The sequence below is a fragment of the Oppia nitens genome, unplaced genomic scaffold, assembly GCF_028296485.1.
Source record: "Oppia nitens isolate AA-2021 unplaced genomic scaffold, nextdenovo-longstitch-racon4-pilon3 scaffold9_pilon_pilon_pilon, whole genome shotgun sequence".
NCBI classification, from domain to species: Eukaryota; Metazoa; Arthropoda; class Arachnida; order Sarcoptiformes; family Oppiidae; genus Oppia; species Oppia nitens.
In genome coordinates, this window is record NW_026533253.1 from 1674013 (window position 1) to 1797500 (window position 123488).

The 123488-nt window shown below is 24.1% G+C and overlaps 18 protein-coding genes across 23 annotated transcripts; 8 read left to right on the top strand and 10 right to left on the bottom strand.

Annotated features, from left to right (window-relative positions):
• The first annotated feature begins 489 nt into the window (after nt 1-489).
• LOC128964466 (early growth response protein 1-B-like) lies at nt 490-20941 on the top strand. Of its 2 annotated transcripts, none has more exons than XM_054311056.1 (2): nt 490-725; nt 19150-20941. In XM_054311056.1, exons 1-2 carry the CDS (start codon nt 530-532, stop codon nt 20859-20861), a joined length of 1908 nt encoding a protein of 635 aa, XP_054167031.1. In that variant the 5' UTR covers nt 490-529; the 3' UTR covers nt 20862-20941. The 2 variants fall into 2 exon arrangements, with proteins under 2 accessions (XP_054167031.1, XP_054167030.1); XM_054311055.1 differs by lacking the exon at nt 490-725 and adding an exon at nt 14249-14847.
• A 6759-nt stretch (nt 20942-27700) lies between these two features.
• On the bottom strand, nt 27701-29552 carry LOC128964467 (dynein regulatory complex subunit 6-like). Its single transcript, XM_054311057.1, has one exon. It carries the CDS (start codon nt 29466-29468, stop codon nt 27720-27722), a length of 1749 nt encoding a protein of 582 aa, XP_054167032.1. The 5' UTR covers nt 29469-29552; the 3' UTR covers nt 27701-27719.
• Nucleotides 29553-29605: 53 nt separating this feature from the next.
• Nucleotides 29606-30786, top strand: LOC128964468 (nuclear receptor-binding factor 2-like). Its single transcript, XM_054311058.1, has 3 exons — nt 29606-29708; nt 29792-29876; nt 30095-30786. Exons 1-3 carry the CDS (start codon nt 29688-29690, stop codon nt 30772-30774), a joined length of 786 nt encoding a protein of 261 aa, XP_054167033.1. The 5' UTR covers nt 29606-29687; the 3' UTR covers nt 30775-30786.
• Nucleotides 30787-33924: 3138 nt separating this feature from the next.
• Nucleotides 33925-39138, bottom strand: LOC128964566 (leucine-rich repeat flightless-interacting protein 2-like). Its single transcript, XM_054311193.1, has 8 exons — nt 38858-39138; nt 37138-37329; nt 36981-37064; nt 36742-36912; nt 34946-35038; nt 34483-34882; nt 34224-34408; nt 33925-34082 (listed from the first exon to the last, which is right to left on the bottom strand). The coding sequence occupies exons 1-8, from the start codon at nt 39053-39055 to the stop codon at nt 33981-33983; spliced, it is 1425 nt and encodes a 474-aa protein (XP_054167168.1). The 5' UTR covers nt 39056-39138; the 3' UTR covers nt 33925-33980.
• Nucleotides 39139-40220: 1082 nt separating this feature from the next.
• On the top strand, nt 40221-41883 carry LOC128964717 (UV-stimulated scaffold protein A-like). Its single transcript, XM_054311352.1, has one exon. The coding sequence runs from the start codon at nt 40294-40296 to the stop codon at nt 41881-41883; it is 1590 nt and encodes a 529-aa protein (XP_054167327.1). The 5' UTR covers nt 40221-40293.
• Nucleotides 41884-42406: 523 nt separating this feature from the next.
• LOC128964457 (putative uncharacterized protein DDB_G0287457) lies at nt 42407-46480 on the bottom strand. Of its 3 annotated transcripts, none has more exons than XM_054311045.1 (4): nt 46417-46480; nt 43038-45114; nt 42771-42972; nt 42407-42714 (listed from the first exon to the last, which is right to left on the bottom strand). In XM_054311045.1, the coding sequence occupies exons 2-4, from the start codon at nt 45017-45019 to the stop codon at nt 42457-42459; spliced, it is 2442 nt and encodes an 813-aa protein (XP_054167020.1). In that variant the 5' UTR covers nt 45020-45114; nt 46417-46480; the 3' UTR covers nt 42407-42456. The 3 variants fall into 3 exon arrangements, with proteins under 3 accessions (XP_054167020.1, XP_054167019.1, XP_054167021.1); XM_054311044.1 differs by lacking the exon at nt 46417-46480 and adding an exon at nt 45387-45678; XM_054311046.1 differs by lacking the exon at nt 46417-46480 and adding an exon at nt 45292-45345.
• Nucleotides 46481-48250: 1770 nt separating this feature from the next.
• LOC128964718 (integrator complex subunit 1-like) lies at nt 48251-55843 on the bottom strand. Its single transcript, XM_054311354.1, has 9 exons — nt 55792-55843; nt 55504-55597; nt 54418-55433; nt 53773-54346; nt 53581-53695; nt 49832-53509; nt 49530-49743; nt 49258-49453; nt 48251-48366 (listed from the first exon to the last, which is right to left on the bottom strand). The coding sequence occupies exons 1-9, from the start codon at nt 55831-55833 to the stop codon at nt 48251-48253; spliced, it is 6045 nt and encodes a 2014-aa protein (XP_054167329.1). The 5' UTR covers nt 55834-55843.
• An 80-nt stretch (nt 55844-55923) lies between these two features.
• On the top strand, nt 55924-56397 carry LOC128964651 (biogenesis of lysosome-related organelles complex 1 subunit 6-like). Its single transcript, XM_054311282.1, has one exon. It carries the CDS (start codon nt 56018-56020, stop codon nt 56360-56362), a length of 345 nt encoding a protein of 114 aa, XP_054167257.1. The 5' UTR covers nt 55924-56017; the 3' UTR covers nt 56363-56397.
• Nucleotides 56398-56969: 572 nt separating this feature from the next.
• Nucleotides 56970-62732, bottom strand: LOC128964519 (ectonucleoside triphosphate diphosphohydrolase 8-like). 3 transcript variants are annotated; one of them, XM_054311133.1, is made up of 3 exons: nt 62692-62732; nt 58659-58857; nt 56970-58529 (listed from the first exon to the last, which is right to left on the bottom strand). In XM_054311133.1, the coding sequence occupies exons 1-3, from the start codon at nt 62715-62717 to the stop codon at nt 57108-57110; spliced, it is 1647 nt and encodes a 548-aa protein (XP_054167108.1). In that variant the 5' UTR covers nt 62718-62732; the 3' UTR covers nt 56970-57107. The 3 variants fall into 3 exon arrangements, with proteins under 3 accessions (XP_054167108.1, XP_054167110.1, XP_054167109.1); XM_054311135.1 differs by lacking the exon at nt 62692-62732 and adding an exon at nt 60556-60575; XM_054311134.1 differs by lacking the exon at nt 62692-62732 and adding an exon at nt 60009-60067.
• Nucleotides 62733-63985: 1253 nt separating this feature from the next.
• Nucleotides 63986-64668, bottom strand: LOC128964639 (GTP cyclohydrolase 1 feedback regulatory protein-like). The gene has a single exon (XM_054311270.1). It carries the CDS (start codon nt 64377-64379, stop codon nt 64104-64106), a length of 276 nt encoding a protein of 91 aa, XP_054167245.1. The 5' UTR covers nt 64380-64668; the 3' UTR covers nt 63986-64103.
• A 200-nt stretch (nt 64669-64868) lies between these two features.
• On the top strand, nt 64869-66353 carry LOC128964719 (mitochondrial ribonuclease P protein 1 homolog). Its single transcript, XM_054311355.1, has 2 exons — nt 64869-65178; nt 65239-66353. Exons 1-2 carry the CDS (start codon nt 65097-65099, stop codon nt 66351-66353), a joined length of 1197 nt encoding a protein of 398 aa, XP_054167330.1. The 5' UTR covers nt 64869-65096.
• Nucleotides 66354-70651: 4298 nt separating this feature from the next.
• Nucleotides 70652-72985, top strand: LOC128964720 (probable N-acetylgalactosaminyltransferase 9). Its single transcript, XM_054311356.1, has 3 exons — nt 70652-70861; nt 70952-72535; nt 72612-72985. Exons 2-3 carry the CDS (start codon nt 71047-71049, stop codon nt 72983-72985), a joined length of 1863 nt encoding a protein of 620 aa, XP_054167331.1. The 5' UTR covers nt 70652-70861; nt 70952-71046.
• Nucleotides 72986-74745: 1760 nt separating this feature from the next.
• On the bottom strand, nt 74746-79729 carry LOC128964891 (protein FAM193A-like). Its single transcript, XM_054311546.1, has 8 exons — nt 79329-79729; nt 79055-79253; nt 78454-78922; nt 77243-77542; nt 77037-77166; nt 75321-76980; nt 75172-75253; nt 74746-75086 (listed from the first exon to the last, which is right to left on the bottom strand). Exons 1-8 carry the CDS (start codon nt 79449-79451, stop codon nt 74999-75001), a joined length of 3051 nt encoding a protein of 1016 aa, XP_054167521.1. The 5' UTR covers nt 79452-79729; the 3' UTR covers nt 74746-74998.
• Nucleotides 79730-86198: 6469 nt separating this feature from the next.
• On the top strand, nt 86199-87613 carry LOC128964798 (galactose mutarotase-like). The gene is made up of 2 exons (XM_054311437.1): nt 86199-86554; nt 86651-87613. The coding sequence occupies exons 1-2, from the start codon at nt 86310-86312 to the stop codon at nt 87528-87530; spliced, it is 1125 nt and encodes a 374-aa protein (XP_054167412.1). The 5' UTR covers nt 86199-86309; the 3' UTR covers nt 87531-87613.
• A 1164-nt stretch (nt 87614-88777) lies between these two features.
• LOC128964797 (facilitated trehalose transporter Tret1-like) lies at nt 88778-90458 on the top strand. The gene is made up of 2 exons (XM_054311436.1): nt 88778-89131; nt 89197-90458. The coding sequence occupies exons 1-2, from the start codon at nt 88900-88902 to the stop codon at nt 90390-90392; spliced, it is 1428 nt and encodes a 475-aa protein (XP_054167411.1). The 5' UTR covers nt 88778-88899; the 3' UTR covers nt 90393-90458.
• A 1384-nt stretch (nt 90459-91842) lies between these two features.
• On the bottom strand, nt 91843-93908 carry LOC128964520 (equilibrative nucleoside transporter 3-like). The gene is made up of 5 exons (XM_054311136.1): nt 93721-93908; nt 93513-93594; nt 93225-93403; nt 92771-93152; nt 91843-92709 (listed from the first exon to the last, which is right to left on the bottom strand). Exons 1-5 carry the CDS (start codon nt 93735-93737, stop codon nt 92044-92046), a joined length of 1326 nt encoding a protein of 441 aa, XP_054167111.1. The 5' UTR covers nt 93738-93908; the 3' UTR covers nt 91843-92043.
• Nucleotides 93909-95208: 1300 nt separating this feature from the next.
• Nucleotides 95209-97103, bottom strand: LOC128964567 (cytochrome P450 302a1, mitochondrial-like). The gene is made up of 2 exons (XM_054311194.1): nt 96790-97103; nt 95209-96732 (listed from the first exon to the last, which is right to left on the bottom strand). Exons 1-2 carry the CDS (start codon nt 96959-96961, stop codon nt 95375-95377), a joined length of 1530 nt encoding a protein of 509 aa, XP_054167169.1. The 5' UTR covers nt 96962-97103; the 3' UTR covers nt 95209-95374.
• A 3558-nt stretch (nt 97104-100661) lies between these two features.
• On the bottom strand, nt 100662-110502 carry LOC128964721 (fibroblast growth factor 8-like). The gene is made up of 4 exons (XM_054311357.1): nt 109683-110502; nt 108040-108176; nt 101300-101480; nt 100662-100681 (listed from the first exon to the last, which is right to left on the bottom strand). Exons 1-4 carry the CDS (start codon nt 110140-110142, stop codon nt 100662-100664), a joined length of 798 nt encoding a protein of 265 aa, XP_054167332.1. The 5' UTR covers nt 110143-110502.
• Nucleotides 110503-123488: the final 12986 nt, after the last annotated feature.

Here is a 123488-nt window from a genome sequence, read left to right on the forward strand (position 1 = left end):
AAACGCCATATAATGTCAATTAAAATGTTTTAATCTATTACTGATAGTTATAAAATTGTTAAAACTATTTGTTGGCTATAAAATCAAAGTCAGCTATTAATTAATTAAAAATAAATTTCAACTAATTTATCCAACAATTCTTTAAATAGTAATTCTATTATTTGATGATTAAAATGCATGCAATACATGCTATACATTGTAATAATCATTATTTGTGATATGTTTTTGAAAATTTAAGTTTGCTTTAAGTTTGAAACTTTTTTTGATACTAAAATCTTTAATAATTGTGTTATCATTTGTCACAACCAATTGATTTGATGCCACAATTGAACAGAAAGTGTGACATATGGGTTGCCGATAGTGCCGGTGTCCCATAACATGCATCATATTTATGCTTAAAATTAATCTGATTTTTGTTGTAATGCAAGACCACAATGGATGCGCCACTACAGTGATGTCCAAACGTGGCTGGGAATGGCCGCCACTGCCATCAGTGACCACAGCCAGTCCACCTCTAACTCCTGAAATAATGCCACCACACAGTCATCACCACCACCATCACCACCATCAGCATCCACATCCACATCCACATCCACATCCAAATCAACATAACCACAATCACCATAACTCGAGTCATATGACACACTCCAACAATCATTCTTCGCCCTATTATAATGTTCCCACGTATTGGTTCTACCCGTTTACCGGTCCATCAGCTAAATCAGGTATGTCATCCATGTCATTATTATCAATTTGGTTTAATATTTTATTTAATATATTTAAAATTTATGTTAAATGCTCTCAAAGTAAAATATTCAAAATATTTGAATTTATATAAGTTATATATATATATATATATTAGTTTATATATATATATATATGATTTTAAGTTAAGTTAATTTTTAAAAAATTATGATTTAATGTTAATTTTTTAAATAAATAAAAAACTCATATACTTATGATACTTTTCCAAATAATCGATTATTTAATTGAAAATATTTGTAGTATTAAGTATTTTCAAACTATTAAAGTGTTTCATTTTCTTTTGATGATAAAATAGTACTTAAAATTTTAATATGTAACGATAATAATTATTCTACAGTATATATAAACTGTTGTTAAATATAATATTATTAGAATTAACAGAAATATTTATTAAGTTATATTAAGGCTTATAAATTGAAACTATATATTAAAAAATTGTTGATAATTTTATAAACTAAACATAAAAAAATTAAAATTATAAACTTCTATGGTATTTAAATTGTATAATATAATGTTGTTATTGAATTTTGTTTATTAGAAATACTTTTAAAAATACATATATTGATGATTATTTAAATAAATAGTTTAATAAATATTACAAAAATTAAATGTTATAATTCGTAACATTTGTATAATTTCTAAATAGTTTTATTTTTATAAAAATGTAAAGTATTACAAATGTGATGCCAAACATGTATTACTCCTACGCTCTCTTTATTCATTAAAAAATATAGTTATTTTAAATAAGAAAATCAGTTTATAAAATGGTTTCACTGGTCTTTAAATCAATTGATTGACTGAATTCAGGGCCACTTTCTAACTTGTTTTCATTATGAATAAGCATATAATTCATTTATTAAAAATATATAGAATTTAAATAAAATAAAAATATTATTAGTTAAAAGTTTAAATTTTACTTTTTATTATTTATTGTAGGTATTTTATAAATTTGATGTTTATTTAAAATTTAATACTTTATTATAATATAAATAAAAACTATATAAAATCTATATATTATAGTTTCATTTTTATATCAAACAAAAATATAATAATTATTATAAAATATTTATAATGCTATAATTATCTAAGAAAATTTTCTAAATATATATATTTATTTTAAACATATTTTAGATTATTTTTTGTTATCTTTGAAAATCTTAATTATCTAAATAGGATAAGTTAACATTTGGTAGCGTAAGTTCAGTACAATAAATGGCACTGTAATGTAAGGCCACCCATATTTTCAAACATAGCATAACTTATATGTTATAACTAAAACAATATAAAGTAAATTACAGTATTAAATATATAAATTATTATTAGTATAATATTATAATTATTATGTTTAATCTATTAAAGATTTTATTTAAAAGTTTTACAATACAACATGTAAATTATATAAACTAAAATTAAGGTTATTTTAATTATTTTAAGTTGATCACCATATCTTTTGAAAATAAATTTAAATATATTATTCATTAGATAATGTCATTATAAAAAACTATAGTCGTTAAGAACTTTATTTAATTTTACAAATAAATAATTTGTTCAAATATTATATTTCTTTTTAATTAAATTTTTACAACTTATACAAAATTTTAATATTGATATAATAGTGTAAACTCATAATAATATGTTTATGTTTAACAATAATAAAGTACTAAAATTCTATTATATTGTATTGTATTTTATTAAAACTTGACGATTATTGTTACAAATAAAAAGATAGATTTCTTTAATATGATAACATATGATAGCAACTCACGAATATTACATAAATATGATAATAATAAACAATAGTAAAAAATATGGCAAACATTATTATATCAGTTAAAAAACAATTTTAAATAATTGATTTTATTTGAATTGATCAAATATTATTGAAATTATAATATAAAAATGATTATATAAAATATTTACCAAGAATTGACAAATTACAGTAAATATAATTATCTAAAATAAATTATTTAATATTATATATATTTATAAATCAAGTTCATAATTGATTTTAAATTTTTATGATAACAAAAGTATTTGAATAAATACAGTAAATACTTATCAACAATAATCAGTATTGAGATGTTTGAAGCATTTTGAGTGTTTGATAGTTTGATAGTCATGTTTAGATATTTATTTATTTTTAAGTAATTTTGATATGTGCTTACAATTTATATAACAAATCAACATTACTTAACCTGAAATTTTTCAAATATAATAAAATAATTAAAATTGAAATATTTGTTTTGATTTAAATTTAAAGTTTAAATTTATTAATATGATTTTTTATTAAAAAAATAATAATACTTTTATAATTTTATCATTATTATTATTAAACAGAATATATTTTTAGTTAGCTATTTAAATAATTAGAGTCAAAACTAATAATTTTAAATTATAAAAAATTGTTAGGATTAAAAATTTTAAAATAATTTAAATAATAATCTGTACTATAATATTATGTAATAAATAGAGTAATTACAAAAATACATATTTTAAATAAATTTTTAGATATGTATAAATACTTTTGTAGTTTAGTAAGAAATGTTTTATAATGTAATTATTTGTTATTGTTTTTATAAATTAATTATACATTAAAATAATAATAATAATTTAAAATATCTAAATGATGACAACTTTATAATTTATTGAAAATTCATATAAGGAGTAAATGAATTAAAACATTCATATAAGGAAATCATATACTTTTAAATTTTAGTTTTTGTCAAAACATATGATTTTTAAAATTTAAACTTATTTAAATTTTATAAATAATGTTATTTTGTATACATTTAATTAATTGTCTAAATAATTAGTAAAAATACCACAATAAATAATACAGTACTATGTTATATACAGTATGTAAAAATGTAAATTTAGTTAATATTATACTATCAAAAGTATTAATAAATGAAATTTATTATAAAAATTATTTAATTATAAGTATTATTTTTGTTTATCAATTATAAACTGAAAAAATTGTTTATCCGTTTGTTGTCTCAATTGATTTGAATCTTATTTTTTATCGTTGTTTGTTATGTTAGTCTGAAAACGGAGACATTTGAAAACAAAAAAATATTTTTGATGTTAAACTTTGACATTTACTACAATCCATATATTATTCAATGAACTTAAGACCTTAAACTTGAAATTATATTACTATATACTGTATATAGTAGACAAACATAACATATAGCGCATACCTGTTCATCAAATCAATTTTATGTGCCATATGTTATCCATCTCTCTCTCTCTCTCTCTCTCTCTCTCTCTCTCTCTCTCTCTCTCTCTCTCTCTCTCTCTCTCTCTCTCTCTCTCTCTCTCTCTCTCTCTCTCTCTCTCTCATTGAAAATAGTCAATAGAGAAACTCTCTTAAAGTCAACGGTAATAATCTCTGGGGTAATAAAAAATTTTGTCATTTATCTGTTGTATATGTTGTCAACAATAACGAGTAAAATATAATATTTTTATCAATCAATTATTTATGTTTTGCTCTTTTTTATTCATTTTTATTATATTCATCTTATGTTTTATAAATCAAATGTTACGTAACATAACATTTGTTTTTTATAATACAAACACACTGTCATATGTAATTGACTATTAGATTATGATATATTATTGTTGTATACTTTTGATATTTTGACTGATTTTTATTAATATTTTTCTTTATAAATAAATTACAAGTTTTTATATAATTATAATACTTTTTTATATAATATTTATATATAATTAAAATAGTTTTCAAAGTAAATGTTTATACAAAATAATAAAAAATAAAATTTATATAAATATTTTTTATTTAATATATAAAAGATTATATTTTTTAACAAAATTAACTATATAAATTTTTAAAATGGACATATTAATAATGTACATTTTTTAATTGATTGACATTAATAAAGGTTAAAATATCCTGAACTATTTCAAAAAATAAAATTTTAAATAAATTATTTATCATAAATTATTTTGTATTAAAATTTTTATTTAATTTCTACTTAGATTTTAGAATATATAAATTAATTGATGTTTTAAATTATAATTTAATATGTTTTTATCATTTATAAATGTTGTGGAATTAAATTTAAATCTAATTAAAAATTCAAAAAATAATAGTTTTTCAAACACTACCTTTATTTTAGTTTAATAAATGAACTTTTTATAAATAATTTTCTATTATTTGATTTTAAATTTAGTGAACATTTTAAAAAAACAAAAAACAATAATTGATAATTTAAAAATTTCAATAAATAACTTTTAATTGTTAAAATTATATCTTATTTTTTAAACATTTTAACATTATAAGAATTGTTATATAGTTTATATTATTAAATTTTATATAATGTAACACAAAAAAATGATAAACTTATAATAGGATTGAACTCAAAACCTGCTGATCGAGAGAACAACTCTTCTATTGAATTAAGAGATATTTGTGTTTTAGAAAATTAAATCGACTTTAATTTTATTATAAATATTTGTCAATTAATGAATTAAAATTTATTTTATTTGATGTATTAGTATAGTATTCCCATTAAATTTCAAACTTAATAATTGTTTATAATAATTATTTTTATTAGAACTAATTTTTTGTAAACTATTTATACTATTTTAATAGCAAATATTTTCACATTTTTTTTTGTTATTTTTAGTTACCATTTTGTTAAATTGTGACATTGTTTAATAAAAATTATTTTGTTATTACAAATGTATAATAATTTAAATTGTTTCGGTTTGGACTTTTAATTAAGTTTATAACGATATATATACTGTTAATATGTATATAAAAATTTTAGTATATCTTTACATTTATAGATCACATCAATATTTTTATGGTTTCTAATTAGTATTTTGTATAATATATTCATTTATTAGTAATATATTTTTCCTTATAATAAATATAAATAATATTTTATATATAAAGTATACTGTATTAATACTTTTACTTTAATACTTTATTATCTTTACGAGCACTCAAAACTAATTTATGAATGAAAATTTGGGTTATCGTAAAATTGTGAATGAATGAGTAAACTTAACCTTATTTTTTAGAAATATAATTAACATAATTATAATTTATCATTTACAAATATTTAATTTTTAACGATTTTCTTTATATTAAAAAAATTTAATTCAAATTATTTATAAATATATTTTATTTTATTTTTGTTTATCTATTATAAATGATTATCTAGAATTTAGATAACTAAATAGTGAAAATAGTGATTTTTAGCAAATATTTTTTAATTAAATTTTTTTCAGTAATACATATAACTATCATTAATTAAAAAAATTAATAACATATAAAATTATGTCCATGAGTTCGTCTGGAAATACTAGACAATAATTTTTAATTGATTAGTATTAATTATAAATAATATTAATAATAAATTTAATAACTAATCATAAATAAAAATACAGTATATTTCAATTTATTTAAACTATAAATATATATTTTAATAAAAACAATGCTGACGTAAATAGGTAAATGTACTGTTTATCTATAATTTGGTTTAATATTATATTATATCATTTGTTTTTATACATTGTAATTACATATTGAATATTTATATATAAGTTTAATTTTAGTATTATTATATAAATATGTATTATATTACCACAACTCTATTAAATTTTTTATTTTTTAAATTTATTTCAAATAATTGTTTCTAAAGACATAAAAATTAATAATTATTTAGAATAATATGTAAAATAATAAGTAATATATAAAACTAAATATTTTAAAGCTTTTTGTGAAAATGTTTTTAGATATTGTAAACATTTTAAAAACGAATTAACTTTATTATGTTATTAATTGGTAATAATTATTAATATTTTTATATTGTTAAAAACCAGAGATTTAAAGAAGATCACTATTAATACATCAATATATATATATATAATTTATTTGATGTAATTTATACGTAAAATACACAGTAAATTAAAGATATGTTCAATTGATATCTTTAGTTGATTTGCTTTATTAGTCTCAAATTACATTATAATGTTTAGTTTTATACTTAATCTTACATAATGTGTAATAACAAATGTTATAATATGCTACAAATAAAAATAAGTCTATAGTTTACCAGTTATTAATAGTAATATTTATTCATTAATTTTTATAAGAATAAATTAAGAAATATTAAACCTACTGTATATTATCATTATATTATTATTAATATACAGTATATGATAGTAAAATTAACAATATGTTTTTCATTGAGTCAATCCTAATATACCATTCAATGTATAATTACTCTTATGTCTAAAAATTAGTATCACTTAATTTAATCTACTGTATCTACTTATACATATAAAAATACAATTTGTAGTTAAAATTTCTAAAAATATTATAATTAATTAATTTTAGTCTAACTTATAGATAAGAGATAATCACAAAATTTAATACTATGATATCATATTTTTAATATTTAATTATTATTTTATGTGACTAATTTAGTTATTACTACTATATTATATATTAATATTAATGAACTATTTAATAAAAATCATTTAATATATTCATAATCAATGGTCACCAGAAATATCAAATCTTTATTCAAATTAATTTATATTTAATAGATAAAGACATTAATCTTGAATTTCATACAATTCAATGAATATTAAATATTAAATATTATATAAATATAATGTAATGATTATAAATCAGTAGAAATGTAAAATAAATTGATTCATATTATAATCATATTATACTCGAGGGGGTGAGTGAGTGAGTGAGTGAGTGAGTGATTGAATGTTATTTATTGAAAGCTGATTAAAGAAAGAGTATATTTTGAAAATCGGTGAATGAAATGTTTATCCAATGGTGTATGAGGTGTGGGTGCGGGGGTGTTGTGGGATGAAACCCATTGCTATTGACAACACTTATATTTTACTGTCAACTCTAGTGTTGTCTCTCTCTCTCTCTCTCTCTCTCTCTCTCTCTTTGCTTCAAAACTAATACTGATTAGTCTGATTACATACATTGTAAGTACTCGAGAAAGGCATCGCTGGGATATACGCCAACACACCAATAGTTCGGGCACTTCATCTAAATGCCGATGCGTTGCGTTATAAGACATGTGTTGTTGTGTAACAAAAACTACAACTTCACTGTATTTGTCATTTCATTCAAATTTCAAGTAATATCAGAGGAAAAGTAAGCATTGGAGGAGTGAGTAGAGGACAGTCAAACACCGTGATTGAGATACTCAGACATATGAAACTTAAAGATATGATATGAGCCGAAAAATGACATGACATTTATGTCGTTTTATTTTACTATTATATCATTTGCTCAAATGCTCTCAGGTATGGATAATAGTTATATGATATAAACAAATAATATAATAACTAATAAATCATTTGACAAATTGATTGCCACGAATCACATCATTCAACTCCTCACTCCTCACACTTTGACTTTTTTAGTCTAAATTTTTAAAAAGTAAAATCTGTTTTTTATATTTACAATTAATGTTTCTGTACAGTATATAAAGCGTCTCTAAATTGTTATTAAATTGTCATTTAAATGATAAATAAGTTTTAGTATCATACGATTGACTATCAGAGAGCCATTAAATGATAGAATCTTCTACCTGTGCCTCAAATATATTAATTTGAGGTATTTTTGAAAACAAATTTAAACAGAATATTCTGTGTCCGACATATCAATGCCAAACAATTTTTTGAAAAGATAAGTCTATTTTATTTATAATATACTCATTTTTAATTTTTTAAAAACAAATTGTTTACATTATAAAATAATATTTTTATTCTAAAAGTTTTTTATGTTAATAATCATATTTTAATAAATTATTAAATCCAATATAGAATAAAATATTGTTTATATATATATATATAGATCTTTAAATATACGATATAATTATATGTTGTACTTTATATCTATCACATTGTTGTGTGTTTCCGTCACTAACTTTTATTACTTTTATTAAATGAAATAGAGTTTTAACAAGAAAAAGATAAATTTATTACAAATTTTTATATAACACACTTTTATAATATATATATAAATATACTGTATGTTTTAATATGTGTTTATTAGAAAAATAATAAAAACATTTAAATTTTAAATAAAGATTATTATTATACAATTTTGTTCAAACACGTGACTTTAATTAATAAAAAAACATTATACTAATATTTATTTTTTAATAATGTGAAAAATAAATATTTATTGTTAATAATAATACATTGTTTGTTTGTAATAACTAACTAGAAAAAATTGTGACATATTTATTAAATGCCTACTAAAATAATAATACTTAATAAATATAATAATAATTATACAACAAATGACCAAAATTATATTGTGATAATAAATTGTTTTTCTAAAAATATATTGACATTGTTTACAATTTATAAATATATAAAACATTTTATTATAATAATTTATTACATCATTAATATTTTTGTTTTTATTAGAATGATATATTATATTTTATAAATATATCAATTTATAAAATTGTTAAAAAATTATAATTTAGTATTTAAATAATTTTTTTCCAAGTGGCTATTTTTAAAAAACAAAATTTAATTAATAATTATAAATAATATTATAAAATACATTTTAAACTCGGAATCGCCTTAACAGTCAATATTCTCTCCTATTCTTTATTCGCTCAAAGAGGTAATTGATTTTTTAAATTTTATTACAATTTATTTAATTTATATTTAATTTTTTAAATTTAATTTTGATATAAATATTGTATATATATATTTGTAACAAAATTAAATAAAATCAAAATATTTTTATATTTGTCAAATAATTTAATTAATAAATAATCATTCAAATAAAATATTTGCATGAAATTAAGATATCTTGTAAATAATTTTTAAGTATTTAGATTTATTTAAACTTAACATAGTGAAAATATATTTAAATAATTACTATATAATAAATAAAAAATTATCAATAAATTGTTAACAAAAGTATTTAATAAGATATTACCGGAAATATTGATAAACTTATTAAAAAGTTAATTACTCATTAGTTTCCGTATGTCTTAACACAATATGATATAAAAATAATAAATAAAATTTTTGATAAAATACTTTCAAAGCATAAGTATATAAGAATAATATATAATCATTTTAATTATGTAACTTATTTATACTGAGATTGGCAAATAGAAATTTTCTAATAAATTTTCCTGAAAATATTTCTAGTAAATTTTTCTAGAAATTTTATTTTGATATTATACTATGGGATCTCCATATATAAGGCTATTGTAATATTGTACAATATGATCCCTATATATAAAATTAATATATTATACTTATCTGATTATAATTATTTTTTACAAAATTTTATTTATAATTAAAAAGACTTAAGATTTTAGTTTAATGTAATAAAATGGATTATTTTTTATTAAAATAATAATAGTAATAATATATATTTATTATTTGTATTTATAATATCTTGTTACCAAATTACAAATATCAAAAGAACAAAATTAACATGGTGATTCCATAGACAGAAATTTCTTTTAGAAACTTTCCTATTATTTTTATTTTTTTGCCAATTCTAGTGATAACACAATAAAAATGATAAATAATTTAATTATGCGTTTAAGTGTATAAAACTCAATATAGATATTTTAATCAACAATACCATACAAATTATTGATATATAAGTTATAAAACAAAGATAATGAGGTATTTTGTGAATTACTTTCTTTGATAGAAATATGAAAATATTTGATATTATTTTTTCCGATTGAAACAACAAATTATGCTAAAAATATAGAAATAAAGAAAGAAAAAGAGAGAGAGAGAAACGTTAAAAAGATAAGAATTTTATAGTTATTAAATAGTTATTGACATAAAAACAGTTATCATTAAATACATTATTGCATTTTTCTCAATTGTTTTATCATTTCATTGATAAATAAATTGAAGTACCACTAAGTACGGTATTGTTTAAAATTAAAATATATAATTAATATTTGTTAATAATTTTTTTTTAATAAATTAAATGTCGAACAAATATTTAAATTATAATTTACGGAAATAATATGATTTAATTATAAAATATAATAAATGTCGTAATACGCGTCGTTAGTGTGAAAATACGTTATAACGAAATAGTGATATACATTGACGCCTCTAAGTGTCACCTTTTTAACTAATTTTATTTATTAGATATTTTTTAATAATTTAAAGATCCTGTTTACATTATTATTATTATTCTCTTGAATATTATTGTTTTTTAATTTTCTAGTATAGTTTAACGTTTAATTTGTTTTTTACTTAAATTATTAAAATTTAGTATATTAAAATACAATATAAAATAGATCATTTGTATATTTTTTTATTTATTATTAATTGTACTGTGTCAAATAAATTAATTGTTACTTAAATATAAATGTTATTGAAATTCCTATTACATTAATATTAATAGAAAATGTAATATAAAGCAATGTTTAATGCATTTTAAAATATTTAAAATTACATTATATACAATCACTTGTTATATCATAATATAATGTATAGACAGTATATTACTTACTATTATTATTATATACTGTACTCAGAATATACTTACAAATACAATATAACCCAAACTGTAGTATAAGGTTGTTGTCAAGTGTTTTCACTGTAAATTCATTGTCAATGCCAAAGATCAGTGGCAAATGCCGTTTACCTCATTCATAGTTATATAATATTTGTGAGGATTATATTGATTATATTTTGCGCGCATATCCCTTATCCATGCGATCCGATTCAATATCATAGCAACATATACTTTACTAAGAAAATATTAGAGAGAAAGAGAGAGAGAGAAGAAAGAAAGAGAGAGTTATACCTTATTGTATATAATCATTGATTTTGATAGAAATTTTCAATAAATAAGAATTTCTGTCTAATATTTATTAATGTAGATTTAGAAATTTTGTTTTATAAAAAAATACATAATGTTTTATAAAAGTTTATAAATGAAATATTAAATAGCAAAAAATATATTAGCCTATAAATTATAATATATATATACAGTAATAATATTATACAGTATTTCATTAGTACATCATATAACTGTACTGTATAATGTTATTGATTATTTTATTAAATAATTCATTGTAATTACAAAATTACAATTGAATATTATAAAATAAAATGAAAATTAATCTTTTTTATATTTATTTTTAATTTAAAATATTTATAATTTAATACAAATCATAACCATTTATATCAATAATATTAATATAATTTTAATTAAACTATATTAAAGAATAATTTGTTTTAAAAATGATATTATTATTTTACAATAAAATTGAATAATATTTATTTTATATAAACACTCAATACATATTGTAAAATACATACAATGTTTAATAATTACATATATTATATATGTAACATTTACTTTAACTTATAAATTATAAGTTATAATCATTTTTATTATTTTCATAAACATTTTCATTAATTTTTTGACATTTAAAAAATAACTTAAAACAAATAATTTTAAAAATCTTATTATGAAAATATTTATTTTGACTGACATGTAGTGAATACAATTGAAAAAAACTAATTTGTTGTACAATATATCGTATATATTGAAAATAATATATATATAAAGTAATCCTTATTTGGACTAAGGATGAGCCCGTTCTACCACTTTATACATACAATCAATTCATACATTACTATTGTGTATATATTGTACTTGAAATATATTAAACCATAAAATTGTATGTTTTATATGCTTTCTGTATAAATTGACTTGTATTTCATCTTATTTATTGTAGAGATACTGTATATTGTTGAATGAATCAATGAATAAGTGAGTGAGTGAGTGAGTGAGTGAGTGAGTGAGTGAGTGAGTGAGTGAGTGAGTGAGTGAGTGAGTGAGTGAGTGAGTGAGTGAGTGAGTGAGTGAGTGAGTGAGTGAGTGAGTGAGTGAGTGAGTGAGTGAGTGAGTGAGTGAGTGAGTGAGTGAGTGAGTGAGTGAGTGAGTGAGTGAGTGAGTGAGTGAGTGAGTGAGTGAGTGAGTGAGTGAGAGAATAATCAAATTATATTTGAAGGTCAATATACGAAAATACAACCAAATGTTAAAAATTTATTTAGATATTAGTAGTTATAAACATGATTTGACAAATATATTGACATTAATATATAAATATATATATTAATAATTAAATGACCAGTTGTTACAATTGTTTTGATCACTTAATTACTAATATTTACTTATAATACAAGTATATTGTATATTGTATTCATTAATAATTATTTTGTTGTATATATAAATTTATCAATGTTATGTTATATATATATATATATATATATGTGTGTGTGTATGTGTGTGTGTGTGTGTGTGTGTGTGTGTGTGTGGTTCTGTATGTCTAAATACTAAAAGGTAATTATATTTGACTAATATAAACAATTTTAATATATAACATAAAAATATAACAATGAAATTAAATTGTATTTTTATCGGAATTTGTATTATTTAGAATTCTTAGTATAATTTATTATAAAAATATTGAATTTTTATTTGTTATGAATTTTTATTAGCAAATTTCCGATGAAATATTATTGAAAAATAGTTTGTAACGTTTGCTATACTCTATAAATGATATTATATAACGGATTGTGTCATAAATCCATTGGGAAATATGTATACAAAATATACAGTAATATTCAGTGCAGTAATAGTCGATATGCAACACCACGAGGACAGATACGCACGCGGCGTACGGGCATATCTGCGCTCATGTACTGTACTTTCAGTATATATATATATATATATATAATGTATAAATGTTTATATGTACTGTATATACATGTGTATTAAGTACAGTATATGTATAACTCATAGTAGTGACGATTTTACGTAATTTTGACGTAAAATACTAGAGTTGTAGTAACTATTTGACAGCCATTGGTTGGTTGAGTTCCGGCGATCCATATATGGTATGAAGTGGTTGTGGTCTTCATTCATAATAATTATTAACGACTGATGTTATGCGCACTTCGACTACCAGTGCTCTCTCTCACCGACTATAAGAATAATAGACGTAGTATTGACGTAACCCAGAGTTGTATAACAAGACCAACTGTGCGGAGGCACCGATAGTTGGTATCATATTGTGTTTCGCACAAGAATTTCATCACTTAGTTTCCATACTTTTCAAGAATATTCTGTTTTTCAATTGTTTGTAACATTTTTTTGCCTATTATTTGGCAAACATTCAATCAGTAATTATTGATATTATATAATATATATATTATTACAAGAATATTCTGTTGTTTTCTGACATATAATTGATGTTATTATATAATATTATATAAATTTATGTAACAGTCATTCACTGTTAGATAAGCATAAAATCCATTTATGAATCTCTAGTATTTTTTTGTGAATGAATGTATGAAAAATCAATATTTTCATTCAAATGTTATCTTTTTTAAATGTTAGTGAATATTAATATTGAAAGACTAAAATTACAAATTTGATGATAAATTTGTCGACAGTGTTGTTGCCAACAATAAACTCAGTATTTTGTAAAGTATTAACTTTGAGTCAATTGAATTATCCTAAGAGAGGCCATAAGAGGCCTGATTTGAGCACTTGTTTGTCCAAATCAAAAGATTGGACCGAAGATTGTAAGACTATTGACTCGACAATACGCACAACAACTTCTTCACTATTTGTCGACCCATTTCTCGTAACGGTTTCTTCAGACAAACCTAACGAAACTCCTGAAAGAGTTGGCAATACATTACAAGAGAGCACAATGATTATGGAAAGTCTGGACACAATCGCTCAGTTGAGTGAACCACAACATTATACACTCAGCTTTGATTCATTTAAACTTCACGAAGAATCTGATGACAATCCATCTCCTTCTCGATCCGAGTCTATCTATACTATAAGTAGATCGGGTGATGAACCGGCCACTGCTGGTGAACGCACACCTGGTAGTCCCGGCAGTGCTACCGGTGATAATACTAATATATCACTTATTGATGACACTCTTAATACTCCGGTGTCTACCAGTGCCGATGTGTCGGCATTTTTCTCTATTGTTACTGCAATTCCTGACGCGCTTCCCATCACAGGTAGGCTTTTGTAATATTATTGTATTTTTCTTTATAATGACTATTCAAATATTGTTTTCTCAACTAAAAATTATATAACTTTAAAACATGTGTTGTTTTTACTTACTTGTTAGTTATAAAATGTTAACATTGCTTTAAATTACATTCACTTTAATATCTTATATATTTTTTATAAAATATAAAAAATATATTTTATAAAAAAATTAAATTTATTTATTATGTGATTATAACTAACTATTGTACAGTATATACCCATATATTATAACAATTAGATATAATATTTATTTGCTATATAGCATTTCTGTGAAAATTATAATTATAAAAAGACTATTATTTTGATCTCTCTCTCTCTCTCTCTCTTCTCTCTCTCTCTCTCTCTCTCTCTCTCTCTCTAATATTTTGTTACTGTTTGTAAAAATCTTTCTCTCAAATGGATCGATATGTTGTCGTCACTATACGTTATATAATCAATGAATAAAATCGTTGCAAATATACTATACATTCAACAACAAAAACAATTTATCTTTTTGTTTGTTTGTATTATATGAACTTTGATTTTTCAAGACTATCTTACTTTATATAAGATAACAACAAATAACAACAAATAATAAATTTAATACAATAAACCATTTGAAATTATAAAATACTGTACTTTTTTATTTACTATATATTATATTATTTAAAAATTAAATCATATTTAATTAAATAATTTTTTAAAAATTAATATAGTCATATTTACAATAATACAATACATTACATATTGTACAGTATTTTATAAATTTGTATTATATATATATTTTAAAACTTTTGTTTTTATTAATTTTTATTTTAATTATTTAAGCATTAAATTTATTACATGCTTCAAAAATTTTTTATTTATTTAAATTTTGTTTATTAACACACCTTTAAATAATTGATTTTTAACAAACTATAACAGTAAATATCATTTATGTTAAATACGACATACATATATAGCAATTATAAATTGCTGTTTTGTTATTTCACAGTTAGATATTATATACTTTTTATTATATATGTATTTCAAGAGCAAAGGTATTGCCTTATATAGAAAAACCTTAAGTTTTAGTCAAATGTTTTTTCAATATACAAACATTTTTTATTATTCATATTTTTATACTTAAAATATTATTTTATATGGTTTTTATTTTTAAAAAATTTTAATATTTTAAGTTAAGAAAATTTATTACATCAAAATTTTTTAACAATTAGAGATTATCATTGATGATAATTATAATGTATATAACATATGGTTCGGTATAATAAAAAAAAATGTTTTAAATATACTAAATAGGAGAACACTGTTCAGGTATTATGCAATACCTGTCCGATTAGTTGCTTTAGTACTTATAAAAGCTACTAAATGTACTGTCAATGTGAGCCCCACTATAACAACAACAACAAGATATCGCCTAATTTAATAAACATGTGCAGCATTTTTGTCTAATTTGACTATTAATTCAAACTAATTAACACTTTATTTTAGTTGAAAACAATATATTAATGCTAAACAATTATTGTTTTGTAAACTAATTTAGTGAAATATATCTAATTTGACAAATAAATGATAATTGATTTGCCACCTGTGCGCCAATGAGTTTGTATGATTAGAGGATTGCAATACACTTAAATGTTAAGAGTGAGAGAAGGGCTGGTATTTAGTGTATATAATAATATTATGTACTCTACTGTACCATATAATATAAAAAGGCAAATCAAATGAAGTTAAGGCATTACACATTGAAAAAGTGAGAGATGAGATGACCCTGTGCTCACATACAGGTTTTCATTAATAACTTTATATACTATGTTATACAGTATATCAATAGATATTACTTGGAAAAGACATTAGAAAGAGAAAGAAAGAGAGTATACATTATATATCATAAGTTAGATATTTAGATGAAGTGGTTGTTCAATACTATTACTTTTTTAATGAATTTTTGTTAAACCATTACAGTAATACATTTATTTAAAAAAAATGACTAAACATTTGCTTTTAAATTTTAAATAGTAAAATATTTATCTTTTTATATTGATATACACAACACAGCACTTATAGAAAACAAAATTATAGTTAAATACTTTATATATATATTATATATTTAAAGTTTGACTTAAGAAAACAGGTCTGTGGCCTAATATGGGACGACATCAGTATATATATATATCAACATTAAGTTTGTTACAAAACTTTCAAAAAAATTGTGAAACATATAGAGCCAACTGTAAGGCTTATTATATCACATGTTATAAGCAAAATGAAGAATATATATATTTGTTTGACTGTTTTTTCTCTCATTTAAATAAATTTAACAAAAAATTTTCAGAGCAAAAGTTACTATTTATATTGCCTACCAAACGATAAATTTAGATCTATTAGTATTTGTATGCTATATGTCAGTAAAATCATCAGTGAATTACACAGATGTGAAACACCACTGACGACAAAACCACTAAAAAAAACGAATACAAAGTTTTTTGAGAGCACTAAACATTTGTTTGGGGATTGAGATAGCAATAGAGGAATGGGATGTTGTGTTAGATTATGATTGAAAGGCATACAAACAGAGTCAGTCATATAAGTTATGTTCGACACATTGGATTTTCAGAAATTTTTATGTACTTTACAAAAATATTATATATATATTATTGTCTAATGAGTGTCAATGACTATAAATTTGTTTTTTATTTTGTTTTTTTATTTATAAAAATGCTTTTCAAATAATATATTATTAATATGATATATATATATATATATATATAAATCATATATTGATAATTTATATATCAACAATATTTTGTTCACTCATTTTAAATGTGTGATTGACAACACACACGAGAGAAAGAGAGAGAGAATTACTTTTTAACTTAAGATTTATACACAAGTGATGTTTATTTACAACATTTTAAGGCTACTAGTGTTCAACTTATTTAAAATATATTGTTAGTCAACTAGTTATGACCTCAATATAATCTATTTTCAACATTAATATGTGATGTCTTAACTGAAAGTTTATATATATTTTTACTTAAGTAATAACTTTTTATTTGTTTCACACATAAGAATATTAAACTTTTCAAAATAGGAATGTTTGCCAGTTTTTGCTTTTTATAAATAAGTAAAAATCTTTTAAAAAATATACTTATTTATAATAAATTATTTCATGTCAAGTGTTTACGTAATATTTAAAGTATATTATCTTAATAGATACATACAAACACATCATTAAATATATAGTACAAACAATAGTGTATAAACTTGTTATCAATAATATTGATTCAATATTATGGTATTATAAATGAAATTTTGTAAAATGATTAAAATTTTATGAACTTTTTAAATACTTGTAAAAAATGTTTTAAATTTTCAAGATTCTTAAGTTTTATTTTACATATAGTTGAATATATAATCACTAAATAATTTACTAAATATATTAATATAACTTTTAGTACTGTAAATATAGATTTGACAACTAAACTGTATATATAAACTAAATATTGTTATATTAAATTAAATAATATAATTTAAAATAATAACTAATTAATGATTAAATAAATTCAGAACCAACTCTACAATTCTAAAATTTTATAGATTTGTTTTGTTATTTTTAATGGTGTTTTGTTTTTTGGTGTCAACAGTTTTTTCTGTTAAATTGTAATAAATGATTTAAATATAATTAAATATACTATTAATGTATATTTAATATTTTTATTTAATAATTAAATTAGTAACACACACACACACACACACATACACACACTCACTGACTTATATTGCATATATGATATAATTTATCCAAAAAAAACTAAAAAGATTTTGTTGAAAAGATAACATTAGATATTTGGCAGTCATTCAGATAAATAATAATACACTTATTGTCAGTTATATAAAACAATAATTTTTATTTTATCATATTATTTATAAATAAAACAATTTGACTATTAAAAAACAAAGTTAACAAAAAATTGTTAGAAATTATTATAAAAAATTAATTTAGTATTTATTTATAAAATTTGTCATTTTGATATATTCGAATAATTAATTATATTTTATTTATTTATTATTAATTTAATTTATAATGATTATATATATATATATATACGGTATATATATATTATAATAATATAATTATATATAAAATTGTTAACATGTATTATGATAACTTGATTATTATTAATAATAATGATAATTAAAAAAAATTAAAATCTTAAAGTTTAGAAATTAATTAAACAAAACAAATAATGATTAAACTAATTGAATTGTATTTATTTACACTAAAGCCGAAGCTGCCGGTCCCGTCCAACAAGACAAGAGTGAGGGCAGTGGTACTAACGTTATGTACCCGACCTCATCACCGGTAGAACAAAATACAGTCAACACAAATCAACGCGGACTCAGCTATCGCGGCCAAACAATGACCGGCTCTACCATTTGCACCACTGGTTACTCGCAAATAAGCGCACCCAATGTCTGTACGACATCGTCGGCCTCTATGTCACAGTCAGCACAGCCAACACCAGTTCAATCGTGGCTTTGTACAGAAAAGTCATCCATTTATACACCATTGATCAATATCTTAGGGACACAACAACAGCAACAGTTGGTGTCATCGACGAGTACTCAACTATCTTCGCACCAGATTTCTGGTCAAACAGATAGTGGTTTACAACAACAGATGAGTATCGTTGAACCACATTCTCCACAATTGATTACTGGTTTAGCCACAGATTTTGATCAAAATGCAGAGATAGGCTATTCAACAGCCGAAGCATTGTTTGGCAGTCAATTCAGTGACGGCTTCTCTCTACGCCAACAACCTATTTATACCAGCGGTCAAAACACAGGTATTTGCACACAAGATACTGTTGTGGGCGCCGCAGTGGCAGCACTGGTGGCCACTCCATTGGTTTCTTCTTCAACAGCATTGAGTGATGATTTATTTGGACGATTAGGGACTCAATGTGTAACCACATCAACACAACAACCGAAATACCAGTGGTCAACGTTTACAACCTCAGCTCCAGCTCTCCAAACATCAACAGTAGATTACGGCACTCTTAGTGGACAATTAGCTACTATTGTACCGAAACAGGAACCCATGCCAGTGTCAGATACTGCATATGTAATCACGGCCAGTATATCACCCGCCAGTGCTATACAATCCAATAGTTCAATCAATAGCCCTGGCCAGTCATCGTCAGGTGCAATACCTGCTACACTCGCAGAATACAATCAATCGACAAGTAAAGGACACGAGATCTTGAGTCAGGCCTACCAGAATAGTCCGATTCCCATCAAATTGATTCCCGTCAAATCACGCAAATATCCCAATAGACCGTCTAAAACACCTGTCCACGAGAGGCCTTACGCCTGTCCAATAGAATCCTGTGACCGACGCTTTTCCCGAAGCGATGAACTGACACGACATATACGCATACATACGGGACAAAAGCCATTTCAGTGCCGCATATGTATGCGATCCTTCTCTCGAAGTGACCACTTGACCACTCATGTGCGCACACATACCGGTGAGAAACCATTTTCATGCGATCTCTGCGGTCGAAAGTTTGCCAGAAGTGATGAAAAGAAACGACACGCGAAAGTTCATCTCAAACAAAAAATAAAGCGCGAGTCACGTACTGGTGGTTCGGGTAATAGTAGTGGTGCCACAAATAGGTCCAGTGGTACTACTGGAGGACAATCGACCACTAGTAATGGTAATCAGTCACAACAACAACACACACAGTCGTCGTCACAAACATCTACCACATCAACGATCACAAGCATTCATCATACCCTACAAACACACGCATCACAAACTCACCATCAAAGAGGAGCACAATTAGGACCACAACAACAACTACATCATCAACAACAACAACAACAACATCAATCATCCACTAGTCTGTGTCCGGTAACGTGTACTCTAACAGGTTTGCCTACCGATCCAAATGAATACACGATGACTATCGTCACAACTACTGCCTTATAATAAATAAGAGATGAATTGCTTTTTCATTGTTTTCACATTCTTTTACATGTCTTTTTGGTCTCAATCTCTCTCTCTCTCTCTCTCTCTCTCTCTATTAATACGAGACAAACATTACAATTATGTTATATTTTGTTAAAATCAAATATATTATATATAAATAATTATTTCATACATTTTTTCTTACAATATATATTTTACATAATCATTAGATAATATTGTTTAACAAAAAATAAAAAATAAAAATCATTTGTTAAGACAATAAAAGTGATGATTTTAAGAATATTCTAAATATTGAAAAACAATACATTAATAACTAAAAATGCAATTATATTTTAAACCAATTATGACCACAATTCTCATATTATTATTTTTATTATTGTATCTTAATATGTTTTAAATTGTTTTATTTTATTATTTTTATTTATAACAATAACAACAACAAAATAATTTATTTTATTTTTTTGGTAATTTTATGAAAGTTTTAATATAAAATTAATAATTATTTTATTTTATGTATTACAATTAATTCTTAACAAATAAATTTAGTTAAAAAAATATTTTGTGAATTAAAGATATATATATATATATATATATGGTATATATCTATACAAGTGGTCATCACTGCCAAATAACATACCAGTGCCATTGGCATCAACACAATGCTATGTTTTCAATAAACAAATTATTTGCTAGCATTTTAACACATATAGTGCTTATTGTTATTAATGTTATTGAAAAGAAAAATTGTTATACAGTATTAAATAATAATACACAAAAAAGACAAAATCTCAGCCTTCCTAATAATATAATAATTATTAAACTTAATTATATAATTATGTAACTATTAATATACAATTTAACATTTAAAATATGATACAATTGATATTAATGTTTTCAAAATTATTTAGGCAAAAAATTATTATTTATTATATGTTATTTAATATTAGGTGTAAAACTTCAATTAATTAAAATTTACTATTTTTCAAATTTAATATTATTATTATTTACATATATTTTAAGCACAAAATATTGTGTCAAAATTTTTTTTGACAAATTGTTGATTATTAAATGTGTCAAACTTTCACATAACACAAAAGTTTTAAATCAAAATTAATCACACAATCTTGTATACAATTCTATTAACAAATTAAACTTAATGTAATATTAGTAAAAAAAATTATTCAAGAAATATTTTTAATTTTCAAAATAGATATTTGTTTTAAAACACACGAATTACTACACTAAAAAACAGTTTATATATCTATATTATAATATATTTTCTCACTTTTTAATAGACAAAATACTATTTTTAACTTTGAAAATATATTTTAGTATATAGTGTTTGACTCGGATTGTGAAATAAATGTTAAGAAAACTGTGGTATTTATATAAAAAGATTTTATGAATATATATGTATTTTTGAAATTAAACCAAAATAATTACTAAATTCTTGTATTTTGTGCTAAAACTTAAATAATTTGGCTTAAATGTTGCCAATTAATCACACTTTACATAACTTTCTATACTGTAAATTCATTATATAAATTACATACCATTAATACAAACAAAATAAACATATGTTTTGTTGATGTTTTTAATACAATATATATTTATAAATATATGTATCAATTGTTTACTACATTAAATATATTTATATTATTATTCTCAATTTAAATTATAAAATATTCTTATATACTAATTATCTATTATTCTAATAAATTAATTATTTTAAAAATATATACTGTATTACTGATTTATTAAATTAAGTAATAAGTAATTATTATCAAGTTTTATTAATATTATTTTTTAATTAATAAAAAATTATTGTTTTAAAAATGTTAATTTTTTATTCATAGATTTAAATTTGAAAAACTAAATTTATAATTTTCTTATAAACTAAAATAATATTTTATTTTAATATTAATAACAAAGTTAAAAAGTGAAATTTAAGTTATTTATATTGAGTGATATATAATATATAAATAATTAATTAATTTTTTATGTACAAATAATAATAATTTATTATTTCTATTATTTAAATTTAAATACTTATAAAATATGTCAATGAATATATTTTATTTATCAAATATATAAGTTATATTTAAAGGAATTTTGAATGTTATAAGTTTTAACCATTGATTGTTTTTATAAAAATTTATTTTATTTATATAAAAGTATATAAATATATATATAATTTGTTTAACACACAAAAAGTGTAAACAAATTAATTACTTGAGTCTCGACCACTGGTAATGGAAATGTTGTGGTTATTAATAGTAATTTCAAAATTAGCTTCAGTTGTGATAAAACTATTAAAAGCTATACAAACAACTCAATTTGATGTCAAATATATTACTAGCAATAGTAATGTAAGTAATTATTGATGTCTTTACTATGCAATACAGTATATATATAACGTTATATTATTTAGTAAACAATATAGAAATGAAATGGTTTTTTTGTTTGAAATTTAGTTGTCATGACGTAAAAGACATCACTATTATAGACATCCCTTTGGATACGACAATAGAGAGTGAAGAAGAAGAAGAAGAAGATAAAGATGTTTGAGAGTCGGTGTGTTTGCGCAGACAGTTAATCACAGTCCGTATCCAACCGTTCACTCTATTGATTGCCTGTATATACAGTGTATATATATATATATATAACTATTATTATGACGTAACTAAACATAACATATACTTTACCTTTCATTCATAAAAGTGATTCTCTCTTTCTTTCGTTATTCAGATATCGATTGATTACGAAAAACACTAAAATGCATGTAATATAACCTTAACCGTGAAAAACCAAATTTCAAGTTCATAGCAATGCCTGCAAATGACATAACATTTTTTGCCACTTAAGCCATAATTATTTGCTAATAATTTCTTTAAATATATATATTATATTATTTTGTTTACTATTCTGTATATTTTCTATTTAATTATAATAAATATTTTAACTTAAATGGTATATTATTTTTAAAGTGGATAATAAATTAGCTTAATTATCAATAGTTTTATAAATTAAATCTATATTAAGTTTAGTCAGATTAAGTAAATATGAATAATAATTGTACTGATTTTGAGATATTAAGTAATGACATTTTAGTATATAATTAAAAATTATATTTGAATTTTCAATTATTTATATTTATCATTAAACATTGAATTAGTATTAATGAATTTTAAAATTATCAAAAAATTATATAGATGCTAAAAATAATCATTTGTTATAAAAAATTAAATTAATCAAAATAACTTCTGATTATTTTCTATTTATAAATCAATTAATATTTTTATAATTTTATTTTTAAAATATTACAATTTTTTAACTTAAATTAACTAAAACTTATATTAAGTTTTATTTAAATTTATTAAACCTCAATCAATTTTACATATATTTTAATTTTGTCTATCTTTGTAAAAATAATGTTCAAAAAATATTAAATTTAATAATCTTTGAACATTAGAATAGACAATACTTTGAATAACCAATAATATATTTTTATAGCATATAATACATACTAATAATATATAATACAGTAGAATATATACAAACTAATAAATTATTAGATCCAATGGGAATACATTTTTTTTACTAACTTTAGTATTAATTTAAAATTTAAATAGTGCTAAAATTATAATTGAAAATGAAGTAAATCTTTCAATTAAAACTTGTGGTATTTGTACAAATAAAAGAAAATTTTATTTTAGTTTGACATTTGTGTTAAATTTATAATTCAATTTAAACTTAAAATAGATTTTATTATTTAATATAATTAGAATTTCTTTTTTAGAAATATTCTTTTATATTAATATTGCTAATAATAATGTTAGTATTACTACTGTATTATTATTATTATGTTAATAAATTTTTATTTGATTTACCATATATTAAACATGTAAAAATTAAACAAAAAATATAAATATAGCACATATAACAATATATTTATTAATAAATTATAATATAGTTTATTGTAACAGATTATTAATAGAATTATCATAAAAATTTGCTAATATCATACTTGATATAAATACATTTACAATAAAAATTTATACAATAATGAAAAAAAGTAAAAGTAATATAAAAGCAAATATTTAAAGTGAATCAAATAATTTATAACTCAATAAAGATTTCTACACTATTTTAGATATAGTTTTATTAGCAAATATTTATTTTTCCAATTATGTAATAAATTAGTTCATTTTTTTTTAAATTAAATAGATTATACAAATTCATTGTTTTTATATATAATTATAGTTTTTAAATATAAATAGTAAATTACTAATTAAAAATACATTTTTTTTGAGAAACTTTAATACTGTACCCACTTATTACTTAAGTTTTTCCACACTTTCTCAATCATTAAAAAAATCAATAAATTAGTAAAACTAATTATAATATAAATACCTTATTTAGTTATATTATCACTAAAATGCAAGAATATGTATAAATAATTCATTATTAATTTACATTTTTTTTAATTATGTATTTTTTGAATTAATAGATAAATAAAATAAATTTATTGGTCATAATTAAATTGATGAATCTAATAATATGAACATGATCGTTTACCATCAATTACTTGATCATAAAAAACAGTTAATACTGTTTAGTAGATTAAATCTGTCTCAAAGTAATACTTAAAACCATTTGGGATTTATTTGACTGTTGACTGCAGTTATTTTGTAAGACAAACCACACACACAAAAGTTTGTCTGTTTTTGACAAATTCACAAACAATATGTTAATACTAAACATAAACACTACTACTATTTAGCAAAGTTATGACTATAGTCTTAACATTTCGGGTGTTAAAAAAATATGGACAAAATTAACTTATAGATTGACATTTAAAATTTTCAAAAACTACCCAAAAAGATTAAATATTTAATTTAGTTTATTTTAGTTTATTTATTTAATACTGGTGACAATAAATTAATTGCATAAATTAATAAGACAATAACAAACTATATTATATTTTCGGACAAAATTTTTAATATGACTTATAAATATATAAATAAACACTTATTACAAATTGTATATTACATAATATACTTTGTCATTAATTTTTGTATTAATTTTAAATTATAGATTATCTATTATACTATATAATAATAAAAAAGTGTTCAACTTTACCGCAATCATTAACCTCTAACGCCTACTCTTTTTTATAATCATTTATTAAGAAAGTTAGTTAATCTGAGTTGATTTAGTTTTCAACATATTATAGTAATATAATTATTACAAAATAAATACATTAAAATCTTGCTTTGTGTTATATAGTTGAGTATAATGGACTTAATATGATATTTTGTGAAAAACTTATAATATTTTATATAAAAATGATATTATTAATCTATTAATCTATTAATTAATTTTCTGTGAATAAATTATTTAATATAAATTTTTCTTTAGATATATCTTCATATATAATATGTATTTTATATATTATTTTTTAACTATTATTTACAGAATTAAATAACACACGAATTTATTATTTATCAATACAGTAGACGTGTCAAAGTTTTTTAAATGAATTACATTATAATATAATGTAAAGTTTATTAATTTAAAATATTTTAACATATAAAATATGTTTTTGTATGGTATCTATTAGTATATTATCAATAGACATAAATAGTATAATAAATTTCTTATAATAAAAATAACATTTTATTATGTAAAGCCTTTTAAGTACTTCACCTAAAAACACTTTTATTGGTATTCATTGCACTTTTATTTATGTTTAAAAATAACTAAATTTGTATTTAAATATGAAAGATTTATTTAATATATTATCATTTATTTAAATTATACATAACTACTTTAGCTTTTATCAATGATTATTAAGAATTAAATTTATACTTATATTATAAGTACAGTATACTGCTATACAAGTGTCACAAACTTATATGTATCCGTTTATATAAATTATTATTATTGTTATAAAATATATACAGTATTTTATAATAAATATGATAAACATGTGTTTGTACTATACATCGATTGCGGACACATTTTAATAATAATATATTATACTTAAGATTTTAAAAAATATTATAAAAAATTAAGTAAATATAATATATTAAGTATAAGTATTTTGTGTAGTAATGTTAAATAATTTTTATTATATTATTGTTTAATTTTTTTTAATTATGATAAATCTTTTAATTTAATATTGATTTATTGATTATCTGTATAATATGTATTGAAGATTAATATATTTTTTTATCATTAAAATTCTCTAATAATAATTAGTATCAATTAATAATTAATTCAATATATAGACACTAATAACTTTAATAAAATCACAATACACCTAAAATAGTTTATATTTATTTATAAAAATTTTTAAATAAGTCATCTAGACTATTTATATCTAATAATTTATTCATCTAATATATATTTTGTCATTAATAGATTTATCATAACTTTTTTTAGATATCCCTATCCTTGTGTATACTGTATCTGTTGAATAAATAAAACTTTGTATAATACAGTATCACTGAATTTATATATTAAAAATTTATTTCTACAAACATTAGCTATAAAAACTGTTAATATTTTTGTTACCGATTTTATATAATAAATTTTGTAATATATATTGATATATATCAATATATAAATAAATAAATAATTTACCATTAAATTTGGGTATAAAATTTTTAAATTTTATTACAAAATAATCTTTATAATAATTTAGCATAAAGTTGTAAAAATGTTAAAGTAATATATATATATAATATTTTTTAAAAATATATAATATATTAAACAAATGTATATATGAGTAGATTTAATGTTAGTATACTGTAAATGTCAAAAAATGTTCACTTATTGCACAAAACAATGACTTTAAATAGTAACTGAATGTCTATCGTTGGGTAATCTGATTTCAGTATAGCGTCGACCCTCAGGTGTTGGCCGATACCAACTGACCCGTAATCTCATATTTGACGGTATTTTCACATTGAATGGCACTGTTATACAAGTCTCGAAAAAATTGACTTCAATTAGACTTTTCGGTCGATTTTTGCACATTGAAATGCATGCGCTTAATGTAATATTTGTTATTGAATCACAATTGCCATCAAAGCTGATCCACAATTTGGTCAGTCGTGTGCATTGTTCGGTAATTATTGTGATGCCATCATCAGTAATATTATATAAATTAATTAATTCTAATTCTCTTAAATGTTTTAATTTTGAAAAACTATTTAACGTTCGGTCAGTTAAGGCCTCGAAGTAATAGATTTTTAAGCATTCAATTTCTGGACAATAGTTGGCAATCATTGATAACGACTGGTCAGTGACCAGAAGTGGTTCACCACTTCCGATATGAAGCTCTAAATATTTTAATCGATTACAACAACTCAGTATATTATATAGACATTTATCATCCAGTGATCCAAAATATGCGTCAATTTCTTGTAATGAAAGCCATTCAAGTCGCGAAAGATTACCGATAATACTCAAGTGGTCAGTTTTACTGTCCAATTCACGGGTACAGCCGTAGACACATTGAAATGAACGAAGATTTAGCAACGATTCGCAGATTAGTTTAATCATATAATCACTAATCATTCCGCTGATGACTAATTCTACCAATGATTGTCTGCAATCACTGGACACTAGAGCTTTGAGACCATATTCTTGTATTGAATCGCATTGTGATAATCGAAGAACTAATAAATTACTATTAAGATATTCAAAACAATCGCCAGTTATGTCCACATTTCCCGATATATCCAACGATTGCAAGTTTGGACACACATTGATTACAGTATAAAGACAGTCCTCACTGATATCACAGTCGGTCAAAGTTAAGCCAATGAGTTGGGCTCCAAAATAGTTGACAATCAGTTCAATATTGTCTTCAGTCAGACCTAATGGATGAGCAAATGATAGTTGTTTGACATCATAAAAATTTTTTGTCAAAACCTCAACAATCGGTTCATCAATTGTTATGTAAATCATTTCAAGTGAATCTAAATTAGGACACAATTGTGTCATTAAAGTCAATATTTGATCCGTTTTCGAGTCGTTGGTCGAAACAACCAAATCGGTGGCCAATGCTTTGGTTGTCTCGATATTGATGTTCTGTTTGGCGAAACTGTTGATGAATTTGAGTTTACGTTTGCATTTCAAATAGTTTTCAACCAATGACTTCATATATTTGTTAGCAGATCTCAATGTCATCAGATCTTTGAAACACATAAAAGACATTAAATGAATAAAACAATATTCATTTAATACATTGATATCAAAGCCATTCTTCGAGTCATCCATTGTTTGTGAGTTACTGTCATCGATGGTCACATCACTAAAGCCGGAACACGTGTCGGTGATATCCGACATTTGCCAGACTTGATCCGTTACCTCTGTATTGATGGACTCGCAATCGGTGTCCAAATTAAGATCATTAAACAATGAGTTCAACTTTGAAGTTGTGTTGTCAGTGTTGTCCATAATTTTATTCAAACTCAAGATGTAAACCGAGTCATCAAATGTGGTGTCAATGGTGTCTTCATCTGACAAATCACTTAACCATTGATTGCTGTCAACAGTAATCAAACGATTCATTGAATTAATAGTAATATTCATTAAAATTAAATCCAATGTAAAAATTGGTTTAAAAAAAGATAAATATTGTGAATGTATTGAAACTATTGATAATGTGTTGACATATCATATGTTTATTATTACTGTATATTAAAGTATGTGTTGAATGTGTTGAGTGTGTCATCACTTGTGGACCAAACATAACGTAAAGAAATCAATGAATGAATGACTCATTGTTTTTGAAGCAATGATTCAGTTATTATGGATTCGTCGCTCAATTTGGTAAGTGTTGTGATAATCAATGATAGGACACAATCACTGACCTAATTATCACTTGATTTGGTCCACCAATTACTATATTAAAGGCCCATCGATGCCATCGAAAGGCTGAATACTTTCTGAATAACCATCGATTCAGAGAAGCCATTGAAAGCCATTTAAGAGCTGCCCGTAAGTGAAGATATCTTGTTATCTCTTATATCGATCGGACTACTGACCAGTGGTCACCACTAATCCGTGGTTTCCGTCTATTATATCATAATTATTGTTGTTTTAATTAATTCAATTGAAATTACATATCATTTCATATATTAAGTCTAGATATTATTGATTATCATTTAATTGATTGACATTTCAAAGACTTAATTGTTATCTATTTTGTTGTTTAGATCACATACAAGAAGCTCTTCTTCAAACTACTTGTCATCTGATGAAAGCATCGCTCGAAACACAAAAAGATTTTCATTTATCACAAGAGAGAGTCTTAAAGCAAAGAGAAATTTGCGAACAACAGAAACATTTGATTTATAAACAAGAGTTGATTAATAGACAACAATTGATGGATAAGTTTGGTCTCAATTCGCCACAAACTACGCCCGAAGTGGGCACCGCTTTCTCGGAGGGCACCAGTAAAATGGCCAATAAGTCTAATGTAATGACCGAATTGATTCACGTAATGTCAGAACACGACTCTCTTCTTCAATTTCTTATCGAAAGACGAACGGATTCTTCATTTCAAAAAACTGGTTCTCAGACAACAGTGACAACAAGTGAACTAAATTCGCCAACAGATTCCACAGGCAGTCATTCGGATTCATTATATAAAAACGGGTCAAAAATGCCGAAAGACGATAAAACAATTATCGAAGAATTGCAAACAATTAATGAAAAACTTAGACAATTAGTCTTCCAGTTGTTCGGCGAACTCGAGTTGTCTCAGAAGGAGAACAAAGAGTTAAGAGATGAGAACCAGAGGCTTAAGAATGAGAACATACAACACGAGCTCAACACAGCTGTTCCCGATTTACCACCGCTGGAACCGCCGCCTGAAATACAACTTCTTTATTAATTTCTATACAATACTGTAATTTAATAATTATGTTAATAATTATAACTTATATATAATTAATTTTTTTAATTTTATTTGTTATTTCGAATTGAAATTATATTAAATATAAATAAATTTCATTTTTCATTAAAAATATATATAATGTATATATAATTATATATGATTTTATAGAAATAGTTGCATTAGAAGAAAAAATAGATAATAAAAATGTTCATTAAATTCAAAGTCGAAATTTTTAAATATATTATTATTATCTTTAATTTTATTTTGAATTGCAGTAAATAAATAAAAAATCCTAGAAATGGGTATTTTAAATGTTAGACTAAATATATTCCCAAAGAATCATATCTTTAATCATTTCTTTTAAATTATTACCACAATTCATATGACACAAAACATCTTCATTTGACAGATATTTTATCAGAATTGGTGGCAAAGAAAGGAAGACATCTTTAATGATATTATCATTAAAATAATTTGAATAGCATTTAGTGAGTAACACAATAAAAGATGTCAAACGCGACACAAATTTGACATCAATTTTGTCCATTAGTTTAAACAATTGAATCAAATTATTGCCATTAATGAGACCAATACCTGTTCTGTGAGTAATCTCTTCTTTCAATGATATAAGTGTCTCTTCATTGACAGAATTCAAATTAATTTCAATCATTTTATTCATAATATTCACTGATTGTTCACAATTAATGGATGGATTACAGGTAAAGACATCCAATAAATCATCGAAATCTTGTTGTTGTTCATAATTTTTGAGTAAATTATGAAAATTTTTCAATAGTTCTTCAATGCCATCGATGTATTGAAAGCATTTGACAAGATTTTGATAGACTTTATTATTGGCATCAATTAGTGATACATTGAAATCATGTCTTTCAGTGGACACAATAAGTTTAGCAAAATAAGTCCTTATTTTTAGTTGACTGTGAAATAGTTGTGAAATATTTTTGATGGCACTGTCGTCACAGAAACAGATCAAATTCAAGAGGTTCTTCATTTTGGCTTCAGATTCAATATTATTGCCAATTAAATTAATGGTAAACACAAGCTCTATATATGATCTAAAAATTTCAAAATAAAATTATAAGTAATTATAAGTAATTACAATATAAAGTTTAGCTAACTTTTCCTCTTCAATATCAGTGATACCATATCGTAGTAAACAAGCTGTCGGTAACTTATAGATGAAGTTATCTCTTGTTTTATTATATTTAGTTTGAATCGTTTGAAAGACATTTGACACACAAATCAAGGCTTCTTTGCGAACTTCCAGTTCTTTATCACCAATTCTGGCCACAAAATGTCTCATCAGATTGTGGTCTAATATAGTGTCTAAATCGTGACAATTACTGACTACAAACTGTGCGCCGATACGTATCGTTTCATTGACATCACGTAATCTTTTATTTAGATTTGAAACCATTGTATTAACAATCAATTCATCCATTTGTGTCATTAAAATTACTTCAATTGTTTGCACGCAAATCACCCTAATTTTGGGTTCGCTATCAGTAAACAAATTTAAAAACTGGTGCCAAATATCAATCATCTTTTCAGTCAATAATTCTTTGCATAAATTAAATGTTGGCAAAGATTTCTTCAATGAGAACAATGACCGGAAAATCAATGCAATTCTGTATCTGTTATATGAGTTGTTGTGACACAACTCCAACTCAACAATCCATGAAAATTCATTACAAAGATTCTTAAAGAATAGCGAAACATCGTTTCCATTCTTGAATATGAGATCCTCTTCAGGTAACGGATCCGATAAAAAACATCCGATCACTGCTCTCATTGTGTAATCAATTGTCTCTGATTTGTATTTACTGATTAATAGTCGTGAATATTGAGAATAAGCCAATGGTTTTTCCTTAAAATTATTCATTTTTTAATTTAATGTTTTTTAGTCTAATTTAATTATTAGATTAATAAAATATATTTACTTTTCTCGTATAAACCATTTTTCTCAGTAATGACTTTAATGAATAAAATTGTTTAATACTTTTATTCATAATTGTTATTAATTTGTGTTTAATAAATAATAAACAAATATTATTAAATTATTTAAAATCATTTAGTTTGTCTAATAATAAACTTTATATCAAATTTATCACAGATAAACAAATTGACCATGATTCATTAGATGTAATATTTTATTGCAAGTTCATATTATGACACTAGTGTTGGCAAAAAAGAGAAATTTATAAAATAATAGAGAAATTTCTAGAAAGTTTCTAAAAGAAATTTCTATCTATGGGATCCCCATGGTTAATTTTGTTATCTCGATATTTGCTATCATATAACAATACATTAAATATTATTATTAGTATTTTAATTATTAATTAAAAGTAAAAAAATAATTAATTAAACTATATTAAACTATGATATATATATTATAAAATGAATAAAATTTTTAAAAACTGATTATTATTAAATAATTATAATATTATGTATATATATTTTATATAGGTATCCCATTTGTATAGTACTGTATGATATTATATGTATAGTATTCTATCTTATTAAAATACTGGTATTACAATAACCATAGATATGGGGATCCCATAGAATAACATTAAAGTTAAATTTCTATAGAAATTTATTCATGAGAAATTTTCTAGAAACTTTCTATTTGCCCATCTCTATATGACACAGACATACAAATAATTAGTACATTTTAAGTTTTCTACAATTTTTAACAATAAACTATAGATTTATAATTTTGTTAATAAGTTTTATAATTAATTTTAATTTAATTAGAAATTTAATTTTTAATAATCACAATTTTTTCAATGTAGAAATATTTAATATTTATTGGTTTAAATAAATATATATATATATTACATCTGATTATAATAGAATAGTAAATAAAAAGTAATTATAAGCAATTAAAGTAAATTAAGTTATTATTTAAAATTGTTTAAACAATTTGTAACATTTACTGCAAATTATACAGTTTCATATAAACCGTAATCCGTTAATGAAATCCAAGTTATGATTTTGCAAAAAAAACTTTAACCAAATTTAAGTTTTAGATTCTATAGATTTAAATAAAATGTTCTTAAATTTTATATAACGAAATCAACGAAATTTTATATAATAAATAAATTTTTAATGAATTGTTTGCTATGATGTGTACTGTTTAAAACAATTTGTGGAAATCATTGATATCGACATATAATGACTTAACCATTAATATTACGGTTAGATTTCAATTTATCGATGCGCTTCTGCAAGTGTGCACTCTCTGTCTCCAACTCGTCAATCCGAGCCAATGCCTCTTTTAACTATTAATTATAATTATATAGTTATATAAAATTTTTAAAAAAAATTAAATAATTTCCAAATACTATAATATTAAATATATAGTTTGATATTTTTTAGCTAATATAAAATTACAATAAAATTATAATGAAAGTGTTGGTCACCTCTCTGTTAGTTTTCCTTTTCTCTGCTTTCAATTCTTCCTCCACTCTGTCCGCCTCTTCGACTGCATTCCTATATCGGGTCAGTTGTGTCTCGAGTCGCATAACAGTGCCGTTAAGTGTACTGATCTCGTGTTCAAATCTTTCGAGTTTTAATTTATAATCAGAAACTAATTTGTTTGCCTCTCCTATAGTTTTTTAAGTTTAGATTAAGTTTTTTAAATTATTAATATAATATATACTGTAATAATAATATTAATACTTTGAATATTAGGATTTGTGTCGTAATTAGCTGATTGACTGTTGGCTTGAATTAGAGTCAACTCTTCATATTTGATAGCTTTTTGTCTTTCATCTTTCAAATCAGTTTTTAATTGATCCAAATCGTCGACTAATAGCTGTCTTTCAGACAATAATGTCCTTATTTTAGACTCCAGTGACAGACCATCGACAGCAGCTAAAAGTTGTGCCGCTTCTCTTGAAACTAAAGAAACATTTGTCGGTGTTTTAGTGACACTTCCACTAATACCAGACTCGGAACCGCTTTCATCGCCCAATGATTCACTTTTAGTGTCACTTAAATCACTACTTAATAAATGATTGACTCGTGATTGACACAAATGGTTGTTTTCTTCTGAATCCATAAACACTAATCCCGCCTCCTGTCAGTTGATTCATATTTTTTTAAAAAATTAGAAATCAATTATTTATAAATCCATTCAAACCTCTATTAAATAATTTCTTTGACGAAGACATTGTCTGTAAAAATCACAATCTTTTTGCACAGTTTTATAGTTGCGGCCCAATTGATCCAATGACTGGTAAATTAATTATAATAATAAGTAAACATTATAATTATAGATCTATAATTATAAAATAAAAGTTTGTTTTATTTGGACTGTATACTACATATTATAATATAGTATATACTATAATAAAATATCTTAATTAATAACTTTAAATAATTTAAATTTATGTTTTTTTTGAAAATGTATAACTGCATAACTTTAGTCTATATTATTAAGAAAAAAAATTCAAAACAAACATTTGTTTCAAATTAATTTTTTTGAGTAATTTATTATTATAAAGCTGTACAATGAATAAGTCATCTATCAATTTCAATTATTGTTGTTTCGTCTTTTATAAATAGCTAACAACACGGAAAACATAAAATAAAACTGTTTTAAAGTTTTTTTTGTTAAATTGCAATCAATTTATTTTCTCTTCTCAATGAGTTTTTCCGTTTATGTCAACTATAATAGTGTTGTCATATATGAAGAACAGGGATGTGCTCTGGAAAAGGCTGATAACCTCTGGTCTAAAGATAGGCTATAAAAAAGAGCTGATTTGCAAAAAAAATGCATTTCAAATGAATAGCGTAAAGAATTATATATTTCAATAAATTTGAACTTATCTTTAAAAATATAACTAATTTTATTAAATAAAAAGTTTTGTTTTTTGTGTATAGGATTTGTTGTAATGATATTTTGGTTGATTATTTTGTTGCTTATAAACATAAGAAGTATATAATTAGTAATGCATTTAAATATACTGTACATAATTATCATTGATATATCTACTGTTATTTATATCGTATTAAAAAAAATATTGAAACATACTGTCTGTCTATGGCTCCATAGCTTAAAGTGAAAACTTTTTCTTTTATTTTACAAAATGAAATATCAAAACTAAAATAATGTAAAAAAATAATTCAACTGACTTTGAGATCGTCCCAAACATATATCAAGTCTTGCATATAATGATTATTTGAAAAATCATGAAATCTTTATTTTTATGAAATAGAAATTTTAAATAATATTTATGGCTTGAAGACGATTCAAATGAGATAATTTCTATTTTTATAGGAAATGCTATTTATAAATATATAAAATATATAAATATATGAATTATTTTTAAAAATTGTTGCAATTTTAACATAGAAAGTAAATAGAAAGTTTTATTTTTTATGTTATTTAATATTGCTATAAAAAACTTTTTGATAAAATTAATTTATAACTAAATACTGTTAATAAAATTGTTTTATTTAGTTTATAAATAATTTTAAAATTTCTAAAAACAAATAAAACTTTAAGACACAAACATTTTAGATTCATTTGCTAAATATATCATTTTAAGAAATTATTTTTAAATTAAGTATATAATTAATTACATATTGATATATTGTTGCTTAATTTATAAATTTTAAAAATTTATCATCGTTAACATGTAAAATAATACTTCAATGAATATAATTATTTATTTTATAATATCTGAATTTAAAATTATATTATTCAACAACAAAAAATCAATTGAAATGGGAATTAATACTATTGTGAAATTTGATACTACTCTATACAGATAATAGTATAAAATAATAGATTATGAATGATATATTAAAATGATATATTATAAATTCTCAGACAATCTTATGTATCGAATAATTGTTTATAAATATATATATATATATATATAAATTATATATAGATTTAAAAATCATATTAAATATTAATATCAATCATACCTTAACTTTATCCTTATATTGTTTGTTTAGACGGATATAATTTTCTTCAATTTCTTCGTATTCATCCTTAAAGATGTTTATCTGATAGGAAAGCGATTGTTTCTCATTTTCTAACTGTGCGTTATTTACCATTACTTCCTTATATTTATCGTCTAAGTCATATAATTGTGTCTATTAAATCATATAAAATACAAAGTTATAAAAAATTAAAACATTTTTGTTAATAAATTTAAACAAACAATAATATGTTTTTCTTCTGAATTTTGCAAATCAATTGAACTTTCGCTACTTCTTCTGGAACTCGTATATGAAGAGCAAGAACTCTAGAAAACGATAGTATAATTGAAAATTGTTTTTAAAATTAATTCACATTTTTTTCAATGACACCATTGATACCTTTCTTCTCATAAGTGATGATTTATTAGGTATATCACTGTTGGAACCACTGATGAGTTTACTTCTGGCTAACGATTTGGACAGTCTTTCATTACTTAGATTTTGTTCCCTCTGTTGTCTCTCCAATTCAATAGCTCTTATGGCTCGGGCCTCAGCTCTGGCCTGTCTTCGGGCATTCAATCGCGCTTCGGCCTAAAATTATTGTTTATTAAATCACATTAATTTCTTTTATTGTTAAACATTATTAAATATATTGTTATAATAACAATTATTATACTAATAAATTAAAGGGCATTTAAATATATATAAATATATTATATTATATATAACCCACAAGTGTTATAACACTGGGGAACGAAAACGTTATATAATCTATGGACATATATTATACTTAATTGATTCAAAAATATAGTTGAATAATTCAGATACTTTAACATTAAAACAATACTAATAAATTAAAGGCTACAATTTAAAAAAAAATAATATATAATGTTAAACTATTGGCAATAATTAGTCAAATTAACTATATTTTTGAATGATTTTAGTCCAAGTTTAATATATGCCCTTAGATTATATAGTGTTTTTATTCTCAGTGTTAAAATAATTAATATTTTATATTAATTCTATTAATAAATATAACATTATTAGAAACTTAATAAATTAGTACAATTATATACAAGTAATTAAATTTTGCATTATTCGGCTAATGTACTGTATAATATTGATAATTACTGTAAAATAATATAATACTGTATAATAAATTAAATCTAACTATTAAAATAGTAGAAATACAATTTAATAAAATAAAATAATCTCTGTAATTTTTAATACAACATTTACATATTAGTACAAGTTTTTTGTTATTAATTTTTACTATGAATTTTAATTTATTTCTAACTAATATATTATATTTTTATATTCACAAAAATTAATATTATTAATTATTAAAAGTAATTTCTAGTCATTATACATATTTTTGTAATAATTATTAAGAATATTTTTAAATCATTTAATTTCAGTAATTAATCAGCAGATAAAGCATTTTGTAATTAAAGTTATTCATTAATACATACCATTTGTGATTTTTTAATAAATTTATTAATCAAATGTTTTACATTAATTTCAGATATTTTAATTTTAAAAATAACAAAATTATCTAATTTTTATAAATATCACATATTCACAATAGTATTGGAATTTATAAATTAAATAAATATGCATTGTAAAATACTAAAATTGTAATTAAAATAAATAAATATCTAAAATAAATTATATTAATTTATAACTTGTTTGTTATAAATAAAAAATCAATTTTAAATTATTTGTTTTATATGTATTTATTGAGATAAAAATCTAATTAAAAAATTTATAAATATAATACAGTATTTATAATACGCTATCAAACTTTTAAATAGTAAACCCATATACAAACAATTTGATTGATATATTTATCTGAATAAAATACATATTTTTAAGATTAGTTTTTATTAATAGCTAAAACAAACAGATTATCATAAATTAATTGATTTAAAAAACATGTAAATAATAGTATGTATTATATTGAGATAGAAATGTATTTATTTAAAAAAATTATTTTTTTAAAAATCTGTTTTTAACTACACTTTATGAATACATTGTATTACTTGTAAGCAATTATTATATAATGATTAGGTAATCGAAAATTAAAAAAATATGATATAATGATAGAGTTGTCTATTACCTCATAATAAGCAGTGATTTGTTGGGAAACTCTTAACATTTTCAGATTACAATTATTGGCCGAAAATTTATTGCATTCAATGGATGGTTGCGATGGTTTGTGTCGATTATATTCATTATAATTACGAATATATAAGAGTATTGGCAACAGTTTGTGCATCATTTGCACCGAACTATTGGACGACTCTTTTGAAGCCATTTTCTTCTTCCTCTTCTTCTTCTTCTTTACCAAAATATTATTATTATTGACTGTTGTATTGATGCCACAAATTTGTCATTTAAATCACAATAAATCACATATTTATTACATTATTATTAGTTTTTTACTATACTCTAAAAATTTACTACAAAAATTCAATTTTTTAAATATATATATACAACAAACATATTTCCTCAAAATAAAAGTTTATAATTTTTAAAAAATTAATCTTTTAATGTTTAGCAATATTTGTTGAATATTCAACTCATTTTTGGTTTATTGTAATTTCAATTTCAATTTCAATTTGAATTTAAATTGAAATTATAAATTTGAAAAGTTATTAATAGTTGTGTACATGAGTTGACTCTTTTCGCATCTGATTATATATACTACTACTGAGACATAAGTATCTCTAAAATAAACTTTTATTTTAATGTCTATTTAGTAATGAAGTAAATGAAGACTCGATTTTCACTTCAATCTTCTTGTTTTAAATAATTTTTGTTGTTTTTGCTTATATTATACCACATATGCTCTATCTCTCTGTTCCCTCTCTTTTCATACTATTTTTAGATTCTCTCTCTCTCTCTCTCTCTCTCTCTCTCTCTCTCTCTCTCTCTCTCTCTCTCTCTTATAATTTATAATTAATAAGTTATAAACAAACACACAAAACAAGAATCAAATTTATTTTATTATTAGTTAAAGAATGAAAATTATACAAAGTTTTAGACCATATTTTATAATTCAGTTTTTTATAAAATTTAGTATAATTTAAATTTCAAACATTAAATAATAATAAATAAATAATTTGATTAAAATAAAATATAAAATCCAATGTAATTACTTAATGTAACTTATAATCTAAAAAACAAAAATATTTGTATTGTATTTAACTATAAATTAATTGTAATTATAAATAGTATATAAAATATGTAATTTTTCCAAATCTGTTTGTCTTTAGTTACGATTAAAACTTTTTTGTTCAAAGATTTTGATTTTTTGTTTCAATAAAAAAACTATTGTTAGATGTCGTCAATGCAGATGTTTTTATTTATTAAAGACTTAACTAATCAATTGTAAGGCCAATAACTTACGCCCTTTTTCTGTCTATTATAATGAAAATAACATAATTTATTTCATTTATTTTATTACATTGAAAATACGTAAACAAATGTAAATTTATTATTTGTTTCATTGGTTTTGTTTGGGTTTAAGTGACTGTCAAAGTGTGTCCACAAATGATGGACCAATTGAGTGATAGTGAGATCGAAAAGTTGATCCAAACGATGACTAAAAGCGGTACACAAGAGCTGAACGTCAGTCAACTGAAACAATTGAAGACCTATTGTCGGGTCAGCGATGACCACATCGACCGAGTTGTGAGACATCTGTTTAACGCGTTGTCCGCAAATCACTCGCAAATCCGAGTGACAACTGTCCTAATTATCGGTGAACTGTTTGGACGATCGCATCGTTTCCGACAATTGGTTACCGAAAATCTTTACGATATGTTTGAATTGTGTCTCGAATTAGATCCCAAACGTAAACTTCCGAAACCAAAGAGTTTTGCCGATAAACTAAAAGAATTGACAATCGATTTGATGGAGAAGTGGACTAAAGAGTTTGGCGAAGGGTATCAACAATTAAGATCTGCTATGAAGTACTTGAAAGACAATCGTTTGGTTGACTTCAGAGAACGTGTCGTTCAAAATACTAGTCAAAGACTTCGAGCCGAAGAAGAAGGAAAACGACGCGAAAATGTTTTAAAATTAAAAATAACAAAATCTGTGGAAGAGTTGAGTGATTTATCCAAAGAAGTCGAAACATTATTGACACAAATTAACTCATGTTTTGAACTTTTGTTACCGAAAATAACTGAAACCTCCGATAATAGTTGCGATGATTACAGTACTCGTATCCGACATCTCAACGACTTTAGTATCAATATATTATTTGAACCAATTGTTGAAATTGTTGCCAACGAAGACACGAAACCAATCATTTGTAATCTTAAAGAATTTCATTCAGAATTATCCAAAATATTAGACAATCGACTCAAAAGATTGATTCAGATTATGACTAAAGGATATGATTTGTGTGAATCACATCTGAAGAAAGCTATTGATCTCAAGTGTAAAATAGAAAGCGTTAGACAAAAGTTTTTAGAGCTGAAGATTATTGACTCTCAAGATATCAAACAATTGCCAAAACAGGATAAAGATAGCGACGATTCAGACGACGATGACTTTATAGAAGTTGAAGAAAAGGAAGGTTTGGAACTGTTTATACCCGAAGAAAGAAGACATGAATATGGTTTGGAACCATTAGATTGTAATAAACCTTCGACTTCTGGTACACAAACTTCATCAATAGTACTAAAATCAACAGATGATTCATTTGTTGAGAATCGATGCAACGCAAGACTTCCATCAGGAAAATTGTGTCCGCGAAGAGATTCCATCAAATGTCCATTTCATGGACTCATTATTAGTCGAGATTCTACTGGTGATCCTATCGATGAAATAGAGAAACAAAAGGAGGCATTAAAACGAGCCAATGATTTGCCCGATTGGCAAAACCCGGTCCTATTGAGAGAATTGAAAGCTCAGATCGGCATTGATTTGAGTCTTAAAAGTCGTAAAAAACGTCGAAAACAAAATCCAGAATTAGAAGACATTTCAAAACCGGAGATAACTTCACGAAAACGGTTGGAACGCAAAGTATTTAAGAAAAGTGTCAGAGAAAAGGTCGACAAAGATTTAGATGATATTCAATATAGAAATCAAACACAATATGAGGACCAATGGAATTATGCGCTTCAAAAATAAAGCAAATTATTTATAATTCATTTATTTATTTATTGTTTGTTATCGAAAAATAGTCTCATTTTAATGTATCAAATATACAATAATAAGCACTTTTTTCAATTAATATATTTTGTTGTAATAAAAGATTATTAGTAATTATATTTAATTTCAATAATTAGTTGAATTAATAACTTATTATTATAAGATTATTTCTTGTTTAACTACGGTTAAGTGTAAATTTTAAATATATAATACTAGTGTTATTTAATGTATTTCTTTGGTTATATATTTTTTAAATATATATAAAAAGACTTTACCGGTAATTATAATTACGGTATAATTTACATTTATATCTTTTTGTGGTAATTATTTGCTCAAATATTATATATCTATAAATAATAAGTTTTGCGATTAATAACAATTAAGAATCATTTGTTTATGTTATAACATTTTTTGATTAAATTTTATATACGGTATATTTAATATATATTTTTTTATATTTTATATATAAATAAAATCAAAATGTGTTTAACACAAACATGTTATTATTATATGTATTTTATTTAACGGAAAATGTGGACAAACCATCACTTTTCACTTTTGTGACTTTTGTATGGGTTGTAAACCTTTTTTCAATGGATTACACATCCAGGCCTGTTTGTCGACACCTCTATTAGCAGGTATGTGCTTATATAGACATTTATCTCCACGAGCACAGCCAGTGGTACGCCAATAGTAACACTCATCCGATTCCAATCTCTGATCATAATTAGGTTTCTTTTGATCCTTATTTGGACGAAATCTTATTGTTAGCGGACTATCTGTTATACTGACACCAGGAATGCATTTTCCCTTAAATTGATTAAAAAATAAATTAACATAAATTTAATGATATATTTATTAAATACCTGATACTTCATCATAGCTTTTCGCGGTGATTCAGCGTTGTCGTAGTGGGCGAGTATAAAATTTCCGCCATTAGTACCCTTAAAGATGTTACAGTAGTGTAGATTTCCAAACTTGCGAAACATATTGGTCACGGTATCCAACTGTGCATTTGGGGCTACATTTCCCACCCATAATGCTTTCCACCCAAAAGGATTTGTTGGCCTTTAATTAACAATAATTAGATAATTAGTTTTTAAAAATAAAACATTGGGTTAAATAGTATTTACGAAGTGTCTTCTGCAGTCATTTCTTTGACTTGACTCCACTCATCATCGGAAATATATATGTCATCGTCGGCCCAAATTTCACCATTTTTTTGTTCACTATTACTTGGTCTACGGATCCAATTATCAGTTGAAGAATTTAGTTTTTTAGAAAAATTATTATTATTATTATTATTTGAAAACTTTTGGTCATTTCCTCTAATAGAAAGAGCAGTTAACGCCTCTTTGATTGACTCGTATTTATGTGAATACTCATTAGCCATAGACGTGTCGTATCCCATGTCTACAATAGCACCGTATCGGACGTGATAGAGCTCAGAGAGGGCTTCATCGCAATCCGTTTCCATTGTTAGTACTTTTTTCAGTGATACTTCTGCCTCCTGATAGTTCTTAAGTCCGGCCAAAGCTTTACCTCTTCTATAGTGACATTTAGGCCAATTTGGCTTCAATTGAATGGCAGTGTCGGCGTCTTTCAAAGCATTTCTAAAGTCTTGTATACTATCGTAACAATACGATCGGTTGACATAAAATCGATAATCATTGGGATTATTACTGACAGCTTTATTAAAAAGTTCAATGGCTTCACTAAAACAATTAGATTCTGCCTTCTGATTGGCCAAAATGGCAAACTCTATGCTTTTCTCTTTGTTTTGTGTCTTCACTTCTTTAGTTAGGTTTTGAGCGGTTGTCACTTTCGTTGACTTTTGTTTGTGTCCGTCATAAAAGTATTGCTTATATTTTGGCTCTTCATCTTCACGTTTATTTTGATTTGTATTACCGGTAAAACTCGTGTTATTATCCGAATTATTATTATTATTTGATAGATACCGGTCCTCCCAATTTTTTTCGTCCAAATATGCATTTTTAAAGTAGATATCATCGAATTGATCCGAACAAGAATCGGTATTACTATTTTCAAGGCTATTAATGTTATCGTCAGATATGTGACCAACAATTGGTATATCACTTTGTGGTATAGTTTGAGCTGTTTTTTGTGTATTATATAGTGGTTTCGACTTTCTTTGAGCTATTTGTGAGACATAAGCGCTACTGAAAATAAGTTCTTCTTCCTCAACACTGGACTCATCCACTGAGTCGTTATCTTTTTCAGATTTGCAACTATTGTTAGACTTATTATCCGATGATTTATTGCCATTATTTTGCTTAATTTTATTTGTCATTTTCTCGTTCACAATATCTGTATTTTGTTTTGAAGTACACTTTTGTTTTATATCCATTTTATTGCTAATATTATCACTTTTGCTATTATTATTAGTATTGTTTTTATTATTTATATTATTATTATTATTATTATTATTACTCAAACTATTTTGTATAGTTTTATTAACATTTATATTATTGTTATTAACACCACTATTAAGACCTAACTCTTGTTTTTCAGCCTTTCTTTTCTCTCTTTTCTTCTTTTTCTGTAATTTTTTCTTTTCTGACTTTTTCTTTTTCTTCTCTTCGTCGGCAATCAATTTAACGGCCATTTCATCAGATTTCTTGCGCTGTGTCGCCATTTGAAGACAATCCTCACAAATACAGGCCTCACTTGTCTGTCGACCGGTATTTTCAATCAAATGTTTTGTATTGTCTTTACTAGACTTTGACTTAGTCGGGGATTTATCATTAGTTGATTTCTTATTATTATTTTTATTATTATTTGTCAACTCTTTTAGTTTGCATTTGCATCCAACCATCGAGTGTTTATGTTTGGCCTCAATCTTATCAATTGCTGATTTGTCTTCACTTTCCGACTCATCGTCATCTTCATCATCGACTAAATCTTCGCATTCATTATCAGAGAAGTCATCATCAGAACTACTATCTGACATATTGTTCACTATCTCAGACATCGTGAGCGACGAAACCTTCGAGTTGTTGACAATACGAGCGGCAAATAGTCTGAACGCGTCTTTGATTTTCTCGTCTTTTTCGAGCTGTTCTATCAATTTTGGTGACAACTTTTGGCTACTCATTGGACAACTAATCCTTATTTATAATCAATGTTTGTTTGTCTCACTTCTTGTTTTTTAGAGTTCAATCTTCGGCTGATTTTTTAGTCTACAAATACCTATGAATTAATGAGAAATATATATGAAATCAAATATAAAAATAGTAAACAAATAATTTGTTATTTCAAAACAAAAATGTCACACATTTTTAAGCATTAATTATAACAACAAAACATAAAAACATAAACAAAACGTTGTCTTAAATTATTAATCAAACAAATCAAATGTGACTTTACTTTCAATATATAAGTCTTTTGTTAATAATTGACACAAAATTACTATTGTTTTCAATGTTTTGTTTTTGTAGACAATATTTTCATCGATAACTTACATTCAATTTCTAGTCAATGGCCACACAGTTATAATCAACAAAAAACAATATTTGTTTGTATTATTATTTATAATATAAACAAACAAATAATAACTAAATTAATGGTTTATTATTGTTTATTAACTAATACTACAGTTATTTTGACTAATAGTTTGAAATGAGAGCACAAAAGGCAAGTCATGTCATGTCATACACAATACATGTGTTGTTTGAATGCAATGGTCTATACATTGGAGCCAACGTTTCACTTGTAGTCACACTATTGGTCCACAATTTACACACTTTTTTTAGTTATACTTTACTCTCTCTCTCTCTCTCTCTCTCTTTCTCTCTTTCTCTYTCTCTCTCTCTCTCTCTCTCTCTCTCTCTCTCTCTCTCTCTCTCTCTCTCTCTCTCTCTCTAAATGTATGAACAGTTCAATAAATATAGCGAAATGTCTTAATAACACAATTAACTTAATAAAAGTTACTTTTATTTTATTATTTAATAATATATATATATTTATGATAATAAATTACATTACTATTATGTCATACAGTAATTAATGTCTGCATTAGTTTTTTTCTCTCTTTTTGCTACTAACTGATGGCTAATTAGGTTTTTTTTTTTTAAATAAAATAAAAAGTATTACCCAAATGGCCTGTTGTTGCTTACATTTATTACTAAACTACCTGTGCTCTAGACTTATCGCACCCGTATTTATATATCTTATCTAAGATATAATATGTTGCAAACACAATCAAGGAAGTTTAAATTACTAATGTTATATTTATATAGTATTTTATAAATATATATTAATTTATGGATAGTTTGCAAATAAATTTATATATATATACAGTATATATTCATGTACAATATATAGAAATAATAATTATGATACTGTATTAATAAAATAGTTATAACTTAGTGCTATAAAATAATTATATTGTATGATCATATTATTTATCTAATAATTTTTTTTATTAATATATTATATTACAAAATAGTTTTATTTTATATACTGTAATAATAGTTTAATATTAATACATACCATTAATTAGAAAATGATGGCTGAAATTTGATATATGTTAATTTTTGCTTGATTATTTTCACATTCATCAATAAACTATTGGTTAGAGATGATAATCATTAATATACTGTATATAGAAATATTAAAAATTTGTTATTTATTCAATAAATTTTTATGGAAAAAATAGTAGTAAAACTTTGAACTTATGTTTAACAAAGTGTAAATCTAAAATTTAAAAATTTTATTTAAATTTTAATATTTATTATATATTTGTGAATATTATTTTTTAAAAATATTTTCACTTTATTTTTTTAAAATAATGACTATCTATATATGCTTTAAAATTATATTGTATTATACCTCTGGTATATCTCTGTATATACATATATATACTGTATATATTGTATAATAATAATATTTAAATATATTATTTTTGATTTTTTCAGTCTATTAATAATAATATTGTATTATAAAACATTTGCAACGCCAAGGTCTTTGTGATACAAATGTTTGACCAAACAATTTGATAACTATTTTAAATGTACATCAATGAGGAATATAAGTGTAATTCATACCTTTTTCTGTGAAATATATATATATATATATTATACATATACTATTAAATTACTAATTAAATTATAAATAATATAATCATAGCTTAATAACATAGAAATTACGCAACTATTTGAATGATTATTTCACAATAAAATATATTTATATTTTCTAAATATTTATTCACATTACCGGTAAGTGATTGCTAAAACATTTAAATGTTTACAATTTGCTATAAGTATTAAACTAATAAATCGACAAATTAAACCACAAATTAAATGAAAATATTTTTATTATTGATTTTACTGACAAAAAATGCATTGGTTTATATTAATTAGAAAAATCCAGATATTTTTAATCATTAATCACTATTTTTTAATACACAAGTTTTAAGGTAAAATTAAATATGATTGAAATTTGATAATTTTACTACATTTTCAATGAATATAATATAAATTAATAGATAAATACTTTAACTTATTCATTATAAGCGACATTTAGTAGTTTTTAATTATTAAAACATTTATTTAATACCAAATTTGAAAAGTCATTTTATATTATTTAACAAATTATTTGTATTAAATTAATATATAACTGTATATAATATACACATTCATCAATGAATAACACATAATATGTAAAATCCTTGAAATATAAATTCAATATATTTTAATGACACGTTAAATAAAATATGACAAAATATCAAAAATTAATTTAATGCCTTTTATCTTTATTTATTATTTACATTATTAATTAGATCATTATAAAAACTTTGCAAATTTTTTTTTTTAATTAAATCATATTTATTTAAAAATTAAATTTTATTAAAATCAGATAATCATTATAATTATTAAGAAATTATCAAATAGTTATTAGTTTATCAATATAAGTTATATACTATATGTAAATCTTTTAGATGTCATTAAATAGTATTTATATTTTTAATATATCTTATGTGACAAAAAATAATTTCTATGGAAACATAAAATTATAATTAATAAAAAAAATATTTAAATAAATAATATAAATGTATAAAAATAATCTTTACGATCGATTTTTATCATTTTATTGTTATGAAAAAACATTTCAACACATTTTTATATTATTCATTGCAATTTACTTGATATCAAATTATATATACATTTATATATTTATATGTATATACAGTATAATGAAATAACAAAATAGTAGAGAATATTCTTTTATTTAATAGAAAAAATAAATTATGTAAAAAATGATTAGTTAAAAATTTTTTCATTTAGTATTTATTATTAAATTTAAATAAATAGTTGACTCAATTTTTTTAGACACCAATTTGAGCGTTAATTAATGCAAATGAATCGCATATATTATTGATAACATTATTGTTTCCCATAATCCCGATCTCAAATGCCTTTTTCAATATCATTGATCTGTGCTCTGAAAGTAAATTAATTATTAGTTAATAGTTAAGACAATTTTGTAATTCAAATGATTGTTTTAAATATAATAAATATCTTAATTATTTTAATTGTAGTATTAATATAAATGATAAATTTATTCATAAAAGTTATTTATAATCTATTATATGCAACTAATAAATTAACCTCATAAAATATGCAATTTTATGGTTGAAAAGATTTTAAATTTTTTAATTAGTAGTTAATTACTCTAAACTGTATTATAAAAATATAATTTATAAATATAACAAAAACAAATTATTATTTAAATCAACTATAATAAACTACAGTAATTATGTCATATATAGAAATTTATAATTTAAAAATAATTATGGTGATTTAAACTTAAAATTAAAAGTAACTTACGGTAAGTAATATTATACGCAAACTCAAATTTAAACAATACTAATATAACTAATTAACTATAAATATAATTAAATTAACTAAATATAACAATAAGCATTATTGTCTCTAAGTTTGTTAATAAACTAGATTAGCAAAAAAACAAAAAATATAATAACAAACAAAAATATTGGTAATTTAATTTTCTTACTATATTTAAATAAACAAATATATAGAGTAAATATTGTTAAAATATAACTGTAGGTTAAAGTATTATAATAATTAGAAATTATATTTATCGTATATTAATTATGAATAAATAACAGTATACCTGTATGTAAAAATTTATTTATAATCTACTTTATATTACCTGTAATACTGTAGATATAATATATAGAGTAATTTATAATTAGTTTGTACTAATGTTTTTATAAATTAAATGTAATTAAAACATTCAAATCATAAGTTTAACCTTTAAATATGAGTTTGCGTTGAAAAATAAATAGTCAAACAATGTTGTGATACAAACCTTGAGCCAGAATAACAAATTCAGGCAAATAGTCGAGCGCTAAGTTTGTTAGATACGAGTCGTTACGTTGCAAACATTGACAATATGTGGCCACAAATGTTTTGGCCAAATTCGGGTCAAAATTTAATAACTTTAGAGTCAACTTAAAAGCCATTTCACGAGTAAATGCATCAAAATATAGTTGACGTAAATCATCCTATAATTGATTAATTTAATTAACATTTAAATTTAAAACAATTATAATATTATAATTCATATATAGTTTTCTTTACCACAAAGTATTCCAAGACATCGGGCTTAGAGTCGGATAATTTGTCCAAATCGTTGAGCACTTGATTCATGCGCTCAACATTTCCTTTAGACTCTCGAAGTCTTATCAAAATATTTTCTGAAATCTGTTTCTCAATTAAAGATTGCGATTGAAACGGTAGACCCGATAAAAGCGATTTAAACAGCATTTGTTCCGGAAATGCTATCGATAAATCACTAAACATTCAATTAAAATGTATTTATGATAAATAACATTAAAAACAATTTATTTGTTATTAATTATAATAATTAAGAAATTACTAACACAATAGACTTTCTGTTGAGTTTAATCCAACTTTTGGCTGATTCGGAATCAAATTTAATCCAATCGTCAATTAGATACAAAAATTGTGATATTAATGGCAATAATTCTTTGCCAGGATTTCGGTGAAAATCGACAAATAGTTGAATGTATAGCGAAAGTAATTCATTTAAACCCTTAACGTGTTTATTCCAGAGATGAGGCTTAAGAAGTCGAAGAATATTTAAAATCTTCTTAAATGTCAACAAATAGTTTCTGCTTCTAAACACATCATATGTGACGGAACTCTTGCCCCTTAAGAGCGCCGGAATCATCGGTAATTGTCTGAGAAAGAGAATCGGATGCTTTGAGGCCAACTTAAGCATTGATAGCTCACAATCGTTAAGATATCCACTTTGTTGTCGATTGGGATTCGTGTCAATACTTGTAAAAGCAGTCAATAGATTGTGTGTCATTGAATCGATAGCACTGGACTCGAGTCCATTGATTTTCAAATAGTTATCAAATAATTTGATCGGTTGTTCAATGCTTGGGATTTGTAAATACAAACGAAAAAGTAGTTCACTGGCAATCAATCGTTCATCACTTGCTTTATCTTCAATTTGTTTCAATGTATTGACAACTAATTGTATTTGATTGCTATTAAAACAACAACTTTTCACAACTAATAACACTCTTTTGGCAACATTTGACTCTTCGATGATATATTTAATCAGTTTTTTAATCTGATTGTCATTCAATTTGAGTACGTCTTCATATTCCATATGTTTCGGTTGTCTTAGATCTCTGCCGATCCAAAGTCTAGGAGATCCAAGACATGCCGTCAGAAAATCTAGAACTGCTGTAGCATTTAAATCACATAGTGATTGGTCATCACTTAAGATACTTTTAATACAAGAGTTTAATGTCTCAAAACGTGTCTTATGTATCAACAATGACATTAAATAAAGACAATTCTGTGAAAACAATAGTTGTGTCTCTAAGTGACCATTTGGTGAATCACAACACACGAGTTCGGGTTCAAGTTTGTGAAACTTTTCCAATAGTAAACCTTTGCTAACATCTAAACTGTTATTATCTTTGAGTAAAATTTTTGCTAATTCTTCGATACTTTTTGTGTGATTTTTCTTCTCTTTTTTTGAAGTTTTCGATGTTTTTGTCTCTTGTATTGTCTTCGATGTTGTCGTAAATCTATTAAATACATTAAGAAAAGCTATATTCTTAATTTCTGTGCATTCTTTCAGTATCTTCAGTGTCGACATTATCTCTGTTTTTAGTCCCAAATGTTTGCTATCGTTTATTGCAAATGTGATAATAGTATTAAACAATGAATTAAAGTCTCCTCTATTTATTAGATCAATACATGCATTGATTTGAGACTTAAATTCAGTGAAAAACAATTTTGTAAACTTCTTTGTTGTTATTTTCTTATCAAACAATTCTTGTGTCAATTCACGCGACAATTTCATTATGTATTTACCGATATTTTGTTTATCTTCAGTCAGAAAATGTTTAAAATCACTTTTAAAACCAGAAAACTTTGGATCAATTTTTGTTTCGACAACTTTAGCATCTTTTTTATCAATTTTATTATCAGTTATGATATCTTTTTCATTATTGTTATAACCCAATAGGTCAGCAAATTTGTGTCCCGTCTTAACTCCTCTTAACCATTGAACTTCAACTACACGTAATATAAGCGACTCATCCATAACAGCCTCTTTGACACCATTTGAATCAATATCTACGGCCGAATCTAATGCTCCTAATAAGCACTCCATCGATGAAATGGATAATCCGGACGATTGAATAAATAGTATGAGTTGTGAGGACTCAATATCTTTGAGTGCAATAGTTCTAAGTTGTGGTGACGAAGACTTTAATAGTTTAATTCGTAACCAATCGGGTATTAGAAGGGCCTCTTCGGATGTATCGACAAGAAATGCTTGTGGCATAGGCTCACAAAACCATGTATTGAACAGCTGTTTGTATGGACTTTGGTCACTATCGGATGGACCGAATGTTAACAAAATAATCATTGCGTGCACAACACTAATATGTAAAATAGCCGCTTCTTCATTAGGCCACTGGACAAGTATGTGATCCTGAGCGTCAGTCCATGAATATGCCTCACGAGCTGGTCGTCTCTTGACAACCAAATGAGCTAAAAATATTTTTGTCAACGAATCTAAAAATATATTTCTCAATTGTTTGTCCTGTATTATACAGTTTGTAATCAGTTGTCTATCAATGAGAATATTTGAACAATCAATGGCCAACTCTATGCTTCCGATATCACCGTAAAGTGAAAGAAATTGTATGTAATAACAGACATAACTCGGAACAGTTTCAACTAAAATAGCGGGTCTGAGAGCATCACAAGCAGATGTCTTAATAAATGCAAAGTTTGGATTCGATGGTAATTTTTGATTAAGCCATACATTAACATCTGTAAACATCAGTGGTTTATCATCAATAGGTTTATCTTCAGACTCTATATTAGTAGTTAAAACAAGCGATAGTGCTTTCGAGGCCAAAGTTCTTGAAGTCGACTGTTGGAAAGTAAGCCGTTTCATAAAATACTCAATCAATTCCTTAGAACTGGTCGACTGACTGGCAATTATTGTCTGCAAATGAGAAATAAGTTTCAATTGTTTTCTTCTTTTCTCTTTTCGACGACTTTTTTCGTGTTTAATGCTTGAGTCGGTTGTGAGTATTGGTGGCATAGATTCTTCTTCACTAATTTGTCCCAGAAGAAATTCACATAAACATTGGACAGGTAGCATTCCGAAGTTATTATCATTAGACTCAACCAATTCTACCAGCCATGGCATCGGTGCTGATGTTGAGTGAACACCCGATTGTTTTTGTTGTCTTTGAATAATCTCGAGTAAAAAATCAGGATTTCTAGACTGACATAATAGATGACCCAAACGTAAAAGTGTATTGAATTGTTTGAACTGTTCCAATACACTGGATGGCGGTTTGCGAGCTGATCCCAATGGATCCATTGATATTAGTTTCGAAAGTAACAAACTATTGCTTTCATTAATTTGTACTTTGGTTGAGGCGGCGGCTAAATATTGTTCGAACTGAAGAATTTGTTGTTTTTCAATGGCACTCATTTGCAACTCGCGGTTAATCAAGTCGTCGCCGATTTTGGTCGGCGGAGGAAATTCAAAATGATTTGTTATTGACATTTCAATGAGTACTCCAAGAGTAGGATAACTATCCCACGCAAGTGTTCCGAACTCAGACGGATTGTGTGCCGTAAGTATTAACAATTGAATCCATGCTTTCCAATAAAGATCGCTAATTGCCATCTTTGGCGGATCATAATTCTGTGGAAGTGTTATGTTTTCTGGATGTCTATAAATGGCATTTGTCATTAATAGTGTAAATATTTGTTTATCACAAATTTGAAGTACAGGTGTTGTAATCAAATCGTAATCGGTAATAGTGGCCGCTCTTTTGATCAATGCATCCGATAGTTCTATGGCTTCAGATGATGACAATGGATTGTCTTTTGCTGCTCCCATCGTTAAAACTCTAATTAATGTCTCCTCAAGAAGTGGTACCTCAGATGTCATTCGGAACATAAGATTTCGATCATTTTCTGGCGGCCAGTTGTCTCTATTATAATAGTGTTCTGCACTCTCCATAAATAACACTTTATTTAAGCTGAAAAATACATTTAAATTAATAAATTAAAAAACCGATAATTTTTTTGTTAAATATAGGAAATAACATACCAATGAAGGTATTCATTGCGATCGGGTCTAAATAATTTGATCACTGTTTTCTGTAACCAATAAATAGCAATACGTTGAATGTTTGCAATTTGCATTTGATAATTGCGAATAATTTCTAAATAAATAACATATAATTTAATTTACGGAAATTAAAACATTACCGGTATTTATATAATTTAATTTTATAAAGACCTTTACGATCGGGTTTTGATGTAGAAAAGGCTTCTTTAACAGCAGGACTTAGACTGAGAAACATAATCATTGTAAACAAATCAGTAATTGTGACGACAGCTCTCTCTTTGATAACAGAATCGGATGGATCTAATGTAGCAAATGCTGGACAATCTTCGATCAGATTTTGTGCAAATGTTAACAAATTCAAGTGTTCGTGACGTAAAGCTCTCACTATTTCACGTAATAATCCTCTCATTGTTTTCAAATAATCATCTTTTGAGTAAATCAACTCCTGATAGACTTCAGCCAATACTTTAGTCGCTTTTATCGGTGATGTTTGAAATATTACTGATATTACTTGAATATTATTTAAACTTCTTGACGGAGATATCTCATTATAGAAAATTGTTCGCAAAACAAGTTTAAATGTCTCCTCTTTTTGATTAATCATTTCTTTTATACAATTAATAAAATGAGTGATCAATGGTTTAGTCTTTAATCGCATTTTAACCAATTGTGTCACCACTTCTGTATCATTTTCATTGCAATTAAGACATAGAGTGAGCATCAGATCCATAGAAATTCTAATTGTCTATTAATAATATTTATAATAAAAGTTATATTTAATTATATTAAATAATTTAATAGATAATAAGGAAATACCTTTGTACTGATTAACCAACTTTCAATTTTTTGTGCAATAATCAGTCGTACAGCTGGTATACCTGCAGTAGATATAAGAAGTTTCAGCAAATTTCGTGGAACTTCACTTCCAGGAGTCGGTCGACGATTTAGTCCTTCGTTGATAATATCAGTCACATATTGAACAACAAATGTCTCGTTGTGTGCAAAGCGAGACATTACCGAAATGTTGTCTAAATTATCTTTTGTTTCACCACTTGTTTCGAAACCTACTGTTTCGTCAATTGATGTCTCGTCTCCAAGTATGGCATGGATTGGACTCGATGTAGCATTTGATGGTTCAGTTGCTTTAGTGGTCGTTAGTACTTCTTGTTGAAGTAATGATTTTGGTGGTAATCGTGTGCTAAATGAGGCCAATATATTGTCTACAAAACCTTTACATTCTTCGTTATCGACCCAAAACCGATCGCCTAACGAATCGTCGACAAAGACTTTAAGAAATGTTTCGGGCCAACAGTTTTCGTCGTGATATACGGCCAACAATATATTAGTGGCCAATACAGCCACCGAATTATTGGCCACTTTTTGCTTAAATCCAACGACTGAATCTCTCTTTAAAAGAGAACAAAACGCTTCGACAACAACTTCGGTACAAAATAAAAGTGGACGCGTTTTGGCCAAATAGCAGAGTGTCAGATATAACGCCGAATCGGGCTTTAGTCTCATTACTCGCAACTGACGAACTGCACCACAAAGAAGTGCTTCAACTCTTTCATCGCTTACATCTTCGGCATCAATAACTTTATCAAGTAGTTGATTGGGATCTACTTCTTTTGCCACTTCTTCCCATTGATCGCCTGATTCTCGACGTACACCAACACTACCGGATGATCGGGTCATATGGTGTGACATTTGCAGTTTGGACTTCTTGGGAAGCGAAGAGCCGGCACCGGTTGATTCAGTTGGTTCTCGTTTGGGCGCCGTCTTCATAGACGACGCTCCTAACTGTGTTGATGGCGCTGTCGATGATGTGGTACCTAATTTGATAGACAATAAAATGAAATTATCAGTTATGACAGTCTTTAAGATAATTAAATGGACACAAACCCAATGCAATGAAGTTAGTTGTCGGCATTGCCAACATTTTGACTTTAGGTCCTCTCTTGGATGCCATCCTATTATGTCTGTCTGTCTGTCCGTCCTATCAAACAAATCACAGATTAAGACATATGTAATCAAAATGTTTATCAATTGATTTGATTTTTTTTGTCTCAATTAAAGTCAATTCAATTGAATTTATAATTAATTTCAATAATATATTGTAAATAATGTTTACTAATAAATACTGTATAAACACAATAACAATACATAAAATGTGTTCATAAATAGCATTACAATAATAAAGTATTTTCTGATCCATTTGTTTGTGTGAATCATATGTTTTATCAATGGTTTTCAATGACTTTTTTTCTTTATTTATGTAACGTTTGCTATGAATTTGGAAAAAAAATTTTGTTTAATAATAATGAAAAAGTGATTAAATTTATTGTAATTATTGTAATGAAAGTTATTATCAATTAATTGCTAATCATTTTAGTGATAGTTTTTTGGTTGTATTTGAATGATGTCTATCAAAGACATGGATGAGTTAAGTCGATACCAGAAGTCAATAGTGGATTCATTGGACACTGAAAATGACAAATACTTGTCGGCCAATAAAGACATCGACTTTGATTCACTTGTCGGCAAAGGACACCACTATTACCACAAACTGTTGTCCATTAAGAAAGACATGCAATCACTGACACAAAAGAGTCATCACTTGAAACAGAGAGCACTTCGTCTTCAGGCGAATACCTCTTCACAGATGGAATCCATTGAAATGGAAAAGTATTTGCAAAATGAAAGAGAAAAACGATTACAACCAGTGATGGCATCCAATGATATATCCAATGCTAAGACATGATATGATTCAAACAATTATTACTTTTGTTTGATAACCTGTTAATTAAATCATTTATTAAATTATAAATTGATTTCTATTGAGATTATTATTAATAATAATAATTTAAAATCAGTGATAATTGTTTAAAGATATTGTATTTTTTGTAAAGTATTTGATAGTAATTTTGTTTAATTTTTTTAAATATAAATCTTAATTAATTGATTGAAATTAATACTATTTGTGTAAATTTTAAAAACATTAATAGACTATATGTTTATTTTCAATTTAATAATCCATATATTGTATGATAAATAAGTGCAATAATTGTCGCATACTTTTAATCATTTATTTATCATTTAATGGCAAATTCAATGTCTATTTAATAAGTTTATCAATATTTTTCGTAATTATTAATAATTGATAAAAAAAATATAAGCATATGATAAAAACATATTTTATTTCATATTATATTATAGTTTACAATTTATTAAATATTCAATTGATATTATATTTTCATTATTAACAATTGATATTGTATTGATTACAATAAGTAAATCAATTTAAACTTTTTACAATATATTTTTATAAATATTTCAAAAAAAAATATATAAATATAATTTTTTGTACTAAATTAAAATACATTTCATTTTGTCTGCGACTGAAATCTATTAATGACAAGAAAAAAGGCAATAATTAATTAAAAAAGCACTAAAATATAACACCTGTCTTAAGACAGCTCAGGGATGACAAAGTCCTTGGAGTTGTCTTAAGGAGTAATACTAATTGGTTCGTACTTTTCTTTCTTTTGATTGTCCGACTGTTTGTGCCATTTGATAGCAAAATATATACTTAAAAATAGGATTAATGAGCAAAATATGACGACTAATATAAAGGGAAACACTTTAACCATCGGTGGCGTCGGCTTTTCGGCGGCGATAGCATTGGTAGCGTTGATCATAGAGCCTAAACTCCAGCCTAACGATGTCTTTCCTATACTATTCGTGAACTTTATGTTTGGCCACATATTATCGGCAAACTTGTAAACATATTTGATTGTTGTATAAATGTAATGAAGTTGAAAACAATAGAGATCCACATATTTTGCAATCACTAATGGATTCTTAAGCATTGATTGTCTATCCAATGAACAAAACTTTTGCATTTCATTTTTATATTCATCGGCAGTCACTTTATCGATGAACTCTTGTGTCAATTTTAAGATACGGACCGTATAGTAATATGAGGACAATGCGAAAAATTGGGTCGCATTTGGCGGCGGATTAGCCGATTCATCAAAACACATATCAAAAGTTGTTTGACATTCACTTTTGTTTAATAAATGATTTGTTAAAATTTGGGAACAGTTATCATTATTACCGGTTCCAATAAATGTATAATTTTTATTGTAATCAACAATTTTGTCGTTTACTAGTTTAACACATATCTGCTCTTTTAAGTCATTTCCGATAGCATTGATTTGAGATGATTTTGGATGACACGGACTATCAATAGTTTGTTTGTCTTTATTTAATAAAATCAAATACATTTGGTATCTTAACATTGCCTGATCCGCACCGAAACATAGATTACTTGAAGCTCGCACTGTATGGTTGATGCCATAGAGGCGTACATTGACTTCATCGTTGACATTGGAGTGCAATCCGTTGTCCGCTTCCCGATAAGCTATCTGTGCCGAAGCACCGCCCATATCGAGCATACCGGTAGTCGATGTCGTCGATTTGGTATCAAATTCATCGACAATAAGTTTGTCCATTAGATAATTACTTGTAATCCATGAAAAAAGTCCTTCATTTTGACCGCTAATTATATCTATAGTTTTAACCTGTAGTCCCGTATTTTGTATAAACGCGTTGTTAATTAAATAAAATATAGATTTGACTTTATTTGAGTCGGTTTTGTTGAGTAGTCTCATACCAGCGGTTGCACCCAAATATAGTGGAGTATTATATAGTCTATCCTTATCTATTTTTTTGCTAACATTTCGTATGCACTCCAATAGGTCATAACCAACAGTTGACACATCGGATACATTATAGCTACTGATTCCGCCCTCAATTCGACAGGTGTCCAGTTGCTCGACAACACCGGTGCATCTCATTTTGTTGGCCAACCAATGATATAATGTTATCTGTGTGTGTGAGGAACCGGCATCTAATACTACTCCATACTATATACATATCATATATATAATTATTTAAAATAATTTTATAATTAAATAGTTGAAAACTTGATGCAAACAGAAATATAATATACTGTATATAGTATTTAATAAAAAAACTAATGAAACGAGTCTTACATCAAAAGGCACGTAACCACCGGTGGCTGTAAAGAGTGTGACTATGAGTACGAGTCCACACAACCCGATTGTAACGGCTGTCAGAGTCAGGACTTTCCAATTGGTCATTGTTTGCCACGATTTACGAGTCTCACTAAACGCTACTTTTGTTTGAATCACTTTTGAATTTGTTATCTCAAATCCAATATACAGTTGTATACTATTTTTTAAAAGGCAGTAATCATTCAAAAGTTGTATTCAATGTTAATATATTTTTTTGTCACAGATTTATAGTAATCTCTATGATTGCTGATTATCATTATTAATGGGTATTAATTTATAGTGCCATTTCTTAAGCACTTTTCTCTTTGGAAACTCTTGAAAAAACAAAGTGTGATTTGATATACAAATAAGATTTATTTTTTCAAAAATTAACTAAATAATAGTCATCTTAATAATTAAAAATTTTATTAGTTTTAATAAGTTATAAATCAACTCATTTTTTGCTTTTTCATTGCTCAATAAAAACAGTATTTCTATATTATGTAATATTATATAATTAATTTTATCGCTTACAAACAGTACAGCACTCTTTATACAATATTAATCACTAATATGTCATTGTTTTGTATTATTTGATAAAATAAATTATTGAATGATTATAGCAAATGAAAATTAATGTCCCAATTGTTTAAAAAAATCTTAATATAATTTTTAACTTTTATATAAAACTTACTACAATAGAAACATTAAAACGATTATTAAATAAAATAAATTGACAATTAAGCTTAATTTATTTAAACACTTGTATAAATATATACATAGTATGATTACATAGCATTAAAATAATAAATTGTATTTATGCAACTATATTTAAATTGATCAATTAACTAAATTCAACTTATATACTTTAACTTTAATTGGATAATCAAGAGTATTAAAATAAAATTAATAAATTTAACAAATATTTGTAATTAAAATGTCAATTAAAAGGATGTATCTAAATAAATTAATACTATATTTTGTAATTTTTAGACATTTTAATTTAATTTTGATGTAATGTAAAAACTATTGATATTTAAAAATATCGCAAAAATCGTAGCATTAAAAAAATAATAGTTAAAGTATAGTTAAAATTTATAATATTCTCAATATTATAAATTTATAATTTTAATTTAATAATGATTAGCTAAGCAATAATTTATTTCATTATATAATTGAATTTTTATTATGTATTAGTATCAATCTATTATATATAAGTTAGTAGCAATATATCAATATTTTATCAATTTTGGTATTATTAACTCTCATATTTGAAAAGTTTTATATGTCGGAAATTTATTAAAATAGTAACAACGTTAGAAAACTTACTGTAATTAATTAAGTTGAAATTTAATTAAGTCACCAAATAAATATTAAACTTATATAATTACGATATAGTTAATTAAAATATTTATATAGTCATATTAATTGATCAATTTGATTTTTATCATTTATTTATTAATGAGTTAAATATAATTTAATAATTTTTAAAACAAATTAAACAAAAGTTAACTAGCTTAAAACACAATTTAGTTTTATAAATTCATTCATTTTACTAATTTTATAAAAGATATAAACATAAAATTAATAATTGTTGACATTGTTTTTTTTATATACATTATACAACACTGTATATATATACTCAAACTACTGTATTTGCAAAATAATTATTTACAATTAAATATTAAAATAAATATAAATAATGACAACTATTGACAACTTTAATAAATAGATGAAATAATTGAAATGTTGATATTGGTGTCAATTGTCCATGATCATTTTTATCATTTGATCACATGATTATTTGCGCAATTGCCTGCACACACACACACACACTCACTCACTCACTCACTCACTCACTCACTCACTCACTCACCCATAATACCAGAGCGTTGATGACCTTCACTATCGTATAAAATATCTGTTAAATTATCATATATTTGCACTAATCAAGAGTTAACTACTGTTTATATATAATATATAAATATTTATATCTATAGACTACTTAGTTTTAAACTATAAAATTTAAAAAATATTTTATTTAAGTAATTACTTTTATAACATATAAGTATCATACATTATTATCGTAATTATACTGTAATCATTTTATGATAATAAGCTATTGTATAAAGCAATTTTTAAAACTTAATAAACTATTATACTATTATTTAAAGTACTTAATAATTAACTTGACTTTTTAAGTAAAGTAAAATTACTTGGCTAGTTATTTTTTATAATTTAAAAATTTACTGTTTATTATCATGCATATTTTATTGATTTTTAAATCAATATGATAATTAGTTAATTTTATTTAAACAACCAAACAATTATATTTTTTAAAAATAAAAAATTGTAGAAATTAAACATTGAAATATTATGTTTATGATTCTGTATAATATCAAATGATAAAATTTAAATACTTCATTAATTAACCAAATATTTTGCAATAAAAACTTTGATTATTATTATTATAAATCTAATAAAATGACAATTAAATAACAGATAAAAATAATTTATAAAACATAGCATTTTTTCAAATTGTACTGTATTTCTAACTTATAATCAATAAACCAATTAATGTTTAAAACAAATTAATCGAATATCATATGATAATTTGTTTAATATATATAATTTATAAATGTTTAAAAAGGGAATTTTTTATTTGAAACAATAATAAACTAATAAAAAAAACTTTATGCTGGATACTTTTAGAAATAAAATTACCAAATTCAATAAATAAAGTGTAAAATCTTAACTTTTATGGTAGAATATAGTGATTATGTTAGTCATGTAATAATTTATAATAAATTATTCCTTAAAATTGTGTGATTCATTAATGTTCTTATAATTGTAATTTTGACTTAATTAATAAATTAGTTTAGAAATTTAGAAATAATATACAAATATTGAAACCTAAAGACCTTGGGTTAAGATTCACTATAAAAATATTTATATTTAATTATTTGATTAGATAAACATTAATAATAATAATAATAAAATTCAAGTAAACAAAACAAAATTGAAGTACTTTATATATATTTTTTTAAATATAAAAATTGCAATTTTATTGATATGTAATTAATTAATTACTTGTATTACTGCAAAATTACAAACCTATCACAATTGTCTACTACACCGACATTACTGACGACAAATAAATATATACAATATATATATATCTTTCGTCTATTTATTAATAGTTAGTAATTGTTTTTATAGCATTTTATATAACGTTTATCATAGACTTGAATATTGTTTGAAAAATTGGCTAATAATCAATTTGGCATCACTTTACACCTCATAGTGTATCAATTAATACAATGCTAACAACATTGACATTGAAAAAAATTGTATTTTAAAATTTAAATTATATATGAAAATTATTATTTTAAAATACTGATATCAAACTTCAATAATTATTCGTTATTCTTTATTTCAATAATAATTATTTCAAAAATAAATTTTAAACAGTATGTATTGTCTAAACAATTATTATATATTATTATTTTTTATTCTGTATTATCTTATATCATAAGATATAATATTAATTCTGTAAAACAAATGGTAAATACTATAATTTGAAGAAATAAGTATTTTATAATTATACTAAAACATTATATAATACAATACTAACCGCTTAAAAATTTTTCTATATATCAACAAATACAGCATTTTATTGTATAATTGATTTTTAATGTTTATTATACTGTATGACAATTAATTAAAATTGTTATCAATGTAATACTGAAAATAACAATAAAATATTTTACTGCAATTCGATTAGTTAAAGTAAATTCAGAAAATTTTTATTAATTAAGTAAATATTTTTGTTTAATTATGTATTTAATATCTTTTCAAACAACAAAATAAAACAGATAATTTTATAAATTAATATTTTTCATATACAGTAAACAGGATATACAGCAATTAAACCACAAATTAAATAAATATTAATTTTTTGATTAATCATAATTATTAGTATACAGTATATATAATAAAGTATTTGACTTACTTTTTAAACTTCGATGATTTATTCATTTTAAGTATTTCATTAATATTGTTCTGATATTCATATATCTTGAAAATTATTTGTTAGTTTATTTTTAAAATTTTTAAATAAAAGTTAATAACTATAATAATTGTAATTTAACTATTTTATTATAACCTTTCAATATGTATGTATTATAATGTTATTTATATGATCAATAATATTTAAGTTGATTCTAAATAAATACTTTATGTTAAGTAAAATATTATTTAATGTTAAAATCAATAATCCAATAAAATAATCAATAAATTTGATCAATGATTTATGAATTATAAGGTCTAAATTAAAAAATACTTTTCTTGATTAAGACGTCAATGATTTTCTTAATATTTTATTTATTATTTAAGATATAATATAGAGTATAGTAAACTATTTAATAAATATTTTTTAATAAAAAATAAAACATTAATTCCTAAATAAATAATTTTATGAGAAATTAGTTGAGATAATTATGGCATAGAATCACATAATAAGCAATATTTTAATGTTTTCATAACACTTATTCATAATTATTTCTAAATTAGTAATTTTATTCCTATAATTAATAGCTTATATTTAAAACTTGATAAATTATATGAAAATATATTTATATTATAGTAAATACTATATATTACTATATAAAAGAATATTCTTAGCTATAAATTATAAACATTTGTTGATAATATTTATTGTATGACATAAATAAAATTGTTTTATAAATAAATTATTTTATCATAAATTAAACATTAAATTAGAATATTAAAATTTTATTCTAAAAATTAATATCAATAGGCTTTTAATACTGTAATATAAATTTTATTTGCAATAGATAATTATTAATTAATATACAGCAAAATAATTGAATAATATAAATACATAATAGTTAATACAATATTATATTTAAGATAATTTTTTAATGCATTTGTATGTGCATTATTAAAAACAAATTAACCTTAATATTGATAAATATTATACTGTTTTATTCATAATACATAATTCATAATCTTTAATAAATTTCATTTACGGTAATTAATTTTGTTTAACATAATATACAGTAAGATAATTAAAAAAATAATCAATTATTTGCACAAAAATTATCGGTTAATGTAAATTATTAAATTAATCAGAAAATTGATTCAATCAGAAAATAGCAATAGTTGTTAATAAATGGATTATACATAATAATAATAATAATAATAGAAAAATAATATTATAATAATAAATGTATTAATAAGTAATAATAATAATAAATAAAAATAAATCTAATTTAATATATATATTGATAACAAAAAATGGATAAAATATGAGAACAGAACAGTTGAGTAATACATCAAAAAAAGTTAAGACATTATATGTCTATAAACTGATGCAAACCTCTTGACATTTTTGGTTGCAATTTAAGGAAAGGGTTCAATCTCTTCGGGTTTATGTAGAGTCCAGACATAACTGGTGAACGTGTCGGAGGCGTTGGACGACATGCCGACCACCCGATAACCTCTTTGCTCGAGTTTGTCCAACACCTGAGTGGGCGACTCGTTCACCACCGATGACTGTTGCGGGTTCTGCGGCGGAGTAGCGCCCAAATAGTCCAGCAATAGTGTGTCATCGTTGGCCACATATGTCGGACCTTTGGCCAGATTATTGTAATGCGTGAACACTATGACGTGCGGCATATCTTTTGTCCACTTGTTTACCGAAGTCAACAATTGTAATAAACAGATCAATACAAACCAATTGTCTTCGAGTGTAACCAATTGTCACCCACTTTACTACTTTTCAGATGATAACTATGTATATAATGACTAAATGTGATAAACAATCAATGCTTAAGAAGTCTTCAAATATGACTAAAAAGTGGTCAAAATATGGTTCAATCAGTTGTTGTCTGCTTTTGGCGTCTCTTTAATCAACAAATATAACACATAATAAATACATAAGATTTTTGTTCATACAATGCATTCAATTTCAATAGCAAGCGATCAACAAATTCTAACACAAAACTGTATTTATAGTAGTATTTCATATATTATTGTTATTTATTTAATAAACCCAATGATTGTCCACTAGTTGTCACTATAAGTCATATGAAATAATTTGTTAATTATTTTACCGGTAATAATGTATTGCATAAACAGTTACCGTATTATTATTATTACAGTAATTGTCATTCAATACAATACATAACAACAAGTTTATACAACTATATAAACTAATTAATTATCAGTTAATTAATGGTTAGTTTGTTTGGATTTATGATGTGATTAATTAATTAATCAAAATTATATAATTTACATGACATTAGTAATAATACTAATAATAATTATCATAAATTAAATACAATTATTTTGATAACAAATATCAGATGACTTTGACATCAATTAATTAATGCAATGATTTGTGCAATAAATCAATTGTTTAATAGATTTTGTGTTTCGCCACCACTTTTGCGGCATTTGTCGTACAAGAGATCAGGTTTTGTCTTTTAGTTTGCAATTTATAAATATCATTGATTTTATTGTCATTTTGTTTTAGTTGTTTATAACAATAACAACAATGTTGTCGAAGATATGTTTGACATCGAGAGAGACTTTGAAAATGTAAAGATTGAGACATTTAAAGACATTATGACTGACGACAACATTAAGTCCAGAGTTGAGATCATTCTTAATGAATATGAATACGAAAAATATATGACACTTGAAGTTCCCATCTCTTTAACCGTCGATAATATGCGTGATTTGTTGGTATTGGAGACCAAAGATGAGAGAAGACAATTGTTACGACATTTATGTCGTAAAGAGTTGGTAACCGATATGAGAAAACTTCGCCGTAAAGAGCATTCAAAAGAGTATTGGACACAAAAGAGACAAACTTATCAACAAATTAATAGCGAACGGACTGGTCTTTGGGATCATAAACAACATCTTATATATGGTTTATGGCATAACTCGTTGTTCACCAAAATAGAGCCCAAAACTGTTAAGAAATTGTTTAGTCATCGGCTGAGAAATGCTGTACTATTTGGACAAAAGTTGGTCATTGATTTGGGTTTTGATGATTATATGCGACCACAAGATTGTCGATTATTAGTAAATCAAATTCAAAAATTATATCACTTTAATAAATATCGATCTGTAGTGCCATTTGACATACATTTTACAGATTGTCATCCAATGGATCAAATAATGCAAATAATTCCTAAAATTTTAGTCAACTATAAAAAACCACATTTTTTGTCATCATTTCATGAAAAGTCATATTTAAAAGTTTTTCCTAAAGAAAAGTTAGTCTATTTGTCTCCGCATTCAAAAGAAACGCTAACTGAGTATAATTGTGATGACATTTATATAATCGGAGGAATTGTCGGTAAAGAGTCTCATTTAGACATAACTCAAAACAAGGCCATTAAAGAAGGCATACGATGTTTTAGATTACCTATTGATGAGAACGTTATTTGGAGGGCCGGTAGCAAACAGTTACCACTGGATATCATAAGTTATATTTTACACGATTTCAGCTTAGGTTTTACATGGAGTGAAGCACTGACTAATAATATACCCAAATGGCAGATCAAATCTATTGAAGAAGTTTATTATGAAGACAAAAGTCGTCAACAAAGATATAACCATAAGAATCGTTTGGATTGAATATTTAAATCTAATATAAATCTAATATTTATTACATTTTCATTAAATAATTTTTTTTTTTTGTAAATCAACGAACAGTTTGTTGAAACTAAATTTTTTATAATTAATAAACAATTTTTTAATGAATTTAAATATTTAATACTATCGGATAGTTTCTAATATTTTACTACCGAATTAAAGTTGGAAATTCAAAATTTAAAAAACATTTTAAATAAATATTTAGAATTTTGAATCATTGCTATAATCTTTAGCATCTTTTTTTCTTGAGAGGAATTAGTCATATCTGAGAATACCTGCCAATTCACAGGCCGGACTCATCGGTATATTGTCTTCTATTATAGGAATTCCTCCGTTTCTCATCTGAGCCAAGAAGCGTTCGCTGAGCTCTCGTCGCGGTTGATTGGCTGATGAACTTCGCTGACGACTGGCTGATGAACTTCGCTGACGAGGCAATGCATGTGACGGCGATCTAATGGGTGGACGCGAACCTCTCTCAGTGGTGTCCATCCATCGAGAAAATGATTTGGCAGTTTGTGAACTTCGTTGATTGCCATTGTTGACTGATTGTTGTCTTTTCCACGATTTATTCATTGTTTGATCCATTGGACGACCTCTTGTGTGACTGGCATTCATTTGCATAACTCTGTGAGATCTGTTAGGTCCAGCAAATCTCTGTCCAGAAGATCCAATTGATGGTTGCGATGGTCGTGAAGAAGGCTGAAGAGACATTCGCTTCATTGGATTAATAATATCTGGATTTGTCTGATACGCCCGAATATTCTTCGTATTCATATAACCTCTTCCTTTCATTTTGTTTTTGTCTCTTTAATTACAACTTTGATTCTTCAAGTGTTGAAAATAAAACTGATTTTGATTTATAACTTCCAAATTGATTTGAAAATACTTTACTATTTTATTCTAATTACGCTAATAATCAATAAATACATTATTGAATGCATGAATACTAAATATTGATCAATTGATTGCGTAAATCAATAATCACGCGCGAAAAAACATAGATTGTGTAGTAAACTATTTAAAAAATGTAAAATATCTATATATAAAGATAACTTTATTTAAACTTGTACATTTTAAACTTTATAGTTTATGCTTTAAAGCATCTTGGCCAATTTGTTAAGTTTAATCTATGATATTATTTAGTCTGTATCACCATATGATTTACTCTACAAACTAATAAAACTACATAATCTTATACTAATTGTCATCAATAATGATTCATTACATACTCACTCCAAACTACCCTTACTTCACACTAACCTAATGTAACCATAAAAAAAGATAATTAAAAAATAGATTATTTAAAAAAATAAATTAAATCTAAAATATTTTTATTGACATCTATAATTTAAATTAAAAATTTCATAATCATTTCTATGTGCTATAAATATAAATTTTTATGAATGCTTATAAAATATTATTAGAATATATTATATTAGGTATACTGTAAGTTATATAACTATAGCACAGTATAAACTTTTGTAAATTTATTAATATAATAAAGAACTATAATATATTAATTTTCATCACAAAATAGCAAAATTGTTGATTCATTTGTATATTAAATTACATGATTTTAGTTAATTCATAGTCACAATTGTTAATTGCATTAAATATCATTTATATTATGAGTAAAAACAGTTTCTGTCAAACAATTAATTTGATTACCCTTATATACTGTATTAATACAATGTATTATATTTAATATGTAACAGTTTTTTAGTGTCAATGGATTTATAGTTTTCCATTAAATTTTGAATACTTTTTATTATAGCACTATTAGTTTGCAATTGTTTAATGACTCTTTTATATTAATTATAATAAATATTTTGTGAAAATAATGGCTAAAAATGCAATTGAATTGAAATGTATTAAAGATTATAATGAAGACAAATATCAATTAAATGAAAATGTTTTTGAATGCAAACCAATAGATATCAAACCCGTTTGGAAATCGTCGACTAAATTACTGCGAACTCAATCAGTCACTTATGTTTGGCCGCAACCGACCGATCGTTTTAATTTGGTTGCCGTCATAATTATTTTACAGGGAATCGCTATATCTTTGCCATCAAATATTGTATTTAATGCATTAAATGTATGTTTCAAATAATTTATTTGTTTTAAATCAAGTCTACTATAATACAAATTATTATTTCTATATAAATTCTAGCAATTTGAAGACTATAAATCAATTTTTGCATTTAATTATACAAATATATTAAACGAACAAATTCTGATCGATTCGAAACACTTAATAATATACTTAACAATATTTTATTATTTATCATCACTTATTGTTATTATAGTTAACATTTTATTAACTATCAGGTAAATTTATCTTACAATTAATTTCAATAATTTCAATTAAATTATATATATATATGACTTTTTTATTGTATATATTTAGGCCAATTTGGACTATTAACCAAAGAATTACATATAGTTTTACATTACAATCAATTACAATAAGTTTAATATTATTGATTCAACAAATTGCAGTAAATGGTAATCTTTTTATCTATACAATTGCATTATCAGTTTTGATGATAATATTAATGACATTGAATGCCATTTCACAAAACTGTATTTACGGAATCACTTCGTTATTACCATTGAATTATATCCGTATCCTTATATTTGGCATATATTTATCGGGAACTCTAGTATCACTGATGCAAATAGTGCTACAATTATTAATTAATAATCAAAAAGTGGTTCAAATTTACTACTTTGTTGTATTAATTTTGCTACTTTTGGTTTGCTTTGATAGCTATTATATTCTACCATTAAATGTATGTTTTCTTTCATTTTCATTATTTTTTAAATATTATTTTTATATTAATAAAAGTTTTTTTTTTAATAATTAGTGTTTTTATCGCTATTATAAAAGTAAATTTCGGAATAAAACTGATGAAAAATTTGGTGAATCTAATGTCAAACATAAAGAATATTCTTTAAATAATATTTTAAGAAAATGCTGGAAATTTTATCTAAATATTTATTTGACAACTTTAATCACATATTCAATATATCCTTATATATTAATTAATATATACTTTAAATCTATATTATCAACAATTATACCATTACATTATTGGATACCAATAACAACACATTTATTATTTAATAGTTTTTCATCGTTTGGATGTCTTTTAACAAAATTTTCAGATAACTATCAAAAACATTTAAAATCAATAAAATTGATTTTAATTGTTATGCGATTATTATTAATACCATTTTATATGTTTTGCAATTTATCGCCACAAACGCGTGAATTACCAATTTTGGTCACTAATGATATAATTTATTTAATGGCAAATATATTTCTAGCAATAAGTAATGGATTTTTAATAACAATTGATATAATGAAAGTCATGAAATGTGTTGAATCGGACCAATCAATCATATCGACAATGTTATCGTCTTTTGTCACAACATTTGGTCAATTGTCGGCCACTATTATCTCATTAATAATATTACTATATATCTAATCATTTTAATTATTCATAAATAATTCAAAGTATTTGATAAGCATATTTAAAATTATATAATTTATATAAATAATATATAATAAACATAATTGTCAATCAAATATAATTTATTATTCAAAAAAAAAAAAATTATTGCTTTAATTTTATTGCATGTAATAAATGAGTCAAAAGTTGTAAATATTATATTAAAAATATATTATGTAATACTAGAGTTATGACTCCTTTATTGGCTATCTTATCACAATTGTTAGAGTTTTTACTGTATATTATTTTACAAATTGTAAATAACAAACTAACAAAAATAACTATAAATATTAAAGAATAATAAAATGAATTATCAAATATAACCTAATAGTTAATTATTAACGTTAGCAATAGATTTAATTTATTTAATTTATTAATAGTAATAAAATACTTTTTTTAGAAAAATGATTGTCTCATTGAATTCCTATATAAAATGATATATTATTCAAATTAGTTAATTAGCATATTTAATGCACTATCAGTTTATCTCATATTTTATCAAAATTATGATAATTAAAAAATATATTATAATTAAGATTAGTATAAAATATTAATTATTATATAAATAAAGTTTTTTCAGTTCTTATATTTTTAACGATATGTTAGTTATAATATCTTATGGCTTATACTTTAGAGAGAGAGAGAGGAGTGATATTTGAATGATATAATAGTGATGTTAATCATACAGTGATTGTCTGTAAATAATATTGAATACCAATTGTATGACAGCTGTTGTTGAGTCAAACACTACAACACATCACACGTGGACTAAAACATAGCACTAAATAATAACAAGTGTTTGACTCAAACTCACAGTCAGTACACAAAACATTGACACCGATTGACAATCACTGCCAACACATCATCAATGTCTTCATCATTACTGATGAAGTGTCAACACATTGTTATGAAGACAACTAATTAATATATAAATTGATTAATTGATTGATTTATTAAAAACAAAAATCAGTTGTAAGTGTTTTTATAAAAACAGATGTTATATCATATACTTTATGATAATTAGGTAAATGTATTGATTGACTAACATTTGATCCAAAATAGATATCCAAATAGTTGTTTGTCATCGATGTCCCAACAATAGTGTGTCTGATATAGTGTCCTTAAATCCGAGCCATCAATCCGTTTGGACCGACAAAATGTCATTCATCGGTCGACTATCGCTTTACCGGATCCGCCGCAATAAAGTGACAATAATTCGTGTCATGTGTTTGTTTGTGTCTTTGGCGCTCATATTTCTTCTACTAATGCGAACCATTAAACCGAAACATCAAAGCTCTTCATTTATCTCATCGTTTCTGTTTGAATCTCAAAACGAATTATCTGAAGAATTACATCCCAAGAGATCTTCCAAAGTATCTGTGATTGAGTTGAGTGCCAAAGACTGGCAACTGTTTCATAAACTAAATCCTGTGGTCAACGGTTGGGGCGATAAAGGTATAGCTGTGAGCTTAACAAACGAAGAAGACAAGGAGATATCGAAAAAGATGTTCAAATCGGGTGCTTTCGATGTATTTATCTCCGACCGGATTAATCCCAATCGGTCACTACCTGACGCCCGTCCCTATGAATGCTCTAAAGTAGAGTATGACTTAAAGACATTAAGCTCGACCTCTATTGTGATCATATATACTAACGAGATTTGGTCGGCACTTATAAGAACTATTTGGTCGGTTTGGAACCGAACGCCCGATATTTTGCTCAAAGAAATCATTTTAGTCGACGATTTCAGTGATAAAATTGAACTAAAAGATTTGTTAGACAAATACCTGAATTATTTTTTCGGTGATCGGGTAAATGTGATACGACTTGACAAAAGAGAAGGACTTATTAGGGCTAGACTTATAGGAGCCCGTAAAGCACAGGGAGATGTAATTGTATTTCTGGACAGTCACGTTGAAGTTACAGTCGGATGGTTGGAACCATTGCTTTATCGTATTAAAGAAGACCGACGAAATGTGATCTGTCCTGTGATTGATGTGATATCTGATAAGACACTTGAATATTATGCGGGAAATCCATATTATTTTCAAGTGGGAGGCTTTACGTGGAGCGGACACTTCACATGGATTGACATCAATGAAGACGCCACTAGAAAAGCACCGACAAAAGCAGTACTGTCGCCAACAATGGCCGGCGGATTATTTGCTATTAATAAGGACTACTTTTTCGAGATCGGCTCTTATGATGAATCGATGGAGATCTGGGGCGGAGAGAACCTCGAACTATCGTTCCGTATTTGGCAATGCGGTGGTCGTCTGGAAATTCATCCGTGCAGTCATGTCGGCCATATTTTCCGTGATTATCATCCATACTCTTTCAATGGCAAAGATACGCACGGAATCAATACATTACGTACTGTCAAAGTATGGATGGATGACTATCAGAAGTATTTCTTTATGCATCGAAGTGACCTCAAGAATGCCGACGCCGGCGATCTGAGCAAAAGATTAGCTCTTAAGGAACGCCTGAAATGTAAATCTTTTAGTTGGTATTTAAAGAACATATATACTGAAGATAAGTATATATTTGATAAGGACTCCCGAGCCTACGGGTATGTGCGGAACGGCATATCAAACCTATGTCTCGATAATTTGAATCGCGAAGAAGACAAAGATCATAATTTAGGTATTATTTCTCGTAAATAAAAATGTTATTTCAATATATAAACTATATTTTCTTTTCATTTCTCACACATAATTAGGTCTATATATCTGTGCACCCGATAGACCACAGGATGTATGGACTAATCAAGTATTTACACTAAACAATAGGGGAGAACTGAGACGAGAGGAGAGTTGTGCTACAGCTGAGACCGACACCGATGTCATACAAATGTCCAAATGTGTTGATTTAAAGTTTACTAAAGCTAGACGTAAGCGCACTGTAAGATTGGAAAAGAAGAAACAATTGTGGAAACATACAAAAGGTGGTCAAATAATTAATGAATATACCGGTCAATGTATGACCACTTCTGAGTTAGACAGCGGTTCCGATGTCAAAATGGCTGATTGTAATGATGACGACACTCACCAATTGTGGTGGTTTCAGATCTACACTGATATTAATGTTGAGTAATATATTTTTATATAGTTTTTTAGAATTATTTATTTATTTAATATATAATAATGTTTGCATAATTTTTGCACTGGTCATTTTTATATAATAGATACCTTTTATTTATTTTTATATTTAAAATATAATATTTAGTATTAAAATATATATCCGGTACAATTATACATGTAGTAGTATTTTATAACATCTAATATCTTAAAACCTTAAAACATATTTTTAAATATTTTTTATATTGAATATACTGTTTAACAGATTTTTATTTACTACAGACTTTACCGGTAAAGTCCATATAATATTATTTTTAATAAACAAAAAAATATTAGTGCAAATTTTATGCAATCTATTATTAATTTTTTAACTAACTTTTATAAATAAACTATAGTATTTTCTATAGTATTTAAATTTTCTTAAAGTTTATATACATTATTTATATAAAAATATATTTTATAATATAAACGAATACAATAACTTATATTTATGCAAAGTAAATATTTTATAAAATTGTATTTAATATATTTTGAAATATTATCAGTCATTAATTATTAAACAAAAATAAGTCATAAAATATATCAATTTATAATATTTTATATAACATCTATTTTATATTTATATAAATAATTTTTTTAAGAGCTTTTAATATTAGAACTATTATGTAAATTATTTTTGAAGATATTTTTAATATATTTATAATATAATTTATAAATTATTATATATTATAATATTTATATAAACAACTGTTTTTCATTTAAATGTTTGTTGAATATATGCAAAAATATTGACTTTTTGTAAATTATGCAAAAATGATATTAAAAATATATGTAAAATAATTTGTTAACTATTGTTTAATTATACAATAGATTAAATGGGAAATTCAAAACAATAAAGCTATAAATATTTTTATAAAAAATAAATAATAATGCCATTAATATTAATTGTTTTGACAATAAAAAACAATTTATATAAGAAGTTATTTTTAAACAATTAAATAATTGTTTAGTAAAGACAAGGGAAGGAACAGGATTTAGCCATCAATTCAGACCGTAAGTCGAAAACATCATTTAAGGGTAGCATTAGGTCACTCCTAGTCGATGTTGTCATACAAACCATCTATTATAACAAACCTGTATTTATCTGAGAAGACCTCAATTCAGTTGAAATTCATTAATGAATTTTAATGAGAAAATTGTTTACATTTTACTGTATATTCAATTATAAATTGTATTCATTAGAAATTTTCATTCATTACACGATTTGTTTAATAACTCCCTATTAATCGTTTGTGATTTTCTAAAACATTTTTATAACAATAGCGGAAAAATACTATAATATTTATCGACAATCCCAATACTTACTGAATATCATACACTAATTATAATTATTATTAAATATAACATATGTATTGTATATGTATATATATACACAGTATATTGTATTTTTATTTCCATTTTTCTAAACTCATTAAATGATAATAATAATTAAAATAATAAAAACAAATACATTAATAATTATTCATAATTATAATATTATTTATATAATATTATTATTATTTTCGCAAATCGTTTCGCGAAAAATTGCGAAAAGAAATAAACTCGAGATAAGGGGGAAAATTCATAAAAATTATTAAAAATATTTAAATGAAAAAAAATCTTTAAAAAGTTAATATAGTTTTCATTTTTTTCTTTAATAATTACAGACATTTTTACTTATAATAATAAAATTATATATAATTATATTTTTTAAAAATATGTCAAATGTTTTCACCTCATATTAATAACTCTTTTATTAATTAAAAACAATATATACTTTTCCGATTTTCATTTTGAAAAAGTGTCTGATATATGACATACAGTATGGGAGACATATAAATAAGATTAAAGAGAAGGGATTAACGAATTTCCAATAATATAATGATAATTATAATCAATAGCATTATCACAATTACAAGTTTTTTTTGTTTTTCATTTTGCCACCAATTGAATAGGATTTTACTTTTTGTTTGTTTGTTTAACCGACAAATTATTCATTTTTCTTCCTAATGACAATGTCTTTAAGATTTACATTGACTTTCTCTTTGACTTTAAGCGGAACCGAATTAAAACAGAACCTAAATATTATTCAAATAAAATAATAGAGATTTTTAGTAATTATTGAAAATATTTACTTAAAAAAAATTAAAATAAAAGACAAACCTTTTGAAAGCCTCTAATTCTTTCTCAAACTCATCTAATTCTCCATTTTCCAAATCAATGTCTTTTGGCATAAAAACTTCATCTAAAATAATAATAATAATAATCCGATTAAATACATGAAAAATATATAATTAAATATATGTATAGACCTGGAGATAGTGTTTCTTCGATGTTATTCTTCTTTTTGTTTCTATTCAACTTATTTTGCTTTTGTTTGTTTTGTTTGACAACATCTGAGTTATTATCAATTCTTTCGGGTGATTGAGAACTGTTCAATGAGTTCATTTGGTGGTGATGTTTGAGGGAACCGTTAGACATAACAGTTGTTCCATTTTGTTTGTGGTGTCCAATGATCCCATTGACAATCGGTTCGCTCGAAATCTTATTGTTATTATTAATATTTTGGATTTGGTTTGAATTAATTTCTTCTTTTGATATTTTAATCTTCTTTTTGTTGTTTCCATTAATTTTAGCGTTCTTTGCGCTGCCATTAGTCATACCATTAATACTATTGTTGTTATAAGTAATCATTGGTTGATGTTGTTGTTGATCATTGAGATGTTGGTTAACCATTAAATTTAACTTAGAATTGTCGGTCAATTTCGGTGATTCACATTTTGTGCTTTGATTTTGTTCTTTTAGTGGTTTAGTTGGTTTGTTTTGATGGCAAATATTATTATTATTATTAACATTATTGTTGTGATTGATAAGCAAAGTATCCTTTGAGTGGTCATTAATTTTATCATTTTTATGATTTTTATTCAAATTATCGGCAGTTTTTGTATTGGAATTACTTCCCACTTCTTTGATATTAATATTATTATTGTTATTATTATTACTATTATTAATAATATTAATATTATTGGAAGTATTTTTAGAGTCTTTAATATCGGAAACCGTTTTCTTATCTTTATTTTTCTGTTTCTTTTGTTTTTCGCTTTTCTTTTTCTTTTCTTTACCATTACCACTATCAGTACCATTAATAAAGTTAATCAATTCCTCCAAATCACGATCATCTCTCTGTTCAATCTCTTTATCTTTTGGTTTAAAATTGTTATCAATTGTTATTTGACTTCCAATTTGAGTCACATTTTTCTCACACTTTTCTGCTTTACGTTTACTTAACCTCATTCTCAATCGTTCCCTCATTTCATTGTAATTTCGAGAAGTGGGCGCAACGGATGGCATTCCGTGACCAAAGACTTCACAATAACAACAATCACAAACACGACCGCCTTCTCCTCGCTGAGCATTACTCGTTGAAGTCGAAGTGGTTGAGCTCTGATCAGAACACGAATCGTCGTCCTCATCGTCGTCTTCTTCATCATCAACATCTTCATCGTCGTCATCACATTCTTCTTCATCATCACAATCGTCATCTTCATGAGTGTGATGATCGGTAGCCTTTTGAAATTCATTCTTAGCTTTATTGGTCAACAGTAGATCCACTTGTGTGGAAGCAGTGGCAGACTTTAGATGTTTATTAGATGCCTGAAGACTTGATATGGCTTTGATATCAATGGCATCCCATTCGCCATAAGCGGCCAGTAATGTCTGTTCCTGTAGTGCTGAATGTGTTTCCACCTCTAAGTTAACGGATTGCATGTTTTTACCAGATTTTAACAGTTTCTGTTCCTCAAGAAAGCGAGCGTTTAGACACTCAATCGATGGCTTCTTTATACACATTGGACTCTCTCCTGATTTACTTTTATTGGCGACACTGCCCGACACGTGATCATCTAATACCCATTCGACACTAAATTGTTCCCATTCTTTGATTAGTGCCCTCTTCTTATTTAATATTGCAAACTAATTATAATAACAATTAAATAAATAATTTTAATAAAACCAAAGAGTGATCAAACCTTTTCATATTTGTCAATAAACTGTTGGGCTTCGCGCCAAACAACTGATATAACTGTCATTTCGTCCTCAAACTTGAGAAACCGGGCGTACATATCAATTAGGGACCGATCCTTCGTTAGCGCTGTTAACCTGATATTTACAAACATTTTGTTTCATTAATAAAAATCGATGACAACTATCATATGAATAGAGAGGTATGTCATACTTAGGAAGTCCGTGTTTGATAAAAGTATCGGAATAGACAGTGCTTTGGAAGAGTCGTCTATTGAGGAACTCCCAGGTCAGGTTGAATTTGCGTAAATGTTTAGACTCTAATTCTTGCAGGAATTGTGCACTTTTTTTCGACGCCCGACAAAGTTTGCTGTACTGATCTATCATTGCTTCAAACAGCGCTTGAGAGCCCTGTTCTAAATGCTTCAGTAGGTTTAGACGCATCTCCACTACAAACAGCCGTACCTGTGCTTCTAGACATTGATAAAGCTTATGTCGATCGTGAACACACAGTCTATATATTGTTAATAAATTAATTAAATCATTTAGTCAAAACTTTTTAAACAATATTATAATATTTTTAATTTAAGTGTTTTAAATATAATTTGAATAATTTAAAATTATAAATTACTTTTTCATCTTTACTATATTTATACTGTATATTACATATAAGTTATGCATGCAGTCTATACTATTACATTTTAATGTAATAATGTAACTTAAAAGTTAATATAAGTTTAATTAAAATATATTAATTATAAAATATAAATAAATAAATAACTTATAGCTAACAATAGTAAAGTATATAATGCGGGTGTTATTAAAACATATGGAAATCGTGTCGTTTAAATAATAAGGTTATTAACACTTGAATGACAATATAAACGCTTTGAATAAATATGTTTATATTGTTATTAATTGTTTTCATGTTTTTATCTGTATCTTTAATGTTATGCAATTTTATTGTTATTTATCAATTTAGTCACAAAATATGACATGTTTTTGTTAAGGTTAGTGAAAACATGTTTCAATAATAATTTTTTTTTGAAAACTTTATTAATAATAAAATAAAAATATTTCTATTCAGCCATTTAAATAATAAATGAGAGGAGAGGCCTATTGAGCCAAACAGTGCGGACAAATAGTTATGTGGGACGAGAGGCAAATCATTTACTGTAGTGTAATAATACAGTATAAATATACGGTAGTTATCAACTTAAACACACACACACACCAGACTATGCGTAGGCATTCCTCAAAAATCGGAGAAGCATTTATCAAAAAAGCACCGGTATTTCAAAACACATTAAAAATAATTATACTATTAAAACAAATTGTTAAAATACATGCAAACAATCAAAAAATGATTATATTATTAGATATAATAATAATAATAACAATAATCTAAAATAATATGAGCCTTACTTGTGAACAATTTCTTTGAGTTTATCATTGGAAGGAAGGGGTCCCTTATGTTGAAGAGTCAGTTCCATACGGTTTTGTTGCATAAATGTCTGGTTGAGTACAAGTCCTGACTCGCGGTAAATGCGGAGAATTGCCGACTTGAGTTCGTGCCAACACGTGCGTAGATCCTCGTGAGGTGATTGATGCTCATCGTGACGCTTACACAATGGACACGAACACGAACTTGTAGTCACCGATATGGAAGTCGATGTGGTTGTTGTCGTCGATGACGTGTTGGTCGTTTGGGTGGCAATTGATGTCGAAGAAGATATAGTGGTTGTGGCGCTTAATGTCGAACAGTCGGTAGTGTTAGTGGCCGTTACTTTCAGTGTCAGCGAACAATTAGATTCCCTTTCCTTTTCCACAATCTTCTTACACGAGTTGCAAAACCAAAGCGATACTTGTGGTGTGTCTGACAACTGATCCGATCCTAACATTAAAATATTATAAAACATACAAATTTATTACAATTAGTATTTACAATAAAAAAAAGTCATTAAAAATAAGTTTATTTTTATTTAAATAAACAATTTATGACATTTATGTGATTCACGTGCAATACCTGACTGTAGTCGAGATCTATCGGGATTATGAGGACACCGACAAAGTAGACATCGGCCGGCCTTCGGTTCCAACACAACCTCTTTGCTGTTATGATCTTTCAAAAAAGTCTTGTCGTGTTTGCAATCACTCATATCGATGTCCACATCACCCAATGGTGAATGTCTTCCTTCAAGAAATCGATTGATCTCATCCAACACCTGATTGATAATCAAAAACAAATCAAATGTTTACTAACGATGACTATAAACATGTGATCGACGTGTTGTCAATACCTGAGGTGGGATTTGGTCCACAGATCCACTTCTCGTGTTTTTTGTTTTACATTTACCACGATTTTTACGCTGAGGACTGATTGCCGACATTTGTTTGGATTTATCTTCAGATAATAATGACATTCAATGACAATAACTCAGAGGAGATTTGGATCCAATGGTTTGATGTTTACTCTGTATTGACAATCCGTTTGTTTGTTTGTAATAATATATATTTACTGACAATATTATAATTGTATCAATTGTTGGCCACAATGTTAGTTACCGACAGTTCATATGTCATACCAATTAAAATACAAATTAAAAATAAATTGTTTTTATTGTTAGTTAAATATATTCAACAAAATCTATTGAACAGCAAATCAATTGAATTGATTGTAAATATAGTGTTGTTTTGCACACAAAATGCCATTCAATGCACATAATGGCGAACATAACGTAATCAACACTTACGTCAACCATTCATACCATTCAAACATTACGTTATATTAGTACTAAACATACCTTACATACCATTCCCCTCTCAATACTTACAATACATAATCATTTCATTCATAAAACTTACAAAACATTTTTAGCCAATTGATTGTAAATAATAATAAAATGTTATATTATTTTTGTTGTCATTTCAATATATTATATGATTATTGTTTTCATACACTTAATGCATGTGCTCTTCAAATGATTATTTTCACTATAAAAATAGTATCACTTATTATATTGATATTAAATTATATTAATATATGACATAACATATACTTAAATCAATTAATTTCATATTATTTTTATTAATTGATATTCTTATTAAATTTTTCATTGATTTTAAAAAAATTATTTTCTTTACATATGTATACTACAGGTTCTGCAAATATAATTACTAGTTATTAATGATTTTTTATTGTTGAATAATTTTTTGGCAAAATCTAATTTTAAATATAGTCTAAAATTTAATCTACAGTAGAAATTAATTTTAAAAATGTGTAATAATTAATTTTACATTCAAAATTATTAATAATAAAGTTAAATTAATATTAGTTATTTTTAATTTAATTAACTAAATTAAAATTAATAAGTTTATATATATATATCAGGGTTAAGCAAGATATTGGATTGTAGAGGGTATAGGGTGGGGCAAAATGGAAAAATCTAGAAAACTCTTGGGGTATATAGATATGGTGTATCTTTTTATTGTATTTTTAATAGCAATGTTTTCAAAAGTTAAAAATCAAAAGGGAGGTCAAGAGAAAAGTCCTTAAAAATGCCTTAAATGCCCGAATATTCTTATGTAAATGGGAGGAAATTCCCAGGAAAATAGGAAAATATTCCCAATAAATTTCCTAATTTCTTGGAATATTTTCTGAAATTATTAATAACTAAAGAAATAATAAATAATTCTTCAATTAAAATGTAAAATTTAAAAATAATTAATAAAAACATTATAATATTATCTTAAAATCATATTTTACTTGTAATATAATTATTTTTTTCCAAAAATTTTTAATATTTTAGTCTAATATTTTAATTAAGATCGTCAAAGTTTTAGGGAAAGGGATCTGTTTTTGTTAAATCGCTTAAAATGGATTAATATTCTTTTTAGCGACAATTTTTTTGATTAAGTGAAAGATCTAAGGAGGGGCTAAATTTCCCAAAATCTTGCTCTTGGGGGGTAATATGGCCATACCCTACCCTATCTCCTTGCTTAACTCTGATATATATATATATATATATATATATATATATATTAATAACTTTTTTTATCAACTGTCAAGCCTTTTATATCTTAATTTAATGATTAATGTTATTAATAATATATTATTTTCAAATGTGGTCTAAATATTTACCTAACGTGTGTTTACATGTTTTTATATTTAGCTACAAAATTAGATAAAATATTAAGTTTTTTATATAACGTAATAACATTATTATAGAGTTAAATCATTTTAGTTATGATATGACTTGTGTGGGTGCAGTCATATTATTCTTTATCAATAAACTCTTTTACCAATTATGTTAATTACTAAAAATATTTTTTAATACACATATTTTTACGTTTTAGTACAAAAAATGAATTAATTATTCAAATTTCAAAATTATTTCTATTGAATATATCGTATAAAATATAATTAAAAACTGTAAATTCTATGTGTATAATGTGTAATAATATTCTTTAACATTTATAATGTACTTTTATATAGTATTAAGATTTTAACTTGATAATTTTATTTTATTAACAATTAAATAGATATAAAATTAGTGTAATTTATATAGAACTAGAAATTTTTAATAATATTAAAATTATAATATTGTTTCAATAGGTAATTTGTATAACATGTTTTAGTACAAATGTTTTTTGTATTTAATATAATTTATAAACTATAAAGACATATTGTATAATCATAATAATATAATAATAATAATTTATACCGACCTAGTTATTGAATTATGTATTGTTAATTTTAATTATTATATAAATTATATATTATATATAAGTTTTAAGGATATTGAACCAATGATTTTAATAATATAATTTAATCTTACATTTTACTAATTATTAAAGTTTGTATATAGATATAAATCATTGATAATTCATTAAATAAGATACTGTTTATATTATTAAAAGATAAAATATTAACATTTATTGTAATTGTAAATTATATAATATTAAATAAAATTGCAATACAAACAATTAACTAATAGACCTTATTATAACTTAATCAAATAAACATATTAATTAGATTATTTGTTTTTACAAAAAATAACTTTTTATATCAGTTTAGAGAAAAATGATTAATTTTTAAGTTTTTATCAATTTTATAACAATTATTATTAATAAACTTTGATATAGACTAAATTTTTCAACTATATATGATTAGCATATTTAGTTTATAATTCAATTATTTAAAAAGTTATTAAACGAAAACAAATTTTTGTTTAAAATTTATTTAGTTTTATAAAACATTTCAAATCAACTGAAACAATAAGTTAGTGTTTTGTTTTTTTATTGTTTCACATTTGCATTATTTCTCAAATAAGTTTCATTTACTTATTAAATGCAAATTATATTTTTACCCAAAATTCTACTTTTCATTCACAATCCATTACATTGTATAAGAAAACTAAAAATTTCTATGAATAATAAAATATAGGATTTTGAAAGAAAAATAAAAACAAGCAATTATTATCTGTAACTATTGAATATATTTTTTGAAACTAAATTACAATTATAATTGTATATAAATGAATTTTTGTTTAACTTTATTGTGTTACATTTTAAGTTTGAATAATAAGATATTTAATATAATAATTTTTACCATTATAATTGTTTGTGAATTTAATTATTAAAACTACTCATTGTTTCTAAAGCATTATAATGATAAAAGTATAAATTAGTTAAGTTTATATTAAAACTTATAAAACTTATACTTTATTTATCTGAATTAATGAGTTATTTGAAATTAAATTTAGTTTTTCGCCAATAGAGTGAAAATATGTTTTGCAATTAATAATACAATCAAATGCTAAAAATAACATTTTTTAGTGAATCTAAGCGACTCTAAGCCACTATCAAATTATTTTTAAATAATGTATTGTATGTAAAGTTTGAATATATTTGTTAGATATATATATATATTTATATAATACATCTCCGAATATGCTTATCAATTATCTAATCAATAAAAATAAATTTATTAATGAATACGTTACATGAATTCATCTTTTTAAATTAAAATTATATTTGTCTAATTCAACTATTTTAGATAAGCTATATCATACAAATTTAGTTTTAATAAAAAAACTAAACAATTTGACACCGATTTTTTAATATGTCAATTAAATTGTTATTTATTTATAAGTTTAAGCCATTTTAATCAATATTTTTGTATAATATAGTTGAAAATTGCAAAATTTTAAAAATACAAAAAAATAAATAAATAAAATTCACTAAAATATAAGGTAGTGTTGATGTCCTCGAACTTGAAAACCTGTCCTTTCTTTTTAAAAAAAAATAATAAAATAAATTGTTTGCTCCCATTTGTTTGTGTTTGTATGTATAACTTAGATAATTATATGTATATTAAAAATAATAATTTATAAAAAAACAATTTTCTTATACACAGACGGCATAAAGTATTTTGTAAAACCGCTTCTTCTTCTTCTAAATTTCCACTAAAAACGGTTACATAACATATAATTTAAAATACAAAACAAAATTGTTATAATATTTTTAGAGCATAAGTGGTACTGTCTGTCATAATATGTGTGTAAATATCAATAGTTATTAAATGAATCCCTTTTTTAAAAACGCGGAAGTTTTTCGCTAATAGAGTGGAAATACTGTCTAATATTTTTTTATGATATCTATAATATACTCATATAATATATTCTAATGAATATTCAATATTTTTTGATTACTTTAGTAGAAAGTGCATCAATGCATTCACTATTATATAGTAATATACTGTACATCAATTAACTTATTGTTTTTACCACTTATAATTATTATCATAAATATATTATTATAATAATTTTCTATTATGTGATACCTTTCAGTATAATATATTTACATAAACTGTATGTATGGATAATTCACTTGTTTTCAAAAATAAGTAAAATTATTTGTTTTAAAAGTGAATATAATTGTTAAAACTTTTGATTTGACTAAAATAAATGCTGTTAATAAGTTATATAAAATTTTCTAACAAATGTTAAATCTATTGTTAACACAGAAAATGATTTTAAAATATTTATTATAATTATATGACTAACTAATTCAATATTAATGATTACTAATTTTCATTATATTATATAATATTAAAATTATCGATCAAAATGTCACAACTATTGAATACATCAGCTTTTCTTCGTTTTTCATTTATTTCGGCGTTATTTGTAATAAACTTTTTATGTTTAATTAAAATGATTTTTTATCGGATGAAACATTGTGTCCACACGACTACCTGTGCCATAACAATTGCATCGTCGTGTGCATACCTGTCCTCGTGGTTGCCATATCTTTTCCATTCGTTTTATAACTCAACGGTGTGGCCATTGTTAGACATTAGAGATCATTGTATTATCCAACACACAGTTAGTGGTCAGATAACGACAATTTTGTTGGCCTTATTGTGTGTCCGCAAATTGTACGACACATTATCACCGAAACGGGCCAAGACATTGACCTATGCGGCATGTATTGCATGGATAATACCTCAATTGGTTTACTTAACAATTGGTGAGATTATTAATGTCGACGACAACAACAGCTATCACTTTCTGGACAGAGTTCCGCTTTCTAACAGTTCAATTGAGACCAACTCAAAGCTGGCCACCGATGGCTTTATCATATGTATCCATAAGCTGTCAAATGCTGTCGTGTCACAGATATGTTGGCATTATGTGGTACTTGTAATACCACTAACAGCTTTGCTCTTAATTTGTTTGACCGCTAATTATTTACCAAAATCTTTTACCAATAGCTGTAAGTAAGAAACAAAATTTTTTTTAAAGGAAAAAAAATATAATTTTTTAATTTAATGATTGACTAATTTTTTATTCACTTATATATTTTCATAGCTAATATCGACAGTCATGACCACAACTGTTCAAATGATGTTGTATTAGGTGTTTGTTTATATATAAACTTTTTATGGCTATTACTGTTTAGACCGTTAGTTATTTTAAATAATTTGCTGAACCAAAGCAATGGTTTATCTGATAATAATTTATTGACAATTAGTGATTCATTACTACAACACATACCAACTATTCATTTTGATTTCGGCACTCATTTGATACTAATATTTATATCAATATTTGTGCCGTTTTCAAGTCAAGCGGGGTTTAGGACTGATATCAAGCAAAGAGTGGAAAAATTGAAACTAACAAATAAAATCAATGACATCACTGAAGTCAAAACATTAGATGATAATTATCTTGATTTAGACCACAATCAAGATATCGTTAATTGTGATGATTATAAAGAAACCAAAAACATTTCTATTGAAATTTAATTATTTCTATAACTATACATTATAAACATGTACTGTAGATATTTGAAATCATATTAAAAATTAATTGGATGTTATCATGATATTAATAATTAATGTAATTAATAGTTATTTTACTATTAAAAAAATAATATTTTTCAAAAAAGTATAATAAATACTATTTGTTAATTTAATATACAATTAGTTTTTAAAAATTATATTTACGGTAATTTATAAAATAAACTAATTTATGTATTATCTAGCTGTATATTTTTGGAAATTAATTATTTATTTATTCAAAGCTATTTAAGTAAAATTTAAAAACGCATAATAGAAAAATTAGACACAATAGAAAATAATTTTCAATAATAAATCAATAAATTAAAGTTATAATGTGTGTACATCCACATAGTAAAAATCAAAATATACAGTATAAAGATAATCTATTATAGATAGTATATTAGAAATTATAATTATTATTAATTAATAAATAAAATAATTAGTTTAAATTAATTATACTAATTAATCTAAACTTTTTATTATTAAATATTAATATTACTTATCAATTTATCAGTAAACAATTTTATGACATTGAGTTACTTTAAAGACTTTTTAAAATTTTAAACATTTAATATTATCTAATTTATAGTATTGATATTTTAAAATTTTTTAAGAAATTATCAAAGATTTTTTTTGATTATATTTATTAAAAATATATAATATTGAATATGAATTAAATATTGATTAATAAATTTTATAGTTATATATATATATATATTTATAGTACAGTATATATTTTGCTCTAATCATCATTTATATAAAATCAAGGTTATGTATGACATTTGAGATAATTGTTTAACCAAATTAATTACGACTTTTAAAATTTTCATTTTATTTACAATAATATTGAAATATTTTAAGTTTTATATAAATAGTTTAATAATAATTATCTTAAATTTAATATTAATTTAGTTCATAAAAATTCTTATTTAAAATGCCTGTAAAAACTCAAGTGTATAATAAACAGAATAATATAAATCAATATACATTAAGCAATAAATCGGGTAATTTAGTGGTCAAAATCATAGACTATGGCGCAACTATTACTCATATTTTGACTCCCGATAAAACTGGTCAAACTAGAGATGTAGTACTCGGTTGGGACGATTTGGACGGATATTTTGGTGAAAGAGGCAGAAATCCATTTTTTGGTGCAGCTATTGGTCGCTGCGGTAATCGGTTTGAATCAATATTTTGACATAAAAATAATAATATTTTATATTTTACTTATACAGTATATATATTTAACATAAAACTTGTTTAAAAATATTATAGTATAATAGATGGTAATTTTCAATTGAATGGACAAACATATCTATTGGCACTTAATAACGGACCAAATGCTCTTCACGGAGGTATTGAAGGTTTTGATAAAAAGAAATGGAATTTACTTAAAGAAACGGATCAATCAATAACTCTTGGATTGGTCTCCAAAGATGAAGAAGAAGGATATCCGGGTCAGCTCGCAGTAGAGATAACTTATTCAGTAACTGAAGACAATGAGTTGCGATTAGAGTATTTGGCAAAACTAAGTGATAATCAATTAATTGACACAATTGTTAATTTAACAAATCATTCATACTTTAACTTAAACGGTTGTACTAATGATAATGAATTGGATGTACTCAACCATAAAGTATTAATGAAAGCCCAAAATTATCTGGAAATCAATGATTCATTTCAACCAACCGGTCGTATACTGTCCACCAAAACTGATACACAAGTTATGGACTTTGCCACCAAAGATGGTGAAGAATTGCATACAATTGGCGAGAGAATCAATCAAGTGATGCCTAATGGTTACGATCATTGCTATGTTATTGAAACAAATGAACAAAACTACAACATTAAAGGTAATCCATTAATTCAAGAGTCTGTAGTTGTGGTTAACTCTCCTCTAACGGGAATTACATTAACATTTTCAACTACTGAACCGGGATTTCAATTTTATACGGGAAATAATGTTAGTTCAGCTCAAGTGACCAAAACAAGTCAATCACTGACACCGACGACTTTGAAGAAAAACTCAGGATTTTGTTTGGAAGCCCAGAGATTTCCCAATGCTATCAATGAAAACAATTGGCGAAAACAAGTGGTATTATCACCCAAACAGACTTACAATCAGACAACTGTTTATAAGTTTGGACTCAAATAATTTCTTATAACTTTTTTTTACTAAATAAATAATTTTATATGTTATGTAATGCTTATAGTATATTATACAAGAATTTAATAATAGCTAGGAATAAACTAATAGATTAAATAAAAAATTATTTTTATTCAAATGATCAGTAAATTAGTTATCATTAGTTATTATAATATGTTGTTAATTATTTTGCGTGCATATAAAAACCCAATTTATAAATTATTATAATTTATATTAATTAAAAAAAAATATATAATTTGCATTTGTCTAAAATATTATTAATACATATGATATTATACATATATTGTACTGTATAATACTACTGTAATGTAAAGGTATAATAAAATGGTACAGTGCTGGCAAATCAATACAATTACAATTGTAAGTTTTAAAAGTTTTAATGCATGTAAATAATACAGTTTTAATTGTATTGATATAAAACAAAGTTATTAATATTAATATTGTATTACAAATTTTAATATAGCAATCACTTAAATTAAAACACTCGAGTAATCATATAATACTGTTTACTGTGATATATCATATACAGTACAGTATGCTATTTAAGTGCACTTCAAATATGCAATTAGAGTGACCCAACATTGTGTGCATAAATTGTTAGTATTTTTAATACTTAAAAAAAGTTAATTAAAAAATTATTATCTGTCTGTTTACTGTACCATAAATCCTATATATAATATTTATGTATATCATATAAATGACACATTATACCTATATATTGACTATCACCTGTACAATAGGTAATTATGGTAAATGATCACATCATTGAATTTTTTTTCTCTCTCTCTTTCTAAATACAACCTCCAAGTGCTTAAAAGTGTAAAGTTTACACATACAGTACAATACAAAAAAAACTATAGTAAGTACAGGTGGCACCTGTATTGTACAGTCAATATATTGATAATTATTTGAGTGCATTAATACAAATAGGAAATACAATAATAATAATAAAATTTTATTTATTGATTGCAATCACTTGTTATGTTTGGAAGATATGATTATATTTATAAATCATATGAATTGTTTGATACACTATTTGTGCACTTTTTTGTTGTCAATTAATTTATAGCATTTGTTTGACCAAAAAATTTTGTCATCGATTGAGTTATATATTCATTGAAAAACAATTGTTTTGTTTGTTTTAAAAATCAGACATAAAATTGATTTCAACAAAACAGTTGACAATTTAAAGTTAATTTACTTAAAATTTATTAGTTATAAATCACATAATGTTTTGACACTATTTATGATTGCATTCAATCAGAGTATTAGTTAAGAGTCTTAACTTAAGACGTTTTAAACATACGTAACGACTGTCTGTTAAGTGTTTTATTGCTTCTTAAGACCCAATAAGACAATGGCTGACACATCGTTGTTGATATCATCTGAATCAAGATATGCCAAATACATGATAGCATCCTTCAGCTCATGGTTTGGGTCACTGGCGTTGGGAACAGTTGTCGGATACACCGCTAATGCCATTCCAAGTGTTCAATCAGAGGGAAGTCATGTCAAGCTCTCCACTAATCAAATTTCATGGTTAGGAAGTCTTATGGCTTTGGGTGCAGTCTTGGGAAGCATTTGTGCCGGTATTGCAATGCATTTGTTGATTAAATAATTTGATTACTGATTGACCACTTTGTTTGATCCAAAGGTTCACTAATTGAATACATTGGACGCAAAGGAACACTAATAATGACTTCGATTCCCTTTGTCTTCGGTTGGCTTCTGATGGCATATGCGGGACGTATGGAGTCTCCGTCAGCCATACTGATCGGTCGATTTATTACTGGTTACTGTTGTGGTCTGATATCACTGACAGCTCCTGTATATATAGCAGAGACGGCCGATCCATCCAAAAGAGGATTTTTAGGCTCAGGTTTTCAATTATCCATTTGCGTCGGTGTTCTCATATCGTTCATCGCTGGCAAATACGTCTCGTGGGCCTACCTTTGCATTATAAGCTCTATATTCCCGATAATTATGTTAATAATGATGTGTTTAATGCCGGAAACGCCTTATTGGCTCATCAAAAGAGGCCGAATCTCAGAGGCCACTGAAGCAAATATATTTCTTCATGGATTAGATTCGAGTCAACAAATGAATGCCGAAGTATCGATAAATACGGTCTCAACTGATGGCACGACAACAGAAGAGAACAAATCGTCTGTCTTTTTAGAGTTCAAAAGACGTCATGTGATAAAACCATTTCTATTAGTATTGGCTTTGATGTTCTTTCAGCAATCTTCTGGTGTCAATGCGTTGATCTTTTACACCACTTATATATTCAAAAGCAGTGGTTCCCATTCACTCGATGCCAGTGATGCTACTATTCTTGTCGGTGCTGTTCAAGTTGTGGCAGCATTTGCTGCCTGTTTATTGACTGACAGAGCCGGTAGAAAACCACTTATTTTATTATCATCTGTTGGTTGCGGTCTTTCACTGCTATTATTATCAATATATCATTTCTTATGTGATGCAAAAGGAAGTGAATTTCAAAAGCTTTATGGATGGATACCAGTGGTGGCATTGATCACATTTATGGTAGCCTTTTCGTTGGGTTTGGGACCCATACCATGGCTACTGATGAGCGAACTATTGCCGGCAAACGTTAAGAGTGTGGCTTCTGGTCTGTGTTCATCATATAACTGGTTGTTTGCGTTTATTATAACTAAATTGTTTCATACATTAATTGATACACTACTGGAAAGCGGCACTTATTTATTGTTTTCAATCCTTTGCTTTTGTTGTACAGTATTTGTTGCTTTACTTTTGCCCGAAACTAAAGGCAAATCTTTGACCGAAATTGAGAATATATTCAGAGATCGCACGACAACAACAATCAACTGAATTTCATAATTATATTATTACTACAAATTTAATCACCAATTTGTGATCACAAGTTGCTTATTAGTCCAACATATTATTTAAGTAATTATTATGAATATTAAATTAAATAATTGTTTTATTATAATTTGTTATCTTATTTTTTGTTAACAAATTTTCTTTACATTGAAGCTTTTGAATCAAAAGTATTTTACAATACAACAAAACATATATAATTAATGGTACAAATAATTATAATGTATAATATATTATAAAATTGTTTAAAATGTATTTATATTCTATATTTTATAAAAAATATATAAATTGTGTTATCAATAAAAATTATTTTAAAAGTTGTTTGTCAATCATATGATTTTATATATAGTATATTAATATTATATTAATTAATTTTATAATTTCAAACAAGTTTAGTTAATTGAATAAAATATAAAATAATAATGTAAATATACAGTAAAAAATGCGATAAACATCAATAAATTATTTAAAAATAACAAATCTGTTTTACATGATATACAGTATGTTTGATGTTTTTTTATATAATTTTAAAATTTATTCAAAATACTTTAACAATATTTAAACAAAAACTTCATAATTAATTAAGCAAATATTATTGTTATTAAAAAATACATGTATAATTTAACATTAAACACTATTAAAAGCTCTGTAATAAATGTTTGTCGACATACTGTACAGTATATAATGACAAATGACAACAAATGTTAATATAATAAATCATTTTATTATATTTAATTGAAAATAGTTTAAATAATGACTAAGCACTGAGGTTCATTCAATTAAGATATATATATTTTAAAAAAAATTAAACTTAAAAATGAGATTACATTGTCTACAAATTTAAGTAATATTTTTATGGATCTTAACAAATATTTATCATCTATTTAGCTAAGAATTATAAAAATTAACTTAAAGCATAAAAACTTGTAACAGATATAATAAAAAGTAAAATCACTAACATATTAAATCAAACTAAATGTTTAATTTTAATGGTTTATATAATCCTTGAAAAAATCAAGAATTTATATTACTTATTGATATCAAATTTCGTGACTAAAATTACTTTAAGTCACTAATAAAATATAAATGAACTTTTGATGATATTTAGTATTAAAAATTTCGAAACATTTAAAAAATAGATAGCTTTTAAATTAGGAAATCTCATTAAGCTAACATCTATTTAGTAAAAAATAAAAATTACAGTAATCGTTGTAAATTGATATTACAAAAAAATATCTTTTGTGTAAATTTGTTATATTACTAATATACATATATACAGTATATATATATATATATATATATATATATATATATATATATAACTGTATGTAAATATATATTATATATTGAATAGAATTAAGGCAAAAAAATAGTTGCAATTTTAATTTTAAAAATGAGTGCTAAAAATGAATTATATATTAAATGAATATATTTTAAAGAGAGAGAGAGAGAGAGAGAGAGGAGATTCAAAGAATTGACTTATGAGTGGGTGAGAGAAATATGTTTGTGGATAAAGTTTAGTATATTATAACTGATTTATTATCAGTTATAAAATGTTTTATATAAGAGTGAGTGATATACAGTCGAAATAATAATTTGAGATTATATTAGATGTAAATTATAAAAACACTAATTAAAATCAAAACCAGTTTTGTTTGACGGCCCACGAGAGTACAAATGAGAAGTTGACGCCACCAAAAATGCCTATCACTAGACTCGCTGCAGCCATCATACCGGCAGTGGCCGCGTGCTCGGGTGGCACACAACGTGGCGCATACATCATACATAAACTACTGTAGTAACCTGAAGATAGTCCCAGAACAATACCACCCAAAATAAATATAAAATCATTTTGGATGATAACCGGCCACTGACGCAGTTCTGGATGATAGTTACAAAATAGGAAAAATGGTATCAATAATACTCGTAACACCACTGGTATCCATAAATATTTGGGACTCGGTATCCGAAACCAATTGGGAAATATGTTGCCAATCATTGCAGATATATTAAACACAAGAAAACAGTTGACAGCAGTAAAATATTTATCAGTAGTCGGTTGATCACCAAAAAAGTTGACATCAATTGGTTTGATGTTTGCGTGAACCGCAGGAAATATAGATAGTGTCACAAAAAATACCATAAATACGTTGAAACATTGGACCGATATTTTCTTAAACACAAACCAATAAAGCGATAAATTTGGTCTATTATTAACAGTTTTTATCTCAGTTTCTTCATTGGCTTCTTCACCAGTCATAGCTATCGCGTCTTCATTTTGAAGACAGTAATGTCTAAAAAATTTCTGAAAATAAAATATTCAAAATTACTTTTGTAATGAAAACAAAATAAATAATTAAACAAACATTTAAAGGAAGTGCAAAATATGTGTCAAAACAGGCCAATAAAATTAAAAGTGCGGCCAAAAAATAGTAGATAGCGGCCACTCTTAAGTTAGGTGACAGTGCTATGGCTATAATATTGATGACTGAAGTAAATGCACCGCTAATGTTGGATCCAAGAACCACCGCATTTGAGTACTTCATCGGCAGTTTAGCGGCCAATCCATAGACCGAGTTTTGATAGACACCGTTAGCTATGTTTATGAGTACAACAGTAGCCATCGTTATGTAGAAGAACTCTGCGGGCCATCCGCTCGAGTCTACCATTGCTAAGATAATTGTCATTATGAACAGTACCACCTCTACGGCTATGGCAACTGTTATACTAATCGTTAAATTTTTACCACTAAAATTAAAATTTATAAATAAATGTCAATCAATTTATATCATAATCAAAAATCACTAAATAAATCCTTACCCAAACTGGAAGATAATGTTAAGCAAATTGAACAAAACATTTGGCACCTGTGCGGACACACCTAAATAAGACAGGAAGTCCTCCTTATATGACAGGTTCATACCGGTCAATGTCTCATTGGACAAGTGATCCACACGATTACATTGCGGATCAGTTATGTTGAGTTTACATTCAAAATACTTGAATAAAAATATAAAAAATTATAATTTAAGTTAAGTTAATAAATCATTCATAATATATATAAATTGAATGAATTGATAACATATGTGACTAAAAATATATTCATACCTTCTGTGCGTTAATAAACATATTCCACGGCATAAGTGTTCCGATTCCGTGTAAAACCAGAATAAATAGCACAACATTATAGCTGTATATATCAATCAATCAATCAATCAATCAATCAATATATTAATTAATATTTAGAAGAAAAAATCTTTTCGACAAAAAATAATTAATTTATATTAATTATTCTAATAATTAAAATTATAATTACTGATCGTAAGTATCCATTTGAAGTTAATAATTTTTTATTAAAAAAAACCAGTGATCGAGTGTGTAGTACTGTAGAAGCTGTATAGTGACTCCAAGTTTCAGTTATAATAAATTAAATGATATGAAAATATTTTAAGCGAAAAATGCAGACAAAAACGGCGTGACTCTCACTCTTATAGTAGTCTAATATATAATGTTTTAAATCATATAAAGTGTTAAATTCTTATAACAAGTTTATGCAAACATTTGGATTTTATTTTTCAATATCATATCACATTTGGCTTTAAACATATATAACACAGTTATACAGTTAAGTGCTAATATAGTACAAGCCATGCACCTCTCTATCTGCTAAAACAATAAAGTATATATTATTATTTATAAATATATACAACATTTTTGCTTTAATACAATTCACACCATTTTCTATGACATATATTTTCAGTTAATTTTAATTCAGCATAATTTACATGAAAATGAAATTTTCATCTAATATGAAAACTTTATGGCATATTATCATAATTTTATAATAAAGCTGTTGTTTTGAAAATAATGTCATATAAAGTGTGTGTGTGTGTGTGACAGTGCACAAATAATATTAATATTATAATAATTATAAATATGCTCAGTTGTATTTAACAGTGGGTGCAATGTATTGTTTTCAACTATCGTGTCCTCTATAGAGTTTAATGTTAACTATGAACTGTACACTACTGGTCCACATTTGTACAGTATTTTAATACAATATTAGATAATGAAAGTTTAAAATATTTAAAAAGTTTATATTAAAAATTGCCTTATTATATGGTCTAATCAATAGTACATTCATCATTATACTAATAGTTTTGTCGTTATAAATCATAGTTATCTAAAATAGCTATTAAATTTGATAACTTATCTTAATGGAAAAAAACATTAATTTGTAATTTATTAATTGAATTGAATTTCTAAATAATTTGTATCAGTAATCAAAATTATAATAAATTACTTTATATTACTGATTCTCTGATAGCGATGACACTGATTGAATGTTTAAGTGTTGTAGTAGTTATCACTTTAAACTCAAACATTTAATCTAAACATTTTCTAAACATCTTTTCAAAAAAGTGTTAAATAAATTGTTTATATAACTTGTATTATCATATTATAAATAGCTTTATTTTTAGCAGTTTTTCAATTAAATATTTATATTATATTCTGTTATACAGCTGAGACTTTGAATTAAAATTTTTAAACCATATGATATATATATATATATATATTTACTAAATCAATAAATTGATTTTCAAATATATCGATCAATCATTGTGTTTGTTTGTGCATATTTTTTTATAGATATCAATATTAACAGTTTATTAACATATAAAAACAGTACATTATTATAGTAGTAAAATAGCAAACATTAATAAAAATTATATATAAAAATTTTAAATTTTAAAAATTAAAGATATTTTTAACAAAAATGAACAACAAGTTTAAAAATAGCTCGGATGAATTTATAAAATAAAACAAACATATAAATAATTGTTAGGCACATAATTAGTTTAGAGGTAGAAAATTATTATAACACAGTTTGTTTGATAAGTATATTTATGGACCGCATTATTAAAAATCAATTTTAAAAAAAAATAAGTGAGTATTTGAATCAAATTTAGTCAAATGATATCAACAAATTTGAATTTCAATGGTTTGTCGGGAACATTGATTAGTCGTGTTTTCACTTTGATATCTTCGTAATGATATTCAATTCGATAGTTTTGTATGATTTTAGCCAGAAATACATTGATCTCCATTTCGGCAAATCGGCGGCCAATGCACATACGCGGGCCGTAACCAAATGGCAGTACAAGAAATGGCGAAACTTTATTGTTTGGATAAATATTTGTATCACTTTTAAGCCATCGCTCGGGAATAAATGAAAGCGGATCCGAAAAATATTCCGATTGACGACACGAGACCTGATTCTGAGTAATTATTTGCGTTCCTTTAGGTATACAGTAATCATTGATAATCATCTGTTGACTGGTCACTCTGCCGTTACCAAAGGTCACGGGAGATAATCGCATTGTTTCCTTAACACAAGCTTTAAGATAACTCATTTGAGATAAATTATCTGCAGTCAGACAATCAGATTTTAATATTGAATTTATTTCATCGCGAAGTCGATTCTGTGCCGTAGTATTACGCGATAAGTGATATAAAGCGAAACCTGCGGTAAAGGCTGTCGTGTCAATGCCGGCCACAAATAAGTCTACAATCATTGCAAATAAATCTTTGCGATCAACGTTTGGATTGTTTAAGAGTTGAGCAAAAATTGTTTTGTCTTTCTTTAGGTCTGTATTAAGCGATTCATTTGTTTTTTGATTCATGTATTTATCAATAATATTAGTCATCGCGTCCTGAGCTGAGACCAACATTTGATAATCAGAAGTATCTTTTGTAAACCACGCATCTGTTCTCTCGGTTCTCATTACGGCATCATTTGTTTCGTGTGCCGCTCTTATCATAAGTTTTGCGTCACTGTCTTCACTAAGATTTGTATTAAGACAACCGAGTCGTGAGTCAAGTGCCAAAACACCGGTGTTTTCAAGTGACCACAGATAAAGATCGTTAAGAAAGTCGGATATTTCATGATTGATGTCTCGTTTAGAGCGGATGTAATCAATGAGTTGAATAGTGATGTCTTCACAATCGGCTATATATGTCGAGACATTTGTTGCATTCAGTAAGTGGTGTTGAAATTGTTTACGCAATGAATACCATTGTTGTCCGTTCTCAGGGAACAGACCTCCCGATGCATACCTGTGCGGCCGATCCTTTCGATACTTGAGAAGAGCTCTATGGCTGCGACGTAATGGGTATTTGCCTTCTTGTCTAAAGACAGCCTCAATGTCTTTGGGATCAAACACGTGAACAATTGTCAAATCTTTGTCGAGTACTTCGCGAACAACTTTTCCAAACTTCTTGAGTCGGATCTCTCCGTTGACATCCATTTCATCGACTCTATACTCGCCTTTCAAATCATTATATAAAACAATTACTAGAAATACATCCATCAGTTCATACCTACCAATGATTGGCAAATATCGCCATTTATTGCCAAACAGTGGCACCGGTTTGGGTCCGGGAATGGCGTCAAATGATTTCAATGCATTGACCGACGGTTTGTCACAATTAGTGGTCACTGAACTACACAACGAACGACTAAAAAGACGGTTCAATACATTGACAACAGTTTTCATCGTTTAAAAAGTTATCATTAATTATAAGTCATTTCACTATCACTACGACTACTGTATTAATACTAATATTAATATACATTAAGTTATATTACTATAGCTGTAAGTGTTATGTAATTATAAATTCTAATAAAGAATATCCAAAAAATGCATTGCATTTGCATTCAACCGGTATTTATTGCATTCAATGTATTTCACATAAACTACTGCTTTCTAGTGGACTATTAATGTGTTAATCAATGTTAACACAATTTTGCGCCAAAATTCAAACAATTTTATAACATTAATCACAAAATTATATTTCATTAACCATAAAATTACTGATAATATAATTTTAATAAACATATAATTTTATATAATATAATTTATTTACTTAAATTAAGTTCTGAAATTTCAATAAGTATTTTGTATTTTTTATTACTGATAATTTATATAAAAAAATTTGTTTTAATACTTAATTAAAATTGTTGATATAATTTTAGAGCTAAATTATTAATATGCAATTATATGTTTAATATAATATCAAATTTATTCATTGATTTTATTTTTAAAAATTTCTATTATAAATAATATGATTATTTAATAAATATGTATAACAAAATAATATATTAATTTTTTAAATAAACAATTTATAATTACAACTAATAATTTGTTTATACTATTTTCAAGTTAAAAATTAATATGTTAATTAATAAACGTAATCAATATAATTGTTTTAGATTTTAATGAACAACTTGAGCTCATATACAATAAACTTATCTCAATATACTGTATATGAATAATTTAAATATATTGCAGAAAATAGTTTATAATCTTCATATATATATATATATATAAATTAGATATTATTATTAATAATTTCTTATAGACTATAAAAATTGAATAATTTATTATTATATATGTTTTAATATAAACATATTTGGTAAATATAATGATAAAATTAAAAGTTCAATATTTATGAATAAGTTTAATGGTGCACCTGTGTATAAATACTGGTAATGTATATCATAAAAATTAAATAAAAGGAGTTAAACCGCAATTTTAATAAAGTTGTCTAATGTGTTAATGTGTGAGAGCTATAATTAACCACACATTTTGCATTATTGTAGACTTAAATAGTCAATTGATAAACATTTGCAATGCGGGCCAACAGTTAATGAATTTTAATTTTTGGTTAAACTTTTAGCATTGATTTCCATTTGAAGTGCGCTAACACTATAACACTATAAATTAGTTGATGGCTTAGGCTTAGGCCCTAATAGTCATACCTCTCGTGTGTCATAAATCGCAGAAATGTATCCTAAAATACTGTATATTCAAAATTCATTAACTAAACCGATAATTTCAAAAGCAGATCCTCAACAGTGAATGTAGCGATACATCAAAGTAATGTTACCGTTGGCTTACACTCAGTTAGTCTCAACTGTCACACCATTTTATTCCTGGGCTTTAATTGCACGTTTGTCTTAAGGCAATACAACACACACACACACACACACACACACACACACACACACACACACACACACACACATACATACACACACACACACATACACACACACACACACACACACAGTATATATATATACCTTATATATAGTATAAATATATATTATATACAAAATACAAACTGTATATACAAACAAAAGTACTGTATATTTGTCTGTACTATATATTGAGCGCCGATTTTTTTCGTAAGTTACTCTCACAGCCAATTAAATATGTTGGTGTGATTTTGTTGGGCCTTAAGCTAAACGTGCAATTAAAGCACCGGAAAATAATGGGGTGACAGTTCCGACTAACACTAACTCTACTCAAAAGATTAATAATTTTAGGGGCTTTATATCAAATTAATTAAAATAGTGGCTAAATATTATATTTAATATAGTGATAATTTTTAATGCATTCATAATTATATAATGAAAGCTTTGTTTTACTGTATTTTGTAAATAATATAATAAAATAAAATTCTTTAGAAATTAGTGCCGCACAACATATTTTATATTTATGGAAAATTTTGTTATTAAATAATAATGTTTTCAGTAAAAAATATTAAATTAATTTTATTTAGTTATATATTCATAAAAAAATGTTTTAAGTCAATTTCTAACACAATATTAGTTTTGTATAAAATACAGTACAAGTCAATGCAATGTTTACATAATGTTATTGTATTTTTACAAAATAAATGCAAAAAATAGAGAAAATCTGTTTGATTTTTGTTGAAGAGAGAGAGAGAGAGAGAGAGAGAGAGAGAGAGAGAGAGAGAGAGAGAGAGAGAGAGAGAGAGAGCATACTTTATTTAAGATAAAATAAATGATTACAATATAATACAACATTTATTAATGGGAGGAATATAGTATATTATAGGAAAGGCGGTCAATGTTTGGGTGCAGCTGTCGTCGATGTAAATCTCATATCAAATATTAGTCTATTTATTGATAATAAATAAAAAACTATTGATTTTCGATTCACAACTTTTCAATACAATAATTATACACAAAATAGTAGTTTTTATTAATAATAAAAAAATTGGAAAATAATATTCAGACAAAGTTTTTTGATGTCAATCAATACAATTATTATGAGTTCAGTGGACTGTAAGTGATTTTAGCGCTTATGACTCATGAGGAGGACAAACGTTATTAGAGGAGATCCTTTAGTTTATAGTTAATACAAGCGATTTATAAAGTTATAGTGAATGAATGGGTCCCACTTGAGAGTCCGACACTCATTACCATTGAAGGTAGTAATGGACACAAACACACCCCATAAGTGTCCAAATGGATAGCAATAACCAGTGCAATAGCCGTAAAGATTTTAGGCAAATGTGTGTTCACTATATATTCACAACAATAGAAAGTGTCTATCGCTGTATATATTGCTAGAGTAAAGCCTACAAACACGTGTGGACTCTTATATATATAATATAAAGTCAGTACCATTGCTAGTACCAAGTGGTTCATTGCTTAGACACCGGTAGGTTATGGTTGGTTCTGGTAGGTAATCATACCAACTATGCTGCCAACTACTACTACTATATTAAGTTGTGTATTGTGTATATGCCATATATGCATATATTTTATTGTCATTATTGACAAAAACCTTAAGATAAATCCAATTTACTGTATTATATGTTAGTCTATATTTTGCAAGTTTTGTGGACAACCATTCACTTTATTTACAATACTATCCAATTGTATGACACTATAAAAAGATAAGTTATATTGATAAAACTGAGAAAACTTACAATGACTAACTTTTTTCAATATAAAATACAATGAAATATAGTAATACAATTGAAATTTTATACACCTTTAAAGATATTTATTTAAAAATTTAAAAATTTATTGTTAGTATCATTGAATATAAACACATGTCTAACATCTAAATCAAATAAAAGTATTGTATATATACTGTGTATATATAAATTTATATTATATGTAATTTGAGTATTCAAACATAAAACTATATAACATGAAATTTATTCATACTTTTAAATCTAATTAGAAAATAAACTAATCTAATTTAATTAAAACAATAAAAATACCTAATTTTTATATTTTTAAATACTTCTTTAAATATAGTATATGTATTAACAATAATATCAATGATAATTTATTTACAATAAATGTCACTAAAATTAATATTTATCATTAGACCTTTAATTAAATTTAAGTTTAAATAATTTTTAAATAAATTAAGTTAGTTTAATGGCATCTATTAAAATTGTAAAATTTAGTTATTTTATTATTTTTAGATTTGTTAGTATATTTTTACAAAAATTATATTACAAAACTATGAAGCTATTTTTAATTAAAAATTTAAATATATATATATATTTAATATATTATATACTGCATATATTGTATATAATAAATTGTTTTTAGATATAAACTTTGGCACAAAATTGAATTCCAAAAATTGCATCAATTTTTGTAAAAATTTTATATAAGTTTATTTTTTAAATTAAAATTTTATACAATTAACTTAAATATTTAAATATAAATTGTCATATAAATACCAATACATAAAAGTGCATGAAAAATACTCATTATTATAAATTAAATATATAATTATAATTAATACTTTTTAATTTATCAAACACGATAAACTAAAAAATATTTTACAAAACTATTTACAAATTTAATTTTTTAAATTAATATATAATATTAAATATTATATAAGTTTAAAAAAAGAGATTTCATTGTAATTGATGTATTGATGAGGTAGTAATCGATTATTAAAAAAAGTATAACTAAACAAAAAAAGTTTAATTATTAGTTTTAATAAATGAATTTAAAACTTTTGGTGACTTTTTCTTTAAAAAATGATAACATTTTTTTCGCTTCAAGTGTTGACTTTGTTTTGAAGACGTCGTTATTTGGCCTTTCATTGAGAGTCCGTTTTTATTGAACCCAATATACCAGTCCCTGTTATATACCGATCGTAACATTAAATATCCTTTTTCTGTCACTTCTTCAGTAAAATGACATTCAATATCTTTATCGGATGAGTACTGCAAATATCAAAATAAAAACAACAATTATAATACTTATTTCAGTATTTATGATTAAGTAAATATATATTTAAATACTATTTTATTTATAATTTATTTAGTATTGACATAATCAATGATATAATATACCAACAATTAAGAGACATAAAAATAAGACAATACATTCATAAAAATTTTATAATAATATACATCACATTAAATATAATTGTTAAACTGCTTTCATATAAACAGTAAATATATATCTCATTAAAAAATTTTATGATTATAGCGGTCTTCCCAAACATTTAAAAGCACTTAAATTTATTTTATTACACAAAAATCATATTTCATAAAATAATGATGACTTCATTTGTTATATACAATAAGCCACTAAAATTAGTTATTATTTGAAAAATATTTATATAACACATTATACTTTGTTATAATTGCTCCAAAATATATGTATACTGTGTATCTAACATTCAATAAAAATGTTATTAATTTTTTTCAAATATTATATAAGAAGTTTTTATTGGTCTTAGTATTATAAAAATAAATAACATAAAATAGAAAATACAATTTTTAACAACTATTTGCTAATAATATAAGATAAAAATGTGATAATAAATCTGAAAATAGACTCAACACTATATAAATCAAATACATAATTTTATTGCTTTTAATTCAATGAAAAATTTCATATATTAGTCTGTTTTAAATGAATATTTTGCTATATCGTCAAAAATGATGTGATATATACAATATTGTAATGTATAATGAAAATGTTTTTACTGTAATAAGTTAAACAATAATAAAAATGTTTTGGAAAATTTTTAGGTAATTTCCCACTAAAAATTGTATATTTGTTTATTTATCAAATAAGGAATTGACAATAAAGCAAACAAAGTGATGTAAAATAGCAAATTTTGCAAAAATTAAACAAAATTCATATTTATACTATATATATAAGTTAGTATATATATGACAATAAAACATTTTTGAAGTTAACGTAAATAATTTATTACTTATTTATTTATTTGTGAAGTAAAATGATTTGAGAGAAAAGTCCGACTTTGAAGAGAAAGTCGACAAAAGTCTATCGGTTTTCGACAAAAGACTCAAAGAAATAGTTAAAAGTATTCAACAAAATCACAAATTGTTAATCCATTTCATATTGTTTAGGATATTATGATTTATTGGTCACCACTGACTAACAATTATTTATTTAAGTATTACTAAATGTCATATAAAGATATCATACATATTAAAACTACTACTAAATTGTTATATACTGTATATAAAGGCTCTGTCGTGTTAACAAATAAAATAATATGTAATTTATCAAACTTTCAAAAAATATATAAAAATAAATGACAATATTCAATATAAAAATTATTGCTATGAAATTTTTAACGCTAATTATAATTATGAAATCAAACCTGTTTTATAACAATTAGTTTTTAAAATAACCTATTTTAATTTAATTAAAATAATATTTAATATATAAATGATCCAGGGAGATGTAACATTTGTAAATTGATAACTTTAATATCAGCTATTTTTTTAATGCAGTTTATTATAAATTATGAAGTGTCATAATACCTGTTGTATAGATTGCGTTATAACACAATAAAATACTTATTGTGACAGGTCCTTTATTACAATAAGTCAACAACAAATCATAGATATTGTGAATATATAGTTTATACACAATCAGATAAATAATTATTTTGTAGTTCAACTATAATTAAAAGTCAATAAACTAGAAATTTTGTCTAATTATGTGACATAAAATCAAGTAAAATAATTTAATTTCTTATTATGCTTTTATAATATCTATACAATAATTATCAAAAATCTCACATTTAATTAATGCAAATAATTATATATTAATTATAATATATATAAAAATAAAATATTTTATTTTTATAATATTATTAATTTTTATTAATTCAATAAAAATAAAATCATTAAATTAGGTCAGAATCATAAATGGCTTAATATTTGTATTTATGATATTATTTTCACTAAATTATTAAATGTTTGCTTATTACTTAATATACAGTACTGTATAATCATATGTTTACTTATTTATCTTTCATAATTACAGTAAAAATCAATTATTATAACATAATCATGTATATTAAACGTTAAATTTATTTAAATTATTTTATATATAGTAAATCAAATAAATAATATGCATAAATAAGTAAATTCATTTGAATACAATGTGGTTTTCAAGTGTATATATAAATAATAAATAATTTATGAAAATTAAGCAAAAAAATAAGTTATGACTATAAATGGCAAACAAATCATTATTGTTGTTGTTATGTTTGAAAACAGCAACAAAATATTAATGTATATCAAAACTAGTTTTCCAGAATAACATAAAAAATTATTCATTTAATTAAATTTAAATTAGTGATTAAATAAAAATAAAATATTAAATTTGACTATAATTAATATAATCATTTTGTAATTTCATAATAAAAAATACAATACAATAAAAAATAAAGTTAGATAAACTAAATATTTTTAATTTACGTGGGTGTAATTTATGATTTCAAAATTATAATAAATCAAAAATTAGAAACTCTATGTTTAAAAATATTTTTAGAAATAGATTCCCGGATATTAAACTTCATTATATAATATACTGTCTATAATATGATACTTATAGTAACTTATAGTAGATTAATATTAAAAGTAAAAATTATCTTATTTTCAAAAAATATAAAAAAAGATTAGTTTTGTTTAAAGCGGATTTCAATGAATTTTATTTAAGTAACACTTATATCATTACAATAATCTACTAAAAGCATATAAAAAGGTAATAAATATTTAAAATTTTCATCATTAAAATTATTGAAACTAATTAATGTATGTAAAACAGTTTTATTACTAACTATCGTAAAATATCCTAATTGTTTTAAATATATTTCATTTGGTTTTTGTTGTAATTGCCATTTAATTACCTCAACATTACCGATACACTAATTGTTTGCTCATTAAAGATAAATGTAATTTGTGTGAACATTAGTGAGATTTTATCAACATTTTGTCAATTAATGCCAAAGGGTAGACCTCCTAATTAGTTGTAACTATACTAATATGTTAATTGTTTATCAAATATAATGACTTAGGATTTTCACTAATAAACATTCAATACTACTGTAAATCATATTATTTAATACAAAACTTAAAAATTTTTAACTATAGCTAAATTATATCTTGACAATCGGCTAGTATTGTCCCCCTGAGCACAATAAATCATTAGTTATAATGCCATTTATAATGATAACTATATCTTACTATAAGTTTGGAAATACTTTTGAAAACATGATTAATATGTAAAATTATTAATGATATACTTTAAATAATTAAACAAAAAAAGGTTTGCGTGTAGTTTGCATTTTATGGCATTTACATCAGTTATTGAAAAAAAAGTAAAGTCAATTACTGTATCTATAATATCAATAATTTTACTAATAAGCAAAACTAAATACAAAATGTCTTTATATATATTTTTAAAAATACAATATATATTTACTTGACTTTGTAATTGGTTTAACATTCAACATGTATTTTTAATAGTCAGAAAAATCACATAAAATACTAATGCCGTGTGTGTTGTAAATGTTTGATTAAGTTAGTAGACCTTTAATTAAAGGCAATTTACTTTCTCTCTTTTACAAACTTCTCTCTCTCTCTCTCTCTCTCTCTCTCTCTCTCTCTCTCTCTCTCTCGGCATTGAACGCCAGTAATTTGACTAAAAACTATATTTTAAGCAAATTATTATTTATGCAATGATTTATTTTGATGGATCAGTTGAGAAAATAGCATTTAAAAAGACTAATTTTGGCAATTTTGTTGTAGTCTACATGCAAACTGTTAGCCCACCCCTGAAAACCAAAGTTTTACATAAATATAAGTCTAATAACAACATAAAAACAAATATTAAGAATATTATTAGTTTAGTGCATAATATTAGATTCATAGCTATAATTTGGATAAATGTTTGAAAGCCAACTTACAAATAGACATTTCGTTCAAATTATTAACTGACAGACAGTCACTAAATTATCTTAAGTCACAAAAACTTTTTGAAAAAAAGATATGTATTGACTCTGAAAGGAGCACTCATTTCAATTGTTTTCACATTTTTTCGGTTATTTCTCTCACTATTCGCTCAACTTTTTAAATTCAATATTTTGATCTTATATTGTCATGACATGTCTTATATTATTTCTGTTTTAAACAATATATATATATATATTTATAATATTTATATTATTTATTACTTTGACTTTGAAATCTTAAGAATTTAAATAATTTACAATGTTTTTATTTATTTTAAAAACTGGACCTCAATAAAAACAGCTATAAGTTATATTAATATTTCAATTTATATGTAATAAATACAATTAAATATCAATAAAATTAGAGCATTTATTATATAAAGATTTTATAAAATAGATAAATTATTTTTTGTATCGTTTGCAGTTAATGCGCTTAGTTTAAACTGTAAGTTATAGTTTAAACTATAAAGAGAGAGAGAGAGAGAGAGAGAGAGAGAGAGAGAGAGAGAGAGAGAGAGAGAGAGAGAGAGAGAGAGAGAGAGTAACGGGGGATACGATACAGAATGTCTGTTAAAAACTATTAGATTTTTGACCAAAAAATACTTGTGAGGCGCGAGAAATTTCATCTGACATTTATAAGTGGATCTTCAAAATACATTGAATTATATGTAGAGTTTACGCACTTTCAGAGTCCAAACAATCCTAAAAACAACTAAATCTCAAGTTTTTGTTTAAATCAATTGAAAAATATTGTTCAATCAATGGCCCCATTGTTTGGCAATAAATATGTGATTGACTTTAATTTTTGTTTTGTTTTTTCTTTTTGTTTGTTTGTTTGTAATGCACTTTAACAAAGACTGGCAGCAAGAGATCAATTTGTTCATAACATTTGCAAATTTACCAAATATTTTGTTTTAAGAGACAGTACTATGTTTAGCACTCATGTGTAATGCAAACATTAAATATAAAACTAACATATCTTACAAATAAAATTTCGCTAAATATTTTTCTTTACAAATACCTCCGAAATATTATATTTTATTTGCAAATATGTTGCTGTTTTTTGATCAGCCAAACGAAAATACTAAACTAAACTAAAAAAATTATTATCAGTAAATATTGTTTAAGATTACATAAAGTACAGTATATTATAGCAAATAAAAACATAAATATTTTACAATAATATTTTTGTCTATGAATACAGTATTAAGTTTTACAAATTCATAAATATTATATATTTATTTAACGAATACTAAATATTTATACAAAGTGTAATTTATATTATATGTTATATATATATTAAAATTTTAACACATTTTTCAATTAATAAAAATATTGATAAAATAATTTATATTAAATTTTCTATATATATATGATATCTAATTATAATTTATGTACAAATAATATTTTGATAGCAAAAACATTAAAAATAATATGAATGTTATAATTTTCTACAGTAGTATTTTCTAGAATATATTGTACTAAAGTATTTCAATAAATTTTAATTAAATATTTAAAATCTGAATTCATTTGTTGATTTTGTCATCACTTTTGACTTTACAATTGATTAACTATTTTTAAACATTTTAATTACAATAGCATTGGTAATTCAATGACACAAAAGTATAGTCTAATATATTATAAAAATAATAGTAAATAGCAAAGTAAAAGACCGCGAAAGGGACTGACTGTCACTTTTGTATATTATTACTGTATATAAGGACCGATAGAAGTGAATACTTTTGGATCAATGGTCTAAAATGTTTGACAACTGTTCTCTCAATTTAGATATCACTAAACATAGTATAAGAATGAGAGGGAATTCGATAGTTTGTGTCGAAACCTGTGTTTGCTTTTGGGATTTAGACAACAATTCTTGTATTCAATGAATAACTTTTGCCTTAAATATAACACAAAACACATTAGAGAACAAAATGAATGAATCAATGAATGAATGAAATGTTAGAAGAAATGTGTGAATGGAGTGCAACTGAAAACACATTTCACATGTATTTCCAATCTATAGAAATGTGTCACCAATGCTATGGGGGCTCAAAAAGATTATATCCCATAAACCCCTTAATATATCGATAACTTTAACAATTTATTATGAATGCCGACTAATCCCAATCCCTATTACTTTCATTGCTTTCATTATTTTTCTATAAATAAATGATAAACCAATTATCACCACAAAAATATTATAAACAATGTTAAATTACAATGAAATTATTTTTTGTTGTTGTTGTAAATATTTATAATATTAAAAACATCTAATTAATGAAATTATATAATTATTTTTATAGTCATGTAAATTGTAAATTAGATAATTATTTCATGTTATCATTAAATTAATTGACATTTCATGATTGATAAAAACATAACTATTAATAATATTTTGCAATCCGTTTATATAATTGGCACAAAACATGTACTTAAAGTGTAATGAAATAGGAGCTGATATGTGATGATTAGCAGTAGTATTAAAAAAGACATACCTTTGTTGTGAGTCTCCCCCTATTATTGAAGCACAGGTAGACACCACCCGGCACTGACTTAATACGAACTGCTATATTGTTGTCGTAACGTTCCGTTTCAAATGATAATAGGGCTGTCCGTGGTATGACATGTGATGCTACAAAAAAGAGGGTGTAATTTAACAACATATCATTATTTACTATATCACTAATAATATATATATATATATATATAATATACTAATATAATAATTAGCAAAAATTCTTTGTATCATTTTTCCTTAATTTGATAAATAAATATATAATATTATATAATAAATTATAATAAATATTTACAATTTTATCGATAGAAGTAAATTTTCAACAAAAAAAATTAGCATTTTATAGTCGTATATTTAGTACTTGTTAAAAATAGCTGCAAATAACATATTTTGTTGTAAATAACAATTTTGTGGACAACAAAATTTCTTTAATGAGTACTTTGAATCAGTTTTTTTGTTGAATTTACAAACATTAAAAAGAGGCATATAATGTATGGCAATTAATATTCATAGCATTACATAGACCTCACCGACCGACTCATGACTACAACACAACTATGCAAACATTTAAAGCGGTCAAAAATTAATGGCATTTTTGCAATTTATAGGCTAATTGTTAGTTAAGTCATTTCTTCAGGTAATGCCCTACCATTGAGTAAGTAAATGAAAGAGAAAGAAACGCAAGAGAGAGAGAGAGAGAGAGAGAGAGAGAGAGAGAGAGAGAGCACAGTCGGTATGAACTTAAGTGAAACTTTTTGAACGTTTCAATGAAGTGACTGATTCTTTGGCTAACGACACTACAAAATAAGATTTTATTAGTGAATTGATATTAACTAAAGTGGAAGTAAACCTAACTCGACATTTATTATGGTTGTTCACAATAGGAGATCACTGGGAAAGACACCAAAAACTAACTCAAAATAAAAAATTTAGAAACTTAATGCTCAGTTAGCCACACAAATAATAAATCTTAAACGAGAAAAAGTACATTAAGTTTTGTCATTTCATAAATATTTGCTCACATATTGCATAATATTTCACTTAATTTAGCTGTGAATTATGTGTTTGAGTTGATGTGATATTTGTATGGTTGGGGGAACACCTACAGCGACAATGAGAGCACTCCGACGGTACTAATAATTACATTTTTTGTTGTCTTTTCTCTATTATATCTCATTTCTCAAAGATATATATAACATAACAAGTGCTATAAAACAAATGAGAAAAAATTCACACAAATTTATTTTTACTAAGTTTCATGTTTATTATACAAGTATTACTGTACATTGTATTACATGTTTTATTTTATATATATGGTATATAAACAGAGATAATATATATTACCTGTATATATGTATATCTTTGTATTCGGGACTTCAAAAAACAATAATAAACATAACATTACATGGACCTGGATTATATTTCTAAGGTGACACACTGATAATGTTTTATATATGTATATCTTTTTATATTTATATATATATATACTGTTTATATATTTTTATCTCTTATATTTATACATATTAAACATTAATTATTATGGAAATATTGAATGATATTTATTATCATAATTTTATTGGTATAGTTAGTGATAAACATAAAATATATAATCAAATGACTTACAGGTTGTTGTGTTTGGATGTGATTTGGTATATCTGGCCATTGCTTTTGCATTAATAGATTGATGTAAAACACTGACATAGTCTTGACTGCAACGACTATATAAAACAAACTGTCGTGAAGTGGAAATCCTATCATTGATTGGATTTAATGATTCATGTTTTATTAGTTGATGACTATTAAGATGCTTATTATGATTATTATGAATATTGCTTGAAGTGATAGTTAAATTATTTACAAAGTTTTGATTAGTCAGTAATGATTGATGCCTATGACGGTTATGATGATGATTATGATGACGGTGTCGATGGGGATGATATCTGATCGGTTGATGCTGTAGGTGTAGTACAGGTTGTGTTTTTAGGTCCATTTTGGCAATATAGGGCACCTCCTGGTCCCGTAAGGCATGGATTACAGTAAGCAATTGAATGCAAGTAAGAAATAGAGTGAAGCATCCGTTCATAACGTGAATACATAATGTGTATAAAAACAGTATACAAAATGATTGTCACATCAATCACTTCAATAGGAAAAAGTTGGCAAAACTTTTTTGTTTGAACACACTTTGCAATTGCAGTGAAAAAAGTTGTGTTAATTGTATGATAAATGCCTTAAACGAGATGATTGTGTGGCACTTGGATTCACTATCCAGAGTTGAGAGCATACATGCATACAATGCATACATACAGTGCATATCACTGTGTGTTGGCATTGATTGAAAACTTATTGCAAGTTTGTCTGCAGTTATGAGCGCTGGTAAGTGAGGTACTGACAAAAACCAAAGCACCACTACCTCAGCTCAGTTTGTCAGCTGCGGGACTGCCCCGCTCTCCACGACTACCTTTCCTCGAAGGCCACGTGGTTTGAACACCAGTACGAATCAGAGACCAGGAGCTCAGTTCAACTCAACTGACGCTCACTTATATCTGTAGCTAACAGTCTATTAATGTTATATACGCTCACATATATGCCTTACAAACAAACCAAACATTTAAATAAAACCTTATTTTTTAGCTCATAGTCAATGTTGTCTCTGATATTATTTAATACCTTATAAAATAAAGCACATCATAATAATGCACTTCAAATATAACTCACTGTAAGAGTTAGAAACACAATCTAACAGTGCATTAAATGCCATAACAGTGCCCGCTATTTGACAAACAATTGATGGCATTAGCTATCAGCTCAGGAATTAATATTATAATACCTATTATTATTTTCATTATAATTTTATGTGAAATAATCAATTGATATAAAAACTTATATATAATGTATATATGAATAGCATTAATGTTGGGAAATATAAGAGAATTTTTTATGTCATTAATTTGTAATAAACTTAGTTTAGTGTCAATTATTGCAAACATACACTTATAAACAAATATAGTTATACCGTATAAACAGTTATTAAAAACTACAGAATAATGTATTATACTGTATACACACAATTTCATGGCTCATAAAATGTGTGCACCATTTAAAAAGTTAATAAAAGTTTAAATAAACAATATATATAAATATATAATTTAAATTAAAAATTTGTTATTTTGCCATTGTCGTTTATAACACATTGTAAAATTAAATTATAATAAATAATAAAACAGATTGCAAAAAAATCAAATATATATTACATTATTGAGATAAAATTAATAAATAGTTTTTATTTTTACAATTTAATGAATGAGCGTAATTAAAATTATTGATAAATTATAAATTAATTATATCAATACAAATTTGATTTACATAATATTTGCATAATGTTATATTCCTGAATAACATTTTTATTGTAAATAACATAAATTAATGATTTATTGATATGTAAACTCACACCGCATATATGTTGTGAAATTTTTATATCAAGTTTTTAATTGAATAATAATAATAATCACTATTATTATTACACGTTTTAATTTGTTATAAACTTTATTTCAATATGAGACTAATATTAAACAAATTATCATTTTTAAAATGTTATAAAATTTATAATATCAAGTATCAATCATCCTTGAAATTTAAAAATAAACCTAAATCTTTAGTAATTCATTTTAATAATTTATTATTTTAAAACATTAAATACAGTATATAATTTTATATTTAATGTTCAATTTATATTTATATAAAAAAGTCACGATAAACAACAGAAAATATTTACTAACAAAAAATTTTTAAATTAATATAATTAAGTTAATTAAGATATTTATTGTATCTTTAAATATTTAAATTTCAAAAAAATTATTTCAAAAAATTATTTTTAATCTATGAGTAACAGTATATTACTTATATTAAAGAATTAATAAGACATATATTTTCTTAAATATTGTAAAATGTTATTGTTTTATAATAATAATATTATTATTATTAAACTATTGTTTTATTTTTATTAGTTGAATGAAACATTTTGAGAGTTTTTTTTAGAAGAATTTCAAAATATTTATCTTTTTTTGCAAACAAAATCTGGAATGTGTTAAAACTTATTTAATAATATTAGTATTAATCAGTAATTAAACAATCAAATAATGAAATTGTTTGTTTTTATCGTTCAAATTATTATGTTATCAAAAAAAACACATTCATACCACTCATTAATTTCTGAAATATAAACGGAATTAAATACAATTATTTTTATGATGTTTATATATCTATATAAACAGGTATATATATATATATATATAAATATATTTAGCATTTTATTTAATAAATAATATTTAAACATTTTAAAACAAGGATCATCATGTTTTCAAAATCTAATGCAATATTTGTTAATAACAAAATAATTTATTGCTTATTGATATAATCAGACTATTCCGCTTTTAAATGATAAATGCTATTTAAAACATGTAATAATAGTAAACATTTTAGTAGATATAAAATAATATTTATTAGAGTAGTAAATTCATTAGATAAAACAAATTATATATGTTGTATATAAATATGTACAAATACTTAATATAATTATGTATATGATTAAACAAGTTTCTTTTTTTAAAAAAAACTTATAATAATAAATAATTTCATCAACACGTTTGATCAAATTTAAATATCTATTGCATTATTTTATATATTTATTGTAAGGTATAGTTAACATTTTATATGTTTGTAAATTAATATAAAAAATTAATGTAAAATTATGACATAAAAATTTAATTATACTTTATGCTTATTTATATTATATTTAAACTGTATTTAAATTTAGTTAACCGATGCTAAATACTATTAAAATTAATTATTAGTAATTATGTGTACTATTTAACCAACGATTAAGACTTGTACTCAATTCAGTCAAATAGCCCAATCAATTGACTAAACTAATTTTGATAAATTTGATCTAGGTTAATTAATATTCAGACCCAATCGGATATCATTGGCATTTGGAATAAATAAATAAATTTTAACAAAGATTTTAATGATTTATTTAATCTATTATAATTTATAATTTATGAGTATTTATGTTTATATAAATAATATGATTATATATAAATTATTCATGTGTATTTTTTGTACAGGTATATAAAAATAAATTAAATACAAAATTAAATTACATAAAATATTACATTTTTAATGCAAGACTAAAATTGATAAACATTTTGAGTTTTTGTTTTATTTAGCAAAATAAAAATAATAATTACATACAGTATTTGATTTACAGCTAATGCTGATATAACAGAAAAATATTTATGATATGTTTAGATATTATAAAAAACAAACTTAAATAGAAATTAAATAGAAAAACATAATACTAAATAAATTATTAAATACAATACATGAAGATTAACACATACATACAGTACATGATTTTGGATATTTAACAAATTATGTGAAACTATTAAAACATTAAAACCAATGACAAAAAACACAAGTATTCAAAACAATTTGAAAACAACAAAATTTTTAAAATGAAAAGTGATTGCAAAAAAATCTGTGTCAGTTAGTCTATAATTTTTAAAAATATATACCAAATATATACTTAAATGCTATTTAAGAGACTCTTATTTAACTCTAAAATAAGGTTTTGACAGAAGGAATGCATTGCAATGACTACTCTAATGCTATAAAAGGCGGTCAGTCTTATAGACATTATATGTAATATTACTTATTATTATTATTTTATAAGAAAAATCAAACAACAATTCAGTCTATTTATAGCTTTGTCCTGAAACGACGTTTATATATAATATATAAAAAAATATATATTTAGATAATCTAGTATTATGTTACAGAATCTTGCTATTAATATATTTCCATTACATGTAGTCTATTAAACTAATAATAATAATTATATTATTACCTAAAAATGGTGACACAATAAATAATTTTTATTAAAATTTTTATATGATTAATACTAATTGCTGTGTATACTAGCATAAATCATAATTTAAATTTTTTATTGAAATAATATTAAATTACTTATTTTTTTTTCTAACTCCGTTGACTTCTCACTAAAATACGAACGACTTTTCTGGATGACTCCGAAAATATGGTCGTGCGTTAAGTCTGTTTGCTAACTAAAACTGTGGCAGTGATTGAGGAAATGGTGCGAAACGAGATGTATGTTCAGTGGTTATGATAACTGAGCCGAGTTCGTGATTCGGCAATTTTATGCAATCATCACAACTCAATGTTAGGCTCAGACACTAAATGCTCAGACAGTTTAGGCCAGACTATCACTTATTAATAGATTCCTACAAATCAACTATTGTTTGCTAAAACACATATTATAAACTATAATTTATATATAATTTAATATAATTTATAATCACAAATTTTAGTTAAAAGTTTGTTAAAAACTTCTAATCTTAATAAATAATGTTTGAAATTTAATTCTAATAAAATATTATAATTAATTGATAATTATATTTATTTTCAAATACAAGTAGTATAAATATAAGAAGTAAAATATAAGTATTATTACTACTAATATATAATTTACAGTACATTGGTTAGTATTGTTGTTTAAATTGCTGGAAATTATCACACATTGATTGATGGATTTTTTAGATATAAATTTAAAATAAGCTTTTAAGATAAATTATACCTTTTGAAAATGTAGTCTAATTTTACAAAATAAATGGTTTGATCACAAAAATAAAGCATATTTTTATAAATGTGCGTTAAATTAGTGAAAAATTAGTTAAAGTAGTTGTTTGTTAAAACAGTTTATTTTAAATAAGATACACAACTCATTATTGGTATACTGTATGTCAATGATTAAGCAAATAATTTTTTATTTTTAGTTTATAATTGAAAATTATTAAAATAACTCACTGTTCATCATATACTCTCTTTTAAAAAAATTTAATACCATAATTACTCAGTGAGTGAGTGAGTGAGTGAGTGAGTGAGTGAGTGAGAGAGAGAGAGAGAGAGAGAGAGAAGAGAGAGAGAGAGAGAGAGCTGTTTAAAACAATTATTACCGTATATTATTTATTTTGCTAATTCATTGTCATAATACTGTAATTATACTATTATTATATTGATAATGCAATTTAAAAATTAAAAAAATGTTTCATTAAGCATATACTGTATAATTTTATAGATTTATACATTAACTCTTTTAAAAACATTATTACATATTTATTACTTGTGTTAACTTTTATAAACATAATTATTAGTTATTTTATTTAATAAAAAGTAATTTTTATGAATGAAAATTAATAAATATTTTTCATTCTTATTGTTGTATGAGATATAAAAATAAAATATTAATTTATAACTAAAGTAATTATAAAACATATAATACTGTATAACTATAGTATTATATATAAAAATAAATAAATCTAAATTATATTTTTATAACTAAATGATTATTTATTATTAGTATTAAACAATAACAGTTAAGGAAATAATTGTATATTTAATTAAATCTTTATTTTTATAAAAATACAATATAATATAATGTTATATTTTTCTAAACCCAATTAAATAATATTTATAAACAATAAAACTATTATACAATAAGGAAAGTTAGAAAAAACTTTTGAATATGTTAATGACTTTTACAATATTACGTTTTTTTGCTTAATTACAGTATTTCGTTATAATATAATAGTAATAATAAATTATGAGATCTTCTCAATATAACAAAATTATTTTTAACGCTTTCAATAATATTTAACTGTTTAGATCAATGTCATATTATTGTAATTATTAGATATAACAATTATAAACAATTATATAAATATAAAAAACAAAACAATTACATTTAATGTTATTTTCAAAATTAAAAATATTTTTAAATTATTGATTTATTACTAATTATATTAGTTTTGAAGATAAATGTTTGCTTGAAATGTACTGTAATGAAGGTCATAATGAATTGTCATAAAATTGGTAAACATTTGAAATATTTTTTCTCTCAAAGCATGCAATATATCACTTGAATTACATTCAACTCCTAAGGCTTTATTTGTCTCAAACGTGAGGACCAGTATTGCAGTGCTTGGAGTACAGTGTCCTCAGTATTCAATTGCATCACTATTTGAAAAAAATAGTTGATTAAAATGATTTGTCGACACTTATAATAATAATAATTAAAAAAATATTGTTTTTCTTTTTCATACAAATATATTTGCTTATTATAAAATTATTTTATTTACAAGTTATTATAGATTAACAATTTTCAAATATTTATAATTTTCAAATAATAAAAAACAAAAAATTAATTTTGTAAAAATTACAGTATATTAGACATTGAGCATATGAAATATCAATATAATGTATAACAAATATTTACAGTAATATTATATAATAGTTTTATAATTTATGATATATTGTTCATATAATAATTTTATTTATTAATTTTTAAATGATTTTTTGTGGTTAATCTAATAATATTTAGTTTGAAAATGTTTAAATTTGAATTAAACAGAGATAAAAGCAATTTGAAGATAACAAATATTATGAGCTAATTTGAGGCCCTCTTTGACATTTACCGCAATTTTTTGTGCACTTATAAGTTATAACATTCAATGGTTTATACTAAATAATATTTATATATTTATTTATCGCAAAATATTTACTAATATTTTATGGAAACTTCAGTCTATATTTGCTTATTTATTTATATAATACAAATATATAAATAAAACAATAGTGTGTAATAATTTTTTTACGAAAATATAAAAATATCTTCAATAGTCTATTAGATAAATATTTAAATAAATAACATAAGTTTAAAAATTATTATTAAAAATTAAAACATTTTAATTAATATTTCAAAATCAAATAAAAAATAAATAAAATAGAAAAGTTATCTTACAGTAGCGAATATAATATCAATATATTTGTTTATAAATTACATGTATATCTATTGATAAAACATGACTATTGATTTGATTTCTATGTACTTCCTATGTTTGACATAAAAAAAATAATTACACTCTATTCACAATAACAGTAATTTAATATAATTTAGTTAACATAAAGTTAGTTACCCACACAAAAATTGTTTAATAGTTGTATTTGGGTGTCCCGACAATTGTATTAAAATATAACTTTTCAAGTTATAAATAAAGCATAAAATTAAATTGTATTACAAAAAAAACATATAATATAATATATTGCTGTTAATAATATTTATATAGCTTAAGGAAATGCATGAATAATTCATTGAGTCATTAATAAATATTTACATAATAATAATTTATTATGAATAACTAATTGACACATCGATTTGTTTTGTTTCCTAATTAATTATTTATAAACATTTATAAACTTATGCAATAATATACAATATATACAGTATATACTGTACTATATATGATTCAGTGTTTATTTCTTATGTATTATTTTATATGTATTTCTTATACATTATTAAATTTTAAGGTGTATTAATTTTAAGATACAGCAGTAATAATTAATCTTTATTATAAAACTAAAAATAAATATATTGTTTTTATAATTTTATTATTAGTTTTTAATTTAGTAAAATACATTATTATTAATAATAAATGTACAATTATATTAATATAATATATATATAAAAAAAAATTGCATAGATAATAAATTTATACAGTTAAATTAGTTATCAGTTATAATTGCTTAAATATATTTCAATGTTGTAAATATTAATACTAATTAAAGCATATTTTTACAGATATTATTAATAATTATCGCAACCTAACTTCTTACAGTTTTTTAATTAATTAGTCAATAAAACTAAATTTTTATGTTATCTTAATATAACTTTGAGTACTGTACTCTTACAGTAATTTACTGTATTAATTGTGTGGATTTACATTAAAATAAATTTAACAATCAAAGTTATATATTTGCAAATTTATATAATACTTTAATTTATTAAGAAAATTAATTCATTATAAGTTAATATAATCTACAAGATAGTTAATCAAAAATAAATAAATATTTATAAAATATTAAGTCTAATAAAAATATGTTATATTATGCTATTGTAATATTTTCATTAAAAATAATATTATTGCATTTAATGCTTAAAACTAATTTTATTGTATTTTTGTAAATTTTTTTTGAAGCGATAAAACCTTGGTATTAGACAACTGTCCACTTATACAATATATTATACACTACAGTGAGTTCAGATTATATAATATATTAAATAATGACTTTTTTCATTGTTAACTATTAAATAACAACATCGTTGAAAACTACTTCACATATTCATTGTATTGTAATATTTGAATGATTGTAGCGATTAAATGATTGGTGAGTCATGTGCTGCTGTAGACCCTCTTCAACATCAATATATAACACATATTGTTTAATACAATATATTATGTAAATCACTGTTTTAAGTATTGCTTTGCTTTTTGAATGTTTTGTAGACAAAGAAAATGTTTTGCACACAAATTGCAAAATATCGGTGAAATTATTTTAAACAAATATTTTGAATGCTTTCTCTCTCTCTCTCTCTCTCTCTCTCTCTCTCTCTCTCTCTCTCTTATTGAACTCTAGAAATTATCATATGATATGTAATTTCATAATAAATTTTCACTTTTTTAATTGTCTAAAACACCGATAACTTACTGTATGTTTATAAAACAGAGTTCAATTGTTTCGCAAAACTTTGCTAAAATATTATCAAAGCTTTCTATCATTACATGAAAAATATGTGATCAAACAAAATGCCATTATACAGTATTTATTTTATAATATAAATAAGTAGCAAAACTATGTTTTGTTTTGCAAAATAAAGTATTATTCAATATAATAACCAAATTCTACTAATATAACATATATTTTATCATCTAAATATAATTTTTGTATAAAACATTAAATATTTTGATAAATATTGATGAATTATTGTTACTTATAGTTTATAGTTGTATTAATTAAAAAATATATAAATAATATCCAATAATAAAAAATAATGTATTGTATTTTAAATGTATATTGAATTCAATTAAAATGTTTTCAGTATTTTTAAACTTTTGTTTTTCTACCATTAGTACTCAATTATATTGTTAAAACTTCAATTGATTTAACAAAAATAGTGTGGGTTAACCTAAGCTTTTAAAATCAAATATTATTTATAAGTCAATCAGTGTTTTAATTGTCGGTAATGACGTTAGAATTTTTTTTATTGATATATAGTTAAGTATTTATTTTAATGTCTGATATGTAATAATTTATTTTATGGCATATTTGATAATATGTTAATTTATTTCACAGTAAATTCCAATGTAATTCCGGTCTATCACTTATTTAGAGATTGCTATTTCCAATATTAAAGTGTATATTAATTGTTTTGTTTTTTTAATGTTTGAATGTTTCACTTCATTTATAAAATAATAAATGTACCAAATATTTGTTGCAAATACATATTGTTTGTCAAACAAAATTTGTTTTTAAAACTTTATAAAACATAAAGAATATAAAAGAAAATGGAAATATTTATATTACAATAAAAATTAAGTGTCAGACTAATAATAATAATAAAATAAACTTATTTAATACAAATCTATTAATTTTAAACATTAATTTTAGTGTATTTTAATTTTTTGATTTAAAAATATTGATAAAATTTACTAATAAACAAAACTTGATATTTATATTATTATTTATATTCAATTAAATTTTATTTTTATATAGAAAGTATGTTTATAAGTAAATGATATAAATTTATTTTACCTTCAAGCATGTGTCTAATAGATGTCTAATATATTAAGTTAAAATAAATTTATAACTTTAAACAGTCAAAATAAGTATTTAATTAAATTATAAACCAAAAGGAAAGTCATATTGTGTCGGTTAGTCCCAAGTAAGCCCTGTCATCGATCATAAATTATGATTACTGTTTATTTCAAATGTTTAAAAATACATATTAATGGATTATGTTTCAATTTATGATAAAAATATTAATATTAAAAAATTAATTATAAAACTATTAAAATTTATAAAATTTATATCATGTTTACATTATTTTAAATCACAGTATTTATAAATTGAAAGATTAAATAAAAAATTACATTCAATTAGTCTTTATATATTAATACAATTATGATATACTAAACACACGTTTATTTTTAAGTATATTATTATTAATTTGTATATAATCATTTAATTTAACAAATATTTTAAGGTAATAAAATTCAAGGATATCTTAGTGTACAAAATGTTTGATTTTTCTAATTTAGTTTTTTATCATCAATTTTTTATCAACATTTCTACAATTACAAGGTCTTTGAATTGTATGATCAAAGGGTATTAAAACTTGTTTTATAAGTATTTATTATTTATTGTTTTCTTTTGAAAATAAAAAAAAATATTAAATTTCTTAAAATAAAACTTAATATTTTATTAATTATTATTTATTTTGCAATTTAATAAATACAATGATTCAATTTATTCATATGACATATCTTGATATGAAATGGTTTTAAAAAAAAAAATCTTAACATATTATTAAATAAAATTTACTTTAACCATTTTTATTTTATTTAAGGTTAACTATATTTATTAATAGATATTGCAATTAAATTAATAATTATATTTAGTTTCAAATTTTATATTAATATATAATAATAATAATAAAATTAAATAATTATACTAATGTTACCAAATACAGTATATTCTATTTTAAAAGCAATTTACAAAAATATAAAAAGTTTATTTTATAAATAATGTTATTTAACTGACACATTGTTTACTATTATAAAAATGATTGATTTAAAATTTTTATATTAATATATTTACAAAATATATACATTAAATTTATGTTACAATTTATCACGAGTAAAAATTATTTGTAAAACTATTATTACAAGAGAAATACAGTAGTTTATCAGTAATTTTAAACATATATTAAATAATATTATTAAAAATTATATGTTAAATGTACTTCAATATTAGATATAATAAAACAAAATTTATAATTAATTTTTTATAAACAATTTATATGATAATGAAATACAATATAATTTCTTAAAATATATCAAATCATTTACTTAATATTATTATTAATTCCTTGAAATAGGGATTAAATGTTTGTCTGATATTTAATCTTTATAAAGTTATTAATAATAATAAAAAAGATTATTATTATTATTATTATTATTACTATTATTATTACTATTACTATATTTAATAAAAAAATATTATAATTATTATTTATATTTATCATTTGTTGTATATTTTAATTATAATTTGAAAGTGTTTTTTAGTCTATATATCATATGATATATATTTTTAACAGTATACTTGAAATATTTGTATTGAAGTTTGTTAACTATAAAAAAATGTTTGATACGGTTTATTTAGTTAATAATTTACGTTAATATTTAAGGTTTGACTGTTAGACAAGCGTTACGTCTGAGAAAATTGTTGTGATTTTCATACCCATAGCTTTTACACTAAATAATAATATTTTGCACTCAAATATTTAACATAACATAATATAATATGCATTCTTACAGTTCAAACAACTATGAAGTCTATCTGTTTGTCTGTTTTTCTTATTTCATGTTTTGTCAGTAGAGTTGCGATATTACATGATTTAAAACTTTTTTTTGTTGAGTTATTTAATTCAAAATAAATTACATCTGAATTTACGTAAAAATATTTAATAATTTTTATTAATAATAAATTAAAATAATTTTAGCCAACTTTAAATATAAATAAATAATTATTACTAATACAGATATTTATAAATAATAAGGATTAATTAATTAAAATTGTTTTTTTAATTATTATTATATTAACTAATTTTTATTTAAATAAAATATTTTAAATAAAAAATATATGTAATTTATATATTTTTTTATTTGATAAATCCTAAAGTAGTAATATTTATTAATAGATTGTTAGAATCCAACACTACTTTCCACTTATACTTTCTTTACTCTAATATGAATGGCATCGGTAGATATGTGTCGGTATATGTTTATAGGCTATTGTGTAAAATTGTTTTAAAATATCGTTATAAGTGATGCATTACATGTAACAGACATATAATATTAGCCCATAATTGTGATTACAGAAAGAAATTGATATTTGATGCACCTTTCAAAGCGTATCCCAATTATGACTTCACTCTCAACTAACAGTGCCTTTAAGGTGTTAAACTGATGGCACACATGATTGTTATGATTGGCACTTACTGTTCAACATATAAATACGTTATACTTATCTACAAATTTCTAGGAAAGATGAGGGATGTGTTGGTTTCACTTATATAAAAATAGACTCAAATAAAAAAATTTATCTAATATTATATTGTTTAGTAGTCATTAACAGCAACTTTATAAATCATTGTTCAATATATATTTTGAAAAATTATATCAAATTTAATATTTATTTCAATAAATTATATATATATAAATAAATATTATAATAATATATTTACCAAAAAAGTATAATATTATAACTATATATTAGAAAGTTGTTTTCTTAGTGCTCCTGATTTTATAATATATAATGTATTTTTGTAATAATATCTTTGATACAATAAATACAATATCAAATTAAATACAAATTATATGATATAATTTATAGTTTTAAAGTTAACGTTTTGTAACTAAATAAAAAGCATAAGTTTTTAAGAGGTTGTGTAAAGTTGACTATTAATGTCAATGAGCGCACAGGTATGTTGTTGTAAATATTATATAAAATTATTTGCACGATATGTACAGTATTGCATATATGCACTCGCGTTCACACTGTATATGAATATTAGGCTCAATGAACTATACATTCATATACATCGATATTATCTTTTGAGTCAAACATATGGCTAACTTTTTTTTAACTATCAGTTAGTTATCTCTTTAATAGTATTTCTAAGGTTTAGTATGTCTTTCAACACAAAAAACAAGTGTAAACTCGAGAAAACGTTTTTCACTGTAATTCATCATAGTTTCGGTAAATACGAGTCATTTTTTGCATGATTTGTTGGCCTATTATCAATGGCATAGCTATATATACTGATATATACACTGTATATAAGCGGTATCAATAATAAGGAGACAGACTTATAGTTATTTTCATTCACTTTTTTCCAGAACTATAGTCTAAAGTCACACCAATTGGATTCACTGTACTTCAATCACCTGCCCTATGGCTCTCACCTATTCATAACTTATAACTAAACTATATTTTGAACCATATTTTACATTAGACTGTTAACTCAATATACACTGTATATTACTGTACAATAATAATAATAGATGACAAACAATTTATAAAACGGATAAGTCTCTGTTAACGATATTATTATTATGTTGTGATTAATGAGATTAACTCAACAATATTTTCTAATGAATCACACAAATGAAATATTTTAGAAATACATCTATGGGTTAAATAAATGTACTGTTTTTTAAAAAATTATCCTCA

Bases quoted from the DNA above. Each gene is read 5' to 3' on its own strand.
- LOC128964639 (XM_054311270.1), bottom strand. From the start codon at position 64,379: ATGCCGCACGTCATAGTGTTCACGCATTACAATAATCTGGCCAAAGGT.
- LOC128964651 (XM_054311282.1), top strand. From the start codon at position 56,018: ATGATGTCTATCAAAGACATGGATGAGTTAAGTCGATACCAGAAGTCA.
- LOC128964721 (XM_054311357.1), bottom strand. From the start codon at position 110,142: ATGAACGGATGCTTCACTCTATTTCTTACTTGCATTCAATTGCTTACT. The intron at 108,177-109,682 runs GTAAGTCATTTG...TCTTTTTTGTAG, and splicing joins ACATCCAAACACAACAACCT to CATCACATGTCATACCACGG. The intron at 101,481-108,039 runs GTATGTCTTTTT...TGATATTTGCAG, and splicing joins GGGGGAGACTCACAACAAAG to TACTCATCCGATAAAGATAT.
- LOC128964457 (XM_054311045.1), bottom strand. From the start codon at position 45,019: ATGAGTAGCCAAAAGTTGTCACCAAAATTGATAGAACAGCTCGAAAAA. The intron at 42,973-43,037 runs GTAAATACTATT...TGTTAATTAAAG, and splicing joins ATGACTGCAGAAGACACTTC to GCCAACAAATCCTTTTGGGT. The intron at 42,715-42,770 runs GTATTTAATAAA...AATCAATTTAAG, and splicing joins AAGCTATGATGAAGTATCAG to GGAAAATGCATTCCTGGTGT.
- LOC128964891 (XM_054311546.1), bottom strand. From the start codon at position 79,451: ATGTCATTATTATCTGAAGATAAATCCAAACAAATGTCGGCAATCAGT. The intron at 77,543-78,453 runs GTAAGGCTCATA...AACAATATATAG, and splicing joins CTCAAAGAAATTGTTCACAA to ACTGTGTGTTCACGATCGAC. The intron at 75,087-75,171 runs GTTTGTCTTTTA...AATAATATTTAG, and splicing joins GAATTAGAGGCTTTCAAAAG to GTTCTGTTTTAATTCGGTTC.
- LOC128964566 (XM_054311193.1), bottom strand. From the start codon at position 39,055: ATGGCTTCAAAAGAGTCGTCCAATAGTTCGGTGCAAATGATGCACAAA. The intron at 37,330-38,857 runs GTAATAGACAAC...CAATAATTTTAG, and splicing joins AAATCACTGCTTATTATGAG to GCCGAAGCGCGATTGAATGC. The intron at 34,083-34,223 runs GTGACCAACACT...TATAATTAATAG, and splicing joins AAAGGAAAACTAACAGAGAG to TTAAAAGAGGCATTGGCTCG.
- LOC128964520 (XM_054311136.1), bottom strand. The intron at 93,404-93,512 runs GTATGAATATAT...TTTTTATTCAAG, and splicing joins TGTTTATTAACGCACAGAAG to TATTTTGAATGTAAACTCAA. The intron at 92,710-92,770 runs GTTTGTTTAATT...TTTTATTTTCAG, and splicing joins ATTTTGCACTTCCTTTAAAT to AAATTTTTTAGACATTACTG.
- LOC128964717 (XM_054311352.1), top strand. From the start codon at position 40,294: ATGATGGACCAATTGAGTGATAGTGAGATCGAAAAGTTGATCCAAACG.
- LOC128964567 (XM_054311194.1), bottom strand. From the start codon at position 96,961: ATGAAAACTGTTGTCAATGTATTGAACCGTCTTTTTAGTCGTTCGTTG. The intron at 96,733-96,789 runs GTAGGTATGAAC...ATGATTTGAAAG, and splicing joins GCGATATTTGCCAATCATTG to GCGAGTATAGAGTCGATGAA.
- LOC128964468 (XM_054311058.1), top strand. From the start codon at position 29,688: ATGGATTCGTCGCTCAATTTG. The intron at 29,709-29,791 runs GTAAGTGTTGTG...ACTATATTAAAG, and splicing joins TGGATTCGTCGCTCAATTTG to GCCCATCGATGCCATCGAAA. The intron at 29,877-30,094 runs GTAAGTGAAGAT...TTTGTTGTTTAG, and splicing joins AAGCCATTTAAGAGCTGCCC to ATCACATACAAGAAGCTCTT.
- LOC128964798 (XM_054311437.1), top strand. From the start codon at position 86,310: ATGCCTGTAAAAACTCAAGTGTATAATAAACAGAATAATATAAATCAA. The intron at 86,555-86,650 runs GTTTGAATCAAT...AAAATATTATAG, and splicing joins ATTGGTCGCTGCGGTAATCG to TATAATAGATGGTAATTTTC.
- LOC128964719 (XM_054311355.1), top strand. From the start codon at position 65,097: ATGATTTGTGCAATAAATCAATTGTTTAATAGATTTTGTGTTTCGCCA. The intron at 65,179-65,238 runs GTTTTGTCTTTT...ATTTTGTTTTAG, and splicing joins TTTGTCGTACAAGAGATCAG to TTGTTTATAACAATAACAAC.
- LOC128964467 (XM_054311057.1), bottom strand. From the start codon at position 29,468: ATGAATATTACTATTAATTCAATGAATCGTTTGATTACTGTTGACAGC.
- LOC128964519 (XM_054311133.1), bottom strand. From the start codon at position 62,717: ATGAATAAATCATCGAAGTTTAAAAA. The intron at 58,858-62,691 runs GTAAGTCAAATA...TTTAAAAAATAG, and splicing joins AAATCATCGAAGTTTAAAAA to TATACAACTGTATATTGGAT. The intron at 58,530-58,658 runs GTAAGACTCGTT...ATATGTATATAG, and splicing joins GTGGTTACGTGCCTTTTGAT to TATGGAGTAGTATTAGATGC.
- LOC128964720 (XM_054311356.1), top strand. From the start codon at position 71,047: ATGTCATTCATCGGTCGACTATCGCTTTACCGGATCCGCCGCAATAAA. The intron at 72,536-72,611 runs GTATTATTTCTC...ACACATAATTAG, and splicing joins AGACAAAGATCATAATTTAG to GTCTATATATCTGTGCACCC.
- LOC128964797 (XM_054311436.1), top strand. From the start codon at position 88,900: ATGGCTGACACATCGTTGTTGATATCATCTGAATCAAGATATGCCAAA. The intron at 89,132-89,196 runs GTATTGCAATGC...TTTGATCCAAAG, and splicing joins CTTGGGAAGCATTTGTGCCG to GTTCACTAATTGAATACATT.
- LOC128964466 (XM_054311055.1), top strand. From the start codon at position 14,523: ATGATTATGGAAAGTCTGGACACAATCGCTCAGTTGAGTGAACCACAA. The intron at 14,848-19,149 runs GTAGGCTTTTGT...TTTACACTAAAG, and splicing joins TGACGCGCTTCCCATCACAG to CCGAAGCTGCCGGTCCCGTC.
- LOC128964718 (XM_054311354.1), bottom strand. From the start codon at position 55,833: ATGATTCACACAAACAAATGGATCAGAAAATACTTTATTATT. The intron at 55,434-55,503 runs GTTTGTGTCCAT...CTATCAAATTAG, and splicing joins AACTAACTTCATTGCATTGG to GTACCACATCATCGACAGCG. The intron at 53,510-53,580 runs GTATGTTATTTC...TGTATTTTTCAG, and splicing joins CGCAATGAATACCTTCATTG to CTTAAATAAAGTGTTATTTA.